The sequence below is a fragment of the Salarias fasciatus genome, chromosome 5 (genome assembly GCF_902148845.1).
Source record: "Salarias fasciatus chromosome 5, fSalaFa1.1, whole genome shotgun sequence".
NCBI classification, from domain to species: domain Eukaryota; kingdom Metazoa; phylum Chordata; class Actinopteri; order Blenniiformes; family Blenniidae; genus Salarias; species Salarias fasciatus.
The window spans coordinates 13,610,150-13,753,639 of NC_043749.1; the positions used below are offsets into that span (position 1 = coordinate 13,610,150).

The window sequence follows — 143,490 nt, forward strand, 5'->3', positions numbered from 1 at the left end:
TGTTATCTTAAAGTCCTTTTCCTCACTACACTTCGATGAATGACAACCTACAGATTACAAATAGAGATACTACTTTGTGGTGTAGATATATGATTTATGTTGATTTGTATTTGAGAGTTATTGCTTTTTTGTACTGTTAATTCGTTGAAGGTTATATCGAATTGAAATGAATAAAACATGCAGGCGACTGTCCGTGAGTACAAAAGACAGCAGTAATCGTCACACTGACATTCAACACGAAATATTACGGTGATCATATTATGTTATATACAACACCTACCTCTTTAGTCTAACGAAATCATATTCTGAATGTGAAAATAGGTTGCTATATTAAAATAAGTTTTGATTTTAATGATGCTACAAAAAAAGATATATTCGATAAGAAGATTATAAATGATGCATTTAGATTTCTTAGTTCAGTGTGATCACATCATTTCACTCTGGCTTTTTCGAACAGCATCCTGGTAGGTGTCAGATGCTGAGCGTTCATAACAGCTTCCTCTAACACCCAGGCCTGTGTCTTTAGTCCTCAAGGAAGCCCGTGTGAAGGAGCAAAGACAGTTATTTAAGGAGACAGATAAGACTCAGCTGCCCCTCAGGTAACAGTGCTAATTACTTTATGCAGAGGAAGGAACATGCTGACATACAGATTCCATCTGTCAAAAGACCTGCTGGTAAGATGGGCGTTATTTTGAACAAAACTTGGGATTTGATGTATTTCTTCTCACCGAGATGGGAGCGGTGACGCATTGTAGGTGGTGTCCAGGATTTTTTTCCATCCTGCCAGCCCGTTGATTGGAACATTATGTTCCCAGTATGTTTCAGTGTGAGTGTCCAGGCTTTTCTACAAACAGCTCTCAATTTCAAGTGGAAACAGACATTATGGTTACATGAATACATCTTCCTCTCATAAATTCTTTTTGGTATTGAAACTCCATGGATTGGACAGATGGCAGAGCTGTGAATATTCATGGTTACTTGCACATTAGATATGCCTGCTGTTTGCCAGCTTCACCTTGTGGAGGTCAGAGATCTGATGGTGACGTAGCGGAGCGTCTTTGGTGGAGAACTGCCATGGACACAGCAGACAACTCATCTTCTTCCAGTCTGTTCATTTTCCCACCTCTTCCCCCTCTTCCACTGCTCTTTCCAGACTATCCTCCTCCGGATCACTGCTGGCAGTGAAGGAGCAATCAGATCAGTCTGTGATATGAAGACGCAGAGAGGCTGACAGGTGTGGGATTACTTTAATATACAAACAATGCGAAAGGGAAATATTGGCAAAGAGCAAAGTAGACCTTGATTGTAATCTGTGGCCCTGCAAGGTTAAACTGTTCCATCATGAGGTGCAGCATCTCAAAACCTCCCATCTGTGTGAAGACAAACAAAGAAATCAACAAACTACATGGACCAGGCCAGGTCCCTTTCTTAGATCATTAATGAAAAGCCACTGACATGTGAGATAACGTGAGAATGTAAAGGCACATTTTTTTTTTTTTTTTTTTTTTTTTCTGCCGTACTGACTTGTACTTTAGTTATTCCTTTTTCTCTTTGGGCTCTTATACTACTTGGGGAGACTGGTCAGGTGTTTAGCTGCAGCATTAGCCAAGGCTGCAAACTAAAAGAATTTGGGTGAGAATTTCCTTTAAGGATTTCTTTAAATTTGTCTTTAATTTGTCCCAATGGGTGAATATGTGTGATGTGAGATTTCTGATTAAGGATACAACCAGCCTCCAGCAGATTAACACAAGATTTTGAGTTCCCTTTTGTGCAAATGTGTCACACCAGACAGTTTTTTCGCTATGCAGACCATGCATTTCTATACTAGTAGTGGAGTAGTTCCTGACTAATCTTACCTCTTGTATGGGTACCTGAGGCAGCAAAGTGTTGCAATGGAGAGAGACTGTGGTGTTTCCACTGATGTGGTGGTAACACTCTGGAATAGCTGCCCCCCTAGTTGTTAAAGGAAAAGTAGTTAATGGTTTTCTTTTCTAGTCATGGTATTGATAAATCACAAATCAGTAGCATTTTGCATTTAGCACATCTCCATTGGCTAACAATGACTGGCATGTAAAACTGAGCAGTGGTATTTGTAGGGGTCAAGGTTTTCATCCCTGAAGATTGGCACTATATAAATAAAGCTGAATTGAATTTAATTAGTGAAGTGAAAACATGACAGTGTCAATAAAGAGCATCAGAGAGTTGAGTTACTTGACAGTATTTGTACCTCTAAGTAATCTGTCTACATTGACAGGAGCTTTTTTTGCCTTTCTTTGCTATACTTGAAAATTCCTTGCCAGAAGTGCCAGAATTATATTACTGATTCTGCCATTGATAAAATCACAGTGATTAACAAAGAAGCCATAATCTGATGTATAGTCGACCTGCATAACTCTCTGGCAGAGAAACACATAGATGCAATCATAAAACTTCATTCCTACCAAAAGAAAAAAATAATACATATTTGCATTATTTGAAAAAGTCAGGAGGTGTAGAATATGTTTGACTAAATTTATTTCATAACTTTGTTAATGAATTTTACATTACCTTTTGTTTGGTATGAGAAAGAAAAAATAATTGCCTCTATATTGTTAACTGGTGCTTGATAATGACAACCTGAATATTTGCTCTCATAACCAGAGAAAACTGTGGAGATTCCAACAACACAAATTGAAGCTCCACAGTGTACATCACTGTTGCACTGTTTTCTTTGATATTCACATACGTGTACTTTTTTTTTCTATTGCTCATATCAATTCCTCTCCTTTGAAAATGAGACTTAACCACTTCTCAAAATAAAATTATCTTGCTCACCACTCTCATTACAGATCACAACATTATCTACAAAATCAAATATGCATATTTTTGGATCTTAAAGACATTTACAAGCCAATCATCAATGAAGCTCTTTCTGGATTAGAAAATATTTTAAATGATTTCCTTCTCTTTTTCCACCTGTGTTCAGAGCGAGTAAAACATCTTTCAAATGGAATTAAACACAAATCCAGTAAAAATATGTTTTTTTTAAATGTTGCACAAAACGCATTAACAAAATACGAAACTGCATACATACAATGATGATCATACAGTATGAACAATGTGTGATTCACAGCATGCTATATGTGTGAGATGACTCATTATCTGGCACTTATGGCACAATCCAAACTGATTGTTTTTCCATGCAGTATTAAATATGGAAGAACATTCTGGAGAGTGGTGAGTAGCTTAGAAGCCTTCTAAAGAAAAACAAAAGGTGTCTCAGTAAATGTGTGTACGCCCACAGCAGAAACACTGTGAAATACATTATGACTAGAAACAGGAATAAAGGATATGAGAGCTGAGCCTGTGTGTTGGCCTTTAATGAGGCTTATGCAACATGGAGGATAGGGTTGGCATACGGTACCGACACAATCCTTTATATATACAGGTGAACTTGTTGCAAACTCTCTGAATAATAAGACATTTCAATCATGTTTGATGACTATTTGTGGAGAGAACACTGCAATAGATTCCCTGCACTGTAAGTGGTTGTTTCGATAACAAGTGTAAACATAGAATAAGCCTACTAACTACAACAACGCTGATGACAGGTTGATAATGAATTTAAGATTAGAAACACTCCGTGGTATTTTTTAATAGTTTATATTTGGTACAACCTATACCAAATATAGATTGTATTGATATATATATAACTGTGGAAGTAGCAAAGTTGATCACAAAACCTTTGAGTAACATGAATCAATTCAGTACTCATAAATAGTATTTTAAAACAGTAATGTATTTGTAATGTGTAACTTTCATCCCAGCAATAAGGCACATCCACCAACAGGGGGCAGCAGTATTGCAACACTGCCGTAAAACCGCCCAAACAAAACAAGCTCGGCGCTGTTCCTCCATCACCACTGGGGGGCGCTGCAGCTGTCTGGAACGGATGTGCGGATGAGCTGCAGAAGCAGAAATCTGTTCTCATCTCCCGGAGCTCCCCTCAGCGCGATGGCAGCGCCACTGAATGCCAACTTCTGAATGCTGCTTTAGTCATTTATCTCCCTCATACAGCGCACCAACTGCGTGTCTGGCAGCAGGGGGACTGAGTGGAAAAGGACGACCCGCTCCCACTCACCGTGACCCGGACATCAGGAAGAAGGTAGCCGGGCCAGCTGGCTAGCGCCACCGCTAGCTCAGCACTAATGGCAGCTTTGTTAATCCTAGCGGATGTTTCAAACTGGACGTGTTATTCTTCTGTTAAATGAATTCCGCATCGCGTAGTCACACCTGGACTGTGATGTTTACCTGCTTTTTTATCGGCCGAATTTTCACCGTTATCGACCTGCTAGCGACACGGAGTGACAGCCCATCTCTGTAGCTCTCACAGGAACCAGGATTTGCAGTAACTCGCACTGCAGCTGCGCTTTGCTCGAATTGAACTGAACGTGTCGTCTTTGTTTTGAAAATGTTTCAGCTGAGCTCCAGCTCCTACCAGCCAGCATGGCTGAACCAGAGCTTCTGCTGGACTCCAACATCCGGCTGTGGGTGGTGCTGCCCATTGTCTTCATCACCTTCCTCGTTGGGGTGATTCGACATTATGTGTCCATTCTGCTTCAGAGTGACAAGAAGCTGACACTGGAGCAAGTCTCAGACAGGTCAGTAATAACATTGTTTGACATGTACACTAAATAAACTAACTGAAGTGCCTGCAGTCTGAATTCAGTGTGTTGTTTCGTCTCCATATCCAGCCAGGTACTTATTCGGAGTAGAATTCTTAGAGAAAATGGAAAATACATTCCCAAACAGGTAAGCATTCTTCAGCACAAAGTAAGAGGAAAATCAGTAGTTTATGTGTCTATCGTGAAGATTCTTTGATTTAATGTTTTTCTTCATTTTAGTCATTTTTGATGAGGAAGTTCTACTTCAACAATCAGGAAGATGGATTTTTCAAGAAGACCAAACGAAAGGTTGTCCCACCCTCTCCAATGACAGGTGATCTGCTTATAACACTCTGTGTATTTAAACAAATCGGATAAAAATAAGAACCAACAAACCAAATCACATTTAATCAATGCTAAAGAGGACATTTTCAGTGCAATACAAAGGTTTTCCGTTGTTCATGGAATAGTCTACACTTCAGCTAAAGGGGTTCCATTTACATTGCTTTGGCAGGTTACTGTTTTTGAATCCATTAAATGTCATAACCTGACATTTCTCTCTTCACCAGGGAAGTGACTACTTTTGATAATATCTTGACTTTTACAGATAATTCAAACACATAGTGGGAAATACATCCCATCTAGAAAAGTTAAACCACAAATGAGTAATTTAAGATCATTTTTTACTATTTGTAACATGTTTTACTATAAATATATGATTGATAATGGAATTTTTAATTACTCTAAGATGGACAAAAGTAGAAAGATAAATCTAAATATTCTTCAATAATGCCTTGGAATGGAAAGTTTCCATTTCTCAATAGAAGAGTGATCTTGCATAAACAAACCAAAAGGCTCAGCAGACTGAATTTTAGAACAAATGCCTCAAGACACAATGCAGTATTTTACAGATTTTATTTTTTTCTGTTATGGCTCTTTTTGTTCTACTGTAACCTATATGACTACATTTTCTCACAGATCCCAGCATGCTGACTGACATGATGAAAGGAAATGTCACCAATGTGCTTCCCATGATCCTCATCGGTGGCTGGATCAACTGGACATTTTCAGGATTCGTTACAAGTAATGGCCTCACTCTCTCATAGATGCTGCAGTTTTCAATGTGCAGCACATCCTATATATATTCAGTGGTATCTTCGTTTCTGCCATGAATACAGAATATTTTTATGTCAGTTGTACAATGACATTTTGTTGGTTTGATTTTCTTCACACAGCTAAGGTTCCCTTCCCACTCACACTTCGCTTTAAGCCCATGCTGCAGCAAGGAATCGAGCTGCTCTCATTGGATGCTTCCTGGTAAACTATTAAAACCCAATCTGACACAGTTTATAGACATATACCATATCAATTTAGTCATTATGCTTTAATCTCAAGTGTGTGACCTTTTTTCATTATGTTGTGTGTATATTTATTTCCTAGGGTGAGCTCAGCATCATGGTATTTCCTGAATGTGTTTGGCCTCCGAAGCATGTACTCATTAATTCTTGGGCAGGATAACGGTAAGTTTAAAAAGCTACAAGATAATCTGAAGTGCTGTGTCGTGTCTGATGCTGAACATCTGTTGGTTTTGGAATATTCTCTGCATATAAATCCTTCATAATCGGTTACTTTTGATAATCTGAGCACAACCTGTGACTTCAATTTTTTTTTTAGTATCTCATTGCTGTTGACAGTTAATTGTTTTTACATCCCATAACTGTGTACACTTTGTGTGACATAATCTCCACAGGTGCAGACCAGTCGAGGATCATGCAAGAGCAGATGAGCGGTGCCGCCATGGCCATGCCTGCTGATACAAATAAAGCTTTTAAAGTATGTACTGTAGTGACAGCGTGGCTTTAAGCTCCAGGCTATGGCGCTTTTTTCATGTGATGTTTGTTCCTTGATTTCAGGCGGAGTGGGAGGCTCTGGAGCTGACCGATCATCAGTGGGCGCTGGAGAGCGTAGAAGAGGATCTGATGAGCAGGGAGCTGGACTTTGATGGCATGTTTAGCAAGGAGCTCCCGAGCGGTATCTTCTGATGGCCTCGTTACTGATACTTGAAGCCTTTTGATTAAAGAAATTGGGATTTCTTTTAATTTAAAACCACCGACGTGACAAATCCCTTCATGTTATGCAACATTTACATGAACTCCTTTGTGGTCTTTGTCTTTTCAAATGTATCTACTTTTCCATTCCTCATCATCAAGCATCTGAAATGACTTAATATACACTGGTTTTGCTGCTGGCTAATGCACATTAGAAACTGTTGCTCTGTTTGTTCATCTTACAGACATTTAAGACATTTGAGAGGAGGATGAGTCGTCAGGCTACGTTTTGCGAATGGGAACGCATCATTCCTGGCTTTCAAATGTGCTGTTAGGTCATAGATTTTAAACTACCCAGTGCTTGTTTTCACTTATATCATTTGCAGTTAGAATAGCTGTTTCCATTTTAATTTGTATCATATTTAAAGAGAAACATTAAAAAAGGCATTTTCTAAGTTGTTGATTATATTATACTTTGACAAATCTTTAATCACTAATGGTAGACAATAGATGAGCTGTTCTGTGTCGGCTTCCTGGAAATGAAAGTGAGACCAGGAAAAGGCTTTTTGTAGAGGACATGTTTATGTGATTGAAACCTTGTGTTTTTGAATTATATAGACTGTTTATTTTGTAATGTAACTCTTTTGTTTTGTACAGTAAAAAAGTTTGTTTTGATGAACAATCCGGTTTTATGTGTTGCCCTCTATAAACCACTTTTTTATTTGAAGTCGTTCGAGTACTGTTTTTGGTGACACCTGGGCAGCCTTGTTTGCCAGAAATGGCAATATGTCTTCTATTAAAAGTGCTCCACAGGATGGAGCCAGCATTTTACTCCGAGTTAAATCCTGTGGTTAACTATCAGCTTGTCCTGCGATGAAGGTTTTGCTGCCATTATGTCGTCGAGAAAAATGGACAAAGGCTGCAATTTAATAACTGAGAAACAAGGATGAGGGTTGGAAAGGTATGTGTGTTATTACACATGTTTGTAATATAAATTAAGTGAACCCATGTTTTGTTTACGACAGACTACAGGCAGCATTTCACAGGTTAAAATTAAAATAATTTACAAGTTTGATTAATAGTAGCTCATTTTTAAATTTAGAGCTGCATGTTTTGCTGTTTTTAGATACTGTTAGATTCAACTAAAAATAAGTAAAAGTCTTGAAGATATTTAATAGTTTCAAAAAAAATTTCCGTTTCAATAAATTGACTTATGTTTGAAACAATCTTCTGCATTCATAAATGCAACAAATGCCTTTTTTCTAACTCCAAAAAAGTTCTGAAGACATGGTTCAGTGTAGCTTCAGCATCTGAATGGTATTGGTGCTAATGCTGCTTTACAAAACCTGTTTAAGAAGCATTGGACAACTGAAACAATGTCCCATTAGTTGTCAGTATTCTAAATCAAAACATCATATGAACAATGCAATGAAATTACAACAGTAAGGAAACAAGGTGGTCAAAACATGAAAGTCATGCAGCCCTACAGAGCAAATAGATACAAAGTCTAGTGTTCAACAGCTTTCAGGGGCATTGCTGATTTTTAATGAAAGAAAATGTGTCAAATTCAATTTAGGCCATGTAGTAAATTAGAGCACATTAACCTTTAGATACTGTTTCTGGATAATTCCATTTGGGTCCCCATTTTATCAAGTAATTCAGTTATCATTAATCAATCTTCATTTGAATAAATATTGGTTTCTAAGACTCTAAAAAGCTGAATATTAAAAAAAAAGGTGAAGATACATTTCAATCAACAGTAAATAATTTAGAAACTGAATTTACTGAGAATTTCTAGTCAATTATTTTTTTTTTAATTATTTTCTATTTCAGTAACGTTGATTGGACCTTTGGCATACTGTTTTTTATATTGCGGGAATTTTTTTTAACGAGTTCCTGGTATATATATCATATTTTCCTGAAGAAATCCTTTATTTACTGTTATCATCACGTGTGCGTTCATAGCGGCTGCTTGTAGCAGTGCTGCGGACTGAACGCTAGGAGGCGCTGACAGCTGTTATCCCCAGAGTTGCTTCAGTCGTAGAAGAAGAAGATTTCCTGCTACCAGTAGCCGAGCCAGCAGCGCGTTCACGGTACCGGCACACTGGCTGCATGATGGCCGAGGGAGGCGGACCCGAGTCGGGTAACGCGGCGGACTCCGACTCGGAGCCGGTTGCCGCACAAACGCCAACACCTTCCACGGAGTCTCAAAAACAGACTATAGGGTTACTTCTGAAAAGAACTCTGCGAAAGGGTGACGAATGGTAAGTGGCGGTATCGGCCGTAGGTGAGCCTGCCAGCAGCAGTTAATGAAGAACAGGAAATGCTAACAGGCTAAAGCTAGCGAGCTAATGACAGCGATAGCGATGGTTTCAAGTGAAAATGAAAGCTATGCTACTGATATTTTGGAAGATTAGCACAGCTAGCTGCTAGTTAGCCCATCTTAATATCGGTCTTGTGTAAGTGGTGCCTTTGATAATTGGCTTTCGCGTTAGCCGTATTTCATAAAATCTTGTACCTATTTGGGTAATTTGTGCAGTCGCTGACTCGTGTTTTCTTGTCATAAGTTGGGTTGCATTAGCTAATGTTGAGCTAATCGGCTAGCATAGTAATTTAGGCCCCGAAGTCAAGTGTTGGGCTCTATATCTAGTCAAACCGGCTTCTGGCAAGGGAGTTGATCAGGAACTGGGTCTGCTGACAGGATTAATGTTTATTGATATTACCTGCTTGTCGAGACGGGCCGAGTCAAGTTGTATGTTTTTTCTCCTTAAACCGGCCACCTGTGCTGGCAAAGATAGTTTCGGCTTCAATGGGCCCGGCCTGTTTTATCAACCAATGCGATAAAAACACTGTGTTGAACCACCCCTATCGCTAAAGTATAATCTCTGGTGAGCAAGCGTTTGCACAATATGTCTCCGATTTAGTCGGATGACCAGGCACTTATGTCAGATGCTAGCTATAAAACGAATGTGTTCATGCAGCTATTTAAGTGAGTCAGACTCTACCTATAGATTGTGTTTCATGATGCCTGTGATACTGAAGGTGTGTTTTCCAACGCAAACAGGGATGTTTAGCTTCAGAAAAATGTCTGGGTGAAAATGTAAACTTTTCATAGGTAATTTTACTGAAACTATAAAGCAATTTCATTTTTTCCCCCACTTATATTCACGTCAAATGAAAATAGCCTATCTGTGAATACTTGCTACTACATACTGACAAGCCTATTAAGTAAAGGAGATTCTTTAGATGAGATTAAGTTAACTTAGCTTGCTGTTACTATATCTGCAAATGTTAAGGCAGTTTGGTGTTGCGTAATGTTCTTGGACGGCTTGGGCTGAATACTGTTTTTCTTTGTACCCTTTTTTGTCCAAGTATGTAAGCTCCAACCGTGTGCACTTTTAGAAGGAACAACGAAATATCTCAGTTTGTCTTCACTTTCAACTGCTGATCTGTTTTAGGTATCTAATAGACAGCCGGTGGTTCAAGCAATGGAAGAAGTATGTCGGGTTCGACAGCTGGGACATGTACAATGTTGGAGAACGCAGCCTCTATCCAGGACCGATTGATAACTCTGGACTATTTTCAGGTATATTTTCCAAGAATTCTTTTAGTAGGTAACTTTGATTGCTTAGCTCAAAACAAGCTCAACACAACATCTTAATATATTGGTTCTCCTGTCTGTGATTTTTTTTTTTTTTTTTTTTCCACCCTAAAGATCAGGAGACTCAGGCCCTGAAAGAGCACCTGATAGATGAGCTGGACTATGTCCTTGTTCCCACTGAGGCTTGGAATAAGCTTCTCAGCTGGTACAGCTGTCTTGATGGCCAGAGACCCATCGTCAGAAAGGTAATGCTGTTGAGAATTGTTGTCCCAAGGCTGATGAAAACAATCCGTAATCTGTAGAATGCACCAATGCCGTCATACATCCCCCCCTTAAAAGGAGACGCAAATAAGCAAAAATTAGTGACGTGGGTGCTTAGATCCTAATGTTTTCATGAACATATTGGGTTCTGAAATGGGTCTGTCTTCTTCAGGTGGTTGAACATGGCATGTTTGTCAAGCACTGCAAGGTGGAAGTCTATCTGCTGGAGCTTAATCTGTGCGAGAATGACAACATGGACAATGTGGTCACACGTCACTTCAGTAAAGCTGATACAATAGGTGAGTTGACGAAAGGAGTATTTCCTGTTTTTTAAATCCGTGTGCTGACATTATACATGAGAAAATGACTTCCTTCTTCAACACAATAACTGTGATTTCTATCATTCCCTCCATGTTTCTAGATACTATTGAAAAGGAGATGAGGACCCTGTTCAACATCCCATCGGAGAAGGAAACCAGGCTCTGGAACAAATACATGAGCAACACCTACGAGCAGTTGAACAAACCGGACAGCACTGTACAGGATGCCGGTCTCTTCCAGGGACAGGTAATGTCGATCTGTGTTATTCAGATAACCTTGGGATCACTGATACACAACAGTCTACTAACATACTGGTGCTCATTGTGCATACATAATTTATTTGAAGGCATTCCACAAAGGAACAGGAACATGTGCCTAATGCAGTGCAGTACATTAGTTCCGCAATAAAATATGTATTGTTGTCTTCATAATGTGTCATTGTTGTGGAACGGTGGGGTCTTCTTTGGCTGCTCAGCAGCTTTTTGAGAGACTTGAGTTTTCAATAGTGTGGCACTGCAGAGAGGTATGGAAATATTCTGAAGGCATGAAAATTTTTTTTTTTTCTCCCCAAGACAAGCTTATGGAATCCTAATCTGTTCAGGTAGTTCTAAAATGCACTTTAATGCATTTTAAATGGAAATTGAAAATTAAATAAAACAGATTGATTCAGTCTTGCCGCACCTACCTGCAGATGATGATTCGCCTCATGTGACAGATGTATCAGAATAAAGTCTTGGAGATGATATTCTGACATGAGTCTGCTGTACAAGCCTGATTGTGATTCCAAATGTTTTTTGTTTTTTTTTGGTTCATAGGTTCTTGTAATTGAGCTGAAGAATGAGGATGGGACATGGCCCAGACAAGCCTCCTATTCAAAGTGAGTAAACTTCTTGTTTTTGTTTTCTGTTCTGCATTTTGCCACATGCATATTAAGGGTCATACAAGATATGGGCTGAACGATTTTGGAAAATATTCTAATTGCATTTTTTTTTTCAATATTGCAATTGCGATTAAATCTGTGATTATTGTTCCAAGGTCCTCTTCTCATGTAAATTTTAATAAACACAACCAATAAATCAGTGTGTTTTATCATAAACGGTATTAGATTTATTTAAAGTGCAAATTGCAAAAATAAAAACAAAACTGTGGCTTGGCCCATTAAACATGTTTAACCAATTTTTCACATGTAATGAAACCTGATATGTAAATATGGACTGCACTTCTTAAGCACTGTCTGAACGTTACAGTCTATAAATATATGTATTAAATATAGAAAAATAAAACTCACTGATCCTGTCAGTAACATCACCCATAGAAAAGTGCAGGAAAAGAACAAATGTCTGCTTTAACCAGTTGGACATTTTACAGGGAAATCAAACTCCCAGTGCAAAATCAAATAATGTATGTTCTTATTAAATCTCACATTGAACAAAAGGATTTACAGTATTATGTTTACTCGGTAACAGCAGCACACAAAATGCTAAAGTGCACAGTGAGTATGGCACTGTCAGCCAGAGAGATTCCTCTGTATAGTTCTTTGCACCTTACAGATGTTTAGCTAGGTAAACAAGCATGTCAACTTTTGCTGGTTTTAAAGATGAGCGAGTGCAAGTCTCTGTATTCCCTCCAGTGCTGAAAAGACGCTCTGACGGAGCACTTGTGGCAGGGGCACAGAGATACTTGTGGGCCGTATTGCATAGGTGTGGAAAGTTGATCTGGTGCACCTTCACCAGGCTAATGGGTCCTCTTCTCCATCAATGGCAGGAGTCATGAGGTGCATGAGGTGGAGCGCAGGAGGCGCTGTAGATGCCGCAGCAGTTATCATGTTACTAACCTGGTTAGGTGCATGGCACGCCTTACTGATTTCAGTCCTAAGTCGGGTTTTAATGGCAGGAATGTTGTCTGCAGTGATGTACTGTGTGGCTGTGGTTCAGTGGGGAGAGCAGTCGTCTTGCAATCGGGAGGTTGTTAGTTCGATTCCTGTCTCCTCCTGTCTGCATGTCGGAGTGTCCTTGCGCCTTGCATGGCGGCCGTCACCACTGGTGTATGGATGTGAATGGGTAGATCTGTTAATGCAGAGGAAAAGCGCTATTTAAGTGTAGACCATTTACTGGGTTTTGAAGCTGGGGTCCAGGATCCAACATCCAAAAGCTAATGGATGCTGTGGTCATTGTATTTATCACTGAGATCCAAGATCTTGGTTTTGATTGACCTGCTAGTCCTTTTGGTCTTCAGCCAGAACAGATGTGGTCGGAAGGTTAAGAACTAGTTTATAGAGTAGAGTTAAGAGATACTCACATACTCCTCTCCTGAGAGAGCATCTGTAAATTCTAGAAGAGAATGCAGTGTTTTGTGGACAGACTCCAATACCTCAATACCCTGCCAGGTAGGGATGAGGGAGCGTGTGTATCGGTCACCTGACGACACATTTGAGCTGCTCTAGCACCCTGGAAACCATCATTTCTTCAGACCCCGTCTTGTTGGGTATTCAGTGATGAGGCTGTGCTCAGGAAGTTGGAGCTTCCTTTGTGCTTCAGTCATTGCTGCCTTCTTCTTCCAATTGTGGGAGAAGTGCCCCACCACCTTTTCGCACAGTCCCATGGCTCCTGACACCCTGTTGCCGTGACAAAGAAACTCCACTGTTTTAAGCTCCGCTGCCACTTTCTGTCTGCACTGTTCGCATTGCTCAGATATGGCAAGCTGACTAAAACATGTGCATGAGGGTTGTCTGTACCGCGTGTCCATTTTGTTCACCATAGCCGTAAACCCAGGCCCGGTCAGTGTACTAATGGGCATCGTGTCTTTGGCTATGAACTCCGTTATTGCTTGAGCTAATTTTGTGTGCCGTTTTGAATTACATTCATATGGAGTAACACTTTCAAAGAGTTGAGTCAGTGATCCCTGTCGGCCGGTACTTACTTTACTGGAAGTTAAAGCACTGGTTGTTGGCGTTCTTGCCATGCAACTTTCATATAAGGTTTTTTGATGATTTTTCTAGTGCTGACACAGATTCGTAGTGTTACCACGTGAGGTAGACTGCTCCACTCGGCTCTTCTTCATTGGACTCAATGGCGGTTGGCAACTACTTCTTAGAGCCATACCGCCACCTACTTTTCCAGAATGGGTCAGCGAATAAAGCGCTCCACTCGGCCAGCTCACTCTCGAGTCGCACCAGATCACATGACCAAAACATGGGTCAGATCAAACCGCAGCCTTTGCGGTTAGCAAATCTCGTTTTGTCCTTTTGTGATATCGACAAATTGGCGACGCCAATGCAATTAATCGTTCGCCCCTTTACAAGATTAAACAAGTTTTCACCAATTTTGCTCCAACATATAATTTCTGTGCAGTGTATGAATGCTCTGAACTAATTTTGTCATGTTTACTATGACAATGAAAATTGAAGATTGAATTGAATAGCTTAAAGAAATGTGTTGATATGAAACATGTTTTTTTTCTCTCTTTTTTTTTTTTCCTCACTAGATCAAGTACAACCCCATCCAGGAACTTCACTACCTCCCCAAAACTCTCCACCAACTCATCCGTCAGTATCTCCTCAACAGTAACCAATGGAGACAGCAACTGTAGCCCTGGATATACACTCAACAACAGCACCTCCTCCAGCAATAGGCAAGAGATGGTTTTTATTTATGATGATATTACTGCCGATTGGCTCATGCTTTGAAGTTCCCCTCATGAAAAATACACTGCTTGTCTTGTCTTTTTTTTTTTTAGCAAATGCATGCTCATTGCAGCTTTTGAAATGATGTTTGTATTAGTAAATCGTATGCTGTCTAGCAAATATTTCACTTAAGAGGTGGTCTGGTTTGCTACTAAATGAAAGTTTTTTTTCACTTCAAGTAAATTTTTTGTTTTGCTCTTGTACAAACGATAACAAATTTTCAGTCTTTTTAATTTAGTTTTTCTGTCAGGGAGTCTGCACAGGCAAGCTTCATGCTCACTTCAAAGCCAGCAACACTTCTCATGTGTCCAGGCGAAGTATTGAACTGTAACTGTAATAATGACAAGTAGAACAAGAGGTGGTGATATAGTAATATTGATAATCTCATTTTTAGTGCCTTGTAAGTTTTACCTAAAATGCTTGTATTTCCTGTGGTGAGTTACTATTATTTGAGTGATTGAGCTAAACTGGTATATTTGAAGACTTTTTCTCAGTACATACACACACACACACACACACACACACACACACACACACACACACACACACACACACACACACACACACACACACACACACTATTGGCTCCATCACCATCAGTAACAAATCTGTTCCTCCAGCAGATTTGGGGGCTATAATTCCTACAGCTCCTCCTACAACTACAGAGAGTCACAGTCACAGCCCGGCCTGTGTGGTCTCAGTAATTTGGGCAATACCTGCTTCATGAACTCTGCCCTCCAGGTAAATAAAATAAAGATCATGCACTTGGAGCATCTGTTCATAAAATCACTCGCCATTTTAGTTGCGTTTTATTCTCATGTACTCTTGTTTCTTCCTCTTTTCCTGCAGTGCCTCAGCAACGCGTCTCCACTCACAGAATACTTCCTCAATGACCAGTACGAGGCAGAGATTAACCGGGAGAATCCGCTGGGAATGAGGGGCGAGATTGCCGAGGCTTATGCAGATCTGGTAAAGCAGATGTGGCTGAGCCGCAGCAGCTATGTGGCCCCGCGAACCTTCAAAGTGAGTCGTCACGCAGCTTTCTGCCAAGGGGAAATTTACCCTGCCAACATCAGTCAGGAGTTACAGAGTTAACATCTTCCTGTTTGTGTTTTTCAGACGCAGGTCGGTCGCTTTGCTCCCCAATTTTCAGGATATCAGCAGCAAGACTCGCAGGAGCTGTTGGCCTTCCTGCTCGATGGTCTCCATGAAGATCTGAACCGTGTCAAGAAGAAGCCTTATCTGGCCCTGAGGGATGCAGAGGGCCGTCCAGATGAGGTATATGTACACGTTTGTGTAAAATATGGGGGGCATTTTTCACAAATGTGTTGAAAAGATCTGATATGAACGGTCTTTATGTGGCGTTTAGCTGTTGTTTTGATTAATGAAAAATCATTAAGATCGTTATTTCACAGTAAGAAAAGAGGAACAGGTCTTTTTAGCGTAGTTTCTCATCAAAGTTTGTTGTTTCTGAAATTACAGATAGTTGCCAAGGAAGCCTGGACAAACCACCGATTGCGCAACGACTCGATAATCGTTGACATTTTCCACGGCCTCTTCAAATCCACACTGGTGTGCCCGGAGTGCTCCAAGGTGTCGGTGACCTTTGACCCTTTCTGCTACCTCACTCTGCCTCTGCCCATGAAGAAGGACCGTACAATGGAGGTTTTCCTGGTGCGATCGGACCCTCAGTCAAGACCCACGCAAGTGAGTTTGAAAACAAACCCCGAGTTTGAACTTTTATCTTTGATTAAACTGATAAGCTCCTGCTGATAAAAATGCTCCTGTATTTGTGTCTGCAGTAGATTTCAAAACATATTTAAAGAATCTGTTCCTACTATAAGATGGTCTTATGTGTTTTTTTTTCCTCTTTCTGTTCCAGTATCGAGTAGTGGTCCCCAAAATGGGCTCAGTAACAGACCTGTGCAGCGCCTTGTCCAAACTCTGTGGAATCCCTCCAGAAAATGTCAGCACCTTTCCTTCTTCACCACTTTTTTTTTTTTTTTTTTTAAGTTTACCGAAATATACATGCTTTCACTGAGGTTTCCATAGATGAAACTTGTGCTAAGTTTTCTTTTGACTTGTTTTTCAGATGGTGGTGGCAGATGTTTACAATCACAGGTTCCATAAGATATACAGGCGAGATGATGGCCTCAACCAAATAATGGAGAAAGACGACATCTTTGTGTAAGCGTGATATTTGAAAGTAAAAAAATATTCCAAGTATAGGCGTTTTTCTGTGTTTTCAGTTCATTAAAGATGCTTGGTGCTGTTCTGTGCAGGTACGAGGTCCAGGAGGAGGACAGCGAGAAGATGAACCTGCCTGTGTATTTCAGAGAGCGCCACTCCAAACATGCTGGAAGCTCCACCAGCACCATGCTGTTCGGCCAGCCTTTACTCATCACCGTGCCCAGACAGAACCTCATAGCAGACGTTCTTTATGATAAGATTCTTGAGAGGATTGGGTAGGTACTTACACTGGGTGTGTTAAAACTGAAGCCATGTTTGACCTACAGAATCTACATGTTTGTGTGAAGAGATAAAGAGGAGGGAGGCATGTGAAGCTGATGATGTTTTGAACAAGGAGGCATTCAGTGAGAAATATTTCAAAAGTGAATGATTTTACATTTACCACATACATTGTCATGCAGTTTCTTCAGGCTGCTTTTTCCTGATTAAATGTCACTATTTTGATGTCGCAGACGCTATGTGAAACAATCCCAGAGCCCCAACAGTGAAAGCAGGGCGTCCGCCTCAGCCACCTTCGCCAGCTGCAGCCAGGCCCCCGAATGTTCCACGTCTTCGACTCTCAGTGCCGGCCTGGGAGGCTGCGGCAGCCCCCTGTCAGACGGGGCTTCCTGCAGTGCGAGCTCCAGTAATGGCAGCAACCACTCAGGGACCTGCAATGAGACTAATGGGCTGTACGATGGTAAGAAGTCAACGCAAACATCCGCTCAGCAACACGGCGACAGCAGGAAGACTCAGGAAGTGATGCTGCTGTTGGGTGTCTTCAGGTGAGGAGGAGGCCATGGACCACCAGGTGAGTCCAGAGCCAGAGAACGGACAGTCCGAAGAGGAGGAGGAGACCTCCGACCTGGACAATGGCTCCAAGGAAGACACGGCCAAACTCTTCACTTTCAGCATCGTCAACTCCTACGGAACGGCCAACATCAGCCCGCTGCCTTGCGATGGAAACGTCCTCAAACTTAACCGTCAGTGTTTATATTTGCAATCCGCGCTCGCTGTGAGAACGACTTTGTGCTCACGCAGCTCCTCCTCTCACTCTGCAGCACATTCCACCGTGGCCATCGACTGGGACGCCGAGTCCAAGAAACTGTGCTACGACGAACAGGAAGCGGAGGTCAGTGGGTCGATGCAGATCTGCCCGTCACGTGACGCACAGTGTAAACGGCCTAACAATGTTTGTTTATAATTCCGCGCAGGCTTATGAGAAGCACGAAAGCATGCTGCAGCCCCAGAAAAAGAAGGCCACCGTGGCTCTGAGAGAATGCATTGAGCTGTTTACAACCATGGAGACGCTGGGAGAGCATGACCCATGGTGAATCATCATCGGCCTCAAACACAGTCGGAGCTCCAGTTTCACACCATTCTTTCCTTCGTGATCTAAACTGTTGTCGTCTTCGTAGGTATTGTCCAACATGTAAGAAGCACCAACAGGCCACAAAGAAGTTTGACCTGTGGTCGCTGCCGCGCATTCTGGTCGTCCACCTAAAGCGTTTCTCCTATAACCGATGTTGGAGGGACAAGCTGGACACCGTGGTCGACTTCCCCATCAGGTATGAAGTAAATTCTCTCGCTGGATCTGTTAGTGAGAGAGCGATCCGTTCCCTTTCGCCGCACCTTCAGGACGCATTTCTCCCCTCTGTCGGTTCTAAAATATTGCTCGTCAGTCAGATCACCTGGAAAAAGCTGCATCAGTGAGACTTCTACACTTGAGGGAGCTGTAACATCAAATCCAGTGGAGGAAGTAAAGGAGGAAACTTGTACTGGACTTACAAGAAAAGGGACTCCTGTTACCTGGCGCCAGTCTGTCATACCTCAGAGCCCGTGTTCTTCCTGTCCTTATCTCTGATTGTGTAAGAGTTCAGACAAAGCCCTGCACCTTTGTGTGTCATTAACTCGTTGGTTCAGTTAGCAAAGTCCGCAATGTCCTTCATGTTAGTTCTGTTAAGGAACTTGATTCACCAGAAACCACAAAGCAGAGAATATGTTGAAATCCTGTTTTCAGAACAAGCTGAGTCATGCTGACTCAGGATGGCTCCTGCACGGTGTTTTATTTGAAAGTTTATTATAGGAGTGAGGATTTTTCTTTCTCCTTTCAGCCATGCAGTCTTGGCTGACGGTGTGTGTCTTTCCCAGGGACCTGAACATGTCGGAGTTCGTGTGTGACCCGAAGGCGGACCCCTACGTCTACGACCTCATTGCCGTGTCAAACCACTATGGAGGAATGGGAGGGGGTCACTGTGAGTGTTGCTCCTCTCTCAGGATTATTCTCAACTTTTTGCACTAGATGAGAATTTTTCAGCCGCTGTAGTTTTCTTCACACACATTCATCCCACCACTGTTCTCTGGAGACTGGAGTGTTTATTTTATATAAACATGAGTGATGAGAATTTGATCTCTCCCTGGCTGAAGCAGCGCCAGGTTCGCGCGCCTTGTTTACACCTCCATCCCTCTCTCCGACAGATACGGCTTACGGCAAGAATAAAGTGGATGGAAAGTGGTATTACTTCGACGACAGCAGCGTCTCGTCAGCCTCAGAGGACCAGATTGTGGTGAGTTGTTACTGTTTAATGTTGAAGGCTGTGAGAGAAACAGTTTGACCGGATGTGATACGAGTGTTGACACAGATTAGCTTGAAATATTGTTTTTGAAATGTGTGAAGTTGGTTAAGAAATCGTTGTGAAATCGATAACAAGAACTCGTAGTGACTTTTGTTCTTTGATACTCCCGTCGCACATCAAGAGTGTCTTTAATCCGTGTGAAGGTGTGAGAGGTTGAGTTCCCGGTGTCGGGTGTTCCCTTTTCTCCAGATGTAATCTCATCCCTGTCCTCCTGTTGCAGACTAAAGCAGCCTACGTGCTGTTCTATCAGCGCAGAGACCAGGAGTCTCCCTCCAAGCCTCAGCCCTCGGCCTCGTTGGGAGGGGCTCCCGAACCCGCCGACGACCACATGGACACAAACTGAGGGGCCGCGCCGAATCGCATATGGCAAATAAAGACACTCGGATGCGCACACACATACACAAACACACACACACACACACACACATCAAGCTACTTTAGTGAAAGAAGATTCCACGGACTAAACATCATTAATCCCACTTTCCCCCGTATTTCATTTGATTTCTGTCGTGTTTGCTGTCGACTAGACGAGCGAAGAGACTTCCTCCCCGCAGCCGGTGGCCTGCCGACCTCTCACCATCATTGACCAGTCCCGGGACTAAGAGTGTGAACAGATCCAGATCCTGTTTGTGGACGAACAGAATGTCAGAGTGCCGTCATGCATGTAGATAAACAGACGTCTCCGTTTCCCACAACAACCGTCAGAACTATAGAAAGCCAAATGCACATGTTTCAACCAAAGCGTTCCAGGGTGTTTCTGATCAGCTGAGATGCGAGCAGGTCCTGAGGCCACGCCTGCAGTTATCTCCAAAATTCTGGCTGTGCAGACGTTCAGGCCGAGTCCCGGCAGTGGTGAGCGAACAGAGCAATACAGAAAGCTGCCAGCAGCTCCGGGCCTGCTGGATCTGTCACAATCCAGAACACAGAGGAGGATGGCTCTCATTACCAGGCTTTTTTTTTTTATCATAACATCTGGTTGTTGGTTCATGTTTTCAGCCTTCTTCATATTCAGCCATCCTTTTTTTTTTTTTTTTAAATTTTCATTTGTGTAATGCACAGCACGGGCTTTGTTTTCTCTTGGGCCCTTAACTGACGAGAGGAGTTTTACCCTGCTAGTATTATTTTTTTTTCTAATCACATTGAAATAGCGGCCTTTCGATTCCTGCAACCTGACCAAAAGGGGGCACTTTGAATTCTCCAGGACTGCATCATCTACCTGCTTCTGGTGTGTCTCGATGTGACGGAGCCGTGTGATCAGACCTCGGCGGTCTGTCTTGAGCTCCAGCATCATTTTAATGTGTCTTTTTAAGCATTATCTGATTGCTGCCTGAATCGGACCCCCGGCTCTCCTCCCAACAGCTTGTCCTGACGACTCGTGTACATTAACGCAGCTCTGTATCCAAACGGCGATGTTTATTTGATATCTTCAAAGCACACTGAGTGAAGCGAAATAAACTAGAATAAAAGTGGTGCTTTATTGACAATACTTGAACTCGCTCTTTATCGGAGGCCCGATCTCCGCATGCCATCAGATAGAGGGGGGCAGGAACAGCAGTACCTTAAACGCCATTCTCACTAAGCGCCGGCGGCTTTTCTTGCTGTGATCTTAGTATTCAGCTGTTGAGTAGAAAACATCAGAAGTCCCTCCATTCTCTTCAGATTTAAAAAAAAAAAGTTACAACAGCTATCTGGAATGTGAGGGACTGATTAAGAATTAGATTGCTTTTTCTTGTTAGTGAAACATTCTGTTTGGTAATGGCGTGTGAACAGGGCGGGGCCTCAGCGTGCCGTGGCTGCCGGTTGGCCCTGTCCCCCAAACCTAAATATATTCATTCATGCCTTTGAATAGAGAAGCTTTACTTCATATCTGTAATCCAGACTTAAGTGAAAATTCAGCTGTATAAATCCAAATCTTTTCTCCCCACCCTGAAAAAAAAAAGAAAAACACAACAGCAAATCAATAAAATTGAGGAAGATGTAAATAACCACACTATTATAAATAGGTGTATAAATTCTTGTCCTCATATTTATCTTATTGCTGGTATCTGCAGTTTCTTTTTGTTTTTAAAATGAGAATTATTTGAATTCACCAGGACAATAAAGACTGGAAGCCTCATCCGGGTGCCTGCTTTGTACTGACTGTTTGTTCACTGAACCTTTGATTATATGAACCGTCGTTGTGAAACAACCACCTTCTTGCGAAATTACCTCGTATTTGCAGGTGACGCAACCGTAATAGCCTGAAGTTTCTGCTGACTGGTGTGGAAAGGGGGAGCGTGCACTGTGATTTTCTGCAGCCGGGGATGAAGCAACACGTTGACAACGTATGATCAGCTTCATTCATCCAGCCTCTATATCAGTTCCCACCTGGGTGAAGGTGAAGGAAGATTGTTTTCTGGTATAAAGAAGCAGTCAGACAACTGTGATAAAAACATTTATTGGACCTCATCTTTCCTCACACCAGCTGTGCTTTACGTGCACCCGTTGAACCGAGAACGTCCTTCCTTTTCACATTTCATCAGACCAACTCCTCACAGTTTGGTTTCAGAGCAGGTCTTCACACAGTAAAAAGAGAGGAAAACAGCCATCAGGAGCAGGAGAGCACAGGCAGCGTGGGAAGTGTTGGACGGTACGTAGCAAAGCTGTGGACGAATAGTGCAGAGAGGAAGCCGTCTGGGTTATTTGGCCTGGGCGAGGAGCGTCTTGATGTCTCCATCGATGTCGCTGGTCAGGAACCTCCGGCTGTAGCGCTTGAACGGGACTCCGTCCGAGCCGACGAGGAACTTCTCGAAGTTCCAGGCCACGTCGTTCCTGCACACCGGGCTCCAGATGATCAGCTTGGGGTCGGTGATCAGGGACGAGGGGTCGTCGCTGGGGGCGGGGAGCTTCTCCCTCAGGAACACAAACAGGGGGTGGGCGTCTTTCCCGTTCACGTCCACCTTCTCAAGGAGCGGGAACTTCGGCTCGAAGCCATTTCCAGGACGGACGTACTTCAGAGACTGCAGGATTTCCTCATTCTTGCAGTTCTCCTGCAACGTTGATCAGTAAACAATGATTTTCATTTTTATTCTTTTCAACCAGGAAGAAGAACCAGGAAAATCATTCTTGGAAATAGTCAACATGTTCTTTAAAGAGTAATTTCATCTTTAAAATGCCAGAAAAGTCTGAATTGTGTTGGATCACTTCTATTTTGGGAACCAAAAGTATCTTATCCTGAGCAGCAGTCCCCACCTCAGAGATACTGACTTTATCACAGAGGACCAGCCAGAGACGGCTGGAAGAGACTGAAACGGATGTTAACTATTCTTCTGTTGAAGGAGTTATCAGAGACTGACTGCAACTCACCGGCACAAAATCAGTTTTCTATTTCTAATCTTCCCAGTAACCATTTATTATTAGAACATTTACCAATCATCACCAACTGTTTTCTTTTCTATGTGGAAAATACGATGAAGCATTACCAGGTTATTATAGTTGGCAGGGATTGATCAACTTAACGAACTAATCCAACCACATCTTCTGGTTATCCTCAAAATGAGTCACATCTGGGTACGGCCACAATTCAAGTCAAGACTTTAAACCTTTTCATAAGCAATTCTTCTGACATAAATAGGCTGCTTTACATCCACGTGCTTTATTTGTGTATTTTAAAGACTTTACCGAAATAAAAATTATAAAGTCATTTCTGTCAGTATTTTTCTTCTAATTTCATACAAAGTACTAGAAACTATTACTGTCTATCCTGTTCCTATGATGAAAGATAAAGTTTTTTTTTTTTTTTTTACCTGGTGGCGTAACTGAGCGAACCTCAACTTCCTCTTTCCCGGAACGCTTTCACAGCTCAAATGTTCAGATGAAAACATGAAATCCCTTTATTATCTTACAGTTTAACCTTTAACTAGTGAATGTAGTGAGTCAAAAGGAGCATGTTTGTTTTAGTAACTGATTGAATGAATTGATTGAAAACCTTTCTCTGTCAGGAGGAAAAATCATCTTTAAAATTATTTTTCAGAAGAAAAACAGAAGAAATTGAGACACTGATACAAAATAAATACAGAGAGTATATAATCGCCTCCTCTGGGCAGCTTTCACTCACCTGGTGGCCGAACTGGTTGCAGGGCACTCCCAGGATCACGAGCCCCTTGCTGGCGTACCGTTCGTGGAGCTCGTTCATCTGGGTGTAATCCCTGGTGGTCGTACCTCAGAGGGACGCCACATTCTCAATGAGGACTACTTTGCCTTTCAGAGACGAGAAACTAAGCGTGTCTCCATTGAGGCTTTTGGCTGTGAGGTCGTAAAAGGTCGACATTATGCCTGACAGTTTCCTTGTCTTGAGAAAGACAGCGCGAGACCTCGGAAGAAGCTGCTTCCAACACACTCCTCTCGGCGGCGGCTTCTCCTTTTATGTGTGCAAAGAGCTCGCGGTGCTGTCAAGAGAGTTCACTCCCTCCTATCCACGACACTGTGGGAGGTAGCAAAATCATTGGAGATTGTTTAACGTGGAAAGTAAACGACAGCAGTAAGTTGGAGAAAAGCTACATTAAATGTTCACCATCAAGTTCAAGCTGTGCAACTTACTGATTTTGTAATGTTACAAGTTTGAAAAGGAAAATCCCCACTTAACAGCATTCACAGGACAAGCTTGACGAGTGAAATCATTTACCACTTAAGATGAAGTTTGTTTATTTCTGTGTTCATCATTATAAAAACCTATTGGTCATTGATCATAACGTTATAGTTTTATTATTTTTCTAAGAGCATTTTGTGATTTTCTTGCCCAGTATTTCTCTCCAAAGCTCACCTTTTCGTCCATTTTCACCTTTTGCCTCTTTCCTAGAACAAACAAACAAACTTAACAAAAGGTCAAGGAACACGTGAACCTGTGGATGATGTAACATTGAGCAATACAAGTAAAACTACAAAACATTTCCTACAGATACATTTCCTGCTTTACTTAAATGTTGAATATGATCAAAAATAATAAAAGCTTTTTTGAAAAGTCTGTTTACTCTTGCTTGGTAGTTTTAAGTTTTAACAGTGCTCTTAGAAACAATTCACAACAATTTAAGCGATGCTTAAGGCGAAGGGTTTTTTTTTTCTTTTTTTTCAAAAGCAATCTGAAAAGCCACGAAGAAGACGGCACAGGGCTGGATACAGCTTGATCAACTTATACTCTTTGATGCAGCTGCGGTTTGATTCCGTTCGTTTTCATACACAGCGTATCCCGTTAACATTTCCTCATACTTGGTACGCTGAAATCTTAATTCCGCCTGATAGAATCCTAAAATGTGTGGAAAACAAGCACCCTCACTGTGACGCACTGACTTCAGTGGCGCGGAGATTTGTTTAGTAACTTTGGTTTCTGAGCCTCTCCGCCTGTCTGTGAAACGCGTGTTGCTTTTATCGCTTTTATTAACTCCGTCAGCTCACAACTTCAACTGGACACAACGGTATTGACACAAATAACTCCATGCTTGTGTTGTACTTTTTGGGACGGGTGTAGTTCGCACGGTCGTTAGCTTGGAGACGCTAACCTGCTTTCACTCGTTGAACTTCTGTGTTTCCGTCAGATGATGCGTAAAAAGCGACGATCCTCTGCGGAGAAAACGGAACCAACTGACACAACCACGAGTAAGTTTCACATCACAAAAAACACCATAATTAAAGTCTGCAACGTGAGGTTCTTGTCATCCATTTTTATTTTTAAGAGGCAAAGAAGAGTCGCACGAACGGCCGTCAGTCTAAACAAACCGTCCCTCAAGAGACGACTGAAGGTGTGTTCGGTGACTTTCTGAGGAAAGCGGGAGTCACCCTGAAAACCGGCGGAGCCCCCAACGAGATCGGTAAGCAGCTGCCAGCCCAAGTCTGACAGCCTGCCAGGTCAGCAGAGGGAATCAGGTCTGTGTTTCCTCCTCCAGCTGTTGACCAGGTGGTTTTCCAGAAGCGGATCCAGCAGCAGCTGCAGAAGAGTCCCCGGTACCCCGGTGTGAGTATAAACCCCCCTCAGTCCTCACACCATCCAGCTGGTTTAACGTCTTCTTAAAATGCCTCTCCTGGTACAAAATCCAGTAAACAAAAAAAGAGGTTATTGATCATGTTTTATATTTTTTGAGCAGATCGTTCAGGAGTTCATCACTGGACTGGAGTCTTTTATAGAAGACACCGAAAGGTTCAGGAACTGTCTCCTTCCATGTGTTCCACAACTGTCTGATGGAGACTCAAGGTAAACGTCACAGACACACCCTGATGATGAAGATGATGATGATGATGGCGATGATGATGATGATGATGATGATGAGCCTCTGCTCTGTGCTGCAGCTCTGCCAGCTCCTTCCAGGAGAGCCTGCTGCGAATGCTGCTGGGCGTCGAGACGTTGCAGGTAGAAGACAGAATAATAAACCTGCAGGTTATACCTGGGACATGTGAAGTGTGTATGTGTGTAACTTAACAATCTATTTTCAGACTTCGATCATCAACACTTTGCTGGAGAAGCTTCCCGAGTTCATGTTTGACAGGTCAGCAGTTTCCACCTTTACACCACTTACTGTAAAACGTTTGCATCTTCATCTGAATGTGATCCTGCTTCATGGCCCTCAGTGCTGCTGACGGAGGTCTGGGCGTCCCGCGCCTGATCATCAACCAGCTGAAGTGGCTCGACAGAGTCGTGGACACGAAGGTAAAAAAACCTCTGTGACGACACATTTGGCTGCGTCTTCGGGTATCAGAGGCGTTAAGCAGCATTGCAGCACAGCGATTACACGACTGTAAAACTGAGTCGAACCTGAAGCTGGCTTCTCTCTTTCTGCTCCTCCTCTCAGGATTTGGCCTCGAAGCTGATGGAGCTGGTGTCCGTGGCGCCTGTAGAGGTTCAGCACGACATCATCACCAGTCTGCCAGAAATACTGGAGGACTCCCAGCACGACGCCGCCGCCCGCCAGCTCCAGTACGTTCGCTCGCCGTCTCTCTCCCGTCGCTCCCCTTGTGCAGACTTTCAACATCCTCGCTCTCTGAAGCTCTCTGCTGCAGGAGAACACCCAGCTGACCGTCCCCGTCCTGGACGCCCTCTCCAGCCTCAACCTCAGCTCCTTGCTGCTGACGGAGGTAGAACACACACACAAACGCACACACATGCATGCTCTCAAGCTGCTGTTGTTTTTACATGTCTGCGCTCTCTCAGATCCGCGGAGGTGTTATGTCCACCCTGGCTGCCGTGCAACTGGAGGACCTTCCTGTTGTTGTGAATTTCATCCTTCACTCCGTCTCGGCTTCGGACGCTTACGAGGTCTTTCCCACGGCGTTTAATGATATTTGTTTCTAAAGCCATGTAATCATTTGATGTCGGTCAGTAAGTGGTGTGTCTCCCTCCTGCAGGTGGTGTGTAACCTCCGGAAAAAGCTGGAGCTGGAGCAGTGTGTCCTTCCTCTTGTGCTGCAGGCCTCTCAGAGCCGCGTGAAGAGCAAAGCAGCAGCCGCGTGAGAAACCAGATTCCAGTATTTGTAACTAAGCAGCTTCCTGCGTCAGGTGCTCATGGTTTTCTGTGGTTGTCATCAGGCCCACCTCCTCGTCGACGGCCGGCGGCAGTCAGGACAGCGTGGTGTTGATACTGGACAGCGTCAAGTCTGCAGTCCGATTCCAGAAAACCATCTCTGAGGCCTGGATAAAGGTACGGAGACGATGTGTTTATCTGTCACTCCTGCAGTGGGAAGAATCCGGGGAAAAGCTTCAGGGTGGTGGAGAGGAGACACAAACACACTCCACTAATCTGTTCTTACAACTCTTATTTCATTAATTTAGCGCAATAAATGTTGAGTATTTCCTGATTCTAACAAGTCAACTATTTTTTTATTTCATCTTTCTCAAAGTAGAAATATTAGCGTTGCTTCCAAAATGTTCTGTGTTTTCTATTATCAGGCGATCGAGTCTGTGGATGAAGTGGAGGACCACCGGGTGAGTTCAGCTTTGGACTTTTCCAGCAAGTTTCATCTAAAAAAAAGTGCTTTTTTTCTTGAGAGTCAAGATGTAAGACCTAAAAATGTTGGGTCAAAGTTAGGAGACTGACACTACATCTTACTTGGTCTTTGGTTTTGTTCCTGTCAGGTGATCGATCTGCTGGTGCTGTTCATCCTCCACTCCACTAACGCCAACCAGAGCCGCCGCGCCGCCGAGAGGCTGCTGAAGGCCAAAGTGCGGACTGGACTGATCCAGGAGGCTCTGCTTCAGAAAACCTTCAGGGACTTTGCTCAGGTGGCTCCGACATTCCTCCACACAGGATTTACTGTCAAAGGAAGAGTATTTAACCACATGGCTGTGATGGCAGGTGATGCGGGGCCAGTTTCCCTCCATCCTGGCTTTATCCCAGAGTCTGCTGCGCTCGCCCGACCCCTGCGTGGCGCCGTTTGGCGCCCAGATGTACCGACACGCCTTCACTGCGTTTGATTCCTACTGCCATCAGGTGGGCCGGAGGTTAGACCCTACGCTTGGATTTCTTTGCGCAAAGACGTCAGAATAATGAGTCACGGTCTGCAGGAGGTGGTGGGCTCTCTGGTGACCCACGTGTGCAGCGGTGTTGGCGGCGAGGTGGACATGGCTCTGGAGCTGCTCTGTGGCCTGGTTCAGGAAAAACCGTCAGAAATGGCTCTGTATGCTGTTTTTGCCAAGGTAATGAATCAGTAAGAACACCGGAGCCTGCAGATGTTCCTTATTGGAAAACAAAAAAAACCCTGAATATGTGACAAACAGGGAATCCTGGACTACATGGACAACCTCAGCCCCCAGCAGATCCGCAGACTCTTCCAGTTCCTCAGTAGACTGGCTTTCGGGCAACATCAGCAAGGATCCCACATTCAGGTTGACGCACAGAGACACAACACACTCCATAACCCCCACCCCCACCTCCACCCCCACCCCACCCCACCCCCACCTGCCACCAACAGCGGCGTGTGTCCTGGTCTCTCCCCGCAGGACGACATGCACATCGTGATCCGCAAGCAGCTCTCCAGCACCGTGCCCAAGTACAAGCGCATCGGCATCATCGGCGCAGTGATGGTAGTCGGCAGCATGGGGGCGCTCCGGTGGGGGAAACGCTTCTCCTTCATCGCTTCAAATCCCTCCGTCTTCATCACGCTGACCCGTCTTCTGCTTTCTGTCTCAGGCCCAAATTAAAGGAATCGCAGAACGAGCCGCTGAGCCAGGAGATGTTAAGACAGGTGAACACACACACACACACACACACACACACACACACACACACACACACACACACACTGAATGAAGCTTTGACAGCAGCTGGTCTTTGGAAGATCTCACTGAAGCGGGTGCCTGCAGGTGACGGGCCTGCTGGAGCTGGTGAGGTGGAGCAGTGAGAGCTCCCCCGAGGCTGCAGCCCTGTATTACGACGAGCTGGCCAACCTCATCCTGACCTCCGCCCTGGACCCTCAGGTGCAGGTACGCCTGGCCGGCCTGCAACGCTCTCCTCATCGCTGGGTGTCTCAGATCAAACTGAAACACGCCGCCTGTTATTTTTCATCGACAGGAAATGATTGGAAAGAGTGTCTTAAACGACTTTGAAAGGGACTTTGTCGTCGACCTGGGTCCAGAGGTCAAAGGGTGAGCAGTGGATGTGAAGTTTTTATTTACACTCTCAATGAAGATTTATTCATATAGATAAATAAGATGGATCCGTCTGGCCTGTGTGTTTCAGCTCTTTCCCCTTCCCTCCTCGTGTCATGTACAATCTGGATGAAGAGGAGACTCAGGGGGGCATCGCCATCAACCTGCTGCCCCTGCTGGCCATGGACGTCCAGAACAAGGAGAACCAGAATCCGATGAAGAAAACAAAAGAGTCAGTTGAAGGAGATTTTGTTGTTTTTCAACTCATTCAAATTTACTTTTGAGAAATGGGCAGAAATGGAGGAGGGACACTCAGCTCCAACTATTTTGCTTTAACTCAGTGTTAGATAACGTGTGTTTACAGGAAACAATTGAGAGCATTGATAAACCTTACTGTGATCACAGGCACAACCAAACCCTGAGAAAAGCTTCTAATTTTAAATTGTATGTTTTATTAACTGGCTTTTGTACTGACTTCTTGTCCTTTGGGAGCAGACAGGTGTCTCCGCTCTGCTTGTCTCCTTTCTTCCGTCTCCTGAGGCTCTGCGAGGAGAAACAATATCACGCCGACCTGGAGGAGATCGACGGGCTCCTCGGTGACGCCTCCCTCTCAGATAGAGAATCTCCTCTTCTCATGGCTGCAGAATCATCTCATCTCTCTGTTTTCATTTCGCTGTTTCCCAGGATGCCCTCTGATGCTGACCGACATGGACGTAGTGGAGAAGATGGAGAGCATGTCTAAAGCTGAGAAAGATTTCCTCTGCACTCTGCTCTTTCACACCATCAACTGGTTCAGAGAGGTAACTGCTTGTGTTTAACAGACTGAGGAGTTTTGATCGTTCGGACGATGAGACGCTCGCCCTCTCGCAGGTGGTGAACGCCTTCTGCAGCCAGAAAGGCACCGAGATGAAGATGAAGGTGATGACTCGCCTGCAGAACGTCACGTACCTGCAGACGCTGCTGGAGCGCGCTCTGGCAGGTTTGTTCCTGATGCACTAATGGAAGGACCGAGTCTTCCCAGTATGTTTCAATCAAAGTTTACTATCTTTATGTTCCAGGAACGCCGGGTTTTATTCCACCTGTTTGCAACTTTGACGGAGAACAGACAGATGGGATTGTTCTCAGCTCCTCTGCTCAACTGAGTAAGACAAAAAAAGGTAAAAAATACATATATGTTTGTTTAGTGTGCGTCTACTGTTATTGAATCTCTGATGGAACTCACATATGTTTTGCAGACGGGACGGGAAAGAAGAGGAAAGCCTCCAGCAAGAACTCTTCTGACAGGAGCTCCCAGCTCGATGACGGGAACGAAGCAGAGGAAACTCAGCAGGTGAGCACTGATCCCACAACGCTGATTAAAAACACACGCTGTGGTTTAAAATGACAAGAATGTCAATAAAGTGTAATAAAAATAAAAAAGGGATTGTGCTCGTGCTGCAGGAGCAGCCTGAAAAGGAGAGCCGGCCGGGCGTGAGCCTGGCGGCCTACAGGCAGTTCTTCCGGGAGCTGGACCTGGAGGTGCTCAGCGTCCTGCAGTGCGGCTTGCTTTCCCGCTCGCTGCTCGACTCAGAGCTCCACACCGACGTAAGAGAAACACTACAGATCATCCCTCCACCCCAAGATCACCTCATTGAAGGCTTTTAGTGCACAGATTGACTTATCGCCGTCATTTTGCAGGTGCGAGAGGAGGTTCTGCTGGGTCCCGCTGAGCTGGTCTTCCTGCTGGAGGACATGCTGCGGAAGCTGGAGTTCAGCCTGACCGCGTCCCCAACCAAGAGAGCGCCTTTCCTCAAAGTAAGCCGCAAGATCCTGAGAGGGGAAAACCGCTCTCTAACAACACGATCAGTGAATTCTAGTGAATTCATAATTGGTCATTTACTTGAGGACTCATTACTTTCATTCTCATTACTTTGGACTGAGGTGTGATGAAGTGAAATTTTCCATGATATGATTCTTCCATCACGAGATGGAAATAACTGCTATAGAACCTAAAGGACCGTCTGTTACTGCAGGGAAGGACGGATAAGAGCGTCGGCTTCTCCCACCTGCAGCAGAAGACGTCCAGAGACGTCGCCTCCTGCTGTGTTCAGCTGATGCCCGCCCTCTGCTCACACCTGGAGAACTGCCACAATCATTTCCAGGTTCAGCACCCTGCACCCTCTGAGCTGTTCAGCAAATGCCTCCTCTCCTTGTAGCTGCTCAGTGTTGTGCATTTTTCCGTTCCCAGACTGTGCTGTCAGAGAACAAAGGCGTTGTGGACGGTCCTGCCACCGACGCGCAGGAACACCAGCTGATGTCCTCCTGCTACCAGCTGCTGCTCCAGGTCCTGAACACCACTTTGAGCTGGTGAGGCCGAGCAGATCTGGTCACTCCAATCAAGCTGGTTGGCCTTTTCGTTTTGTTTTTTTTTTTGTTCCTAAGTTATTGGAGTTGAGCTTTGCTCCTGCTGTGATCCCTGCAGGTCTGGCTTCAGCCAGCCAGGACAGCGGGGCTTACTGAAGAAGGCACTCGGGGTTCTGGCCGGACGACTCAAAGAGGGAGAGGCTGAGTTGGCTCTGGAGCAGCTTGCAAAGTGAGCAATTATAACATCAGTGACTGAGGATTTCTTCAAAATACTTGTCTTTTGTTCAGTACCGAAAGAGCCTGATTCTCTAGAAGAAAAGCTTCATTGTCAATTGTAGCTAATTACAATTAGAAACCGTCACGCTGAGAACTGTTATGCAGCAACCGAGCAGAGAAACATGTTGACTTATTTATTTTGTTCCTGTGTGATAAAAGATTGAATATTTCTCTCTTTTTTTGGGATTCAGACACAGTTTTGAGTACCTGCTGAACTTCCGCAGCACGACGCCGAGCCTCAGCACGGCGCTGTGTCTCTCTCAGCTCGTGTCCACTGTGTCTGAGAGGGGAGGAAACGCTGCTGCCTACAGAGAGCAGACCGGTCAGCCTCATATGTCTCAGTTTAACTCACAAATCCACAATCTAACAGACTTTTGATTGTAATTTCCATGTTTGGTTTTTTTTTTCCTCCCAGCTTCCCTGGCTCGTGGTTTCCTGACCCAGAGCTGGGTGACAGCCAGCGGGGAGCGAGAGCGAGGGAACACATTCAACAAAGCACTTCATACTCTGCTGAGGTGTGTCAGAAAATGGCCCATTTGTTCTCCACAAACTTAGAATTAATCTTAAAGAGGAGCAAAGTCTTATAAAAATCCATCTGGTTTAGAGGCTGTGAGACTTATCGTTTGTCAACATAAACTGGCTTCTTAGAATGATGACCTGCTTTTCTGCAGCATCTACCTGGAGCACGCTGCCGACGTTCTGAAGGCAGTGGAGGAAATCGCCGGGCAGGGAGTCTCTGAAATCCTCAATGCTTCAAAAGACGAGTGCTCCGCCTCCTGGCCCACCCTCAACAGGTAGATCCTCGCCTTCTCCTTCAGTCTGCGCTCGTCTCGGGCGAGCAGAACCGACCTGAAGCTTCTTCTTATCCGATCGCTCTTCTCGTCTTTTTCTTTCCCCCCTCAGACAAACCTTCCTGGTGTTTTACAAAGTGTTGATGGCGGAGCTGGAGAAAGCCGCACGCAAGATTCCTGCCTGCAAAATGAATGACAGCAGTGAGGTTAGCCCCTAGTGGTCACTCTCCTCAGTACTTTACACTAAATGGAACATTTGTAAAGGTTATTTTTATTAAAACATCTCTTCATTGGCTGCTTTTTCTTTTGCAATCAGCTGATTGAAATCGTGTAACCTGTGTCCTGCTCTAGAGTCAGTGTGAGAAGCTGCTGATGTGGAACCTGGCCGTCAGAGATTTTCACATCCTGGTCAACCTTGTTAAGGTACGATCACCTGTTACTGTGGTCACAAGGCAGTAAACGCATCACTACGTCATTTAGTGCAGCAAACCGCTGCGTGTCGTGGTCGTGAGGCTCATCTGCTCCTGTATTCAAACTTCTTGTAGGTGTTTGATTCACGACCAGTCCTGAACGTTTGCCTGAAGGTGAGACGCGCTGAACGTTCACTTCGCATCCGTTTCCATCTCACATCTTTTTATCAGTTGATTGTAATTTTGTCTCCCAGTATGGCCGCCTCTTCCTGGAGTCTTTCCTGAAGCTGGGGATGCCGCTGCTGGACTACAGCTTCAAAAGGCACAAGGTAAACGTCACGCAGCTTTACAGATACAGCGAATGGTCCTTTTGGAAAAACTGTCCTTCCCACATGTGCTTTAGACGCTCATACGCTCAGACGTTTGAGGACTGAGTCACAAAAATAATTCGGATCAAAGTTTTATATAAGCCAAGACAAATTCATCTGAGCTGCACAGTATTTGATTTAAAATATGGTTAAAAGGCTTCTTGTATTTGTAATGTGATTTTAATCACTATGTTTTATCAAAGCTTTCAGTTGTTTAAACGTGTTTTTTTATTGAAGCTAATCCCAAAAGCAGATTCCATGAAGGTACAAACACTCAGAGGGAAAGTACTTTTACACTTATTGTTCTAATTTCAGCTCCTGTGTTCCTGTATATGATTTTAAAATAAGGCCTAAAAAAGAGCTGACTGTGTGTGACGGACTTTGTTTTTCAGGAGGACGTCCAGAGCCTGCTGAAGACCTTCCAGCTCAGCACTCGGCAGCTCCATCACATGTGCGGACATTCAAAGGTTAGCCGTTTGTCACCCAGTAAAGTTAAATCAAACGCAGATCGGCCAGGTGTCTTCCGTCAAAACTCTGGAGCTTTGTCGCAATGTGCTCAGATTCATCAGGACACCAGCCTGACCAACCACGTCCCGGCCGTGAAGAAGAGCCTGGAGCTGTTCATCTACCGGGTGAAGGCCATGCTGACGCTCAACAACTGCCAGGAGGCCTTCTGGATGGGCAACCTGAAGAACCGCAACCTGAAGGTACAGACACATCCAGCCTGGGTTTCTGTGAATCCAGAGTGCCGGCTTTTAACGAGACGTACTGCGACGTCCCACAGGGTGAAGAGATTCTTTCCCAGAGGTCACAAGGAAGTGATGAGGAAGAGGAGGAGGGAGAGGAGCAGCCTTTATCACCACTACAGGAAGAGTCGGAGGATGAGGTGCTTCTTTAATACAACTTTAACGCTGTTGTTACTGCTACTCCGATGAAAAACTTTGATTTGCTGGACTCCAGTCCCTGATGATTGGTCACATCCACCTGCTCCTGACTCTGTTATCTTTGGGACTCTTGAGTATTTTTCTAAACCTCAGCACAGATTCGGCTTTGAGCCCAGGTCAGCCTGACCTGTTAGGATGGTCAACACCACCTGCTAGATGATAAGACTGTGATCGCTGAGCAGAGAACCAGGAGAAAACCCACACCGACCCATCAGATCGAGGACTTTCTCACTGTGAACACAGAGCCGTGACTCCCGAACATCATCACATTTGAAAGGGATGATGTGGAGTTTTCCCAGTTCATCAGTGTTTTGAAACGATAACCTGGGAAGTGCTGCAGCGGGGCCACTGAAAAATTAATGTACTTTGTTGAAAAAAGTTAGAAGGACCAATTACGCAAACAACAAAATGCTGAGTCAACACGTCTTTTAACAATGTCTGTCGGTTGAGAGGCAGTTGTAACTGTAAGGCTGATAAGATAACTGACTGAGGGCTCCTGAATGCTTTTGATCAGTGGCCGACACGGTTAACAGTTTAACCGTTTGATCTCGTGCTCCAAGGCTTTTTGACTTAATGACCAACGTGTTCGTAACCTCGTATCTCCTTGTTGGAAAATGTTTCCTGCAGACCCTGGACAGCGACGCAGACGACGTGAAGAAGACCAACAGAGGCGGCGAGTTGGAACAAGCTCCAATTTCAGATGATTCAGAGTAACGATTCTGAACGAACGTATGTTAACTAAAGTATGCAAAGGTTTTTTAATGTTTGTATTTTGGTTGAAAATGAGGTATTTCTTCAGTTCCTGTGAAGATTTAGACACAGATTTACTTCACAGTACACAGTAATTCATACTTATTTTTGTTCTCGTCTTCTCACATGGAGGTAATAACATTTAAGAAAGGCTGTCAAACTTGACAGCATTTTATGTACTATTTTATGCACAAAAAAGTGTCATGTAAAGTTTGTCCGGGAATTTAATAAAATGTCCTGATTTTGACCTCGACTATGAATATATTTTTTATTTTTTTCACTAGAAGATCATAGAAGTGTCACAACATAAATAACCTCATCGACACTGCGTCATGCTTCATTGCTCAATATGCATCCCTTCAATATGGAAGCAAAAACCAAGAGAAGTTCATCTTTTTTTGATTACACCTGAAGTGCATAACTGTAGTTTCAAAATTTTGATCAGGATGGTATAACATATAAAAATGGCTGCATGCAAGAGCACCGACTTTTTTTTTTTTTATTATTTTTTTAAATATTAACTCAAACAAATGAAACTAGTTTTGAGACAAATACGCCACAGTACACCGACCCAACACTGGGGCCTTTGTTCCTCTTTAAATCCCATGAAGTGCAACAGCGCTGATTAGCATGAGCCTGAACATGACAGAAAATCTACAACAGATCAACAACAACAAGGGGTGTCTGTAAATAAAACTGCACAAATGAATGCTTTCACAAATGACTTTAATGTTTCTTAAAACAATAAACATCCACCTTCCATGCCACTTTACCCAACCAAAGCTTCTAGCTGACAATGTGTGGATGCAGGGTCCATCCTGGACAGGATGTCACTCTGTCAAAGGGCATACATAGACACAGACAATTCAGGGTCATCAAATGACTTTTTCTTTTTGAACTATGGAAGGAAACCAGATTACCTGGAAAAACCCACACAGAGACAACATCCAAATTCCACATGGAAAGCCCCCGGCTACCCAAACCTATACTGGGGAATTCTCATGATCTCTGAGTAACAACTCCATCACTGTGGGACATACTCTGGTATCGTTTTTTTTTCCATGTATTTTTTTTGTGTGTGTTATTTTATCCATTTTGTTATGTACATGAGTCAAGGAGTAATGAAAACCTTTCCTAGATTTATTTAATAAATGTAATTATAACTTGGTTGACTAAGTTCTTCTGCATACTGTTTATGATGGACGATAACAACATTAATAATAATAACAATACTAAATTATACATATATAAATGCGTTGAAGAATACTTAAAGTCAAAGTTTTTATTTATTTATTTTTTATCAATCATTGTTTTCTCCTTCCATTGGGTTGAACCATTACAGAGAAAAAGTGGGGATGATTCATAATTAAAGCTTCTGCACTTTTGTCTCGCTAAGCCTCAGCAGGAGTTACAGGATCATAGAATATCTTTGTAAACTATTCCACTGAACGCTGATTTTGAAATGCGTCGCTTTTAAATTCAAGCCAATCATCCCGGATTTACATGAAGCCTCCTCCCCCGGAACACATCGGAATGGTCTATCCGGGAAGCGCGCTCCACTGTTTGGGGAAATACCGTAAACAAACCGTCTCCTCTGTCTACTTTGACGAGTGTTTCGGCTTTCCTTGAAGGTGATTCAGACCGGGAAAACCTCATTTCGAGCTGTCCCCCGGTTGGACGTGTTGTCCGTGTAGTCGGCAGGAGCGCAGTCCCGGCGCGTGTGACCCGGAGGGAGGACGTTTGGCGCCGACACATTTTGCAGATCTGCAGCTGGAGCGCTCTGAAAGACCATGTCCGATTTATTCCTGGTGCTCCTCATACTCGCCCTCCTGGTGTGTCTGATCGGGACGGTGGGGGTGTTGCTGGTGTACTCGGGGATCCTGGCGGAGGTGGTCGTAAAGACGGGCCCCCCGCCGATCAGAAATGTCACCATCGCCTATAAGTTTAAAGAGGGACCCTACAAGGACTGTGGCGCCGCGTACACGGAGTGCTGCAGCATCGGGCCGAAGCTCAAGTCCATTGGTGTCTATTACGATGACCCGAAGCAGGTGAGACCCTGGTAATGCATGAATACAATGGAATAAACATTTCATATTTACAGTTCAGCTCATCAAGATCCCCCCCCCACTGGGAACAATAAAGTATCTCTATTCTGTTCTATGACACAACCACACAAAACCCAGTGTACTTTGTTTACTGATAAGATGTTACAGTGAGGGAGATATGTGCTGTTTGACCTGGACAGAGTCCCAAAGGTCACTCACAAATTGATTGTATGTACAAGAAACTTACTTTTTTCGTGTGTTGCATCAATTTGTCGTGCTTCCCACTGGTTGAGCACTGCTGGGATGGCACTGAAAATGGTTCCCCAGAAGAAAAAGAAGTACATTTTACACGTGGTTAGGGATTAAGAGATGCTGTGTTGAGATATTAGGGGGAAAAAGTAAGAAGTAATGGGAAAATACTTGTGTTTGAACATATTTCACAGTGGGCCACCACTATCTCAGTTATATAGGAGACACTGTGGAAATGGAAATTATTACTTGGTGCACTTAATGTTCACTTAAGTTCAAGAAATTTCCATCTGATGTAATAGAAATATAAAATTGGGATATGATTGCAGCTACTTTGGTTTACTTTGTCCTTTATCAACAGCTTATGTAAAAAAAGATGAGCCCTTAAGGCTCACTTTTCATAAGCTGACTACTTTGCTGAAACGTGGAAAAAGAAAACACGTCAACTTTTTTCCTGGAAATTTTATATTTTTGGTTGTTTGAAATCTATAAATATATCAAAACTGATGACACAGTGGCACCGTCCCCTAAAAACAAACAAACAAACAAAAAAAACAGCAACAATATTCAAGCAAATCGCAGAAAAAATCCACATTTTCTTTGTACATTTGAAAATTGTTCACGTGTGAAGAACAATTCTCAACAATCTCCTAAAAAGAAGAGGAACCTGCTTGAACTTGGAAAAAACTGTAAATGCCTGTCATCTGGCTGTTTGAAAACGTGGAGTGACGCAAGCTGAGGAGCTTAAGTAGTTTACCCATGCGATTGAGTTCATTGAACTTCAAATATTGAGAGTTGGATTTATAACGCAAGCATTATCTCTATGAGTTATGTTTCATAAACTTAGTCCTGTATGGAAAAATTTGTCCTGTGTGGAAAAATTATACAAGCAGAAATAGATAACCTAGTTAAACATATTTCCAAATGTTTGTCAACTTTTCAGCTGCACTTTCTGAGATTCTCAGACGTGGAAGATTTAACTGTGTACAGTAGATATAAACTCATGTATTTGAGTATTCACGCTCAAGGGGTTAACTGTACAAGCCTCCTTTTGAAGGAACTGAATGATGAAACCGGTCAGCTGTTCAATGCCACGTTGCAGTGTTGATATTTTTTCCTTCTCATATGTGGCTCCAGGGTGGCTCAGGATTTGTCCGCCTCTGACTCAGTGGCGGTAACTGAACTCCTACCAAGAAGGGCAGACACAGCCTCCCCTTATGTGCCGGCAGATGTCTCAGAATGTCCCGGCTGTAGTCTAAATGGAAAAGGTATTCCAGGCCCAGTCCAGATGCATCATTCAGCCGATTTGCTTTCATTGCTGCAATCTTAAAACAGATTTTGGCATAAAATGGTTGCTCCTCAGCTGAGGACCACGGCTGTTTCCTGCTTTCATGCCACATACCGCTGCTGGTCACGAGTTGTGTTTTTAGTCAACAAGACACGTCTGCACAACAGCTGCTTGTTAGACAGGAGTGTTTGAGTTCCCAGCTGATAGGGGGACGGCATACACAACTGCTGGGTTTCGTTTCAGAATGGAGAAAAATAAGGAAGAACCGAAATGCAACTTAAAAAAACAAAGCTACTCTTAACTTGTTTTTTTCCTCGCCAGTCCTGCTGACATTGAGTGCCATGTTTGTAACGGTTGGGTGATTTAAGCCACCTGACAAACAGCGAGGCAAAATAAAGGCATATGGGTCAGCAGCCAAAAGTTTCTGGGTTTGCATGGTTTCCAGAGCACAGAGTCACCGTGTCCGTCGGAGCTGGACCGAGCTAGATCATTATTTAGTCATCCTTTGTGGAACAAGAAATGTGACACACAGGCAGGACAGTTTTGTAATTCTGCTTACACCCACTAGTTTGTCTTTCTTTCTTAGAGTTTTCCTGACTGTGAGTCACGCAAGTGGAAAGTTGCAGCAAGAGGCTCATCCACAGACTTTTAAAACTTCCCTGCTTGTGCTGGAGTTTGTAGAAACTGTGGATTATTGCAGTGTCTCTCTATAGAGCGAACAGATTGCTGTACAGATCTCATGACTCTGGCATAATCCCAAAATATCCCTGTGATGAAGAATCACGCTTCACTGGGATAAAGGAAATTCCCAAACATGCTCACTTCCTTGGTTAAAGTTTTAATAATTCAAAACTGTGAATGCCGAATCCCATTTTGTTTTGAGAAGTTTTGCTTACTAATGCAGAAATAAAAAGACCAGAAGTGTGATTGTTCATGTGATAAAAGGTCAATAAATGTTGCACTGTGATAGAATTAGATACAATAATTTAGGTCAGGATTTGTGTCACTGAAGCTCGAGTGTCATACACTCACATTTTGTTTTTGTTTTCAGTGTGTGTTCTCTAATATTCTGATATTCACCACACTTCACAAACATTAGGTCAAACTGTATAAGGGGGTCCTTATTTCCGAGCTTTGGCTCAGAGGGATTTTCTTGTATTACTGTTTTATGTAACAACCCCAAACTGTAATGTAGTCATGCTCTGAGAGGGTTCAATGGATCAAGTCTTTACTTTCTTTGTATTTGTTTACATTTATTGTGCACAGGTGACGGTTTAACTTGTGGGGGAAACAGTGTAAAGACTCAGTGGGTGTTATTGGCTGAATTGGAACGCAGTGTTCAAAACTACAATTATTTTTGAGTTGAATCAAAAAGTTCAGGTTGTAGTGTGTTCATTATGTGCTCCTGTTACAACAGAAAACAGCAGAGCAGCTCAAAAAGGGTGGGTTGGTGTATTATTTAACCCATTTTCTCACATTATTCATGAATCCATTGTTTATTGTACATGAGAAGGAAGTGGAGGGATGTTCATTTGGTTGCCATGTCACTGCAATAACACAAAAGAATAGCGCACTAACATGGCCATGACATTTATTTTTATTTTTTTCAACTGACACAGGTTTTCCCAAGACTATCATGCTCTTGATTCAACCAAAGTGAACTAGTTATTGATATAATCATCACATAAACCACTGAAATATAACTTTTCACATCAGCATTTTCAAAAGGAAAAAGTCTCGTGGAGGTTCTCTTCTGCTTCTTTTTTATTCTTGTGTGTCCTAAAATTAATTTCTATAACGTAACTACATAACTGTACAAATCACGATGAGAGTGGCTGCCGTCTGTGATTATAACAGAGAGACACTTTGTGTTCCCCAAGTCATAACAGACCAGAAGATTCAGTGATGGAGAAAGACACTGTTATAAGATTTTTATACTTGTTAGATATCCATTCACACATAATTCAACACATTTATCAATAAAAACACCTATAAAGTCGCTCTGATGTTCTGTACTAACAGAAAGTTGTATTTATTCTAATCATAGACTTTATGTGTCCTGTTCTCCACTTGGTCCTGATTATGTTGAGTTTACTTCACACTATTGGACACTAGATGGCAGTATAAGCTTTGACAGTAAGGGTGTGTGTGTGTGTGTGTGAGGATGGCGACTCAAAGCTACAGGGATCTTTATCGTCATTTGTCCATGAAAACACAAGTACTGAAACTCAACCTTCTTCACATTGTTCGTTCAAAAATGAGATTTATATTAGGACTGAATTGAAATTGATGCTTCAGAAGGGTCTTGCTGCTGTGATTCTACTTGGTCAGTTTTCACTGCCGGTGCCGGAAGCTGGAGTGCCGTTGGTGTTCAGCAAATCATTTGCATTCACCTTCCGTTCAAGTTGTATTATAGTTCTAAACTAGAAAAAATTTGCAGTTCCTGAAGAAACTGCAAGTGTGAATGCTGAGCTGAAAATGTTAAACTGTAATGCAGAAAAACTGAATAAGAAAAGGTGAAAAACCCTGAAATAAAGTTGAAAAAGGTTGAAAAACTTGGAAAACACGGCAAGAAGTCGAAAAAGGTTGGAAAAGGTTGAAAAACACTGCAAAAAGTTTAAAAAGGTTGAAAAAGGTTCAAAACACAACAAAAAGTTGAAAAGGGTTGAAAAAAGTTGAAAAAGTTTGAAAACACTGCAAAAAGTTGAAAAAGCTTAAAAAAGGTTGAAAAAGTTTGAAAACACTGCAAAAAGTTGAAAAAGGTTGAATGAGGTTGAAAAATGTTGAAAACACTGCAAAAAGTTGAAAAGTTTAAAAAAGTTGAAAAAGTTTGAAAAAGTTTGAAAACACTGCAAAAAGTTGAAAAAGGTTGAAAAATTTTGAAAAAGGTTGAAAACACTGCAAAAAGTTGAAAAAGGTTGAAAAAGGTTGAAAGCGCTGCAAAAAGTTGAAAAATGTTGAAAAAAGCTGAAAACACTGCAAAAAGTTGAAAACGGTTGAATGAGGTTGAAAAATGTTGAAAAAACTGCAAAAAGTTGAAGAAGTTTAAAAAAAGTTTAAAAAGTTTGAAAAAGTTTAAAAACACTGCAAAAAGTTGAAAAAGGTTGAAAATTTTTGAAAAAGGTTGAAAACACTGCAAAAAGTTGAAAAAGGTTGAAAAAGGTTGAAAGCGCTGCAAAAAGTTGAAAAATGTTGAAAAAAGCTGAAAACACTGCAAAAAGTTGAAAAAGGTTGAATGAGGTTGAAAAATGTTGAAAACACTGCAAAAAGTTGAAAAAGTTTAAAAAAAGTTGAAAAAGTTTGAAAAAGTTTGAAAACACTGCAAAAAGTTGAACAAGGTTGAAAAAAGTTGAAAACACTGCAAAAAGTTGAAAAAGTTTGAAAAAGGTTGAAAACACTGCAAAAAGCTGAAAAAGTTTGAAAAAGGTTCAAAACACTGCAAAAAGTTGAAAAAGGTTGAAAAAGTTTGAAAACGTTGCAAAAAGTTGAAAAAACTTTAAGAATGTTGAAGAAACAACAGAGTCCGTGTCAGAGTAACAGAGGATCAATAGAGCTCCAGTCTTAATGGAAAAATCCAGACTAATCAAGCAGCAGCAGCACAACAGGTGTGTCTGTTGCAATGGAGACCAGCTGCACAGCAGCCATGACAGTGAATCAGCACTTTTTAATGGAGTGCGCATGATTGAAGAAATGGCATTTCTCGGGGACCGAAAGGAGAAATTGAAAAAGATTTTCACACAGTCAGATTCAGAAGCCTTTCATGAATTTAATGGTGCAGGAATCATGTCTGTAGGATGATCCAGGCAGCCACGGCGATTGTGCGAACACGAGTGAAGTTTCGGATTCAGGCGTCTCGGAATGCATTGGAGCGGATGGGAGAAAATTCTGCACTCTCCTCAAACAAATGCCTCTGGAGAGAGAACCGTTTCAGATAGAGACAAAGTGACTCAATTGTACGGGTCACAAGAAAAATTCCTACGTTTTAAGGGGTTATTGTGCAGATTGAGCCAGAAATGTGGCCGTACGGACGAGAAAATAAATTTTTTTTTGGTTAAAATTCAGAGCCTCCCCCACTCTAAATTCAAATCTCCCACTCTAGCTTTTCCAATACACACCCATTGTAAACTCCAAAAACGGCTGAAATTCTCTCTGTACTTTAAGGCCTACAGTTTGAATTTGGTAAAAGATCTTGAGATGATACTACATACCTGAATAAAGGACAAAAATGCCTACGTTTTAAAAGTAAAATGACTTGTCTACGTGAAAGTATGACAAAGTAGTAAGGGTTCAAAGTTGAAGGAGTTGAAAGGTCAGTTGAAGGGTTTTCCCATCCACTTCAATGTTAAAAATAATTTTAAAAAGTTGAAATATTTCAAAAAGTTGAACAAAGTTGAAAAAGTTGAAAAAGGTTTAAGAAAGGGTTTAAAAAGTTGAATATTTTAAAAGTTGAATGGTTAAAATCGGTTAAGATTTGAAGAAGTTATAAGGTTCCAAAGTTTGAAAAAATCTCCATCCGTTAACATGGGGCAAAAAGTTGCACAAAAGTTGAAATATTTCAAAAAGTTTAAAAGATATTAAAAAGTTAGAACATAGCAGGAATGTCCTTAAAAAGCTGCACAATTTGATATATGAATGGTTCAAATCGGACAAAATTTGGAGGAGTAGTTAAGCGTCAAAAAACGGCGGAAGAATACAGAATAATAATAATATTAAAGAAACAGGAAAACAAAGGTGTGAATGCCTTCAGCATTCACACAATTAAAGGCTATGATGAAAGTTAGTCGCACTCCTGTCTCCTGAGGATGAGAGTTCAAAGCGAACTTAATCAGTTGATCAGAGAGCGGCCTTCTGTCCCAGTGGCTTGTTCTCTTGTCTGGGAGCTCTTTGGACATTTATGGACCATTTTATTTGACTGATCTCTTGTTTTGAGCATAAATGTTATTGTGGTGACACCCAGCACGGAATCTGAAAGCTCATCCCGGTGTCTGTGTCGGTCCGCTCATCCGTGTGTGTTCAGAAACACTCCATAACTTATTATCACAACAGCCTGAGGGATTGATCATTTCAGCAGTTTGGAGCACCGGTGTCAGCTGACCCGCAGCATTAGAGGTGACACATTAAACACGCCAGACTCGCCTCAGGTTCATAAAGCTTTGGCCAAGAATCAAACAGTAATTTTGGGATTTTGTGTTGTGTGGTAGAACAAAAACAAGTCTTGTGATTGTCATGACGAATAAAACAACAAAGTGTCAAAGAGTAAGAATGTCAAAATTGACAATAATTTTATTGTTGTGTTTTAATTGTGTAATTAAAATACAGCTTCATATGAAAACCAGAGTTTGTCGATATGATAAACCAGCACAGCACTCAGCAGCTTCTGATGCTCATGGTGTGTTGTGTTTGTACGAGTCTAAACCAAAGCTTGCTTTTTGGCTCGTCCTCTGATCTGCTGAATTTCCAGCTCTGGTGTAGCTTCTGATGCAAACCCACTGGCGGCTCCCCCCTGACAAGGAGGAGAAAATGAAGCACCATGTGCAGACATATATGGGAGTGGCATTGAGAGACGAGGCGAGGTGTGGAACTGCCTCGCAAGAAGAGTATAAATTGGTAAGAGTCTGACTCACCTTGAGAGGCTCTCAGTGCTCCAATTCATCAATCGGAATTTCAGATCAGAGCGCCGAGCATCGCTGCACTCCCAGTCAAATTTATTAGCATTTTATTGCCGCTTGTCCGTCTGTCGACGGCAACAACATGAAAGGGGGGCTTCTGGGAAGGGGGGGGGGCTGCCGCTTTTAAAGGTGGATATAATGTGAGAAATAAATACAGTGGTACTCTGAAGTCGCGTCCCACAGGTCCTCCAGTCAATATTATGCAAGATTGTGGACACGGCAGCTTTCCCCTGTTGTAAAGCACCCCATTAATGTTTATGCACATCCACTGCGAGAGAGAGAGACACTGTGAGACGAAAAGGCAGCAATCTGGACAGAATCTATTAAGTGCTGCTTCTTTACCCACAAGTGCAGCTGGAGTGTCGTCTGCAGGACGCCGCTTTATTATGTTTTTCACAAACTGTCACACAAAAAAATGAAGATGTTCCCCCCCACCCTAAATGCTGACATGCTACAATTGCTCAGTGAAACAAGAAAGTGAATGAAATATGTCTATAAATCTGCGGCATCATCAATCTCGTGACACGTATTGGATTTTTAGCCCGTGGCGCGGCGTGCTCTGGGTTCCACGGCTGAATGTTTATCACATGTGCGTGCAGGGAGGACGACGCTGAAGGAAGGGAGCTGAACGCTGGTGGAGAAGGAAGTAGGACTGTTCAGAGGTGGGAGGGTGGGGGGGTTCATTCATACTTCCTGTTAGGGAAGATTAACTCTCTGCTCTGTGACATCTGGCTTGAGGAGTGCCACACTGCGTCCAGCTGGCCAGGGAGCGGTGAACCAGCTCCTCCGCTGTGGCGAAGGAAAAACTGTGCCCTGCCTCCAGCAGGCTGCTTATCCATACCAGTAATTATACATGCCAGAACTCCCAGGATGCCACGTGTAATTACCAGCTCAGTCTGAGCACAGCCTAAAGGGGAAGAGCTGTGCTTGGTGAAAGAGAGAGAGGGAGAGGGAGAGCGCGGGAGAGACAAAAAGAAAAAAAAAACGGATTTCTGCTGGCACCTGACTTAAGGGGCCATTGAAGCTTGTATCTCATCACATCATCAGATATATAATCTGATTTACATACTTCAGGGCCTGCTTGCAAACGAGGACATACTGATGTTCTGAGCTTTCTTGTTTGGTTGAGTCTACATTTTAATTTCGCAGCCATCATTAGCAGTTCTGTGTTCGAGTGACCGACCACCGCATCATGGATGATTCTGCTTCGCGCCCGATTTGTAAAACGAAGCTCAGCTCTTTTTGGAATCAGTTTCCGCTAACACCCCTTGTTTGGGGTAAGCAAAGCTGCTTCTCAGCAAATTCTGTCCCATTAATTTAACTACAAAACACCCATCACAGCATACCTGCAGCCCCAGCGCCCAACGCAGCCTCGTAAGTTTCAATTTCCTTCCTGGTGATTCTGTCTCTCCTGTCTCGTCTGCCTGCGGGGGGCCGAATGTCTTCCGCTCAGCCGAGACAGGTTATCGCTCTAACACACTGAGGCAGAAGACAGCTCTTGTTGAGAAACTGCTTATCCCGTAGTCTTCTGTTCGTCTTGCTCCCCGAGTGTCAGGTTCTTTGGCTTGTTCGTGGAAGCACCCTAAACACCATCTGTCTCTGTGTTCCAGATATAAAACTAAAATAACACCGTGCACGGAGTGAAACAGCTCCATGGTAAAGGCAGCGGTGTGCATTGTTGTGCAATACATTCATATGATATATCTGGACTGATGAAATATGATTTTTCTTTTTTTTTTTTTTTTTTAAGGGGAGGCTGGAATTGGCTCATCTCATACTTGGCGTGCTGTTTGTGAGAGCGGCACATTTGCTGTTTTCTGTGCTTCACTGCAATCATTGATGTGAAGATGGCATCGAGAGGCCCTGTGTTTGCAGATTTATTGGCTGCATTGCAATGAAGGACCCTTGAACAATCACAGGCTGCTTTAGCGCCGCGCTGTCAGAATCCGAAGCTCGGCTTGCCAACAAGAGCATGAAGAGTAAACATGGCAGCGCTGGCTTTCTGCTCTTGTACTTTTCTTGCACTTTAAAGTTTCAGTGTCTTCATTTTGTATCTCTTGTATCACCTCCATAAAGTGAGGCATTCGGGTTGGGTGAGGGACACAACCTGGTCCACCATCTGAGCTACAACCAGCCCAAAAATAACATCCTAGTAACACCAGAGGAATCTCGTGACCACAGTCCTGCTCACATCCACAGCACAGACGCCTGACCACTCATCCATGAGCCCGTTTGATGTCCTTTGCTTCATGTCTCGTAGCGATGGTGTCGCGTTGCCTTCACTTGGTTTATATGGTTCATTTCGAGAGACAGCTGACGTTGTGCTCCTTCAACGTTAATCACTCCCTCTCTGCTAGTTTGCCTCCGCATTTCGTTGATGGCCCGCTTGTCAGTTCTGTTTAAGAGAGTGTGGCGACGGTCCTGCGTCAGAGTTTCATATGCTTATTGGGAGTCTTCTTTGTGCAGGAACATAGAGGGAGATGGTCATTTGGCTTTTTTTTTTTCCATCCCTGTCTTTACTAACCTGCTCGTGCCTCAGAAATGACTTGTTGTGAATGGGCAGTGCATCCCCAGTGGCAAAGGCCCTGAAGATAAAGAGGCAGGGGCCAAGAATCAGAGAGATGAAGAGAGTAAATCCTCATTACCTGTGTGCTAATAAAGAATTACCTCTGTCAGCTGTACCTTTTTATTGTTGGAAAGCCTTCATCCATCAAAAAAAAAACAAAACACCTTGCAGCCTCCAGCAAAGAATTGCTTTGAAATTACTTTGTCTCAACAGGTCCTTGGAGACCTGGCTGAAGAAAACTGCGGGGATGGGGTTATATTCACAGCAGTGTATGTGCATGAAAGACATGATTTATTTTTAAGTTTATCTTTATGTTTCTCTGCATGTATCCATATCCATACCTATATGCAAACTTTACATTGACTTTCTTGCATTTTTTTTTAATTTTATAACTACTTTTTGTGGAAATCTTATCATATTCAAACTAAACATGTATCTTAATGTTCCCTAAGTCATGGCTGGTCCTCGTAACAGGGGTGTGTTAACATACACCCAGACTATAAGTCTGTCATATACTGTTATGCACATGACATTACCAGAGAGAGTTTTCTTTTCGTACAGCTTGCAGATAGCCCAAGTATATGTTCAGAGAATTTTACAAGACCCTTGTGACTGAATTGGTTTTTCGCAGCTTGGTACAGACACGTAATATGTCAGTGTTCAGTTTCTGAGTTAAAGGCTCCGCGGTCTTTCCATTATCCGACTCTCTGCTTTTCACCTGGACCAATCAAAAGCCACAGTGGGCTTTCCTCAGCTACCCGCAAGAAACGAGACACATGCTGTCTTTGAAAATACAGCTTTGGCTGCGTGGACACCGTCGAAGAATTTCTGTGCGGTGCGGCGTTAGAATTTCAGACAAAAACAAAACAACCGTGGGGAAGAAGACAAGACAAGTCAAGTGCGTGGAGTGGTGTTCCTCTCTTTCCTAATTGCCTGTAGTCTCTGGGGCGTGTTATCTGGAGGGAAGCAGAGATGAGATGCAGTCAGAGCTGCTGTTTGTTCTTGCCACCGTGTGAGGTGTGAATGATAGCTCGAGCCCTGAATGATATCATTAGTGAACTACTGGTTTGGCTAACACACTCTATTCTATCAGTGCGGCGAACATGAGAGATGGCGAGATATAAGATACTGACACTGGACCGTGGGAGGACAGTTGTTATCCTCTCTGTGTTTGAATGGTTATTGTTGTGCCTTATCATGGAGCAGCAGTGTTGACAGGGAGCAGTTCGCTCCGCAAGCCTCGCTGACAGCCCATACATTTGATGTATCCATGAAGGCGAGGGAGCGATGCGGAGCAATCCCTCCACATAAATCCATGTCGATGATATAAAAAAATTACAGCTGTACAGAAACAAAGGTTTTAACCATATCAGCGCGACATAGTGTTAAACTAGATTTTATCTTTAAGCTCGTGGTCTGACTGAATGGTGTGATCACCGTGATGAAAAGGATTAGATCACCCCCAACGGCACCTGCTGTATATCGGTTTGATAGTTTAATTTATGAGATCATACTATTTGGCACAGTAATCAAGCTTTATTGATGTGTTCATGAAAGGTCCCTTTTCCCTGGAGGAAAAACACATCTCAGTACAGTCAGATTTAATTTCAAGAATTTTCCTCTTGCATTAATGAAGAATTTCTGTTTTGTTTTAAACTAAGAGTTATCCATTGGTGAAGTGGGAGGTTTCACTGATCTCCCAGTCTGGTATCACTCACCATGGCAGTGGATTTGGATAAAGTTAAGAAATGTGGTCTGCACACTGAAAAGACATACGCTTACTGTTTTTGCTTGTCCATACAGGTGTGAGGTGCAACTCCCTCCCTCCACTTCAGTGGAATAGGCTTTCCATTCGTGTACTTTTATAGAAATGTTCATAACAATTGTTCGCTTTGTCACCAGGAGACAACAAAGTGATGGCTGTACATCAAATGTGCATAAATGTAGTGTGAATATAAATTGTACCTTTGAGTTTCATTTTAAAACCCTCTTGGTGGATGTAGGCTTTGACAAGCTGTTTTTTTTCTGGATTTTGATTGCAGCAATAAAGCAGCAGTGTCGACGGCGGCGGCCAACTCTAGGATAGTCTTGTGAATGCTGTAAACAGGGAAACGACACCCTCCCAAGTGGGAACTTTCCCAGTTCCCAGCTGGTCGAAATAAGAACTTGTGACTACAGGAACAAACACTTTAATGCTGTTGCTTGTTTATTGACATGTTCACAATGACAGTGTCAGTGTGTCGACATAAACACTTGTAATGCTCGCCACCTTCGTACAGTCCTTTTTAATAATTTGACAATTTTGATCATTTCTGATTGACAGCAGACATAATACAATCAATCAGAATATAAAAAAAATTGCGCTCATATTTAATTTTTTTTTCTTTTTTTTTTTTCTTTTTAATTTATTTGAGAAACATGATAAAATAAAAACAAATCAAAATCACATCAACAAACAAAAATACAATGGTGGTACTCAAAGGGAGCAGGTGGAAGTTCAAAGAACTTATAACAGTCCCCCCCCCCCCCCCCCCCCCCCCCCCCCCCCGTCCTGCACAATCAACAATCCAAAGTAGAAGAAAACAAAACAATTTGCACAAATAGCTTGCTCATTCAATTTAAGGATAGCAACAAAAAAAACTGCAAACAATTTGCACAGCAGTGTACTCATTAAGTAAGTCTTTCTCAGGTGTTAGCCATTTAATTCTTCTGCATATTTCCGCATAAAATAATTTTTATATGTCTTTTTAAATTGCCCCAGTTCCTTACAGGTTTTAATATCATTTTCTAAATTATTCCATCGGTCCACACCACACCTGGTTATACACATGCTTTTTTGAGTTGTTCTAAAGTAAGGTTTTTTTAAGTCCATCTGTCCTCTCAAGTTATACGTCCCTTCTCTTGTACAGAACATTTTCTGGATATGTTCTGGGAGTATATTTACTTTAACTTTAAAGATGAATAAGTTAGTCTTAAACTCTATTAGGTCCCTGAATTTCAAGATTTTTGACTGGAGAAACAAGGCATTTGTATGATCACGATAACCAGCTAAATGAAGGATCCTAATTGCTCTTTTTTGCAGTTTATACAAGACATCTGTGTTGCTTTTATATGTATTTCCCCAAACTTCAGCACAATATGTTAAGTGGGGTAGGATGAGAGCACAATATATGGTGAACAGGGATTTCTTGTCAAGGATATACTTGGATTTATTCATCAGGGCCACGATTTTTGCCACTTTAGTCTTGATTTTTGAGATGTGTTGTTTTCAACAGATTTTATGGTCAAGGGTTACACTGAGAAATGTGTACTCATAGACTCTCTCAATGGAAACATTGTCAATTTGAATTTGGATTTGTGGATTTATGTTACGATTTCCAAAGAACATAATTTTTGTCTTTAATATATTTAAGGACAGTTTGTTTAAGGCAAACCAGTTTTTCAGCTTACCCATTTCAATTGTGATCTCTTCCATCAATGTTTTCAGGTTCTCCCCTGAGCACAATATTGTTGTATCATCAGCAAATAGAACAAGTTTTAGTTTTTCAGAAACAGAATACAGTTCATTAATGTACAATAGAAACAATTTTGGTCCCAGCACAGATCCCTGTAGAACGCCACACACTATGTTTTCACACATTGACCTGTGCTGTCCCATCTGGACATACTGTTTTGTATTTGACAAATAGGATTTTATCCAATTAAAAGCGATACCTCTAATCCCATATTTTTGTATCTTACTCAGAAGTATGTCATGATCCACAGTGTCGAACGCTTTCTTCAGGTCTATAAAGATTCCAACAGGAATGTGTTTCTTGTCAATACTGTCAGTGATTTCCTTTATAAGTTCCATTAGGGCAAGTACCGGTGACCTATTTTTTCGAAACCCGTGTTGACTATCATTTAGTATATTATGTGCATCAATAAATTTGTCTAATCTGTATGTATATAGTTTTTCGAATATTTTAGAAAATTGAGGCAGGATTGATATAGGTCTGTAATTTGCAAACTGGTCTTTTTCTCCACTTTTATGAATGGGAATGACTTTTGCTACTTTCATTAGATCTGGAAACCTTCCAGTTGTAAAAGACAGGTTAAAAATATGAGATAGTGGCATCACAATTATATCAATGACTTGTTTTATTATAGTTATGTCCAGGTCATCACAGTCCAAAGATTTTTTGTTTGAACATTTGTTCACCACGTCAATGATTTCTTTTTCATTCGTTACTTCAAGAGGCATGGAGTTTTGATTTTCAAATTTTCAAACAATAAACCGCAAATTTTAAGAGCACTATCAGAAGCAAATATCGGCGTCATAGTGGTGCTACAGAAGCCGTGAGTCATGTGGTTCTAGTGCATCATGTTGCGACATTTCACCAAGCGAAGCTTCCCATCTGTTGCTTATGCTCAAGTTTTATCTTCACAGACAGACAGTTAAAAAATTAGAGGAAGGAAGAAACCTTGAACAGAACAGATTCCGAGGTTGTGCACATCATCCTTGACTGGATGGGCTTAACGTAAAGAGAAAAAAAAAATGGAAGGACGAGAGAAAAATCCACAGCAATTAGTACCACAGCTCGGAAGCGTTTCCATCCACATGGGAGGCCTCTAGCTTTCGATTGGTCTGTAACCAGATGCCGTATTAATTTATGGTGCCACAAATCAAACACCCAGACTTGGTCTTTAAGTGTTTAATTTTCAATGAGTGCAGAGGAGTCTGGGGTTTTCAGAAGATGAATGGGTAAACGGCCGTCTTGTTCTAAACCCTGCTCATACATCATCCCACAAAGCGAAGCTCAGATATTCAATTGTAGCAACAAGCAAGAGAAACAGCGGAGGACCGAATTGTTTATTCATTTGCTGATCATCTATTTATATTGAGAGACGCTTATCTCTCAGACGGGTTTTGGGACCCAGTGACAGGATGCGCCTGCTTGGATGCCTCGGAGGGAGCTTCATAGCTTCAGGGCTTTCTCTTTTTCGGCTTTCATACATTTGAGATCACACTGTGCTGGAGTAACCTGAATGCTGAATTGTGGAGCAGTGTTACTACTTCAGGATGTGCAACAATGTCCCTGTCTCTTTTTTTTTTTTTTATGCTAATGCTCAGAGGCAATTTATGGGACAATGAAGCCCTCAATGCACTTGCAAAAATAAATAAGTAGTTTAAAATTCTAAGTTCATTGTTGCACAGATTTTACTCTGATTACATCTTCTTCCTGGATATGGATGGATAGATGGGCTCAAAACAAGCATCTGTATATTGCTGCAAAAGTTTACTTAGGCAAACTTAGCTTAGCCGATGTAGGTGTTTTGTTTTGCGGTGACTCGCTGCTTCATCGTAAATAGATCAAGTTTATGACGCGCAGCCTTCAGTGAACAATTCCCTGTCAAAAGGAGGCGATCTGTCCTCTTTGACTCAGCGTGGAACGCTGTCAGGTGACAGCGAGGATTATCAGCTCATACTGCACAGACGCTGTCAGTCATTATTATTACCCGCATGATGCAGACATTAGGAGGCAGCGAGGGTGAAGGACTGGCTGATCAAATAGAGATATCTCAACCGGAGAATCCTCAACAGCAGCCAGCGATGCTAAACAACGGCACAGAGGCTGCCGGATGAACAAAGTAGGACAGCGGGGAACAGTGCAATGTAGTAGCAACACAGTGCAGTCAAAAAATAGCCCCGAATGTGAGAAATGAGATGGAGAAGGAGGAAATGTTGAGGGGTTTAGATGTGATAATTATGCATGGGTGCCAGGGACATGAAGATGAGTGTCGCTGGCATCCATCTGTGCCCCCTTAGTGCCAGCCCTGCCAAGACAGACACTGTCGTACAGCAAAAAGCCAGAGATTTCGCTGTTAGATTTTACAGAACTGCGTTGCGTTTTTGGACGTTTTCATCAATTTCCTTCAAGTTGGTTGAAGTCCATCTTCATTTTCGGACTTACAAGTTTATTTCTCATGCTTCCAGATCGTCTTTGGTCTCCAAATGTTCTGTGCTGTTTGAAAATTAAATGGCTTACATCTCAAACTTTTTGATATGGGAGCTTGGTGTCACAGTGAAAATATCTATTTATTTATTTATTTATTTATTTTTTTTATTCACATTGGCAGGGTTTTTCTCGGCACAGACCTAATTAAAACAGGCCCACTGCCTGAAAGTTAGGAAACAAATACTCAAACGTCTAAGACAGGATCTAAATGCTGGTGGGCTGTAATGTGAACCTGTACCATCAAAAATGTGCAGAAACTGATATGATCTTTTAACAACAGCTCCCACTCTCCATCTGTGCCTGTCAGACAGACGACAAGCTGTAAGGAAATGTGAGTGGGAGATTTTCTGTCAGATCCTCGTCTGACTGACAGCCTGCTCACTATCTGCAATTCTGTCTTCCTCACATCTGCATGCACACATCGAGGCACATTAGGAGAAATAAAATCAGTGATATAGCTGTAATTTAGCCAGTCTTCCATGTCCTCTTGTGCATTATTTGTTTGGTTGTGAATTCTGGGTGTGCAGCTGTGGAATATCGAATGTTCGGATGTTTGTTTAAGTAAAAGGAACACTTTCTGTCACAGGACAGTTTGGAGTTCCTACATTTTTAACTCCCCAGTCAGATATAAATATTGTGATAAATTCCAGAGGTAAGTTAGGGCTGACCATTCTTTGTGATGCTGCAGCAATTTAATTAATTCAAATACGTAGTTTCTATTTTTATATCATTACAGGTGCAGTTTTTTTTTTTTTTTTTGCCATTGCAGAATAACTTACAAAAACTTACACAATGATGATTTCTTACTGGCTGCAGGCCGCTTTAAGGATATGCTTTTATGTTTCTAATAATTATCCCCCAAAGTAATGCAGTATTGGTTTTGACATCAGGAATTGATTTGAGCCTTTGTGATCAATATTGTACATTGTCATTAAGATACTCTCGGTTTTTGGTGGACTTCATCACTTTCATAAATTAACCTATTCAAACCCTGACAATTGTGCAATAGTTAGTGATTAGTGTCTTGTGCTATGCTTCCACTTTTAGAAAGTCCAAATACTAATAATCATGAGCACTGATGCAAGATGACGTCTTTAATCTTCTGTATTCTTTCCTCCCTTACAAACAAAAACCAAACCACAGGTATGTTGAGTAAGGTTTGACACACTGAAGCTAAATCATAGCTGTAGATTTTAGTCCATATAAATTGGTCATAATGTGGATTGCTGGAAGGTTCTGGATGTTTTTTCCTTGTGTGGCATAGAAGATAGATGAATGGATGACTGCATAGAAATAGTCGAAATGTCACCTTTTTTCCCCCAACAGAGGGCGTCGACTTGCTGTGTGTTACAGCTGCATAAGTTAAGCACACTCTCCTTTTACAAGTGAGGAGTGCATCACAGAGGGGCTTCATTATAGTGTCTCCATGTTCTCTTATGCATTAATTCCGTCTCTTTCCTTCCTCCCAGAGGCCGCCGGAGAAGTGCCGCTACATAGTGGGTAGCGTCCTGTGTGAGGGTGAAGAAAAGCCAGACGAGGAGCTGCAGAAGATGTACGAGAAGTATGGCTTCAAGCTGTTTTCCCTGCCGGAAGTGAGCCACGCTGTGACCACCAGTTTCCCCTCCACCACCCCTCTGTCCTACGTGCTGGGACCGTACCGGGTCTACCCCAGCTTGACGTCGTATATCGAGGTACAAACAACATGAGAGTGTGTATGGACTTGTTGTTGAGCCACATCACAACTTCAGGTTATGCGATTGATGAATTTTATTTCATCACTGATTGTAAAAACACATTTTTAAAGGTTTTAACACTGTGTGTTTTGTCACCATTGCAACTCCCCAGTGATGTGAGTGTGTCCCCCTTTCAGCATCCAGACCCTCACTCATGTGTTGTTTAATTCATCACAAGAGCAGATGAGTTCTTTAAAGCAGATTAAGAATAGATGAAGTAGTAGGAATGGAGGTATGTCTGAGTCCCGGAGCCCATATGCTGAGCTCCATGTCCTCAGGACAGGCCTGAAAAAGCTATTGACATTTACTGATGACATTTACACACATGGATTCATTTAGGGGGCATCCCGCTGCATGAATAATGCTCTACATATGTTTGTGTGTGGGTGTGTGCACGTGCACGCTCCCATCTGTTTATTTAAGCCTCTGTCTTGCATAAATGGAGATAAAAACAAGTCAATATTAGTGTGTGTGTGTGTGTTAAAAACTGCTCGGTGACAGTAGCGCCATACAGTGTTGAAGGTCATTGATATTCCTCTGTAATTCTGTGAAATTGCACAGTTTAACAGAAAACAACCCTTTTGAATTGCCTGCACAGAGGCGTTCATTTCATGTTCCCCATGCAGAAGTGAATAGCAGAGCTCTTGTGTCATATGCGCTGCTTTCCTCCGTAGTCTTTCATTAGACGCCAAGTTCAAGGACTCCGTCGATGGAATCGTCCATTGATTGTCTCAAGTTCTTTCATCATCTCAAAGCTGCCAGGCTCATTCTAAAGATAGTCTGTACAGTGTGGATTTCAAACTTTCTGAAAGGTCTGAGCGGGATGTATATGTGTGTGTTCTCGCTAGCTTCAGGCCAGAGTCTCATTTATGGGTGAATAATTCCTACTGATACAGTTAGAGCTCACGACTGCCAGCAGAGGATGAACTCAAACTAAATTTAGGTGACGAAGACTTGCCATTTTCTCTCACTGGTTCGCAAACAACACTCTCCGTCCGTCCAGCCTGATCAAAAAGCCGCCACAGACTCTTTTGCATTGTTCTCCGTCGTCGTGATTCACAGAAATCTCCAACACCAGTATTATCTGTGGGAACGAGGATGGATTCTGTTTTCGTCTTCCACACTGACATGTATTTATCCCGATACATACACACACTGACTGCTTTTCTTTTCTCTTTTTTTTTTTCAACTCTGCCTGTGAGTTCTTACACCCATATATCTTCCCATGCCCCCGGCAGCTCAACGTACTCAGCTGGTAGTGCAATGACAAGCCAATGATGTCCCCTCTGTCAGGGACTGAAGCAGGGTCACCATGTTAAAAGTCACAGAAGCACAGCACTATTGTGTGAAGTTTCGTTAGAACTAGAAGCTGCTCCAGTGAAGATGACCGAGCTCCAGACTTTAGGCTCTTTTTCACTGTATGAATTTTAATCTTCAAAGAAACACAGTCCCGACCCTACAAGTTTTTTTTTTTTTTTTTTTTTTTCCAACTTTATATTTTAGTCTTATCCTCCCAGTCATATATAGTGTAAACTGCAACATCCAGCGTCAGAGGACAGGACAAACTCTTAACATGTGCACTGACACAGACTAAATGGTTTGAGGGCGAAGCCATGGCTTCCCTTGATGTTAAAATTTAGTAGGATTCCCATTTTAGTCTGTAGTGCTGTTATGTAATTATGGCTTGTGGCAGTGTGGGTTTCTGTGCGCATGCACCTCCGTCCTTCAAGCCATCTGATGTCACCAAGAGGAAAAAGTACCTGTTTTTAACTCTCTGCGCGCTCGTCTGCCAGGAGACGGTGGTGTTTAGTTCGTCAGTTGACCTGTGACAGGTTGTTTAGCGGCCGCCCCGGTCTGTGGACGAGCTAATCACACACCTAACATTAAGCCTGGACTGCGGACTGGCAAGTGCACTTTGCGCACAAGCTATAGCTGGGCTAATGAATAATGGAGTGTGGTTTAGAAAGGCTTGTTTTAGAGGATGGTATGTGAATGTGCTGGAAATGTGTGCATAACGTATGCATGACTAATTGAGCAAATTTGTGGAATGAGGGACTGTGAAAGGGCGACGACACTTGTGCGACTTAACTTTCTGAGTTAAGTGGATATGCTAAAAGTGGCTTTTTCCATGCATGTTTACGCTTTTCCATATACAAAATCTAACCTACATTTGTATTATTTCTTTTTTGTGTGTTTTTTTTAGATGTAATGAAACACTAAATCAGCTTATCCTCTTCTGTCAGGTCCATAAATATTTGAAGAATAGCAGATTTTTTTAACATCACAGTGGGTTTAAAATGAAACAAAATGTCCTGAAAGTGCAGACTATGAGCTTTATTTTGAGGGTATTAACATCTCAACTATGGGAAGGGTATGTGAAGTAGTATTTAGACAAATCAATATAATCCTAAATTGCATCTCTTGTGTTGCAGCGATTCTAAGTGAGTGTAAGGGACTTGAGTTATCTTTAAAGTTTTTCAGGAGAAAAGGTGTCCCGTTTCAAAAACAGCCAAGTCTATGGAAGAGATTGTAATGACTTGATGTGAAATGGATCAGCCAAACCTTTTCATCTAATGTAGTCATATATCAAACATATATAGACCTGACTGTATTATTTTATAAAGACATGTTGGGTGTGATTAGCAGCTGTTCTGATAGGTGCTATCTACACACTTGCTATCACATTCAGTAGTGTTTATAATTAAGTTTTTTTTCTTGTGAAATGTTAGTCCGGTATTGATTCCTTCTCTGGTTTCAGTATAATCTTCAACGACTCCTGATAGGTTATCTGACTCTGTGGTTGCTGAGCAGTTCTCTGCTGTTCCCCAGCTCGTTGCGATAACTGTGAGGATCCTTTAAGCCCTCAGCAGCAGGAGTTTTTTTTTTTTTTTTTTTCCTTTATGGCTACACGTCCTAACAAGGCTGCTGAGGATTGTGAGACTGAGCCACCGCAGGAAGTGGAGGTCTTTAAAATCAAAACAAGAAGCCAAGCAACTCCAAATTAATCCTCATCCCCCTGAAGTCTCACCTGATATCTTTTCAATTGCCAGTTTGTTAGGAAAAAAAAAAAAGTTGATTAGTGCTGTTTTCAGCCTCACAGTTCTCAGTCACATTATGTAAACGAGCGTTGCTCCTGAGACGGGGTAGGTGGGTTTACTGTCTGGCTTTGTGCCCAGCTTTCAGCGTGAAAGAGTTCTCATTGACCATCATACTCCTGCTGGCATCCTCCGGCGCTTCAGCTCACAGTGAGCGGTTCAAGCGCATGAGTGCCTCTTTTAAAAAAATCCTTCTGGTTTTCTGCAAACATTATCTTTTCTCTGAACAACACATGAAATAAGAGACATACTAAAGATGTGTGAAGGATGCTTTCAGCATCTGAAGTAGGCGGCTCACCGTGTTTATTATGGATGTTTTATGTGAAAGGGTGTCTGTATGTTTCTGTTACCAGTTGAATGTCTGACATCTTGGTCTGTTGTGCTCTTTTCCATCCATCCATCCGAGTGAAAGCAGAGATTGAACAGTTATGACCAGAGGATACCTGGGATTGTATCACTTGAGCTAAAATGACCAGTGGTAAAAGAAGGAAAAATGAGAGGATAAGGCAGTAGCTGTCAGACTGTATTAAAGGATTTGGCCAGGCCCTGGTTGAGCTTTGTGGAAGAAGAAGAAGAAAAAAAAAACCTTTTCAGGACATGAGAAGTCAAAGTAAGCAATCACAGTGGTGTTATTTTGGTGCTCTTTCAGACAAAACTGGAATTTTCCAGGTGAGCAGAAACAAGATGAGATGCTGATAGCCTCCATCTATTGAGTGATCTCCTTATCTGAATCAAGCGCTTCAAGCATCATGAAAGCTTTTTCTCCCTGTGATTTCCCTTTGCAATATTTCACACCAAGGGTTTCTGTACCTTTAAGGTGCCCTCACCATTTGGATGTATGTATTCACAAACTCAACTGAAGGTCTAGGTTTTGTAGCATTTTACTTGTCAAAATATCTGTTTTTGTTTTGTATAATTTCTCACGGTTTTCTCCAGAAGAAATATTCTCCACTGGACGGAGTAAATTCTGACATACAAATCAATGCTCTCACTGTAAACAGATCTCAAAAAAACTTTTCTCTGAAACAGCATTCAAGTGAAGTTAGTTGTTTGTTTTCCCCCAATTTTAAAGCGAAAAACAGTCTCCAGCGATTTGACACTGTCAACAATTTAATCAGCTGCAATGTGGTTTTGAATTCGTAACGTCACCTCGAAGGCCAGCCACGCACGATGTTAGCTACAGGGGTTTGTTGTGTTGATAGCTGCACAGTGGGGGGAACTGATATGTGGCTTTCTGGGGATACTTGAGTCCACGGACAGTCAGAGACAGGGATTGATAAATGGATCCTAAACTGATCCAGGTCCTTCACCTCAGCCACCCAGTTACTGTGATGCAGTGAAGTTCTGTTTTCCGTGTAACCTTGGTGAATAACTTTTCAAGGCTTTGCTGTGCTTGGCTGACCAGCACTGTGTAAATCCTTCTGTAAAATTTGCAGTTGCACAGGTGCGTGCAGGGTAAGAAATTGAATGTTGGATAAATATCTCTTAATGAAATCTCTTCATCCTTTTTATCTCTGTTTCTCTCAAGATTACAAAGACAGATAAAAGTAACCTTCAGGATCACAAAAATAAACTCCCCCTCATAGGTGTACATATGTGTCCTCCCTGTTTGATCCATAAAAGCTGCATCATGAGTGAAGCTTTGTTCGTTTAATCCAAAACTCTTATCCCAGGAGAACTGACACCAGATAGTTAAAGAGAAAATGTCATTGTGTTTATACAGCCTCTGAAATAGTCTTTATTCCTCATGGAACAACATCACTTGAGATTCATGGTCTGCTCAATTTAAAGTGCTGCCCCTCATCTAAAGATGCATTCTTTAATTAGTACATCATTTCCATCCGTCCATCTTCCAGCGTGTGGTCGTGGGGAGCTTCAGCAGATCCTCACCAGCCGTGGTGAAGGCAGGCTACGTCCTGGGCAGGTCACGAAAGTCACACTTAGGGGCAGTTTAGAAGAACAAGTTAGCCTCTAATGCTTGTTTTTGGACTGTGGAAGGAAATCAGCTGTACTTAGAGAAAACAGGGAGAACATGCAAACTACAATCAGAAGCCCCCTTGAACTCAGACTGGGAACATTCTCACCATGAGATGAAAATTCTAACCACTATACAACTGTGCAGCTCCCTCCTATTTCATTTGTCAAGTTCTTATTTGTGAAATAAGGAAATCATTTTATTTTTGCTACATTAGAGTTTCCTACCTGAGAGTCTGTGTTTGCTAACATTGTTTTGTAAGACGGTAAATAAGATGCACTCAAACGGTGTGTTTTCACCTTGCCTGCCCCAACAAACTTGCATCTATCCACTCCACACTGGCGGCAGTGCTGCCATGCAGGGAGCAACATGTGGTTGACTGTCTTCCTGCAGGACACATTATTATGCGACAGCAGGAATCGAACCGTTCGATCAAAGAGAAAACCCGCCACACCGCCTGAGTCTCCGACGCCCTGACTGGACTGAACGCCATTAATTACAAGCTGTTTTGAAATATCGCTAAATATTATATGAATCGCTGCATCCAGGAGTGCATCCTTCACCACGGCGAGGTTTCAGTGTTTATTGTTGGTAAGATCCAGTCTGTTTTCAAACTTCCAGTTAGTGGCACTCCACCACTGCACACCGCCGCCGCATCCTGCTCATGGTTTATTCACCAGCCACTCTCCTGCAACTTCTTTGATCTTATTATTTGTTGAATTAAATATAGAAAATTTGTTTTGCTTGTCCACAGCATCTATATTTCATGCAGTGGCTTGATTAGAGGTTAGCCAGTGGAACTGTTCTGATTTCAGGTGTATCTACCGAGGAAACAAGAACTGAGACGCCCTTCGCTCTGGTTAGATAGTCCTGTCTGTGAATATAAATATATGCTTCTTCGCTCACAGCCAGCTGCTGTTTCTGCAACAACTGCTAAAATGATTTCTATATAGTTGTATTGTTGTATTTCCCCAGAATATTCTGGGTTACTAGAAAACATAGAAAAGCCTGTTCTCAGCGGATTTAATGCCCAGTTGACTGCAGCTGAAGTATTATATTCCGTCTGTCAACCCACAGGACTTGAGCCACAGTTAGGGAGATTGTTTGCTGATGCAAAGTCCGTTGGTCTTTCTGTGTGGAAGTTGCTTGTTCTTGCTCTGCATGCGTGCGTTTCCTCCAGATGTTCCGATTCGCTCACAGTCTAAAACACATGTGTCTGAGGTTGAGTGTAAAATGCTCGTTGCTGTAAATGTCTGTCTGAAGCAGCGCGTCTCTGGCACACTGCTTCAGACACCAGCTGAACTCCACCGACGTGCAATCAAATTAGACCAAAGCGGGACACAAGTTTGATAAATGAAGGAAGGAAACAAAAATGAGTCGGCCTCGGCTGGTTGGCCTTTAATTCAAGTTGCTTCAAATGAGCCAAAACATTCCTGCTTTACAGTCACAGGACAAACCCTGCCCTCTCCGACAGACCCTGACTACCGGGATCTTTAATATGACTAACCTACTCACTAAGTTTCTAAACCCAGTCCATCACCAATTAGCAAAAAAAAATAAATAAAATACATGTAACAAGGAATTTAATAAGGTGTGTATACTAACAAGCCTTGTTTTCTATCTCACAGACAGGGGTGTTAAATGGCTGCGCTTCTACCACGTTTTGTCGCACATTCTCTCTCAAACCTTGTCACACTTTCCCAGAGTAACACACACACACACACACACACACACACACACACACACACACACACACACACACACACACACACACACACACACACACACAGAGGCGGTGTACTCCTAATAATCTTAAATCGTGTTACATGGTTATAAAGCCAATTATTTTCTTCACTAAGTCAGGTAAAAGAATCCTCCCACTCGCCTGCTCTCGCAGCGTTTCTGAGCGTCATGCTTTAGAGTGTGGCTGTTTTCCCCTGTTATCTGGCTGCCAGAGTTGTGTTCAGGTACCAGTCTGAGGGTTGAATTATTATGCAGATAACAAGTCATCTTGCTTTGTTCTACGGTGTATTGACACCATACAGACGAGACCCTCTGGGCTCATAGATAGTATAGCTTTTCAAAGGTTCTCGGGGTGTTTGGGTACAGGGGAATCTGATTATTCAGGATTATTTTAAGACACTGTTCAGAGGTTCTGTTTTCCTCTTTGTTCTGCCTTCCCCACCTGTCTCATTTTACTAAGTATGTGATAATGCATTATGCTAATCGGCTTTCCTTTTAGTAATTATTTTGGATGCTCGTTGTTTTTCCCCGCTGCGGGGAGGGAACCCAGCCAGAGACATTTTAACAGGTTGTGTTTAGTCACAGGGGAAGAAAGCAGCTCATGGTCTTGGAAGGTGGGGTAGCAGAAATAATAATGTGTCTTTAAGGCATGTTTTCGTTTTGGGGAATTTTGAAGTTGCTCTGTGAGATGAAACTACAGCTGTCTGTTGAGGCTACGCTGTACTCCGGCTCGTTTCATGGATATTTAAGATACATGTGAAATCTGAAAGGAGTAAGTAATTAAAAATATAGCTATCTGTTCTTAAACATTTGCAGTTTTTTTTTCTTTGACCCTGAAGTGGGTAAAGCGCTATAGAGGACAGATGGATGGTAAAATTATCCCAAGACCTTCTGCCTATAACGTTAAGCTCTCCCTGCCACTCCTGTGCTTTCCAGAATCAATTGAAGCATTATTCATCCAGTTGGCACTATTATCAGTGACAATGAAACTTGACAAGATCGTAGCAACCCTCCCATTTTTTTCCCTCCCTGTTAATTCTTTTTTTTATATCACGTATTGAGAAATTCAGACGAGCCTGGAGGGAGATGTAGGCGGAGGGAGAGGCGTGGCAGCGTTGCACCTTCTTTGATCCTCTTCAGCCCCTCTCCATCTTTAATGCCTCCTAGACTCGGGGCGCAGACTCCCTTAACTGCTCTCCGTTCAGAGATTTCTGCGTGGGCTGGCGCAGAAAAAAAAAAAAAAAAAAAAAAAAAAAAAAAGCAGGGGCTGTGGCCGCGGTGCCATCAAAGTGCAGAAAGCAAAGTGAGAGTCAATAAGTGACGTGTGAGTTTGCGAGCGAGCATCTGTCTCAGTGACTGATTGCCGGGGAGCCGGGTGAAAATTTGAGTCCGAGGAGAAGGAACATGTCTGCCTGTTCACCGTATGAACGCCTGTCTGCTTCAAGATGTCGGTTGTGGCGAGTGCAAGATAAACCCCCTTCAATATTAATGCTGTCATTCCTCAGCTTTGCTCCTTGCATTACAATTTTTATTGGCTACCACCAGGTTCTTGTTTCTTGAGGGCCGTTGAAAATAATAACCCGAACGTCGGTCCGGAGGAGGAGGCAGCCTCTGAACTGCGCTGCTTCATATTATGTGTTTACAATTAATATGCCTGTTATCCCCTCAGTCTGCTGTGTGACAGTCTGTAGAGGAAACACTTGGCTGTAGATGCACAACGCTATATTTAGACTCCGGTGACGCTGATGACAGTTTCATCACTTTTTTCTTTCCCCCACAAAGCATGCGCAGGGATGTGTTGGGGGGGGCCTGTGCACACACACTGGGTTCTTTGTGAAATTTGATATGAAGGCTTTCTTATTTGCCGTGCCAGGCGATCACTGGTAGGAATTTTATTGAAACTCGAAGACAGATAATCACTCACACATCTATGAAGATCCCACAAGTAACTGGCACTGTAGGAAGTTATTATCGTGTGTTTTCCTTCATGAATGTAGAAGAAAAGACATGTGTTTGAGATCGCACAAAACACTGGGAACGAGATTTACAGCAAGACATTTTGTAACTGTGAAGGCTCCGTGCTTAACATCCATTCCAAATATTATTATTTAGAATCGATAATTAATCCAGAGGAAAGGAGGTCTTGTCAGACACTCAGAAGCAGATGGAAACAGACACTCTCAACGTCTCTCGAAAAAGATAAGTCTCACATCTTATTGGATTTGTATTTTGACCTTCTCGTCATGTGTTTTCAGATTTGATATATTTCGGCATATGAGCATCTCAGTGTGATTAAATAAATCACCTGCATATACAAATACAATCAAATCGGTTTCCAAAGTGGAAAGTTGTAATAGAGGTGTAGAAAACCTGAAATACTCCAATCACAACTTTCCTGCCTTCAATTTGATCCCGGCAGCCTGGGAAACTGAGATCTGAGGATTTGTGAAGATTGTCAGGAAAATGAAAACATGCACGTGTTTCCGAAGAAGGGTGACATTAGTGACAGAATTGATCTCTGTTTCTCTCAATCTTATTAAGTTGAACCGCAGTTAAAATGCAATTGCTGAATAATTTTGCCTTGAATGAACTTTTTTATGTAGAGATTAATGCAATCTGCTAAAAGCCTTTTCTCATTGCAGTGCCTTTTCTCAGTCACTACCCCCCTGGGTTTTTTTTTTTTTGCAGTGAAGTCAAACATAGCCAGTGTATTTCTCTATAAAGATAAGACAAAGTTCTTTTCAGCCTCACTCGAGGAGGGAAAAAAGCATCCAAAAAGAAATAATCTTTGACCGATAAGGACACAGAGGGGAACTGTTGGTGTTGTAGCTACAAACATCTAGTGTACAGTTGGTCGTTTTTAGTGAGAAATAACACTCAGACAACTGCTTTAAGAAGTGACTTTTAATTCAACCTTGGATTTTATTTGAAAATTATTTGTAATAATAATGAGTCTCTGGTATAATATTATTTTCAAGTTCTTAAATTTACTTGAAAATCATTTTTTAAGGCCAAACTAACAAATTTGCCTTTTCTGCCAGATTACTAAACCGTTTATATTCGGAATCCTTAATTCAGAAAAAAAAAATGCACCAACAACACTGTACCTTCATCACCTTTGTTTGTAATCATGTTGGTCTTCGAATTTAAGTCTAACAAACTGAAACAGTCCATTTTGAAAAGTCAATCCAGAACTTATTCCTTATGTATTTAATCAAACTGCACTTATCAAGACCATGTGGCAAACATTTAACCAGGGCGAGGCTTTAATCATTCAGCTGGTTTTGTAGCGTTGCTCTTCAGCTGCTAATCTTAGTGACAACTCACTGATGCAGTAAGTAAGTTTGATAGAAGGCAGAAGTGCTTGTGGTGTTATTGATTCCTGCTTCCCTCCGGCTCCGGGATGGCCTTCCCTCTGCAGCTCCAGCTGGGCCTCACGCACCGTGCTGCCAATTTAAACTCTCCTCCTAAGCAGGCTCAGGTAGTTTCTAGTTTCCACAGTTGTACTTGTGACCTGTGTGTGTGTGTGTGTGTGTGTGTGTGTGTGTGTGTGTGTGCAGTCGTCTGTCTCCTCTCCTGTGCAGGCAGCTCTGCCTCGTGAGGGAGGAGTAATATGGGCTGCTCACATTGTTCTGATGTGTTTTCGCTTTTAATTATAAAATTTCACATTTTGTGAATGTAGTTGCAGGTGAGGATTGCATTTTTTTTTTTCATCTGAGATCAAGTCCTGCTTCTAGATCTAATGCTGTCATCTTGTAAAAATAGTCTGTCCTCATTGGAGAAAGGATAGATGTGACAATGATAGTGTTGAACACACACACACACACACACACACACACACACACACACACACACACACACACACACATTCTGTTTGTGAACGTTTATCATCAGATGGCTCACTGAGGTTCATTGACTTGATTTCAGCTTATTATATCCAGCTAAGTTGGCAAGGACATCTTGGCCTTTAACCTAGAAGTTCATGGCCTTTTAAAGAGCAATTCTCTGCAGGAACGTTTGGATCGGTCTGAATCTGTCCATTTGAAGTGGACGTCTTTCGAAGAGTGGCTTTGTGAAGATTACGCTTATCTCTGCATCGTCGTTTTCAGAGATCCGTGAGCCTGTCCTCTCAGCTGAGGAGCAGAGCAGAATGAGGAGCGCAAAAGCAATGAACAATAAAACTGCTCCGGATGGTACTAGAACTGAGAATATGGATTTAATGGTGTTGTGATGCCCAAGTTCCTTCCATGTATTTGGTGACCTTTGCAAATGACAAGTTTTTGTCATTTTGAACCGATAAAACATTTATTTTAAAACAATTTGGTTTAAGCCATGTGCAAGGAATGATCTGTCACGCAAAAAAAAAAAGTGTTATATTAACATAAATATAGTTTAATGCTCCACTGTTTTCTTTACACCTTGATTTCTTTTTGAAAATACTTAAGCTGGGAAAAAGCATCACCTTGGCCCCAGATTTTTCGTTCTACCCTGTGAAGCCTTCCCTACAATAGAGAGATGCTCGACACTCTCTTTCAAAAATGAAATTATATAATCCTCCTTATTCATTTGAGGCAAATAGAAAGAAAATGCTACTTTGAAGGAAAGTGTTTGGTTCTCATCTATGACTCATTTCATGCAGATTTCATTTGCGTTGGTATTTTGTAAAGAAAAACTGTCAACACTTCACTCTGTAAGCTTTTTTGCACATATTTCCCGACACCCACCTCGGAGCTTTGCACAGTAAATTTTGTTGTCAGGGGGCTGACACCATTTGTCGGCAATCAAAAGATTTGTTTTCGGTTTATTTGCTTCTGATGTTACAACAATCGTTTGCACGTGACGAGTTGCACGCAAACCCAGATGGGATAGGGATGAACGTTGTGCTCTGTAGGTTTTACGTTTTGCTGTAAATGCATGGATTTCTTCCAGTCACACAGCTCTGGCTGGCTGCCGCTGCAAAGATCCCTTTCATGATATATGATGTGGAAATTTGGACCAACTGCCTCAGGAGAATGTTTGCCTTCCAACTGAAACTGAAATAAGCACTTCTTATACATATTGATATTTGCACAAAAGTAACCGCATCAGCTGGTAGATGTGTGCTCGTCGTGATGTTTTGTTTAACAACCATGCTGCGTTTTAAAAAAGACTCTCTGCAGTTGTGGCTGTTGCAAATATTTCCGTCATTTCTGTTAAAACCTCGCCCCTGTTGTTCCTGTTTTGATGAAGAGTGGATAAAACCTCCCTTGATGTATTTGAAGCCATCCCCAAGTTGGATGAACACTTCCCAGAGCTCCTTTCAAAAAAAAGGTCTTTATAGTTTGCTCGCAATTGATTTTCAACCTTGAATTATCATCTGGCACATCGTCCTGACCTCTGTGGGCATAGTGTATCTTTGAGCAACATGAATACAGTCCTCTCTATCAGTCGGTCTTTCTTCGTCTCTGGCTGTTCCACGGTATAAAGGCCACTCGGCTTCACCGCTGTGGGTGAGCAAATATTAAATGGATGCCAGATAAGTCTTGAGAGATCCTGATGAGTGGACCATACGGCTGCTAATCCACAGCCCTCAAGCTGCTGTGACACAGGAGAGAAGAAGGAGCAGAGGTGTCAAAAGAGATAAGCTGTTGACATTTCCCAAAATATGTTGCGAGTCTTGCTTTTCTGTCGCTTGATGTCACAGCTTCTCTCCTGCCACAGGCGTCATTCTATCTGTTAGGGGTTTGTTCGACTCCAGGTAGCTTCACATGCTTTCCTAAACAACCAATAACAGCCTAAATAACAGCGTATCAGTTTTATTTTGTCACTGTGTCTTTAAAGTGACAGAGAAGGACAGTGTATTTCATAGAGCACTGTCCACCTGGACCTCGCCTGTTCTCCCTGCTGTCCTGCTCAGGGAAGTACAGACTATTGAAATCCTCATTAAATCAAGTAAAAACAGTTTCTACCCTGAAGCAGCAACACCGACTGACCTGCACGAACACAGACAAAAAACACTGGTCTTGGGGGAAAATAAATCCCCAAACTCTCAGTTATGCTTTGTGCTATTTATTTATTGTTTAGACAATTGTCATTTTGCATCACATGCAAGAGCTGCTCATGATTTTCTCATTATTGATGAAGCCATTTGACTCGGTGCAACTTGGTAACGACCACGAGTCACACGCTCACATTCATATCTAAGGGCTTTTCTTTTAGTCATCAAAGACATACAACCTGACAACAATTTTAGTTTCAATTAAACTGTGAAAGTCTCTCAAGTTTTGTTGGTGTATAAAGTGGCATAGAGAGAAATGTACACACAAAAGAACTACTAGAAAAGTTGGGTTTTTTTTCCCTCCAAGAAACTATATTTCATGTGAATTTTGATGCAGCGCCTCCCAGAGATCTGTGCAGGTACGTAGGGGTAAACCTTGATATTAGGGGTCATTCTTTTCTTTCCACTATCCACAAAAAGGGACTTCTTCTCTGGGATGAAAATGTCTCTTTGTGGAAGACGGTGTTCTTTTTTTCAGGCTCAGACTTGCTGTTAAAAACTCTTGAAGGCAGCCCTGGCCTCGCTGAGCTCTCACATAAAATGAAGACAAATGATGTAAAATGTTGAGACAAAACACTGAATCTCTCATGAAGAGACTTGAGCTCCTGACCTGGCTCATCACCCTGCCTTTCTCCTCCGAGCCAACATCAACGCCCACCTGCAGCTCTGCCCTCTTAAGGGAATTAAATCGCTTCACAGATAGAAGGTCTCATCGTAGAGGCTGTGTTGTCTCATGTAAAAGCAATTTTCAGATCTCTTCTCTGCCACTGTGTCCTTTTCTCCCGACATCTTCGGTATCCAGTTTACTTTTCATTCTGTGGACCGTCCTGTTGCCTCTGTGAGAAAGAAATGCCTTCTTTCCTTTTTCTTCCTTTCTTTTTTTATCTGATTATTAGACGTTCCTCAGGAAACAAAGACAAAATGAAAACCAAGACAGAGAAAAGAATTTACATTCTCTTCTCTTCTTTTCAGCAGCTGGATACGCTTTTTTTTACATACTCTGACTCAGATACTACGTCACAGTGCTGCATATGAAACGGGTGCAGTGAATGTTCATTTAATACTCCTGTCATTTACTCATTATTGGTTCTGCAGCTCAACCGGTTTAACTTGTATTTCACTTGTTAAAATTTCAATAAAAGCTGCAATGAGAAGCAAGGCGATTTTTTTTTTTTTTTAAAGAAACATTGTATACATGTCACACTTTGAGATTCATGAATATAAAGTGCACTCCAAATAGAAAATATTATTTTTATATTTCTGATTAAATCAATAGTGCAAATAAAAAGGCAAAAAAGTCAGCAAAAATGATCTAAACCTATAAAGTGATAGACATTTTCCTCGCTACATGTACATGAATTCAGAGTGTTTGCGTGGCTGAGTGTGTGGCTGTGTCATGTTATCGGCCCCGTGTTGCGTTTGGTGAAGGGCACGCTCGGCGCACCATACGTCACATCCTAACAAGCGGCAGCCCGGAGCTGCAGTGGGAACAATCTGTGTGTTAAGGATGCCTGGTGAGCCATCCCTCATTAAAAGAGATGAGACATTTGTGGTTTGCACTCTGGAGCCTGGAGAAATGCTTCATGGGTGCAAATATTGATTCTGTTTATTCTCTCCCTGTAGGAGGAATGTCGTAGATGCATGTGGTTGAATAACTGCTCTGATTAATGATCAAAGAGTGAAGCCATTAAGACTTTACTCCTAATGTCAACAGTACACTTTGGGCTAATTACTTCAATATGTAGTACATAAAAAAAACCCTACTAGATATACAGTTGTTTCTGTTTCAGTGAAAAACGTGTGAAAATTCTATTTTTTAAATGAGAGAAGTAAGCTTTAAAGTGAATCTGCTGAAGTTTTAACTAAAGTTCAATCGCACTGGTTTTCTTGCTTACTAACAATGTGAATATACAGACATTTATAGCACCCTCAAAAAAAAAACCTCTAACTAAATATAATAAGTAGAAGAATTACAGATATGAAACTATTTGTAAGGTAAAGTTCTGCATACTTTTTGTCAGGCAAGGGAAGTTTTGTATAGCACCATTCATACACAAAGCAATTCAAAGTGCTTCACAAAAAGAAAGAACAAAATTGCAAACAATAGAGAAAAGGCCATAAAAACAGGAGAATAATGGGAGCAGGAGAACAGGAGCACTTGGAATAGTGCATTTTGTGTTTATTGGGGGATTTGTTAAAAAAGCTAAAAATAAAAAAAGGCAAATTCCAAAGTGGAGTGTAATGCATTACAATGAAGTCGTTGTTATTCAGGTCACATATATTTGACCGCGATCATGACAACAACGTGACTGACTGTCCCACTGTGGGGCTCTTCCCACCTCTCACCTGTTTGTGAAGCCGCTAAAAGCATGCTCGGGAGATGAACGCCGCTGATCAAGAGACGGTGTCAACATCATCTCCTGCCCGCTCGCCGCCTGCCGCCCTACATCTTCAACCAACTCCTAACAAGAAGGCGCCGAGCTCCTGGGAGAGGCAGGAGTCAAATTTGTTTGTTTGTGGGTGTAGCGAAGCGTGCGTGTCCACGAGGGCGAGTGGCTCTGCGTGTCAGGAAATGGGTTTATACATGTGCTTGTGTGAATTTGTGTCATAATATGTGGGCGCCTGTATGCGCCTGTGGATGTGTGTCATTGTTTGGCTCTGGAATATGATGTTTTCCATGTCACCAAGTATTAAAAAAAAAAAAAAAAAACAGGAGGCCACAGTGCTGTGTCTAAGCTGCTCGATTAGATTAGGGCAGCAAATTGATTGTAAGCGTGTAGTTGTCTTCATCGGAAAGTGCCACTGATTGCGGAGGCGGGTGAGCGTGCTGGCGCCTAATTTGATCACTCAGTCGCTAATGCGATCTGTGTTACGGCAGCTTTTTTAGATTGGGATTAATGTACCAATAGGCTGAGCAGCAATGGAGTGGCGGATGAGAGCTGCAGATGCTGGTGATTGATTGAAGTTACAGAAGAACCGACGAGCTCATGAGTGGACTTGTCCCTTTGTTCCCCGCGAACTCCAGAAAACACTCATTGAACACATTGAACACATTGAACACATTGAATGCTTGATGTCATTCATGGTGTTAGCAGTGTTACTTCGATACAGGATGGTCTGGATCGGATGCTGCGTTTCTAAACTCAGTGAAATAATGTCTCTCTATAATCAGCATTTTTATTTATTTTTTTAATATATTGAAATGACAGACAACAAGATGCACCGATAGAATTTTTATGATCCTGTCGGTCAAAATGACAGATGACAGGAAGGTCTCAGGCAACCTCTGCCCCCTCACGCTGATCTGGCTAAAGGTGATGCGGATAACGGATGGATGGACACGTCACCCAGTGGGACTGCTTCATTTAAACATTACATTATCAGACCGTAAAAACATGCAACATTCGAGATTATGCCATCTAAATAGTCTGTTTTATGTCTTGTACAATGCATATACACTAGTTAATAAGACGATGAAATTCATATTCTTAATAAAGCAGGCATGGTGCATGGTACAGATGACGTGTCACTGAATGTCCATCTGTAGCAAGAGAACTCTTTTTTTTTCATATTTCCATTCACATGATTTGCATAAAGCAACAACTTTGTTTTTTTTTTTTCTTTAGACCTCTGTACAACGACTGAAAAGTATATCACAGACAGTGACATGATACACACAACAAAAACTTTTTTGTGGAAAGGATTTGAAAAAAAAAATACTGTCTTGAAAAAAACTATGTTCATGTTGGTGGACACTTTTACCGTTCGTTGGCTCATTGCTGCTTTAATTTATTTTTCCGTACCACTTTTGTATTGCTACTTTTTCGTTATACATTGCCTCAGTAACACTGTCAGGTCACGCCTTTCTTTGTGTCTCTTCTGGGTCCTCAAAGAAAAACTGTGTTGTTCAGAGCACCACAGCAAACCTCTGACATTTTAATAATCCAAAAGTAACTCAGACCTTTGTCCGTCTTTATGACTGATGCTTTCAGCCGTTTCGTACTTTCTTTCCATTGGTCAGGATCCTTTGTGTGAGGCCAAACCGCGCCAAAGAGAGTTATTGATTTTAACTGTTTTGTTGTTGAATACAGACTGACCTTGTATGAAATCTTGAAAAAGAAGAACTGGTTATCATAGTGATAATAAGGCTCTCCCTGTCCCCTGTCCACTCCCATTATCTCCTGTCACATTCACTTCTGAACTCAAATGCCACATTAGCATGCCTGAGACCCGGTCCCACAGGCATCACACTGACAGCCCTCATACCTGCACTGCCTATAGATCTCCCATTCAGACAGAACAGCAGCTTCCATCATGGTTTATGCATTTTCTTAGTCTTTAGGAGCAGCAAATGGCACCGAGTCGAAAATATGTGCAGTGTATCCGTGGTCTTTTTAAAGACGTTTCCCTCGCTCAGTGTGAGAAGATGATGAAGGGCTGCAGTATATACGTAGAAATGGGATGATTCAAAAAGCCTTAACGAGACCAAGCAATGAAAATCATATTTTTTTGCCTGTTCGTGTGGTGGTTTTTATGTGCTAGGACATCATAAATGAGTAAGTAGTCAGTGTCGCGGCGGAGCATTTCCACTTAAAGACTGCAGTGTATTATTGAGGCTAAAAACCACAGATTCAAGTCAGTGTTTTATACTTTGCATATCCAAGGGACTGGTGTTGTCAGCTTGTGTGTGGGGTGCAGTCAAGCTTGTTGTTTATTTTCCCCATTACCACATACAGTATATATAATATATAGATATAATATATTTCCATTAGAGTACATTGATTTGTAGATCCTGATTTAAGTACGAGCTGGAGGCAGATGGCAGGGGATCGGTGGAGGTAGAACAGAGACTATTTGAATATTCATAAATTTATCATGATTTAATAAATGTGCAGTTTTTCAGTCAATTAAAGACATCAGGGAGTTGCTTTTCTTGGTGGAAAACCTTGAAATTGTCATTGTGATGAACAGATAGATTCCTCAGGGATTCCAATATTGACATGCACATATAGTCATATGAACAAAATGGTGCGATCTTTTCTGAGTTGATTTCATTTGAGTAAACTTGATGCGATGCAATGCTATTTAATGTCTTATCTACACTGTGTTTTATGCTTTGTCCCACTGTAATGTGTCACAACTGGCGAGGAAGGCCTTTGTTCCTGTGAGGAAAGCAATGAAAGCTGTGGTTCATCCCTCACCTTTCACCGCTGCAGCTCCGTCATCAAAGTCCAGCCGTGTCGCGGTCAGTAGTACCATCCAGCTGGGGAACAGGCTCGGGGCGGCCACAGGGGCCTTAGTGGCTCTGTCAAACAGAGAAATACTTATATCCCCTACAAAAATATATATTTTTTTCCAAATCAAAGGGACTCAGAAACAGAAGCCCGACTACAGATACTGTATAACAACCTGGCACTGGCACAGGTGGCTGGACAAATGCTCATTTTCCTATTTGAGCTGCTTAGATAAGAATAATTTCATATATTGCCATTTTCACAGTGTTTCCCACCTTGATTGAAAAGGCTCATCTGGTGTCATCTGTCACACCAGGGGCGTCTTGTGCACTACTTTTGAATTCACAGATATATATATATCCTTGAGATATTTGAGAAAATATACTTTTTTGGCCTATTCATTTGACTACTTATTGCCTGTTATTGGAACTTGTTTTCACTATAATATGGCTGAAATGTTTCACTAATAAATAACTAAACAGCAATCTTGTAGTACATAGAGCACTCTAAAGAGCAGAGTCCAAAATTTAGTGCATTAGTGCATTTAGGCATGTCAAAGTCCACTTTTGCAGTTTAATGCTGATGCATATTTCCCAAATTTTCATTGACATGTTTAACCACAATGTTAAGTGAACCGATCAGATTGACAACTCTCCCTATTTTACAAAGATGGCACTTACATTATGCTGCATTATTGAAGAGGTGCCTGGAGCTCAGGATGGATAGCAGCTGTAATGATCAAATGGTTTTCTTAGGTCAGCTTGCACACACTGTCTTTGAAAACACTTACAGATATTCTGCTGCAGGTTTTTATTAGCCTCAGCGGAATTACCTAAGATCGGTCTTTATTTGGTCAATACATGATCATTTCCTTGTGACTTCAAACCTTACGTGGCACAGGAATGTAGCTCAAAAGAAGAGTGAACATCTGTCAGGACAGTAACTGAACCGATCCCATTTATGGACAGATAAACTTTGAATATTATACCAAAATGTGTGCAGCATTTCAGCACTTCAGTGTTTGATTTTATTTTAATCTGTGGCACCAGTGCTAAATCATTTAGCTGTGGGAGGAGAGTGGGAGAGGGGAGGGCTTTTCATCTCAAGGGCACATGTGGTATTTTAACATTTAACATGCCACAGGTTATGGATCAGCAATCTAAGGCACATCCCTCTCAACCTCCACTAACCTTCATTTTCGTTATAGATTCTGCCACTGCAAGCGCTGAATAGGCCCTGTGCTGGCGTGCCTTCCCCTCCCGTGCCCACTCTAAATTTCTTGTTTGTCCACAGGGGATGGAAAACATTAGGAGCAAGAGGAAAGGTTAATGTGACATAGAAAGGATGTGCATGTGCGAGGCTGATTTGAACAGCTCTGCGAGCCCCTCGAGAAACAAATGATTAAAACTGATATTCCCTCTTTTGGTCCGACGGGGGAGATGAGCCCACCTGCACACCACGCACATATATATATATATATATATATATAATATGTGAGATGGTGATGAATACAAATTACAGCAGTTCAAAACCCAGACCAGCAAAAGCCTTTTAGTAACATGATGAAGCAGATGCCATTAGATTGAGTAAGTACAGAGTTTGATAATATAATCCAAATCCTGTCAAATGGACAGCTGAGTAAACATCAGTCTCTTCCGCAAAATTCCTCTGTGAACGATTGCTGCAGAGGTATAAGGAGAAACTGATGTTGCCTACATGGTCATGACACACAGTGGGTGGTTTTCACTTGATAAAATGCTTCAGACAAACTTACCCTTCTGACCCGAGGTCTCTCATAATTGCTGACTGAGCACTTGCTCTTCTGTGAACTGAAGTGAAGACGGCTAACAGGGCGACTCAATTTATTAATGCCATTCGGGATGCTGTCGCTCAGAGGAATGGAGCAGAGCAGGGCACGGTGTGAAAAACCATAAACATCTTCGTGGCACTGAGCGGTTTGCTGAGCGGAATGGCAGAAGGCGATGGGATGCACCCAAGTGCACTGAAGAGTGCCGCATGAGCAGGAGAGGGGAGAACGTGGAGTGCTATGTAGACCACTAGACCGCTAAACATCCTCCTGCTCTCTGCTCTCCGGTGTGTGTGTGTGTGTGTGTGTGTGTGTGTGTGTGTGTGTGTGTGTGTGTGTGTGTGTGTGTGTGTGTGTGTGTGTGTGTGTGTGTGTGTGTGTGTGTGTATTTAAGGCCTTTAAGAATTGCTTATGGCATGTGTTCACCTACTGAGTTCAAGCCTGATGGAGCAGACGCACTGGCAGGAGGACACCAGTCAGCGGTGCCGCATGTTTGAATGGATGCAGGAATAAGACGATCTGAAATGAAGTGGATAACATACAGATGTGCTTTGGGGTGTTTGGGACGGGCAGCTCTGATTAAAGCAGAATTTCATGCTTTCTAATGTTTTTGCTAAACATTCTGTGGAACACACACTTTCCTGAAATCAGGAAGGAAATTCTGACCCAGACCCTGTTTAAATATCTCAATGATGGTTTCTGAACTGAACGCGCTTTCATTTCAACCTGGTATAAAATGCATGTTGTTCTTTTTTCCACCCTGCTGTCGGTGTCAGAAGTTAGTTTGGGGAACTTTTGGAGCAATGGCCAGCGAACACAAAGCCTCACAGGTCACAGAGTGTATCGCAACTGATTGCTGTCATGTCATTTTAAATCAAGAATAGTGAGAGAACTCCTGCTCGACACAACTATTCAGTGAGTTGGTAAGGAGAGATGCGGTTAGCTGACTCTTGAACTCATTGTGCCCATTTGCTGTGAAGTGTTTCGTCATGCTCTGTGGGTTAGACTTACACCTGGCTGACATTCAGTGGCTGTGTATTCTGCTCACATTTACACACTGCATAAACATTTCTTGTGTGTTTCTGCACAGATGAGATCTGATTTTGAGTGTACCCACTCACCCTAAAAGGCTGATGGAGTATGATCGAGTCAGTCATGTCATAAAACTTTATGAAATTTAGCTGAATTGTTGATTTTTTAAAAATCAGGAATGGTTTGGTTACCTTTGGAAATTGTATTTTCAGTGGCCGATTGCAGCCAATGCTAGATTTTAGTATTGCTTGACATTTTTAGCCCAATAGTTTTACTCTCTATATGAAGCAATTTATTATTTGATGAAAAGAAGTAGATTTATTTAGATAACTTTCCTGTGTCATAAAGTGTGTCTGTATGCGTGTGTGACGTATGATAGTCATATACATTTGTTGATATAGTCTACATTTTCCAATCAATGTTTGTTTTTCACCAAATCGACGCTCAATGAGGCAGGAAATGGTGAACTGATCAAATCAGCCGTAGAAAGTGCTGAGATTCATACTGAGAGTATGTGTGAGTGGGCATGCTGCTTTCCTTTTTGCACATGTTTGCTAATTGGACAGAACATCCTATAAATAGAGTTTCCTTGGAACCTTTACACATTGAGTGGGAAGTTAAATTTGCTGCAGACGCGTTCCTCTCGCTGCAGCCGGGTATGTTGGTGACTGCGGGTCTGTACATCGCACGTTTTTTGTAACCTTTCACTGCATGCGACGGTTTTAAATCAGCTGATGATCAACGTTCCCAGCCTCTCGGTGTTTCTCGCCGCGCATTAATAACGTGACATAACGCCATCACTCCGCCATCGGTGAGAACAGAACAATCTACAGGGCCTTCATTCATCTCCCACCTGTCACCAGCACGGCTTCCGCTACGAGGAATACTTTCATATGGATCCACTGTCCCCCGAGACTTGTTGGTGGCTTATTGTTCTCCACATTTTCATGTCTGGGGAACTTTTTTTTTTATATATATATATATTTGGCTGAAAATGAAGATAAATTGTTTCTCTGTTTCATGTGGCGAGCAGGGAACAAATTTACATTTTCTTCCCTCCCTGGCTCATTTGCATATATGCTCATTTTCTGCCTATGAGCAACTGGACTGTGTGTCTTATATTTGCTCTTCTGCTCATGCAATGCAATGTAATGATGGGTAGATTGAAATGGTGCACAGGTCTTTTTATTTTTGTTGCTTGACTGGATATTATTTTATCATTTTATAAGGTCATACTTTGCGGTTGTCTTGAGCTGACCTGTATGACACTAAAATTATCTTATTATTGTATTATTTTGGCCTTTCAATTAACGTGTGTGACAGAATGTTTGTATTTACACAGCACTGTGCACGCTATAGTCAACAGAATGTTTTGTATTTTAGTACAATAAAAAACTGTTGAAGAAAATGATTTTCACAGCTTCATTATGCATGAGTTTAAGAGTTTGACTTGTTTTCATAACCCCGAATCTGGTGGTAAGCAGGGGAATTTAGTGGATGTTCATTTTCCATTGGTTGTCTGTGCTTGTGTTTTTTTTCTTTTTGCCAGCAGTCCACCACGCTGGTGAATCATGTGGAAAAGGTTTCATCATTTCCCTGGTATATTCGACACGATTTTCATCACTGTCACAAATCCAATTAAACACGGTGAAGCTGACTTGGGGCCAAAGCTCACTTTCAGAGGCTATGAATTATGACACCTAAAATACTGCTTTTAATTATTACCTGCAACTAGATTAACTTGATTTTTGTTTGTTTGTTTGTTTTTTTTTTATAAACAATATTGGAAATGGAATTCTCCTCAGTGCACTTTAACAATTATACCATTTTTAGCCCAAGAACACCAAACAATTCTTTACAAAACCTTATTTATTCAGTCAGTCATCTTCCTTTTAGATAGAGCACAGGGTTACAATACCTTTTAAATTTGGTTTTGACAAGAAACATTTCATCTCATTTTAATGTGTGCAGAAAGACACACTACCAACTGAGTGTTATCATTCACACTGAAAACATGTTATGATGAAGAGACTTTTCACCTGAAAAGCATAATTTTCCAAGAAGGATTCTCCTTCTGTTGGTGTGAATATCTGCACATCTGGAGTGGCGGTGCTGTATACAAGCCCTGTCATTTGTGACCAAATACGTGTTAGCTTATCGTATAAATGAGTGTGTGACAGGACTGCAGACATCTCACGTGCACACAGTGCCACTTGTGGTATTTCAACTAATTTTTCCTCTTTTTGCTCTCTGGAGAAGTCCCGTGTTTCAGGAGGACATTTGGCTGCCATGCAGCACTCTCCCCACGTCTTCTGCAATCCTTCAAATTATCAAAGTATCCGGTCTCTAAGGAAAACGAGGGGGGGGGGGGATCTTTGACAGAGGCGGTTGCCCTGGCAACAAGCTCAGTTAAGCCCGCTGCCCAGAGCAGGCGTAAAACATGACTGGCTAAACCACAGAACCGGACATTGGCAGACAGCTGATGTACCTGCCTGGCTCTACCGGCGGAGGCGACCCGGGCGAGGATGCTCCTGTCACTCCGGAGACGAGCCGCATAAATCTGCATGGATAGATCCTTGTGTCATTTCCAGCTCTGATAAACCAAGTGTCTGAAGTGGGTTTCAAATATTCTCCTGCAATAATACCTCTCTTCCTCTGAGGTTTCTTTTCCTTACCTCCTACATTTTTTGACCGGTGCTTGCCCCCCAAAAACAGTGTGCTGTCATGCAGCAATGGCGGTAATGGATCATTAAAAGTGTTGACATTACTGGTAAAGATGCAGCAGTTGAACAGTCTTTAACAGTGCCTCCTCAGTGTCCTTCTAAGCTGCTACCATTCAAACCATGTTATGTCATTGATTTTTAGCTGACACCTCTGTTTTCTCGGCTCTCCTCACAAACGTCTCTTTCAAAGAGGACTGTCAGCGTTAAATTAGTGCCACGTGTTTCATTTAAGAAGCGGTCGTTGTTGACATTTCCCGTCATCTGTGTTCCTGTCAGCTCCAGTAAAGAAACATAACAACTGTGCCTGACAAACTCCGGCGTCTCCTTTCAGGCAATTCCAGGTTTGTCTGATAAGAGTTTGCATGTGCTGCAGTGAGAGGTTACGGAAAAATAATTAAATTGAAATACTTTGTATCTAAAGAAGAGAGAGAAACCTTAATATATTATGCCAGCTTCAAAAACTGTATTGATGTACTCTGCATCCAAAATCAGGAAAGAATAAATAATGTATGTCAGATTGACGTGTCCTGACAGTACCTGCAGTTTGACCTGAAGAGGCTCACCCAGCAGCCACCAGGCTCTTTGTGCTCCACTGTGCGCAGCTCTGCTGCGGAGGCCTGTCTAGCTTTTCAGGACAGTCGGGGCCAATTAGTAACTTGTTGACAAGTTGTGAATTTGAACACCGCCAGACATGAAAGTAAGAGTCTAAAATGAAGCTGTCTTCCTTATCAAATGCAGCAGCTCATCACAAACAGCAGTGTCACTGTGTGAGAGATTGGTTTTCCAGAGTGGGTCAAGTTTTAACAAAGTGTTTTTTTTAAATACATTTATGTAGAACGCAGAATGACAATTTAGGAAAGAAGAAAAACATGATTCTTTTAAACAAAATCCAAAAATTGTTCAGTCAAATTCCAAGCCAAGAAGTGCGGAAATGAGTTTCCACAGCGGCAAGCAGGTATAACAGTTTTCTAACTTGAAGTTTTCGCTCGGTAAAACACGTAATAAGCACCTATCAGACTGTAGGTGGACAGACACTCCAGGCTGCCAGGCGGAAACAGAGGTGGAATACAGTGAAATAGACGATTTAATGAAGGAGTTTTGCTCCAGCCAGGGGTTTTTGGATGAGCCTTTACTTAGCTATTTAAATAGTAATTTGGATCCAGTGAGGCGTAGCCAAATTGAAAGCACCTCACAGAGGGTAGATGGGTCGGACCTAGGCGCCCCCTGGAACAAGGTGATTCGCTCTTTCAACAAAAAGAGTTTGATGGGTGTGAATTCAGTACAGTACTGACATGAAGAGAGAAAAAAGAGCAGGAAGGAAACCGTCTAAGAACCAGACGCCTCTGGACCGTAGAGGAAATGAACCAAATCAGCTAAAAATGTTTTCCTAAAAGTCCAAATGAATAAAAAGCTCAGTCATCCCATACTTTGATTCATAAACTAATCCTCCCATTCATTCACCTTTTATGGCCGAGTCATGCAACTTAGCTGAGATCCTTGAGAGTCGCCGGTCCAGCACAGAGACAGACAGTGACACACTCTCAAAGGTTTGGGAAAATTAAAGACACCAGCTCAGCTGATAATTTGTCGGAGGAAGCCGTCGTACCTAGAGACCGTCCTTCACACAGAGAGAGAACATGCAAACACAACATACTGAAAGGCACAATATGTGGTGTTCTGGACTGTAAGGCGGGAGTGCTGACCAGTAGTTTCATGCAATAATTTTGACATATATTCCCAGGCCATATTAGCAGTAGCGATCACATTTAATACACACATTGGTTCTCTTTTAATTTTAATTTGCTGTGAATGTATATGTTAAGTAGAATTGGATACAAGTTGAGAATGAACCACATAAAGCCCAACCATTGTCAGGTAGGTGTTTTGGAGACAGAACGTGCCAAAGCGAAGCTGGCAGGAGACGAAAGATGGCCTCATGAGATGTCGGTTTAAACGCTGCCAGACTCACATCTGCATGGAGCCAGTTGGTCAGACGGATCAAACAACATGAGAGTTTTTTTTTTGTTTTTTTTTCCTTCCTCATTTCATATTTGGTGTTGTTAGACTCATAACAAGCCCACTTGTCAAGCGGCCCACCAGGAAAACTCCCACTCCTCCAGATGGCCTGTCTGCTTCTGCCTGCCAATATCCATGTGGACTTTATTCTGAATAACAGAATAATTAAAGCATTAGCATTAAAAGGTATGTTTAAAAAAAAAAAATCTTTTCACTGGCAATGCTCAAACTAAAAATGATCTAACATGTTGCAAACTGAGAAGAGAAAAGAGTGGCTTATTTTTAAACCCCTTTAAATCTAAATAGTTGTTTTTTTTTTGGCTTTTTTTTTTGCCTTAATACTAACTTAGACTGAAAAAGCTGCAGCCCTCCACAGTGTGTTGTTAATGAGAAACAAGATTCGCAGCACGACAGGTGGCCTGAAGTATTTAAATTTGGGAAAAAAACCCAAAACCTTTGAAAAGTTCAATGAAGCGGTTGTTGCTTTTGCACTTTTTTTGTCCTTTTCTACAAATCCCTTTTCTTCAGGTTCTCTCCTTCAAATAACACCTGACATTATTTTTCATCTCAGTTAAAAGTTGTGATTATTTTCAGCTGTGTCTGTATATGATGTGAATGAAATAGACACTAAAATACACTAGGATATGCTTTCATTGTGAAGACCTGGTTTACCTGGCTGTTTGTGTTTTATCGTTGCAACAAAACCTATAAATTGGTTTGCAATATTTCTCTTTTTTTTTTCTTTTGCTGTAATGTGATAGTGCTTTCCTTAAACCAAGCAATATTCTGCAGCATGTCACAGCACTGCATATTATTGCTTATCCAAGCCCAAGAGTCACATTTTTATTGTGTTCGCAAAGGTCTCATCACCATTACGTTCGTCTTCTGCCTCTGTTTCATTTTCGCTGCACTTTTTTTTTTTTTTTTTCCTTTTTAAATGTGCTCTTCCTGTACTGCTCAAATTCTTACTTTGTCTTTTGTCTCAGGTTTCTTTTTCACTGCTCCAATAAAACACAGTCATTAGAACAGGATCAGGCTGCGAGGAGCACGGAGGGGGGGCATTCAGAACGGAGCCCTGTCAGCAGAAGGGATGGTTAATTGTAACCATTAGGCTGCCGTTGTGCCACGCCGACTGAGCCATAATTGAGGGTGGCCTGTGGCTTAAACATGGCCCTCGCCTGGTGGACAGCAGCAGGACAGTGGCGACTTTAACCCAGACCCAACAGCTTCTGTCGTGCAGCTGACAACGGTCCAGTCCTCCCTGATGCTTCCTCCCTGGTCTTTTGAGATGGAGGCGTGATGTGAAAACAAATCGCTGTCTTTGATACCTCCTAAAACATGCCATTAGTCACACGGTTCTAGTCCTAGTTTTCTTTTCTGCTCTCTGGGCTGAGCTCGTACTGATTGTGGCCTTGGAAGTGAAGTTTGTTTGCCTTCTTGATCACTCCTCTGTTGGCTGTATGTGCCGTTTATGTTGGCTAATTGACACCCTCAAACAGAATTAATCACCCATTGGCCACTGTGCTGTACCATAATTAGGTATTGGCAGTGCGATTGCTTTGAGGAGTATCGGTTGTGATGGGTGTCACGTTGGCTCCCTCAGAGTTGATAAAGGCATGTGTAGCTACATAATGAGCGAATCTGGACGCCTGGCATTCAGACTAAAAGTCTCTCATTTCACTGAGCCGTGGTTGTCCAAAACACACCTGCAGAAACGGATTTTATCAACCAGCAAAATGTGTTGATCAACATCTTCAAACTTCAGATTTTATGTGTTGTTCTTCCAGTGAAAGTGTATTTGTGCTGTACATCAACCTCTTCCTCCAGAAAAACAAATTGGCAATAGGAATGAAACACTGAATCTAATCTGTGTAATTTACCATTTTACTTAGACATTGGCATGGCTCTGGCTCTGTTAGTGTGCCTGCCAGTATTTTCTTAAATTTAATATAAATTTTAAAGTTTCTTTTGATGCACAAACAGCAGGTCAACACTCAAAGCTGTAACTCTTTACTCACATCTCAATTAAATAACGATCTAATTGATAATGATATTAACTCAACTGACTAATGTCGGACATGTATGCAATATTATAATTTTGGTTGTTCAAAGTAAAGCGGTCAAAGTTTCAAATGTAAAAAGCAGCAACAGTAAAACAATTTCTCAAACAAACCATGCTGAATTCTGTTCATCTCATTAACTAGTGCATCAGCCACAGCCGCAAAACATTCGATGGCACATAGAGGCAGATGTCGTTGCCTGGTTCATAATGGAAACCTCATTTGTTCTGCTGAGCGGTAATTGGCCAAGGTAAGAATATTAGGGTTGAGCCAAACACAAAGAGAATTATACTCGGGTGGTGACTCTTGCATAGCTTATCTTCACATGCTACACATGATTTTCCAGTACAAATCAAATTGTTACACCGGGTTCAGAGCTTGTTGACAAATAGGCCAGGGATGGATTTAAAGACACGTGCTAAAACGGTGTGTTGCAGACAGACGATAAAGACACCTTTCTGATCAGCGAATTGATAGAAATTAACATACTTTCTTTAAATTCAGCTTCACAAAGTCAAGAGTGTGACTGCACAATCTCCCAAAGTATGACAAGTGGCAACGACTAACAACAGTATTTCTCACACCATGACTTAACTGGGGTGAGAGCGAAGGAAATCACAAGTGTTAACTCAGATAAGGAAAGAAATAATGCAATTAACAGTTGTCAATTAGTTCTACACACTAATGTTTGGAGGAATGTTTTGAGTTGGAAATCTGTATAAGAAGGACTTAATTTGAGGCAGCCTGCTGATATATATATATATATATATATATATATATATATATACTGTATGATTATTTCAGTATTCTTTTCAGCAGCTGTGTGAGGCTCTTCGGCTTTGACTCATTGCAGATTCTCAAGGCTGTGTGAATCCATTTGATGATCAGCACGGCCTGACAGAGCTTGTGGAACGCTGTATAGACTGTCTAGTTAGAGAGATACCATGTAGAGCTGCGAAACACAAGGAGGATTTTGAGGACTCGCTGTTCTGTTTGGGGGGTTTGGAAAAAAAATCAACGTGCCCAACAGCAGAATGGAATATTATACCAGTGATAACATGTCTGATTGGCTCAAGTTTTACTTGACAATACAATCATAAAGTCATGTGGTCGTATAGTATGAAATTAAGATATAAAGAAAAAATAGGGGTTTTGGAAGAAAACCGAGCTCACCATCATGGAGTGTGTTTGGGATTACATAAAGACAAAATAATTTGAGTCAACCTACACTCATGAAATATTCTAAAATGTGTTTTTAAAAAACCTTCAAAGTGTGAATGCAAGAAGAATCGATGTAATTTTGAGTGCAGTGGGTTTTCACATATAAATGTGTTTGGTGTCTTCTGTATAATTTCATTCCACATTGACTTTTGTTAAAAAAATAAAACTGTGCTTTGAAAGCGTTTTTATTTTGTAATGTTTTGTCTCTTTAGGCCTAAGACCTTATAGAATAGATCAGTCTAAAATGATCCAGAAGATGTCTCTCTCTATACACTTCTTTCAATATAGGAGAGTGGTGCTAACGGAAGCATTTCCTCCACTAAATGTTTAAACAAAGCGGAATTTAAAATAGCGTCGAAAGTTCCGCTTGAAGTTTATAGTATATGAGGCGACAGTTCCAGTTCAAGAGGTTGAAAAGTCTTTTTTGCTGTTTTCTTGTCAGATGAATTTAATTTGGCATGTGCACCTTCGTCTGTGTGGATGCAGAGATGGGTTCCCATGGTTTATTCATAGAGCGGTGGTAGAATGCCTGATGGCTCGTTCCTTAGTTCTTCGAGGCAAGGCAGACTTCATAAAGGACAATAGATTAAACGAGTCATTGTCAACAAATTGTATTTCTCTCTGGTGATTTGGAATTTTGATGTGTGCCAGGAATGATTATTTCCTTGCTATCTCCTTCCTTCAATTCACATGCTTTTATTACAACATGTGCTGTCTGCTCGATGTGGACACATTAATCACACCTTTTCCTACCTTTGGACAATATGTTCTTTTTTTTCCCCTGCAGTCTTTCATAACGACTTAATTTTGCCTAGACAGGATGTAATTTTTTTTTCTTTTTTATAAATTTGATTGACTCTGCATGTCTCTATAAGAATGCAAAAAAAGGAGAAAATTCTAATGATCTGCCCAAGGCTTTGTGTTTTTGTGGAGCTTCATTATAATGCAGAAAGTTAACAAACTGCCATTTCTACAGAATTAGGCCCTTCACTTGACAGGTCAGAATTTATTCACTAATAATTTCTTGGTCCCTCTAAATGCCTCCAGGTTTGCCGGAGCTAAAAAGCTGCTGTGGTGAACAGAGACTTATTATGTGGCATATATTTAAGGTGCTGTACATGAGAGGCCTGCAGAAGCAAAGAATAGATTTACCTATTGGCTCTCTATATATCCATTGTCTCTCCACTGTCCACATCCCCTCCTTTCTAATTGTATCTCATTAGAATAGAGGCAGGAGTACCTCTAACATTAGACTCTCAGATTAAGATCTCAATTAGAGGAGGGAATCTGTCTGCCCCTTTAAAATTAGTCACTATTCATATTCATGTATTTCTATCTCCTGCTCTCCATGCAGTGGCTCACTAAATCTGTGGGCTTTAAAGTGCAGGACTAATTGACTGCAAATGTCTCCAATGGTTTTCTTAATGGCCTCGTACTTTCTCCTGGATTTGTTTTCAGGGGGAAATCGCACAGCTGCTTCGCTAGGAAAGCAACTGTTTGCTTTCCTAGCGTGTTTTTACTTTTGGCGTCAGAAAAAAAGCACCAGAAAATCTGCAACTCTCTGAAAAGATGCCACTTGATGTAAGAACAAAATCGTCGGGCGCAGCCAGACTGTTGGGATATAATTGTCCGCGCAACAAAAGGCTGATGTTTAAATGGACATATTTCAGGGCCACAGAGTTCACAGCGCTTTGTTTACCCACTTATAATTGTTGAAGATACAGATGTCTGTACAGGAGTTCATCAACGTCTTCCCAACACCTTTCGAGACTTTTCTTGAAAACCAAAAGCATAGCCACAAATGTGATCACAGGCTAAAAAAAAAAAAAAAAAAAAAAAAAGAAATCAATGTATTTTTTTCCTGCCCTAACCAGCTTCCTCCCAAGACCTTGGTGTTCTTGAAATAGACGTTTGATTATTCTTATAAATGTTTTGTTGGGTAGCTGTGCATTTCGGGTTCAGATATTGCTGTGAAGGTTAACACAGCTGTACAGGATCGAGGTTCTGACTGGTTTGTGCTCAATTTTTTAACATCCGGTGCTTCCTAAAGCATCGGGCTCAGAAGAAGAGAACGGAAACGTGGGGGGAGGGAGAAGGGTGTTATAATTCACAGTTGGGAGCTAGATGCTCTTATTGCCTCTCACCTCTTGCCAGCACACCAGATCAATTGTAGAGAACCTCTGGAGACCACAGCAGCTGCTGACAAAGTCACTATACTTGTACCTCATCAAGTGTTTGTGCTTATTGATTGCACGGGTGCATGGAGAGGTTGCAACAAGCCCACAGCCCTGCTTTCTGCTCTTTCAGCTCCACAGTCTTCACAGTACTGCTTGCTTTTTTTTTTTTTTTTTTTGTTCTCCGCTATCTCCACCCAGCCATCTTTGGCTATGTCCACCTGGTCAAGGATGGAAGGAGTTGATGGAGGAGGCCTGGACTTGCTGAGAGCGTTGCAGAAAATAGCCTTCTTGCAAGCAGAATGAAAACGCTCCATCCTGGGGAGGTGTGTGACCATGAGGGACAGTCTGAATTGGACACCTCTGCAGAGGTGCGAAGTAGAGTTTTTGTCTCTTCCCGCAGATAGGGAAGGGGAGCGAAGGTTGCTGGGGGTGCGAGGAGGGCGGATCATGTGGCTGTAATGGTGCTGTGGGAGTAAATAGACGAGGGGAAAGAGAAAGCTCCCGAGACTGTCACCAATTGTCACCATGACTTGTATTAATTTTCTTTTTTTGTGTGTGACAGGGGACCTGAGTGAAATATCAGTCATCTATAAATAGATGTGTGTGTGTGTGTGTGTGTACCTATGAAAGAAAAAAGTCCATACGTTTATGCGTTTATGGACGTGTGTGTTTGTACATTACATTTCCTGTTTTGATGGCTTACACCGTAGCTCTCGGTCGATGTCTCTCGCCGGCTTGCCGTTCGCTCCATGTTAGTTTTATGCCGTTGCTATGAATACGGGCCGGGATGAATATTCTGCCTTCCGCTCATTATGCACCGCGGCTCGGCGGCCATATCTCACACTGATCCCTGGAGAGAGAGGTGTGCTCGCACTCATTCTTACCACTGAGGAGACTACAGCTGTTAGTATTTTAGGATCAGCAATTTCTTTGGATTTGAAAGGGGAATGATATGCTTTGCTGGTCGGATTAGCGACTGTAATCTTTATTGCTCAGCTAGCCTGTCGTCTGGTGCTGTAATTAAATGAGAAGGTTTGCGCAATTTTCTAATTCAGACGATGACGAGCTTTAGTGCGTCGATCATGATTTCACACAGCTTCATGATGTTGCTTTCGGTCGGACGGTTTTGGCTGAGCTGGAACGACGGCGACTTTACAGTCCGACATTGACTTGTATTGTGTCATATTATTTTGTAAACAGCCTGTAGCCATGCCAGCAGCTTTTTATGTTTATTTTCAACTTTAAAAGATAAAAACAAATACAATGAATACAATGAAAATCAAACCAGATCAGTAAATTTGATCTATATTTTTTTAAATTTCAGAATACTTACTGTGACCACCACCCGCTGAATAAAAATGGAGGTCTTAAGTTTTGAAAAGGCAAAAGTACAGTGGAATGAATAAATGATGCAATTAACGGTTTTGTGAACTGTCCGAGACGATGTTTCTCTCTTCCAGACAATTATTTTGCCAACATGTCCCAAGACCAGCCTTCAAGACACAACTGGGACTGGGGGAATGCGAATGGATAAACAAAGACTGGCAGAATTTAATTTTCCTTTTTTTGTGAAAAGTCAAACTGATTATTGTGATGAGCATATTATTATTGTTAAATTACCAAGCCTCGGCTCTTAGATTATTATTAAAATTATTGGATGTTGACTTTTAAAAGTAAGTAATTACTATTCATTGGATTGTTAGCAATAATTCATACTGTGAAAGATGTTTCCAAGCCCTCATGTAGATGTGAAACTTTTCAATCTGAACTCGCAGATTTTCCACCTCGAAGTTCCACAATAATCAGGGAACATCACCAAGGTCAGTGTGTTTACTCCTCTGAGGACTGTGAGCATCTGCACTAAATTTCAAGAAATCCTGTCTGTCGGCTGCAGATATTTTTAGATCTCGACAAAAGTCCTTTGACTCACATTCATAACATGATTTCACCATCAATACAGACAAACACACAGAGGACGAAGGTGTGATTTCTTTCCCCCCCATCCTCTATAATCCACCACCATCACATGCCATGTCACAAATTGTGTTTGTTCATGTATGAGACAGCCATTTACTGGCTTCCCCGGTGGTCGCTCACATACAAAATGTATATTAACTCACTCGTGACGCTCTCACTCCGTCGCTTCAACTCAGCCAGCATTAGCCGTCCCAGAGCAGCTCTGCAATCCCAGATCAAGACTCAGTTCCTGTTCATTACGTGTTGAGGGTTTCAGAGGAGCTCCTGTTCTCTGTCATGTAGGAGCGCCAGAGCTATGATGAAATTTAATTCCTTCTTGTGAACCTGAAGACGGTTAAGATGGATCCCTCACATTGGGACAATGAAATATGTGACCTTGAATTTGAAATTGAGTCTCATAAAATATTCAATTAGGGCTGAATTAATTAATCGCACTAAAGTAAAGAACCAAAGGAAGAGCCAAAGAAACCAAACAAAGGTGTGTTTCGAGTAAAGGAAATCGACTGTCAGAAAATAATTTGGCAGTTTTAGGTGGTGATATGTGAATTTATCAAATGATTATCCCCACTTTTTTTTTTTTTTAATCCATTCTGAAGGAACCACCCCCAGCTCTGTTGAGTGTCGCTGTTGACATGCAATAAGTTTCAGACAAAAAAAAAAGATCAAATCTTATTAGTGTTACTTCACAACTACTTGTTGCTGCATCTCAGTAATATTGTACTGGGAAGTGAAACAAAGTTCTATTGTCAGCTGCTCATCAGGACTCCAGATTGATACAAACAGCCCAGCGCATCATATAAAAGAGACCCTGTTCATAGTCAAATAAAAGCCACTCTTCTGTTTGAGTAATCACAAGTCAGCCTTTCTGATATTTGCTCTGATTTGTTCATTCACTTTGTCAGACGGTTGCCTCTCAAGAGTAAGATGGACAGCCTTCTGTCTCCATTTTTCTGGCCAGCAGCCAGCACAGCCACCGAGCTGAACACAAAGGCAGCGCTGAGAGACGAGACATGAAAAGAAGGACGCAACCTAATGTTCAGATCTATGAAAATTGCCTTTTTGATGTCACATCTTTCAAAACACATCTGGACCTCGAAATTTGTTTGTGTTGCTTCTATTTACCAGACCTGGGAGGGCGGAATGCATTTCATTTGTACAGTGCTGAAATACTCTGCGTCGGTATTGAGCTTGTCTGCTGTACTTATGGCCCAGTTACTCTGTGGCCTTATTTATGGTTCAGAGTTAGTTAAGTGATGCAGTAAATCAAGCTCCAGGGGTGTTGTTATCTATGTTTACTTTTCTCTTATTGGTATTTCTATTGGAGGAGGGATAGAGTATTCACAGAGCAGCTGCCAGAGAGGTCAAAGACACTACAATGCCCCATGAGACCCTCCCTTGTCTGTTTCTACGTTCCACTCTCTACACATGCATAAATGCACACACACTCACACACGCACGCACACACAAATTGCATTCAAAGACACATAGTGTTTGTTTTCACTTCAACAATCATCACTCCCGCTGTGTTTACTTCAGCGTCTTTTAACCCCGAAAATGAAAGTGTTTTAAGCAGAACTAATTCTGAGCTTAAAGAAAAGACAGCTGTTTTTCTATAGGACAAAGCTTACTACAAGTGATCTACATCAGCGCATCCATCTACGCATGGACATTGCGAAAATGCGAAGATGAAAAGACAGGGGGAAAACATAAAGAAGATTTATTATGTCTGTTGGAGGCTCTCAGTCGTCCAGGTCACGGGATCCTCGGTTCAACAGTCAAAGATACACTGCAGCATGAAACAACTCATTGTTTAAGTGAAAGACAGCAGCAAACAGAAAGTTCTTCAACCTTGTTATAAAGAAACATGTAGCGCCGTCCTGGACTTTGAGATCCCTCCAAATGTTTGGTTCTTGAAAACTAAAAGTGCCTTCCACATGTTTTATTCAGTTCTGTTAATATCTAAATCAGTTAAGTTTCTAATAATTCATCCAAACAAATTATTGTAACACAGAATCATTTCTCTAATTATTTCTTCAATAATCTGGCTTCACTTGGTTGGGAGCTTGAAAAATAGCTTAATTTCCAACTGTCATTTTTTTTCTTTAAATCTCGTAAAAAATAATGGCGCTCGTCTTGATTGTTACAGTTACAATTATGTGACTCTCCAGAGGCTGCTTGATGAGAAGTAATAAAAAAAAGTGGCACTTTTAATGATTTACTGGCAAATTACTGCTCATGTCTTCCATGAAGGTAAAAGGTCACGAGCAGAGTAGTTCCCGAGGGGCAAGACATTCACAGTGTTGGTCAAGGGCACCTCAGAGGAACCAGAGCTGGAACTGTGTTCTTTATTTCATAGATGATGTTCTCACATCTGGCTGCATTACTGTCTCACGGATTAACTTTGTGTTCTGTTTACACCTCTTTTTTTTTTTCAAGACCTTTTCAGACAACCTTTAGAGCCACGGAATGTACTGAATATACAGTCCCAGAAGGTTTGACTTCAAAACAGCAAGCATGTTTTGGATTATCTCTGAAATAAGACTTTTAATGCAATTTGGCCTAAAAATAGGATCTTTGGTCATGGTTCAAACAAACATATTATATATTTTTTTTCTTGGGTTTAACATTTAGGATCATTTTGAGTAATCTACAAATTCATTTTGGTAGCTGCATCACATGTAGTTGCAGTCAATCTTTTATTATCACATCCTTTTGCGAGATTACATTATATTGAGGCATTTCCATCATGCTGCACGTGTGAAAAGTATACAAACCTGTAGGTAGAACCTGTCTGATCTGTTCAATCAGACTACAACATAACATTATTAGTATAATCGTCTGAAAGCAGAGTCATGGCAGAGCAGTGGTGTTGGATGGCTTTAAATCAAGGGAAGATTTACTCTCTCTTTAATACTTTGCCAAGTTTTCTGTCAAACACTTTGTTTATTTGGGGGCTTAAATGAAGTACACTTGTCTAAAAATGACTCTTTTGAAGTTTACTGGTTACACAATCATGTTTTCTTGATGTTTGGGACAAGACTTGTGTGAATATTTCAATTTCAATTTTACCTGTGTGAGGTTATTGAGGAAGATTTACTTTGAAAAAGAAGATGATGGCCTGTTCTCCTTCGGCCTCTCGCACCAAATTGAAATGTAACATGTTTAATAACATTTTTTTCTTTTTTTTTTTGCTGCAAGATCATTAATTATTGAGAGGTTAGGTTTCATAACATAGAGAGAAGGCAGCGGACTCAAAGTGACCTATTTTGTGAAGTCGGTGTCGAGGTTAGGAAAAGGTAATAATGTGATAACGAGTTACTTTTCAGGGAAGCGGATGCCAACTGTTTGTCACTTCCTGATTCTTTACCCAGGTTGATGTGTTGGTTAAAAGTGGAAAAGGTCTGACTGTCACGAATCTTCTGTGAGGCAGCAGGCAGGAAACGACTGACCTGTTTTTTTTTATCCTGTAGTTCAGGCTCATCTTACCTCTGTATCCCCAAGGAGAGCCCATTTCAATCCTCGCAGCTTCAAGACAGACACAGGCTGAAAGGATTCATGCTGACTCCAGAATAAGCTTCAGGTATATAGATCCCCTCCAATGAGGCAGAAGAAGAGAACGCAAACAGAGGAGGGCACTGGGACGACCTGGGATGTGTTGCTGGCTGTATAATATGAAGATTTAATTCAGGAGTAACTTTTTTGTGTTGAGACAATTAACATCTATATATTTTCCCCGAGTTTGCAGGTCAGGGGAAAAGTGACTTTGGAGGTGGCATCTCTAGGTTTTAGAGAGTATGTAGAAAAGAAAAAAATATCAGCAGGTCTTATAATATATGTGAGAGCTTTATGTTCTTTCATATAAAAACAGGGTGTAACTTATGACATTGACTTAGGTGTCAAGCATGGTGAAAACTCTCAACGCGTCTCTGCATAATCTATCATAAAATGCCGCTTTGCTCCACAGTGATTTCTCTTGATTTGTCCGCATGATTCTTCCTGGTCTCACCGCAGTGAAAGATTTTCACTGAATTCTTCTTGGGGAGAAAAAAGTCCATCAGTTTTACGTTGGAGTAAACAGAAGCATCTTAGTGTCAAGTGAGATGTCAGTTCCAAACACAGAGAGACAGACAGCCTCACATTCACACCTTAGGTGATTTAAATTTACCAATTAGGCTGCATATTTTTGGTCTGTTGTGGAAAACAGACTTTTTTTTTTTTTGCAGAATGACAAGCGCAGTGTCAGTTGGGAGGCGTCAGGAAAAAATAGCCCTCAGTCAGTATGATGATGCTTGCAAAAGGATTCATACCTCTAAAACTTTTCTACAATTTATCCCATTATAACCACAAATATAAATGTATGCTATTGAGATTTTATGTGCAGGGTTTGCTGTAAACTAGGAGGAAAATTATGCATGCTTTTCAAGTTTTTTTTTTAATACATAAAAAACTGGAATTTGTGGCATGTCAAAGGATTCAGTCCCCTTTACTCTGACACCCCGAAGTAATATCCAGTACGAACAAGTGCCTTCCGAAGTCACCTAATTAATAAATAGAGCTGCAGAGTTCCACGGATCAGGTGGGACAATCTGTCCACAGGACAAAGTCATAAGAAACCCTGTTTGCATTTTGCCAGGAGCCATCTTGAGGACGCAGCCAACATGTGGAGGACGGTGCTCTGGTCATGAGACCAAAATTGAACGTTTAAAACTAAAGGCAAAATGCTATGAGGTGGAGAGCTAACGCTGCAGATTACCCCGAACACCCCATCCCCACTGTGAAACACGGTGGTGGCAGCATCATGCTCTGGGGATGCTCCACAAAGTGTTGACTCGGAGGGTATGAATGCCATGCCATACAACCATATTAGTGATTCATCACATAAAACCCCTTCAAAATACACTGACATTCATGGTTGTAAGGTGACAACTATGTGTAATACTTTCACATAGTTTATGAACACTGAGTCCCAGAATCAAAGATTGTGGAATATTTTTTATGTTGTCATGTTAGTTAAAATCGAGAGCACTGCGTTAATTTTGTTAATTTGCAGCCAGTATGCACTAAAATAATGCATAATACTGCATTTAATTACTTGGCCCCATGTGCAAAAGTAAGGTCAAAGAAGCTGTAATTAGTTTCATGTAAAAATGAAATTTGTTTGCAAAATGATGTCCGCCGTCATATCCTCCGGGCACGACTCCTGACATATTATCCAGAGCGAGGTCTCGCACTGTACTGACAGTATTAAGGTTTTCATTTCCACTAAAGATAATAGGAGATGATTTCCTCTGCGGCTGATGGTGTGTTAATCAGTAAAATCGCCCGATGTATTCATGTGTAGAAATGAAAACCCGCCGCACCTCCTGGCAGAGCGAGCGACACCTCCGCCATGGGCCGAAAATGACAATTATGAACAAGTTACAGCCCTAACAAGGTGTGTAGTAATACACACATATATTGGTATGGACATTTCCCACATGCTGTTTTATTTTTCTTATCCGTTACAGTATCCCTTAGAGACGCGAGCGTGTGTGTGTCTGTGTGTGTGTGTGTGTGCAATATGGTGACTGTCTTTGTCTCGAATTCCCTGCTCATTATTGGAGCAGGTTCAAGGATATGGGCACTCATTTGCATAGGGAGCCCCGAGGCTGGAGCCTGTGTGTGTAGCAGCCAGGTGATTCATACCAGCTCCCACAGTCTTATTTTTTTTTTTTTTTGTGAGGATTAGATTAAAACCAATCAATCAGCTGAGATCACCCTGACCCATGGGAAAATGAGCCAGGTTACTGCCATTAGACCATCCAACTTGTTCCTTTTCTTCTTCGCCTTCTTGGAATAGCCCAGAATAGCCGTTTTTGTCATGCAGCCATGACAACCTTGCAAGCCTGTACATCCATTTAAATACAGAGGCGAGGCATTTACCAAATTCTAAGAACATTCACACTATGGGAGGAAGAGCACCGAGCGCATAAACATTCAAACAGCGAGAGATGTACTGTTTAATATTAAAAAAAAAAAGTGTGAATCTATCTGTTAACATGTTTGTGTGGGGAAGGAGTATGTGAGAGGAAATTACGGGAGATCACGGGAAAGGGGGACGCAAAAGTACCATTCAGCACAGGAACACATTTATGCAGTCACAGTTCTTTTTTGTGACTTGTGGAAAGACTTTCAAGAGCCGACTTTTCTATGAGCATCAATATAGTTAAGGCATTTCTTGATTATTGACGTCATCAACTGAACATGTTATGCTTGCATATTATTATAGCAGTAAATAGTCTCCACTGTATTTTGAATTAACACCACTCCACGGCAGCAGTGTGAAGCAGCTGTGGCTCAGTCGGACAGTGCTGCTGCTTGTGATGACCCATATCTCCACCTGTCCATGTGTCTGAGTGTCCTTGACTCTGAACTTCACATCGCCCCCAATGTCAAATGAGCACCTTGTCTGACAGCTTTTATCCTTAGTGAGCATGTGAATAAGTGTGTGCAAAGGTGATTTTGAGTAATCGTGCAAGGTGCACTGAGACTGCTCAGAACAAGCGAAGGCCATTCCTGATTTACCTTTTTACTGTCCTGAAAGTTCACAGTTCTCTGAAATGCATCTACCTCTCCCCAACAATAACTTTTTGCATGTCCTCTGAGACTCAGAAAGGTCGATACATTCCATGACACAGAGGCATGCATTATGTAGTTTGACCAGCACCTACCACTCATTATATGGCTGTGTGTGCTTTTACACACTCTTGGAACAGTTTCTACCTTGACACACTGGGTAATTGGTGTCACACGGCTACATGGTTCAGTTGTGTGCGCAGTGATAGCTGTGCTGACTGGAGCATTTCATTGAAAGTACATGCTTTCCTGACTCCTGGGGTGTTTTGGTAGTTCGACTGTCAGAAATCCCTGCAGGTGCAAATATTCCTCTGGACTTAAACCACAAATTCAGCTGAAGTCCAAACCAGTAACTCCACTCATCAGTGTCAGGCAGAGCGCTGCAGTCACTGAAACTGGATGTCAAAATTGCATCATGGAACAAATTCTCCCTCAGTTTATGTGTGTGTATCATAGCTATGCTGTTAATGTCAGTCACTAGTCATGATTCTGATAGAAAACAATAAACTGATATTATTTTGACGGACCTGTAGTGCTTACATCTAATCTGTCGACAAGCCATTTGGCACACGGAGTCTTGCTTTGCACCCCACACTAAAACATTCATCTGTCACTTTGCGACCGATTCTCGCCGAGACCAGCTTGTGCCGCTCACCCCCGCTTCCTCCAGCTGTACTGTGATGGCTCATCAGAGAGTTCACTCCTCTGCGGTCCCTTGAGAACTATATGAAAGCATAAAGCAAAATTATGCAAGGCTAATGTCCTCTTTAGAGAAAATATGGTATAATATTTATAAACTCTCTACACTTTCTACACACACCACTGGAGAGTGCAAATGTAGACACATCGATGTGGATGGTAATGCAACTTTAATGGACTCACGCGGGAGGGCATGTATTCATATTAATGTGTGAAAGACATAGTGTTATGTCAGCAAAGTGAAGACATTTTGAAGCTACATATCTCAGATATTTTGTGCTTGTCTGAGGTTTTCTGTCTGTTGAAAAAACCATCACACACTTCACTTCAAGATCGTTTTTTTACTCCTTGTTCCGGCCTTGCCAGCCCCTCTCATGCTGTACAGCATAAAGGTCAATAAAGTAGTATTTTCTTTATTTACTGGTGTGTTTTGAAGTTATATAAGAAGCTTGGCTTAAACTAAAGTATATTACAAATGGTGGTGGCATTGCATTTACAGATCCCCCCCAACTATTTGGATTTAATCACTGCGAAAATGAAAATGCACTCAAATTTATTTTGAGTTTATTGCCATGCACTTGCACCTCATACTGTCTGTGTTTATTTTTTTTCCACAATACAACAAATGAAGGTTAACACTTGGTTTATTCGAGAAGCATTTCTGAAGGTGTGAACAATGCACCCTTGTGTTGGTATTATCAAATTTGACTGTGCATCTGACGTTCTAATTTTGTGTTTCTTTGTGCTTTCTCCATATTTCAACAGGAGAGGAAGCTGTCTGCGTTCCCGTATATGGAGATCTGTTCTTCAGGCGTCATCAACTACATGGTCCCACTGTCTCGCCAGACGGATTTCTTTGTGCCAGAAATGAAAGAGGAGTTGAAAACAGATGTGAAAGAAGAGGACTCTGATGAGGACAGAGGAACTGACATTACAGGTAAAAGGTTACACATCTTCAGATACTGTGTGGTAATTGACAGAAAACATATCTTTCTCAAGCAACAAAAGCAAGCAAGTCTTCATTTTTTCAGCGCAGTAAGAGGGAGAGAGCATTTGCTTTCAAAGTGAGGATGTTTTTAACATGCTCTTGTTACAGATGTGCGACAGGCTGCTGGAGATGGTGCAAAATTGTGTTTCTATGCTGAAATTATGAGGTATTATCAGCAGTCTAGGGGTAATTTAAATGAGAAATATACATGCCAAACCCAGGCAGCGCTGATCCTCATTTTCATAACACAACAGATGAAAACTGGCCTGTGTGGACTAACTCTGGCTCGGTGGTTACGTCTCCCTCTTGATCAATGACCAGTGATTAATGTAGTTGTCAAATAAATGAAAGGAAAACCTTGAGCCACGACGGATAGGTGCACCTAACACCTTTTGACATCAGAGCACACTTCCATTTGTCTATATTTATTTGTCTTCAAAAACAGGATTTTGATGTTATTCTGTGTTGTTTAGTTTCAGCATATTGAAGCATGTTAATAGAAACATTTTTCTGATGCATTGCCAATACAGTTACTGTCAGCTGAACGCAGAAACACTTGAAATGTGCAGCAACTTTTATCTGACTTGACAACTCGTGGACTCTTCTCCTGCCCTTCATCAGTGAAGACAAGGGATACATGAGACTCTATAATTGTTCTGTCATCATAAGTGTGTGTCTTCGAGCGCAAGTGTCTCCTCTGCTGCGGCTCCTCTTTAAAACCAGGCAGGAACCTGCAGGTCGGTCTCATAGTATTGACCCTGTCAGTGGCCAAACTGGAAAGAAAATGGTGCTGGTCTGTTTTTTTCAGAGTGGATGAAGGTGGACAGATATCTTGCAGGTATCGTTTTCTTAAAGTTGAGATCATGTGACAGCTCTTGTTAACACAAACCGAGATAGGAGAAGACTGAGAGGAAAGCCTCCCATGATCTGTAAGTGTCTGCAATGAAGGGCCATTACTTGAGGCAGGTAAAGGTCTCTCGCAACAACAGTACAGAAGGATTGTCTGCGGTAGAGACCGTAAAAAGCTGGCAAACTCAGAACCGAGGCTATTCTAAACTTTAAATTAGTTTGTCAGCATCACCAGACCGAGACACAGTTCTGATTATTTCTTGCCTTTCTAACAAATGAGAAAGTTAATAACAAAGAACTAGATTGCTAGAAAGCATTTCAGTGGAGTAATTCGGATAAAATTAAGTTGATCTTGAATGTTTTATGATCAGGAGGAGAAAGTAATTTGGAATTAAGTCTCTACTACCTTGTTGTACACAGCGATGCAGCCACACGCTTTAATATTTATATTCTCACAAGACCTGAATCATTTCTGGCTTTCTTGTTCTGTCACTACGAGGATGGGTTTTCAAGTGGCTGTCTCCTCCACACTTGGCTCAAATAGTTTGAGGGTTTCATTGTATTTTGTATTTACTTCAACCTGTTGTTATCATGACCAACAACAGTGAGAAAAAGACAGTCAATGTACTTAAACCCTGTTTAACAAATGTGTGCCTCATTCTGCATAAACCTAGTATGAACGATGTTTTACATCATGTTGGATGGTTAAAAAAAATATATGTATACGTAAATCGGCTTTCAGTGATTGGAACAGAAATAAGAGACTTCTCCTCCAGCGCCTTATCTGGGGCGATGCCTGACCCCGGTGCTGCTGATTAATGCCAGGCTGTAGGGACTTTGGTTACAGCTCTCAGTGTGATTAAGCAGTCCAAAGTATCAGCACACGACCTATTCGCTTGATGGTGGGGGCACAGCTGTGCAACTGAGGGAAAGCTGAAATAAATCCCGCAGCATATATGACAGACTCCAAAATATTACTGCTTTGGTAAGCAGGAAGTTGTGAAGGCAGACGAACACCTGTTTGAAGTATAAAGTAGATCAGCATTGTAAATGGATAAAGGCAGGAGTGAGAGGCGGAAGAATGCACAAGCTTCGCTCCGTGTAGCGTTTGTGAAACTGTCCCAAAGCATGAAATCCTCACAACAGTGCACTGCTAAGTTCACATAGATACTGTGTACGCCTACTCAGCTGACAGAATCCCCATCGCACCTTTTCTCTTGCGAGCAGCACGCAATCTGCCAAGTGTTTATTTTTTTTTTTTAAAGAATTTATATTATTACAATATATACATATTTACTGACAATACTATTCATTTTTATTCATGCCCACTGTAGAGGGACTTCATTGACTTATACAGGTTAATTAAATTCTCAAACCTACAGGTTATCAATTGTAAATAGCAGATTTATTTTCCCAACCAGAGGAGAAGAAACTAAGCCGATGCAGGTCCACCACACAAATGCGCAGTCATGATCTCGTGAACAAGCCTCCAGCAAGGTGGTCGCTGCAGTGACGGCTCGGGGCGAGGAAACAGAAATGATACCACGGTCAAGTTCGTGCAAAAGATATTAGCTTCATTTTCTGTCCAAACACCACTCGAGGGAGACTCACAACCTCTAACTCTTCTGTGACAAACAGCAGCCTTGCGGTGAGACTCCGCTTTCTGCCAGCTGCCTGGAAATCTCATTCAGACAAGACTTTTTAATCAATATTATTCCATGACAGAGGTCATTTATTTTCTTCTCTCTCTCTCTCTTTTTTTTTTTTAATCACCTGTTCTGGGTACCATATTAGGAAATGCGCATATTGTCTCTAAATATATGTCACATTTTTTTCATTCTTTGTTCAGAGGGAATTCTTTTTGTGTGTCTTTTGAAGCATTTATCACCCAGAGCAACTCGACTGTTTGAAACGAAGCTTAGAAGGAGCTGTTATCATAGCAGAGCTTTAAAGGGGTTTCAAGAGCCATAGAATTGTTTTTTATTGAGGACTGTTAGTTTCAATTTATCACAGTGTTATTTCTGAAAAGACGTTTTTCAAAATGTCTTTGAATGATGCTTTTTTCTGCCGCTAAATGTTTTCTTGCTGAACTGTACCTTGAATTAAATGTTCAGCATTTGTGCTGTTCTTACTATTGCACACTTGATGGGGCAAAAACATGCAAAGTGTCACAAAGCAAAGCGACAGGTTGTAGCTTACCAGCAAATATTGACTTATTTTCATAAAGAAAAAGACAAAACTGCATATTTTGCACAATTTTATTTGGGACGTTTCTTGCATTCTCTATTTGAACTGACCAATGCTCCAGGGTTTTTAAGCTTTGTTGTATTTTCTTGAAAATGTCAATGTTGAAAATGCAAACCTTAACCCCAGCCTGAAATCCTGAGCTCTCAGGAAATGTCTTCTCGGCACAATTGCTGTGTATTTGCCTGTGTATATCTTTCTTTATATGCCGACAGTCTCAGTCCCTATCATCAAAATCTATCACTAAAGCGTGATAATACCCTCAATGTGTTTGACCGTAATAATGAGGTGATGCTTAGTAACTGATTAAAACTTTAGGCAAGTAGTTCAGAATAAGGTTCATCAGGATTTTGCTTTTATGGTCTGAGAGATTTTCAGATGACTCTGAAAACCTCCCACTGGGCTGTCAGGGACCTTGTCACTGAGGAATGGCCTTTCCCAACACAGACTCCTTATTGGTTAAGTGCCGCACTGATTGTTGCCTTTCTGTCCTTTGGTTCATCTTTCTCCGCAAAATGAAGACTAGACCTCGTTTCGGTTCTCTGGTTGCCATATCTGCCCAAAGTGTTCGTCCCTGATTGCTCAGTTCGGCTGTGTGGGCTGATCGAGAAGGACTGAAAACTCTGTCTTCAGATCAGTGGAGTTCTCTCGACTTCCTCAGGACTTGCTTTTCCATTCGACAACGTCTGTGTACCTTTTTCATAGTTATCTGTTAAATTTAATGAGGCAAAGGATGTGTGCTGAGGGTTCAGCTGTGAAAGCATATAAAGAACAGCTGATAGCAGTAAGATGCACCACAGTTCATAAAGAACTGTCAACAAAGGGCCATAAAGCTGCTTTTAATTAAAATGTTCCTCGTCTTGTCTGTTTTGCTTCGACAGTTCTGAAAAGGGTGAGAGGAGCCCCTGAAAAGCGCACCGAGCGTGTACGAATGCTCGCAGTTGCATTGCAGTCAATGTAAATTATGTCCATATGATGTAGATGTGTAACGTGCGTTCACGTATCACAGCCATGTTTTCTTAATGGGACACAGATCCATCATCTCAGCTTTGTCTGACAAGCCAGCTGTTAAAATCCCACCGCAGCACCAGAGAAATGACCATCACCTGTTTTTTTTTTTTTTTAAATCCTTCATTCACTGTTCTCGTCATAAGCCACCCTGTTCATATTCTCTGCCCAGGAGAAGAGGAAAATCTTCCTGGATCTGAGCAGCCATTGTTTGCGCTGCAAGATTTTTGTTAATCTTTGTGTGGAAACAAATCAGCTCCAATGACACACATGCCTGTGGGCTTTCTTTTTCTCTTTTCTTCTTCTTTCGAGCATTCATACTGATGATAAATATCCACTTCAAGCGGAAATTCACAAGGGACTTATTAAACTGAGCTCTTGTCGGAACAGGCTTTCAAGAAATTGCTGGCTTTTTATTTTTGTCTACATTTTTGAAAATTATGTGTTGTGATCATTATCAATTTTCCCGTCGTGAAATCATGACGCTCAATTTCGATGACTAACGACTGTGTGAAGTATCAGCTGAGATTCACCTGTTCTGCAGCTCTTTAATCATCGATTCATCAGTCAGTCTGGGAATGTCAGAAATTCAAAAAACAGATCAAATGAGGCAATAAAGACTTTAATAGTGGCTGTAGGTGTTAAATATGTCTCTGAATTTGAAATAAAATATGTCAATTGTCAATAGCAGAAAATCTGACAAGTCCATTTTCAGCAGTTACAGGATTGATTTGATCCATTTCTCCATGTTATTGTGACTTAATGCCACATTAGAGCAGAACAACAATTGTGTGTATTTCCAGAGTTCCCCGAATCGAGATGACATTAAACCCACTGGATGTGGATTTCTTACATGATCAGTATCTAGAAATGTTTCTACCTCGAGGCGTTCATTTGCAAACGAGACGATCCCTTTATTTTCGTCACATTTAACCTCTGTTTTCTTGTTCCACTGTTCTCGCCATCCACTCAGGCTGTGCTTCTCTAATTTCTCAGCATGCCTCTGCTATGTCTGTGTCTAATTACCTCCTTAAAAAAAAAAAAAAAACTCACTTTCAAACAGTTTGAAGAACAAGACCTTGATTCTCCACTAATAATCCCAATGGGCCCAATTTAGCAACTAATTTAGGCAAATGTTATCTAAAAGACTTTCAGAGGCTCCAACCACTCTTCCAATTTCGGGACTTGCTTGCAGTGGTAGAAAGGGCCAAAGTTGTCCGGTACCTTGAGACTGTTCCTTGGGGGGCTTTCTTGCGCAATTACTCTAAATAGACCCATTATTCCCTGCAAAATTTCCTGTATTGTAAAAAAAGTAGTCTCTCAGGAAAAATCCTTTCAGTACGACATGCAAATAGGATATAAATCACGGCATAAACCAATCTATATGCATTTTAAAGCAATACCGCTGTGTCAAATCACATTCGCACGCCACCCAAGAGCATTCCCACTGGTTTTGTTTGGGCTTGCCAGCTAATCAACAGACCCATAAATAGACATAATAACCCAAATGGACTTCCCATATATATGTGACATTCTACACAGTGCACCAGATCAGATCTGCTTTATGTGATAATTAGATTGCAGAGATTCAAATGAATGAAAATGACTGACTGACCTCGGCGGGCTGCTCAGACTCCCTGCTTATTGTATTTGGGTCCCCAAAGACACATTTAGCACAAACACACTTAGACGTGCGGATGGGAGTTATTTGGAGTGTGAAAGCAGGAAGAAGGTGATGTGCGCTGTTGTGTTTTCACGTCCAGGGGGACAGTCAAGTCGAGTCACATTTCACTTGTTAAACACGTTTTAATTTTAGGACTCTCATTTCCTTTGCAGAAGCAAAAAAAAAAAAAAAAAGAAGCTTGTTAAAATTCAGCACAAATGCACTGTAGAACAGGAAATAATATACTTAAAAAATGGTGGAGATTTTATTCTTTGTAAAAAAAAAAAAAGTCTTATGTGAAATTGAAGTGATGTTACTTTTGTGCATCGGGTGGCAGTAGTGAGTCACAATATTGATTTTCCATGAATTTCTGCCACAGTTCTACTAATTATTATTTTTTTATTAGTAATTATCCAGTACTCCAGCTTTCTATCATCTCGTTGAGTGCTTCGTGCACACGGGGTCACGGTGACGGTTTGAGGAGCTAAACGCTCCCCTGCAGCCTCCTCCACCTCTTCTCAGAGACAGACTGGGATTTTCTGGCTCTGCTGGTTAACCTGCTCGCTTTAGTATCGTTAACTAAGCCATAAATATCAACTGATATACATCATGGCTGCTTTCTTTTCACTTGAATCTAACAAAAAATAAATAAATACTACATACTTTCAAGTCAAGATACATTTAAGAGTTTCCTTCCAGGGAACATGCTGATCCGGCTGGTGGCCCGTCGATGAACTCCTTCACATCTGCAGTAACATAAACTGGACGAGCTGTTCTAATAGGAAAAATTGCGACACACAGTTATCGTTAAGTGTGCCTGCTTCAAGTCTTCACCAGCACCACTGGTCAGCGGCTACTCCATACAATAGAGGTATTTCCACTGAAAAAGCCACGGGGCATTCCAGAAGAGCCTGAACTCAACACTTCACAGAGGATATGGAACAAATCAGTTTTGGACTGAAGCTGCACAGAGGACTCAATCAGGAAGTTACCTCCTAAAGACTCAATGAATTGGGGCCACTTTGAGAATTAGACGCCTCAAGTCTCATGTCATTTCACCTCCATAATTCAATATTGCATCATGCCCGTTGTCCACAGGCAGACATGAGAGAGGAGTCGGAAGACATCTGACACTATGGATGACAGGAATCCTTCTCCTTTTAGGTAAAATCCAACACCGTATAGGTTGAGTGCAGATATTGAGGTGACAACTGTTGTCATTTCCATCTAATCTAAGCTCAATAATTATCAAGATCAACATTCAACGTGTCATTTTTTTTTCTGTTATGGCAGGGGTTCTCCCAAAACAATCTTTGAACCGACGTTTTAGAGAGTTTGACTTTAACTCAGTTGTTTCTCTCATCACAGCTTTTACAGGTGTTTATTGATTTGTTTGTTAATGCCGGTTTTTAGTCGGTTTTTCCTAACAGGCTCTTTTAGGCAACCTTTTAAAAATCTTTCTGAGAAGATCAACTGCTGAAAAAGAAAAGAAAAAAAATCACTGAGTAATAACTGTGGTGTAGGTGGGAGGTGTGATGTGCTTCTTTCTCAGGCGTGAATCATTTGCAGGTTTAGGGAGGCCAAACAAGAACATCATATTTCTGATATTTAATTTGTACCTTTCATTTTTTCAAAATCTGTTTATACCTTTGACCTACCTGATGGTCTTCGGTGCTCTTCTGTCTTTCTACCTTGAGGTGTTAAATGCAATTTATTTCAACCTTTCTTCAGCTGTTTCATACTGCAGTCTTCTTCACAGATGTCCAGTTGTGCTCATTTCAGTGGTAACCTTGTGGCTGGCCAAAAAAAAAACACCTGAGAATAGCAGCAGCCTGGGATAATGAATGACTCCTGGGTCACACTGAATCATGGATCAAAGGCCAATTAGACTCCGGTTTAGACAGAAAGCGTTTGAAAGCCAATCATGTGGGTGAGGAAGTCTTCATCCATTAAGATAATGGACACTGTTCTTGATTATACATACTGCATGCATTATGTGCTGCAAACAGAAGCAGACCTTCTCTGCAAAGTTACGCTCAGCTACGCAGCACCACGGCGTAATTAGGTGGACGTAACATTAACATGGTAATGAGTGGTCTCTGCCTTTATATGAAGGCTTCTTTGTGTCTTTAGCAGTAATCTGGCTTCTCGGAGCTCCGCTGATGGGTTAAACTTTTTTTTTTTTTTTTCCAGGATGTATCTGGTGAATGTTAAGTGACTGAAGACTCAGAAGTTTCATGAGGCCTCATTTCTCATCTTTGATCAAAGGATAGTTGAGTATGTAAATGCACACACTCAACTATCCTCCCAGCCTTGCATCATGTGGAATGGGCTTTAATAGTGAGCTTAATGTTATTGTTTCTGATCTCTCAACCAAAAGATACATAATGCCGTCCTCGTCCACAAATGTCAAGCTCATTGTAGTTTACTGGTCCCATAAAGCTTCGTTTCATCACAGTGAGCACAGAGCAATTCACTGACACCTATTAAAACTTCTGCTTGTTTTTGCTTTAAATGCAAAGCCTCCTGTTTCTCGCTGCAAACGGTTTCATAAACTCTGATAGGATTTAACTCTAATGCCAATTTGCTAGAAAAGGTGTGTGTGTTCAGCATCCAGCTCCGGTCAGGTGAGCGACTCGGCTGAGGATAATCTGCTCATTTCATCGTTCTGCTGGTCTGCTGCTTTTGGTCCAATTACAAATATCTAACCCGGTGAGCAGCCACGGCCGCCAGAGGTTGACTCCTGTATGTTTTGCTCTTGTGCAGCAGGTCTTGTTTTCACACTCCACTAATGCAGAGGTCGCCAACCTTTTCCAAGCCAAGCCTTACTTCAAGGGTCCAGAATAATCTGAAGGGCTACTTCTCACAAACTTCTTGAATAATTAGAGCTGTTCACTTTCAATAACAGTAATTATGCAGATATGTGAGGAGGCTTCAGGAAAGATTTAATTTTGCAGGGAACATATATTTAAATCTTCACCCAACAAGTGACCATATGCGGTGACTCTTTTCTTTTCTTCTAAACTCAGGATGGTCTAGTTAAAAAATATAAATGCAGCTGTAATGAAGTTACCTTCCTCCACTGTGATGTATCATAACGTGGTGTAATGTTTCACCAATGCTCACGGTTCACCTGCTGTTTACTCCGTATGAACTTTTTCCCCTGTTATAGCCGTACTCGTCATATTTTTGTCTGCGTGTGTTTCGCTTTGCTGCAGGCGCAGATTCCCACAGCGACGTCAGCTCAGTGAGCGGCGGCGTGCCCTGGGACAGCAGAGAGACCTCCCTGGCTGCGTCCACGGCCGCCTCCCTGGCCTCCTCCCTGCCTCTCAGAGATGTGTTGGATGCAAACGAAGACATTAAGCACAAGGACCACAGCGACAGAGGCTCCAACGAGTCCATGGGCAGCGGCTCGTCCTTTGAAGAGCTTGACATGGATCAGGAAGAGCAGGAGGAGGGAGAACAGAGGGAGGAGAAGGAAGACGAGAAGGAAGACGGGGAGGAAGAGGAGGAGGAGGAGGAGGAGAAAGTCCCTGAGGGTGAAGATGGGGCTGGAGAAGCAGCTGAACTGGTGGCTGAGAAGAAGGAGTCCTCTGGGGATGGAGAAGAGTAGGGAGGATACTGAGGAGATAAGGGATGTAGCCATGTAACACTGACGGGCTGGAGGATTCCTTGGCTGTGCTGTTGCTGGTTATCTGTTGTGTAATCTTGTTGGTGGATCTAAAGCTGTTCATGCCATGACAAAGATGCTGTATTTCTGCGCCTTTCTAAATCTCCTTTTGAAGCCTGTACTTTTTGTTATACTGTAATCTCAGTTTTTAAAAATAATTCCTGACAGTATGTTTAAATCGCAGCTGCACAGAAAGGAAAAAAAAAAATAAAAAAATCCCACCGAGTTGAGTTTTTCTCACCACCAAGTAAGAGGCCAGCTTGATTCAGTTCGATATTTCATTCCATTCTTGCTTAAATCGTTATTGTTCTGGTTGAGATCTGGAATGACACCTCCAGTTTAAGATTAGCATCAAAGAGAATGCAGAGGCGGGGTCTACCCCAGATCATCAGACAGTGTGATTTTTGCCCGTGTGTGACAGTTGATGTTGTCCTCTGCTGTTCCTGAGGAACTCTGTGTCACGTGTTTGTGTGCGTTACCCGACTGTGGCGTCTCGATGTATAGTTATGAATGACTGAAGATGTTCAGGAACTGCTCTTGTAAAGATGTTGGTGGACCTACCTTATTTTATTATTTACACAGAGGGAAATTCTGATGTCTGAGGCCAAAAAAACAAAAAAAACAAAAAAAAACCTGTTAAAAAACAAAATCAACCAGTGGCACTGGCAGCGCCTCCACACCACCAAGACCGGGATTTATAATCAAACTAAAAGATGCAAGCTTTTCTCCGGAGACTCTAGAGTATTTTACTGTCACTCTGCACTCAGATAATTGCTTTTTTTAACGTAAAAAGTAATATTCCCTTTCTAAAGATGGTTGTTAAACCACTCATTACTTCTGTTTTTCATATTGTAACCAAATTCACTCGCGACCACGGACTAGCTGTGACATGTTTGTAGGTGCTGCAACCTGCCGGCGCATTACCATGTTTGTGTCTTTCTGTGAGTAATAAAATTTTTAAATGAAACGTTGAATTGCGAGGATCAGTTCTATGGACTGTATTATAACTCTGTATGTTTACCGTAGTTTCACACTAAAAATACAAACAATTCAGTTGGAATTTTTCAGACACAGTGCCTCACGGTCAGGGTCATAGGCTGCGGAAAGTCACACCTGGGATTGAACCAGGTTTTTCTCGCTGTGAGGCCAGCTGGAAAAACTACTACGGCACCGTGTTGTCCATTGAGGATTCTTACACAAAATTGTTATAAACCACTTCTGAGTTTATGTTTCCTGGCTGAGGAGGAGAGACTCAGCAGTCAGTTTTCAGTCAATAATGAAGCGATATACTCCTGATAAGTTATGAACCCCTCTCTGAAACGCCAACCGCTTTCATGTTCTCACAATGTAATCATCGGCTGCTTTGTTTGGGCATCAATTCAGAGGCTAAATAGAAGACAGATTTGAAGTGCAAAAAAAAAAAAAAGAAAAAAGATAATTATGGCAGTTTTTCAGTGCAAGTTGAGCAAATTAGGCACAGCTGTTTGAAGAGAGTAATTTCCCTCGGCACAATTAAAGAGTTTAATCAGATCAACTCCCAAAAGTGTTAATTTCGGGAGGCATAAACACTGTTTAGAATATTATAGCAAATGTTATTATGTCCAAATTCTGTCACGGTAGCAGGAGCTGCATTGATCTGGTCAACATCCGACTGAGGGGTTTGGCATTTGTGTCACGGTTTATTTAATAAATGGTGTGTGCAACAGAGGAGGAAGAATACACTCCAGCACTCTGTTGATGCTTGATGGACAGAAGTGTTCTTTAGCCAGTCGTCCTTAATGAGCATCATGACCTATAAGTATAAATGTTTTCTTTTCAATCCAGCACCATGGCAAGCATGGTAATTTTACAGATTAATATCCCATCAACCTCCTGATCAGGCCAACACTGCTGTGAGTGTTGACCTATAAATTAAGACAATCTCTTTATGCAGATTTTAAAAGTTTTAGGAAATTCAATAGAAAATAATACCAATGTTTTCTGTGAAGAAATAGCATTGCTCGTTTAATTTCATCTCCTCTCATCTGTACAGTTATAAACATTTGCATCAATATAAGACCAAAAGTGTCTATTTATTAATTATTGTGTGTGAAAATTATGTAAAGTACATACTCTGGCACCTGTCGGAAACTTTACAGCAACGAAAATAAAAGTCCAATAAAACCATTCCACTTAGAAAATTTCTATAATTGGCACTTGAAATATGTTCATGGAAAATCCATTTCAAAAAGCTGCCTAATCGCAGCAGTGAACTAGTAAATTCTCATAAACACAATGAATGATATACAAGTACAGTCATAATGAGTCGCTTATATATACTTTCAATGGGTGAACGTCATGTTCTGCTGAGATTGATGATGATTTATCGATTTGAATCGGGTTTGATTGATTAATGGGACGTTCAGCTCAAGTTCAGTGCTGGAAACCACTTGATTAATCCGCCATCTCAAACATTAGAGCAGCTAAAACACTAAAACAGCAGTGCAATTATTGGAGAAACTTGGCTTGTTAGCAGTGTTTGCAATGTTAGCAGGTTTATTATGTGACAGGGAATTTGCTGACAGCTCTTTTTAGGCCCTCTTCGCGGTAGCCATGCGTCCCAGGCATATATTTTCTGCTCTAAAAGTAATTCCTCTGGCTTAATGAATGTCACTGAAATGCAGTGCCTGATATGTGTGTGCTGTGCTTCTTCAGTAAAGTTCTGGAGTAGGTAGTTGTAGAATGGATTCATGTGCGATCATTTGTCTTCACTATTTTAAATATAGACTATAATTGCCATTGGGTATTGTCAGTTCAATGTTATCAATAATAAAAAAACGAAATTGCTTGCCTTAGTTAACAGTTTATTTGTTTTAATAATAATATGCTGAAAAACCAATAAGTGTTATCGATGGTGAAATTTATTGTTTCCTTCAATCATTGTTACATAAGTTATCACCATATTGTTGTAGCAGATTGTAAATGTCTTTCCAAAAGTCACAGTACTCAATTGTGCTTGAGATCAAGAAATATTGTAATTTGACCATATACCTCTATATTACTTTGAATATTGCCATTCAATAAAGTGCTTAGCACCACTGCAAACTGCAACTGTTGAAGTAATTATGCTTTTAAATTAAGATCTTTGAAGGCAGTGTATTTGACAGAGCTGCTGCATATAGATTTGCACAGAAGTACCTATTGAAGCAGTTGGAGAAGACAGCAGTGAGTATAACACCCTGTTGGTTGTAAGATTCACAAACATATCACCTTAGTTGTTTATTTCTCGCCTAACAAAGATTTGATTGTGGCGGGACTGGTGCCTGTTGCCTGCAGAGGTGTGATCAGGCTGCAGGGACAGATGCCCCGGCCACGTGTCTTTTGCACTTCCAGGTTTAATTCTGGCACCCTCCAACCTTTGTCCGAAGCAAAAAAAAAAAAAAAAATGAAAATCAGTATGAAGCGACTGCGATGGCACAGTGGGTCAACAAGTGATTTAATTAATCGTGAAACCCACAGGGGTGTCATGCAGCTTTGAGGGCGCGGAGATTATTGCCTTCCCATGATGTTAATTATTAATCTCATTACTCTGCAAGTGGAGAGGGAGAGGTGGAGATGTCTGAACATACAAATTTAGATGCCGACCATTGCGCGCGTGAAGCTGCTTTCGGCAGGGGAGAGGGAAAAAGGGTCTCAGCTCATCCCCTCGAACCTCTCGCGCCTGCTGCGCGCCTCGCCGCGCCATCTGGGACTGACCTCGCGCTCTCCCGTGCCGCGTGTCGCAACTTGTTTGCAGATCCCGAATAACATTTCCATCGCCGAAGATAACCAGTCTCTAAAGAATCGCTATTTTAACATACTGTACGCCCCACACGCTCACACGCGCGCGCACGCAGTCGGACCGCCTGAACAAATAGGGGGTGATTCTTAGAGCTTCTCTCTCTGACATCCGCTGTGAAACCCAACAGTTTTGGGAACAGAGGAGAGCGTCGGTTCCACCGTAGGCTGTGTGTTACATAATGTTAATGTGGCTCTGAGATGCGACGAGGCAGAGCCTCTCCAGGTCTGCTCCTGCGTGGAGCAAAACGCGTCTTTGTTCCAAGTGTGAAAAGCTTCTGAGAGTTGAGGCTCTCTCAGGTTGCTGCACTTATCCGCGGCAGGCGCGTTTATCATCAGATTTACTTTGAAAGCAAGATTGTCACCAATTCCCGAAGCTCCCACCCACTCGAGTAACAGGTAGAATTTAAAGTTTTGCATCCGGTTGCTGATTTCTTTATTTTTTTCCCTCCACATCACCTCGCATCCCGCCAGACTCAGACGCGTCATCTCCGTCCTGATCTTTTCGTTTATCCCGTTTGTATTGACGCTCGGGAGGGAGAACGCCTAGTTTTTCTCCTGGAACAATGCAGTGGGCGTCTGTTGCGTTTCTTCTGAGCGTGTTTAGGAAATGTTACTTTTGCTGAGCCGCTGGCAGGATCACACCTCCAGGAATCCGCTCCTCCAGCACCCCGGACAGCTCCTGACGCACGGCGCACATTTCAAGCAGTGACACTTGCCTCCTTCGTTTATTCATTCAGCTCCGGCGTATTTTCGCACTCACACTTGTTTTTTCCAGGCTTGAAAAAAAAAAAAAAAGAAAAGAAAGAAAGAAAAAAGAAAAAAAACCCCTCTACACTGTTTCGAAGGAAATGCGTTTGTTTTCCACAGTGTGTTCACCGCTCGGCTGCGCTGAAAACTGAGGCTCCCTGTGCAGGTAAGAAAAGACCGAGGATTCTGGATTTGGCTGCTCAGCTGTGTTAAATACCCGAAGGTGCATTTTTGTGAACTTCTCGCTGGTTTTGGAAGACGGTGAAGTAGGTTCTTTTTTAATCAGGCTGTCTGTTGGTCAGTTGACCTCACATTTTTTTAATATGTTACCAATAAGTCTGCAGTTGATAATATTAAACTGTCAAAAACAGAGAGTGTGATATGATGAATGAATTTCTAATGATATTGTTATTCCTTTGTTGACATTTATAAGAGGTTGCCATGAGAGGAACGGATCTTCTCCTCTGTTTGTTTACCACCACATATATGGCTCCTGCCAGATCTGCGAGCTTCACAGCCTTCAGTGTTTTGAGAGGCTCAGAATCACACAATACCTGCCACAATATCGGATTCTGAAAAGCGCGTCTTTGATTAAACAAGCAGAAAAAAAGTGCCAAACATTGCTGAGAAAGTTGAGACAAATTAATTACTGCGTCTCGAACTGTTGGAGAGAGGACGAGGAGCCACAAAAACGGAACCCTTTTGTGTCTATTTCAGGAAAATTGTTTTTCTTAAGTTTTTTCTCTCTATCTTGATAATATGCATTGTTTACTTTCTAATCAATGTGAGCATTTTCAAACTTTATATTTAGAACCACATGCAGATTTGCATCATTAATTACATCGAGATCGGGAAGATATGGTGGCAGTAAGCAGACTGACGGACCCTGATGTTATAAATACATTCGTCAAGATGGGATTTGGAATTAAAAAACCTCAGGAAGAAAATGTTTTGAAGCTGCCTCGTTAATGCTGGTCAATGCAGCCACATTAAGCGATGTAAATTTATAGTGCAGGATGTGCATCTGGACTGCATGCTCTGCACATCTTTTAATAAAGAAATATGGAATAAATCAAAAGAATATGCAAAAATAGTCAACAGCAAATCAGAGACATGTTTTTCAACTTCATACATAACAACAGGCTGTAGGGAAGCTTTGTGAACTGGAGTGGTGTGTGAACCTATAGCCCTCAAAGCTGGAGATGTTGATATTGGTAAATTATTCAAGCCATAGCTGACTGTGGAACATGCTCCGCTACTATTATGAGTCCAGAAGGGGGGAAAAAGTGGCAGGGTAAGGTGAAGCCAGTCAGCCTCTGCTGTCTAAGAAGGTGGAGCCTGTGTGCAGACTGTTTCACCTGTTACTTTTGACTGATACTGAAGCAGCTCCCTGCCAGTGGGAACAAGTGTCCCAAATTACTTCAATGAGTTTGTGTGCAGAACAGTCTGCTCTGAGATGCACCATGTGTGCATATGAATATCACTCTGCAAAGAGAAACTGTAGATGTGTTCCACTGAGAACTTTGACCTGCAAACATTTGACGTAACTGACTTTTATTATCTAAAATCACTAGGAAGGCGAGGATTTACCTATAGAACTGTCACCATGAGCTTGATCCAAACACGGCTCACTGATATGAAAACATTACGACCAATAAGTGGTGATCTGACAAATTATTAATAATGGAGCAACGTGAAACTTTCTCAATTCTAGTTTTAAGACAAAATACATCTGCCTCGTAACTTGATCATCATTCACAGCCTTTACGACACACAGGGGTTGTATTTGCTACCAGCCATCAGAGATTGAATTTGTGTGCGATGAATCACTCTGGTCCTGTCCAAAAAGACAGATTGATCGCTCACTCTTCCTCGTGGTCATGCAAACACACAAGTGCAAAGCACACGAAGGTGTGGTACATTGGCTGGATGTCTGCCAGATATCGCTCAAGCGAAGTCTCCTGATAGTCACAACATCTGTTGGATTAAATATTTAATATCTTTCTGCACTATAGTTAATGTAGATATTTATGTACTGATTTGTATTCAGAAGGTTGATTTCTCGTGTCTTGGTGAGACACATTTGTTGTATGCTGAAGGCAGAAGGCCACTAATGGAAATAATCTAATTGTAATATTGGATTTATAATGTGTTTTACATATTGGCCATAGATTTAAACTCAGTCATAAACATCCCAGTCAGCTCAGTATTCACCGAGGATGCGCTCCTATTGAAAGCACAGATAAACAAAACACTTTAAGTACAAACAGCACTGTAGCATCTGCAGATATCTACTCAAGTAGAAAGATTTAAGTACGGACTTACTCAAGTGAAAGCATAAAGAGGCTGCCAATTAATTAATGATGTGCTCATGACTGCTGGATTAAAATTCACTGCCGGACTGACTTTTTGTGTGTGTGTGAGAGGTTCTTAGGTGAGACCGGGGTCAGCTGGAAGTGATCATTTCCTCTGCATCTAATAACTGACCTGTTGTTGATTCCTTCCACATCTGTGTCATGATAGAAATAATCCTTGTTTCAGAAAAGCCAAATTTAGGGTTTAAAGTGCTGTGAATGGCAGTTAATAAAGGGGATTCTTCTTCCAGATCTGTGATTAATCACAGCTGTCTGCTTCCCACCTCCAGTCAGTGGATGATCATTTCATAAAGACACACTCTGCTCGGAGTTGGCGGAGGAGACGGGTCAGACTGATTGAGCGCTCTGTAGTTCTCATGTCATTAATGCTCTGCTCAAAGTGTCCTGAAACATCAAACAAGGGAGCAACTGACTCTACCAGCAGGGGACCTCAGAAAAATAGTAAAAAAAAAATTATCTGCACACCGTGTGTTTATAAATTTGGACTTTCATTTACTAATGTTTTGGTTGAAATTGAACTGCTAAGGAGTTTTTAAGATTAGTTTTCGAATAAATGGTGACAAATTATGGCACATGATAAAAAATTGGCATCTGTGCTTTTGTACTTTTCTTGTTGACTTTAGCAGGAGGTGCAGTGCACACGATGTTATGTGTCTCTTAAATCTTAGAAACAGATTAAGATATTTCTATTTTGTTATGAAATCGTCAAAAACCTTGGCATTACAACCACACAGCACCAGACACCCTTTTGTTAATTAGAATTATTTAGTGTTTAATAGAAATAATTTGTCAGTACTCAGAAGCTTTGGAAAATGTAACACGTCTTTTGAAGGATCTCTTAATCAGCACTCAGTTTTCATCTGGATGGCTGAGTTGAAATAAAATAAAATCCCCTGTAGAGACCCTTGACCCTCTGTATAATGAAGATGGAAATACTCCTGTGTAATTTGCATTGAGTTATTGCCCCTAAAATATTATATTCTGATATAAAGGCAATAAATGTTTAATTTTGCAAAGGCGTTGGCTGAATTTTGAAAAGCTGAAGCACAGACTGTGATCCTGAATGATCCGGCTTTTAAAGTTTTCTCAAAATAAAGGAAGAGCCCTTGTATTTCCACATATTCCATTAATAAAGGGCAACTTTCGAGAATGCAATAAGAAGGTATTCATGTGATGGTGAGACAGTGAATAATGCAAAGCGACAAGAAAAACCTGAAACAAAAGCAGCCAACATCCATCACTGAGCCCAGGCCAATCATAGGCATGGCAGTAATGATCTCTGAGAGACAAAGAGAGTGGATGAATGTTTGATGAAGGAGGGGAGAATGGGGCTCCCGGGAGGCGACGGGACCACAGAATGCATGCGAGGGATTCCCCATTCACAGGTGGAGAGGGGAGATGGATGAGGGGGAGGTGCCGTACAGTTGATGCTGTTTGTTAAGTAGAAGCATGCAGGGATTGGAAGAACGACGAACTGATCATGACGTTTGTTGTCCTGTGGATCATATTGAATGTAAGCGTGGCTGTGTGGTGTTGTGTGTTCGGCGGCGGATGTTTCACTCTGAATAGATTCACGTCTTGGTTATTGACGACGCAGCGACTGAAAACTGAATCCAAATTTCCTCAGCTCATATTCAAACTGCAAAGTCCTCCACACTTTTTAATTGCTGGTTGTAAAAATGACCTTATCAGAAAAAAGGTCAGAGATTGCATTTGTGGGAGACCTTTCATTGTTTATTGGTGATGCCGTGGTTATTATTGATCCAGTCAGTCTTCCCTGTTTGATTAGTTCAACTGGATTCTAGTACTTGGCTGTGTTTCAGCCAGATATCTGGTAAATATGGTCTGTGTGTCGTCCAAGCAGTATGACTGCAAAATATTGATCAAAAGTAATGGCACATGTGAATAACGTCTACAGTATTCACATATTACGTGTCCTGCTGTGATCATACAAATCCTACTGTAAATAAATGCAACAGCGACTCACAAAGTTCTGCTTCATTTGTGAATGATTTTCAGTAAAATATATATCGATGTAGTTTGATGTGAAGTTAACTGGCTTTCAGTTTAGGGAGGCCGTCGTCTGGGAAGAGTAGAGATAACACTATTTTGCAACAAAATCTTTGGAAAATTTAATTTTTGAGAAGAAAAATGAGTGACAGGTGAAAATAATGTTTATTTCTTTAATCATTTATTTCTTTGCAGACCATTTTATATAAAATCCTCTCTTCTCAATTAGTATGTTGTCTGATCAGAGATATTTTAGAGTCGCAAATACACTTCTGCAAAGACACCTTGCAGTAAAGGTGTGATGGGTAGTAGAGGCTCAAAACTGTGACTAAGCACACACCTTCCAAACAACGCCAACACTTCAGGCAGACACGTTCAGCAAGCATAAAGCTTCGATCCACAGGCTTCTTCAAAACATGACAGAAAACTTCATCAGTAAATATCAAAGAACGATTCAAAGGAGCAGCTGACCCCAGTTTGTCTTCGCTTGTGTAGAAACCAGAGAGATGGATTTTATTTTAAGGGATTAAATTACTGCTTTCAGCCTTTGTAAGGCTTCTCTGTCCGTTTGATGTGCGAAGAAATAAATTAAACATAATTGTTTGTCTGTTCCTGTTTGGGAGAAATTTGGCAAAATTAAGCGGGGAGCAGTGAGTTTTTGGTTTTTCTCTGTTAGCAAATCAACCAACCAAATAGATACATAATTGAATAAATAATCTTCTTAAAAATAGATTTTTAGTACATGTGGTGTGAATCAGCTATTAAATAACGTTCTTTTTTTGTGCACCAAATGATATTCCTGGATGCAGAATGCAACACTGACTCATTGTAAACTACTGTATCTATATTCATCACACTGGAAGTGTGAATCTGGGCAGCAGTGGAGGAACAGCAACATCAGGATCAGGTTTCACCACTGAGACGTGGAAATCTAATTAATGCTGAATTTAGACTTTAACAAAAGATTCTTTTAGGCAGATAAACATTGTATGTTTTTTTTAATCAGATGTCACAGGTGCTCCTAGCTTTATCTTAATTCACTGTTTGCACATGGTCACACGTGTGTATATGTATATGTTTATGTGTGTGTGTGTGTGTATGGTCTCCTGAGATTTTATTTCCATTAACGACCATGTTCAGTCCCTCCCCCATCCGATACGAGTCTCTTTTTCAGCTTTAAATGTGATTTTAGGGCGGCCGAGCTGCCATTACCTGTGCTTCCTCTGAGCCAGACTGCAGGTGGCTCCGCCGGGGATCTCCAGCCCGCTCGGCCAACCTCAGGCCTGCATATACAGGAGATGACCTCCACTCTTCAGCCCCACCTTAGGGAGTATTACCATATTAATGCTCCACTCCACTCCCAGAGAAATGAGTGAAAATCACACTGGATAGCATCTTTCTGGATGCCCCCCCCCAACCACCACCACCACCACCACCACCCTACCCTGCCCATGATGGCATCCACTCTCTTTTTTAAACTGTCATATCTCACATCTGCTATCTTTTCTTGTATTTTTTTTTTCAGGCCTCATCCACTCCTCCCATTCCTTCACACAGTCTGGTTTGAAGTGTGTAAGGGGTTGGCAGGCTTTACGCTCTTGAATTAAAAAGGCCATCTGGTGAAGAGGGAAGCAGAGATGGCTGGATAGGAGGAGGGAGAAAAAATGAGAGGCAGAGTTTTTCTTTGAAGTTAACGTGTAGACAGAATCCTGGGTGGGATATCATATCTGAAGTGTAAATATTAGTCTTAGCAGCTGCCATTTATGTATGCACACAGTATTTTGGAAGCACATTACACTAATCTGGTGTACAAGCTGCAAACAATAGCTTTTAATAGTGAGTTTTCACTGGTTTGTGTACTAGTTATACTGCATCCATTGGTTCTCATAGATCTTATATTCGAACTATAAACAAATAAGCACAGTTCTTCATTGTGAATTTATTTTTTAAGCATGATTTTTAGTTACATTAAGCATGCACATGTTAACAGTTTTTTTTTCTGAAGCTATAAGGGAGATGATGACCACATATATTTGCATGAAAAGAAGAATATGGAAGATATTCTAAAAGGAAGTATCTACTATCCTGATAGCTCGTATGTTTTATCGTCATGTGTTAAAGGAAAAGGAGCCGACTGGCGAGGCGGAAGCCTCCTGTGGGAATGCAGAGTCAAGGAGGAGACTGACAATGTGTCAGCCGGAAATCCTTTTGTCACCGTTTCTCTTGAGACTGTGCTTTACCAGCGCCAACAGTTTGTCTCCTGCTACAGAACTACATAGGAATAAACACACTTAGTCGCTTTACAGACAGATGTGCTGGTAATTTCAGCAATCTAAACATTTTTTTTTTCTTTTGCAAACCCTCACATGCTGCAGAACCGCACCCCCGCTAGGCTGCACTCCCGACATATCAGAGCCTTCTTGTTGTTCACAGTTGTCTTGCTTCGCTTGTTGTGGTTGACTTTGTATGCGCAGGAAGTAGGGACTTCACCCATCTGTGCGCTCCGTTGCAGAGGAGTTTCACTTGTTGACAAGCGGCTGAGGGAGCTAATGGAAAGTTTGACAACAACAAATTATTTTCAGCAGGAGAAAAAGGACCTTTACAGGTTTTTTTTTCGTTGACAGTTTCTTAAATGTCTTTCAACATGTAAACATCATTCTGCTGGTGGAATGTTGCTGAGCGAACGCCTGTGCAGTAAATCTCGATCGTGCTTGATAATAAAGTCCAGGGGACAGTAATAACCAATAGTAGATTAGTGGCTTGAAAGAGAGGCTCGTGTGTCCCACTGATTGTTTCATCTGGGGCGTGTTGCAGTTTACAAGGCAGAACATGAAACGCCGTGGCTGGAATGGGATCACTTTGGTGGGTCCACAGTGCAGCCTCCCCGGCTCTCCCACAAGACCAGGCACCATGCATGATCAGACTGGCCCACTTGCCCTAGTCTGTCTCCCACTTTCTCTTTATCCTCGCCATCTACTGGCAAGTTTCCATGGAAACAACAGTGAAAGAGAGAGAGAGAGAGATAGAGAAAGAGAGAGAGAGAGAGAGAGAGAGAGAGGGAGAGAAAACCCCCAAAGAATGTGGTCCGCAGTCTGACTCCTGTTGAGAGTCAGTATTTTGAAACAGAAAGAAAGAAATATGAGTGTTAATATCCCGCTGCTCTGTTTACATAATCTTTCATCAATACAGTTAATTACTGCTTGTCAGCCTACTTAACTTGTTGAGACAATGGATATGAGACAGATCATTCTGGCTCAATAATTTACTCCAATAAACCTCTCCCACACTCAACGCTCTGTTTAATTAAGCCTCTGGGATTTGTGGGGACTGACACCAGGGACCAGAAGCAAAAAAAAAAAAAAAAAAAAAAAAGATTACTCTGTAGGCTTCACACAAGACAGAATAAAAGGTATTCTTCTCGGGAGATTCACGAAGCTACGAGAGCGCTCTGTCTTGTGAACTTCCATCACGCTGCAGCTAGGTGTGTACATGCACGGGCCTCATTTCCACACCCACAGTTTGCCATAAATACATGTCGAAACACCTCTAAGCAGCAGTTTGCATGTTGATGTTTACAAACTCATTGCGCATTGGCTGCACTGCCGAAGCTCTCCATCAGAGTCAGAACAGCTGTTATTATACACAATTTATATGCACAGCTGAGGCCCTTTAGCACCTGTACCATTCATCTTTTATCATGTGCCACGTCTTTGTGTAACTGTAAAATATCACAGGGTATTTTCAATCAATAGTTGATGTATAGCCCTTATGGTGGAAAAAAAAAGAAAAGAAAAAATATATGCAGTACCTGAATGACAGTGTTTTGCTTATGAATTGAAATTACAGATGAAATGAGAATGGTGGTTTAGAAATCAGAGAGAGATTTTCGATTGCTGCGTAGGTTGAGATAATAACACCACAAATTGGGAAAGTATTTTCCAAGAATTATAGCCAACACTTCTTTTGTGTTTAATTCCCAACTCATCACATCACCCACAGCTGGCTGCTGATGAATGTGTGTAAGCCTGTCTGCAGGAAGCGTGAGGTGCGAGCGCTCTCACCACACATTCTTTTAATAGATAAAATGGCATCGGTTTGGCCCCAGGACGGAGTAGTAAGACTGGAGCGCCACTGTTTCCAGTTCTTGCACACGCTTGATCCGCTTTGACTCTTTTCATCAAGGTGATAGATTAAATTGAGATGCGGATTAAAACGCTATTGTTTGGAATATTATAAATTTGAAAAGCAACATTTTTTTTTTCCTCCTACAAAAGAAAGTGGTGGATTGATGTTGGGTTTTAGGTATTCCCAGAGGAGATAATCCAACAAAGAAATTGTTTGACTCCTGTAGAAATGTGGTTTTGTTGATAGTGAGCTGAAAGGATCAATACAGACCTTGTTATATGTACTGATCCACCATAATATGATCAGCACTGGCAGGTGAAGTGTTAGTGGGATATTTCAGGCAGCAAGTGAATATTTTGTTCTCAAACTTGACATCTTAGAAGCAGAAAAATGGCACGCATATAACTTTGAGCAAGTTTGAAAAAAAAAAAATCTTCTTAGTGATGGGGTGACGGGTGATGAAGACTGACGTACACGGGGAGTGAAGACTGTCCAGGGTGGTTTGCAACAGTAAAATACTCCGGTTCAAACCACTGTAGAAAATGCTGCAAAGCAGTCAGGCTGCCATGCTGACCACTGAGTATCAGAACTGGACCACAGAGCAATGGCATGAATTGCCCATGTCTGGACACTGTGACTCTGGATATCCCTTTTTTTTTTTTTTTACTTTTTATCTTTTTCATGTCCAGTGGAGTCCACGTTTCAACAGGTCAGAGCTGATTTGAGTGCAGCATTTTGCAGGTTGTCTTAATGTTGTGGCCGACTATAAAGTATGAACTGACACCAAGGGTGTCAAACTCATTTAGCTCAGGTGCTACACATAGAATTTGATCTCAACTGGGTTGTTCAAGAAAAGCAAAATTTTATTTCTCAGTCTATATGGATTGCTTTGCCTACTGGATGTGTTTCTTTTTTTTAATCCCTGCCAAACTGTGATTATTACATTAAAAATCTAGATGAAAACAATTTGGTTATCAAAAAGCCAAAGTTGCTTGTTGAACTGATTTATCATCATTTAGGTTTAGCAGTAAGTTCTTTGCACTAAATCTTTTTACCCTTTTTTGATTCATTCAGCTCTATAAAGGCTCCTGACCTTGCAGAACAGTTGTGGACGATGTCTTATCGTTACGCCAAATAAGCACATGTACAGCAATTGGCTGTGCAACTCAAGGACAGATTTTAACACCCAAAATTGAAGTTGAGATGGTTCTTCTCACTAAAACTCCTGAATGCACTTTTAATATCAGAGTGAATCATTTCAGCTTTGCATTTTAGCTGGGAAAAGAAATTCTCACATTATTTTTTTAGTCTCACCTACTGCGTTCAAAATGAACAGTGTATCACAGTACAGATTGCAAGTCGGTTGATTCTGTTTATTCTGAGCTGGAGACAAAATCACACAACCTCAGTCTGCCTTAAACACAGTAATTCTATATGCATGTGTCACATATCAGTACTGTTTCATGTGGACTTTTCTTCTGAGTAAATTGCTTTTTAACTTTTTCTTTTGAGTGAGCTGTCAGAGGAATGTGAAAATGTGTTTTGAGGTTATTTTCAACTTCTTTGGTTCGCAGCAGCTTTTGCACATGTGAGATAATAGAGGTGTGCATTCATTTGCCACTGGAGAGTAAAGGCAGCATAAGGTCACACAGACAATAAAACCAAGAGGAGGGGAGAATAATAGAGTCCCAAAATAAAACACACTCTCTCTAAATGAGAATCCTCTCAATGAGCAATTGACCATGCGCAGCAGCAAAATGTGAGAGAATATTGTCCTCAATGAACTACGCTCCAACGGTGAACTTCGTCCTCAGTTTCTGCAGACGTTTAGGAAGATAAATATTTCATGATTATGTACTGTGCTGCAATATTTCATCTTAAAGAGAAAAATATGAAATGGTTATTGTCGTTGGAATGACTGTACATAAAATTATAAGGAAAAACTCAGGGGTGACTTGCCCCAATAAACACATCTGCTAATGGATTTACTCCAGCTGTGTAGTACTACTTGTGATTATAATTAACAAATCTTTGTTCTTTCTGTCTTTTATGTCACACAATTCATCTACAGGCATCACAGCATGTATGCAATATTTTTCGACTTGTGAAGCTGGTGTCAAAACATTTTCACGAGGAGAGTGTGTCCCTGCCAGACACAATGCCTGTGAGACAAAGGGATCATTGTACTTCAGCTCCAAAGCTGTGACTGAAATCCTCTCTGTTTGATCTGCAGGCTGTAATCTACAAACGCTCTGAAGAAGAGAAGGAACCAAGAGCATCGCAATGATGCTGTAAATGGCCTCGGTCAGAATAAAAACACTGGCGCTTTGAGATCTGGAGGTGCTGCTGCGCCTTGCTGCTCTTTCTTTTCAGTGCCGCCACGATCAAAAGCTGACCGGACCCTGACCAGAACCCACAGGCGGGACCGAGACTGTGTTTTGCCCGGGGATATGTCATTGGGGAGAGCCCCTGTGTTGGGGGTGCGCCCTGTGCCCCGACCTCTCTGGCTGTCCCACCTCAGCCTCCTGTGCTTGTGCGTGTCTCTCTTTGTGGAGGCGCCCCAGGGTTTACCCGCGGTGGGTTATAACACTGACTCCAAGAGGGAGATCACAATGGATGGAGATCTGATGATCGGCGGCCTGTTCCCCGTGCACCAGAAGGGCGAGGGGGCAGAGGACTGCGGCAAGATCAACGCTCAAAGAGGGATCCAGAGACTGGAGGCCATGCTGCTGGCGCTGGATGAAATCAACAGGGACGAGCGCATCCTGCCTGGGATCAGACTCGGAGCTCATATACTGGACACGTGCTCGAAGGACACCTACGCGCTGGAGCAGTCTCTGGAGTTTGTCAGAGCCTCCCTCACAAAAGTGGATGACAGTGAATACACATGCCCCGACGGCTCCTACGCCATCCACGATGATGTCCCTCTGGCCATTTCCGGCGTCATAGGAGGATCCTACAGCGACGTCTCCATTCAGGTAGGAACAGAGAAGACGCACAAAAGCACACATCATTCAGTTATGTAGACTTACAATCGTATAGAATATATTTAAAAGTGACATCCATTAAACGCATGGACAGATACACAAGAGGCCCATCGTTTTAATTTTCAATTCTCTAGTTGGTTAACTTCCACCTCTGGGAGTAAATGGAAGCAGAAAGGGTTGTTTCTCCATATTGTAAATTAATTACACTAATTAACGGTAAATTTGCTGTCAAACATCACCTGCTTGATGCCACGAGATCAGCTGCTGAAATGCAACATTAATTCTGTCATACTGTGCAATTATAAAACATGTATTTGACCATCAGCTGCTTCTGTGGGGTTCGGGGAATGAAGGGAGGAAGGAGTGCAAGCACAACAGTGAGTGTGATGGATTGTCATATAACTGTCCATTTAGACTTAAGTACCATGTGCAATTACCCCTTGCTAGATGTTAACACAGGGACTTAATGAGTATCAGTTCCGCACGGAGGATCTGTTTACCTGTACGCCTGTATGCTCGGCTGATCTAATTTAGAAGATCTCTTTCTATTTCCCGGTAATTCACACTTCGGCAGTGGTCCTGTCAGAGGCAGACATGTTACAGATGTTGCTCTCAGGACGGGCTGACAAGATGACTAGTGACGGCGTGATTACTCCCAGCAGCAGCGCTCCTTCGGCTCATTCGAACTGATGTGATGGAAGTTCGGTTAATTGGTTTTCCGAATCTTCAGCTGTAATGAGAAATCCATTGTGAAAAGAATGTATCCCGTGGAAGTATAGGTTTGTAAATACCAACAAATATGCATGCCTGAAAGCATTAAGTGAAAGTCGTCATCCCTGCTCAGTCAGCCAGAGGCTGGAGTCCGCTGTCTCGGCTGCAGAGCACGGTTCACCTCACTTGAGAGATGCAGCTTGATGTTCCAGAAATCTGCTTGTTTGAAAAGAGCAGCACCTTTCTGCACAACCGGAAATGACAACTAAATTCAGATTACTGGAGAGTAATTAATAATGTGAGCTCGGGATATTTTCCGCTCAGCAGCTTTATCTCGTACAGTGGACTGAGGGTGATGTGTTTTTTTCATGTTTTATATGTCCATACCACGCTGTTGGCAAGCATCATGTTTTTATGTTGTCTGCCAATTGTTTCCTGTTAACATAATATTTTCATAACACATTGAGAGGATTGAAACCTGGACACATTGCCGTAAAGACGAAATCAACGTAGTTTGGGAGTCAAGGTCACTGTGACCCCATAGATTTAGGTTGTTGCAAAATATCAAAAAAAATCAAATTCAGCACCCACGAGTCCAAACTTATTGTGAATCAGTCTGATTTGGTATTTAAAAGTTAATGTCGTGGTATCCTCAGATTATTTCCATTTATTGAATCGAATAGTTTTTAATAACCTGTGAGGAAGTATCTTCAGACTCACCTCATGAAAGTCCAGTTTGGAAGCTAAAAGTCAAAGATAAGGATCAGTATGACTTCATGTTTGCAGAACCCTTCAGTACATTTCCTGACAGTCACCACTCCATATAGCATGCAGTTGGACCAACACATACAGCAAGAAGATACTGCAACTATTTTAACATGATTTGTTGATAATGGCCAAGTACACACATGAGAGTGAATGTCTTTTTCATTGTCAAAAGAAGCGTCCTTAAACAAGATTCAAAGCCAGGTGACATGCTGGACATTAAATATTTGTCAGATCTGTGCAAACATCTGTGAGCCAAGTGTCGAGTCCAGCCTGACGATACATTATACAGGTGGAAGAGCCCCGGGGACGTGATGCAAGACGAGGATTCGGAGCACCTATAAAGAGATTCCTGGTGAAAAGGACAGTTTGAAAATAAAGGACTTGATAAACGAGCTGTAATTTTAGCAAAAGCCTGCATCTGGGGCTCCTCAGAGAGTGCCCTTGTCTCGCAGTAATTTATGGATGTACTATTACAAGCGTGAGGTCTGAGGTCTGCCCTAGCTTCTCTCCGAATCTTCCTCATCAGTAGGAGCACACCACAGGACGCACTTCTCTTTCTCACCGTGAATAACTAACTCTCTGTATTGTAATGAAGCTCAGTCATGAGGAATGCGAGCTCCTGCTCTTTCTCTCGGCTGGCTGGTGAGCATCTAATTATGGCACTAAATCTGCTTAAACCTTAATTGCCTTCCCACTTTTAAAATCAACCGTGACCACATCAAAATATTTAATCTTCCTAATGATGTTTTCCCCTTTTTTTAATTGGTGAAATAACATATAACGTGTCATACATCCATAAAACTTAAAAATCATGGTTGCATTGGGAATAGAAAAGGTGGAAGACAATGTGCTTCTGAACTGGTTGGACTGAATATTGTTTATAGGATGTTTTGGACACGTGAATTTTGCTGAGAAAGATTAAGAGAAGCAGGAACACGACAGCTCTTACCAATTATGACCACAACAGTTCACTTCAGTTTTCATAATTATATAGAGCACCATTTACAGCATAGCCATCACATGACACTCAAATAAAATATATGTATAATCTACTGTATAACCACGACTACAGATGTCATTGGTAATTATAGTAATATCAGTAATGATAGTATTTGCTGGGTTGGAAGTGCCCTTTGGAAAGCAGACAAGATTTATCTTTGCATGACTATCCTGGATCGTGGGACAGAGGGAATTCACAAAGATATGCATTTGGGGCATAAGAATATGTAGCATTTTTGCATTGCTCATGGGTATCATCCTGACACAAGGCCTCTGTCCTTTTCTTTGTGCCACGCTGCTCTTGCATAATCTATTGGCTGTCAGACCTTTGAGTGAACCAGTCCAGCTGTGTGAAAGGTTACAATGGCTGCTCTTCCGTGTGAACAGCAGGTGGTTAATACAGATGTGTGTGTACCCCACCCCAAAGGCAAGGCACTTACTGGACAAGTCACAATATTAGTTTAACAGACCCTTATCGCCATGGCGACATGGAGGAACATGGCGAACTGACAGGTGGCGAGAACGCTGAGTGCCGTCTAAATCTGTCACAATGAAGAAGCGTGTTGCTGTGCTGCTGGTGTTGTGGTGTGACAATCGCAGATATGGGGGTGGATCTGGCTGCAGGCCTAGCCATGCTGGCATTACTCGGGCACAGATTGAGTTAAGCGTGGAGGCGAAGTTATATGACGCTCTTGCAGGCAAGGTCCTGTCTTCCCCATCTGTGGTTGCAGCCGGGCTGTCTGGTGGCTTGGCTGAGGTGTTCGTGCACACGAGAGGATGCAGAGGGATCGAATGAGAGATCATGTTTCACAGAAACACTGAGACAGTGACGGGCAGTCATGATCGCCGAGCGGAAAGGACGGGGTGACTCACGTGGAATCATATGGTGTCAAAGCGTCTTAAACAGTTAAAAGGATGTCTGTGAGGCCATCTGGGCAGTTTGACTGAATGTACATGGAAAAATATTTATATGATGCAAGTGTTTAGCCCCAGACATTTTGCCTCTGGTCGTTCTAAACAGAAGGTCATCAGTGGAAGCAATGCTCTTGTGATGACAGGATCACTGCATTCAGCATGTATGTTCATATGTGAGGAGCTGGAGAACTGACAAGACACTTCACTGCACACAAGGGGAGATGATTCCTATGACTACTGGAAAAATCAAGGTGTTTGGTTGAGTCGGGATCACTTACACACGGCAAATATGGTTTAGATTTGCAGATTCATAATTTTCACTATGATACTGACACACTAAAAAAATATTAATACGTAACGTTAAATCCCTTTGGGACTGTGGATCAGTGGCGAGACTGCAAAATGTTCCAGTTGCAAGAAGATGGTTTGTCCTGAAGCAAATTACTAACCATCTGAATTTTGTAAGTCAAATCTGTTTCTCCAAGAAAGATGGGGTCCAGACCCTCTGCATATATTCAGAAACACACAAAAACACAACGCTCCAAAATAGCTTTGTGATCCGGTGTCATTCACTCTCAGCCTTTCTTGGTGTAATAATTTTACAAGGAGGGACAATAGCTTTATTGCTTTGCGGTGTCCTGAATGTGTGAGTCAATCAGAGACATATTCTCCAATTACAGTCCAGGAACATCAGGCCTGAGGGCTGGCTTCTGATTAAAACATGGATGGGACTCCACTCTAGTTACCCCGACAGCAGTCTGTGCTGCGAAAATGTGACTCACTGGTAAGCGAGCATCCCCAGGCAAAACAATGTAATCACCGGGGCACATTAAAAGAACAACACTTCTGGAATGTGGAATACTTATGAAATAATGATTCTTACACAGAAAACAGATTGAAGAGATTTTTGGAAACAATGTGCGAATAAATGATAATACCTGAGCGGGATCTTTAACAGAGGCTCACACACACACACACACACACTGCCAACACAACAGGTGTAACTCATGCAAGGGCATGTGGATGAAAGTTCTCCCTTTGTCTTCTTCCTGAATTAATTGGAATAGTTTCAGACTCTGTCTGATGTCTGGTCATTTCAGCCGGTTAATGAGGCACCCACAAGTGTGCATGCTGGAATTTAAAAACATAGATTCCAACATAAGCACTCTGGTTGACAGCTGAAGGCTAAACTGTTTGTGCAAAAATCATAAGGTGAGTTCATGAGCTCCCAACGGGCTTAAGAATCAATTATTTTATTTATTTATTTAATTATTTATTCATTTTTATCACCCACAAACAACCTTATTTATAGCAATGTCTTCATCTGCAGGTAGACGGTGCCAATCTCTGGAGCATACATGAGTCATACAAAGGGTTTAAAAATGGATACACACATGACAGAATTCATGCCAGGGAGAGAACAATAATGATGAAACGTATCAGTAAAGCCATGCAGAGAAAATGCATTATTCATGGGTAAAAGTAAAGAATGTGCTCTGAAATTGTAAATAATTCATTTGTGATTGGATTATTCAGTGGCTTGGCAGAATCCGCTATTTTGTGCAGTTGAAATACATATCATGTCCACCAAACAACTTAAAGCTTCCTGATATCTGATATGAATGACAGAATAGCAATAAGTCACTGAACTGGGATTTCATCTTTTTGCTCATGTGGATTTCTAACAGCTTTCCAGTGAACTGTACCGGGCTTGTCAGAGATGTTTGCATAAAAGAAGAGAACTAAAGAGATGGAGATTCAACGAGTCACAAAGGAAAGAAATGAAACGGATGGGAGTGAGAACATGTCAAAGCTGAGCTACTGACACTGCAAATGACTGAAAGTGCAGCCGTAGTTTAACTTGTGCCGGAGTCTGAATGGCTTCGTGGCTTTTGGGGGCTTTGAAGGACTACTGCAGCATGAAGGAGACTCATATTATCCTGCCGGATTATAGGGGGCAGAACCTGATCAAATGTATCCTCACTTTAAATATCAAACGGTTCACATCTCAGCTCTGTTAGGGTTGCCAGGCAACTGAACTATAGGAAATAAACTAATAATGACGGGGTGCATACTCCTGTGATATCTCTATGCATGTGCTTTATGTGCCTGCATGCCCGCTCTGCATGTATATGTTTGTGTTTCAGTGCTGCAGTGGGCTGTATACGTGTGATACTGAGTGGAGCTAAGGACCGCTGCTTGGGGAATACAGTGTTATTGCTGTAGATGCACACTGAGACAGTCTACTGGGAAGAGCAGATGGGCTTTTCATGTAGAAAAAATCATGACATCTCGACAAAGTAGGCCTGATATTTCCTGGACCAGCACACTCTCTGTTAGTCTGTTATTTTCGAGCTCCTGTGTGTGTCTCCTGCTTTGCTTTTTATTTCTTTTTGTTAATGTTTCTTGTGCCGTCCCTTTGCACAAGAAGAAAAAAAATTTGCACAGGGTATGAAAGTGCTTAATCTTCAAAAGACAATCTTACTTGTTCAATATTTCTTTTGTACTTGATTTGAATTAGCCATACGAGCCAATGTTTATCCCTATATTCTGTATTTGCTCGTGCAAATACACTGCTTTCAGTTTGTGTGACTTTTGAGGGGCGATCAACAAAAGTAATACTTGAGTTACATCACTCCTGCAAACAGGAGTATTCAAATGAGGGCTTTGAATTCATTAGGCCCTGTTTGCATGAGAATGGTTTGTTGGAAAAGCCAGAAGCACAAAATGAAATGCGATACCATGGAGTGACGTGTTGGTAGAGGAAGTTATCAAAAAAACACAGCCGGTACATTTGAATTCAGAAATAAGAAAAATTCACGGGACCTAAAATAGAAAACAGCACAAATAACATCTAATAATAAAGCCAAAGCTAAATGCACTTTCCAGCAATGGCAGCAGCAGCATATCTGCTGAAGGTGAAGCTCATTTGCCCATTTATATAAGGTTAATAAATGTTTTATAAGATATTTTAAAAAACCTCACACTCAACATTTGCACTCCGAAGTATCTCAATTCACGACGTTCACTGGTGTTTTAAAGATAACTACATCAGGACGGCATAATACTGCTGGAAAGAATTGACCTCATACTACCAGGTCATGTACATCTCCCTGCTTTCAAGGAAACCATCTTTTCATTAACTCTGCCTCACACTGCAAGTCAAGGACCTTTTTTTTCCAATATGCTGTATATGAATGAGCTGTTTAAGGTAGAAAGATCCCTTAAGGCTAAATGTGACACTGTGTAGTGTCTGTAAACCCGACACAAATGTCAAAGACTCAAAAATCCGATCTACTTTACAGGCAGCAGTTGTTGAAGATTGAATTTGTTTTTAATTTATTTATTTTCTCCTCTTTTTCAAGAACTCCAAAATTCTGTATTTTTGCATTCAAGTGTTTTTCTTTTACTTAAAGAAAGCATAAACTGTAGGTCATCTGGCTCTTGTGTTACTACTTACTACTTCACAGTTAATCGATACATGATGCTAAAATTCATGAAACAATGCAGTGTAGTGAAACTCGTACCACTGAATCAATGTGCACACCTATGTGTATTTAGATAGCTTTTCTTTTTAACTGAATGAATGCATACATACATTTAATACATTCCATGTGCGTGTGCATACATGTGCTTAAAAAATAAATGTTAAATATTTTATTTCTTTGATTTTCTCTTCCTTTGTATGCATATTGACGTAATCAGACACTCACATAAGTACATAAGTTTGTCCTTAATGAGTGCAGGGGCCAAATTCAAAAACCGTTTCATACAGCTGTCTAAAAACCTGCAGATGTAGGCAGGAGGACACAACATCATTCAAGGGAGAATCGCTAAGCAGCAGCGACTGCAGGATACAAACTTGTTTCCTGCAGACACTGACTCAATGCATTGCACATCACCCACTCTTTTGGCTCACGTCTTCTGATGTCATATGATTCATTCCTAAAGCTCCTCTTGTCACCTTCCATCGCATCTTGCACCCTTTGAACCCACCAGACAAGAAATTCTTGAGTGGGAAACCTTGTGCTGTTACAGCCAAAGGTAATTTAGGCCACTTGGTAATAAAGATTAAAATGACAGAGATCGTGTTATCCCTCCATCCTGTTTATATCACAAGTGACGGAAACATTTTGAAGCGGTTTGACGAAGACCCAGTAAATGCCTTTGAACAGGGACATAAAATGCGTTTCCCTCTCATCACACCATTGTGCTAATTCCAACAACATGAGGAAATTCTTTTTTACTTGCTGCCAAAGACGCATTATTTAAAGCGACCAGACATCCATTGTTTGATTCTGGGACTGCAGTTTTGGCTTTCAGCGACGCGATTAAAAAGTTTGACACAATTTATCTTACTGCTGCTCAGTCTGTTGTGAATATCCTCCTTCTGTGGTTCTCTTCTGCATGCTTGTTGTAATGCTCACTTTGTTAAAACTTATCGTCACAACTCTTCTTGGACGGCTGCTATTTGGGTCAGCAGCCACCGCAGCTTGCTGTGGCTAAGTAAAGTGTACATTTGTCTCTTTATTTCAGAGGAAAGCCTCCCCAAATCCAGCAAATATTCTGGTTGCTGTCATTGCAGCGTGCTGCTTGTGATGACTCGAATCTGATATTTAAAAAAAGCTGAAAAACTGGGTCATCTGCTTGTGAGAACACATAAATTATGTTTGTCAGTATTTCCTTCTATTTGATAAAATTCTTCTTGTCTTTTATTTGCTTTGAGTTTTCTCTGCCTTCTAGAACGTGTCCACTGGCACTTACCAAACTATCATGGTAAAGAAAAATTTTTGACAATCTGGTAAAATATGTTAAAAAAAAAAATCATATATTTTTTAAGCACAATCACTTAGACTGCTGATCCATCAATTCCCTCTTCACTTACATCTGCCATGATGAATGAAGTCTGAACTGTTCGTCTTTGGCTCATGTGGGGGTTTTGTATTCTTCATATAAGCCATGTAAGCATCTGTGCAATCCTATCAAATAAGCCTATTGTAGCCTTGTCACATCTGCCGCTTTACACCCTTTCATGAGCCACATGTAAGTGGATTAAACCTCTATTTAATACGGCACAGGGAAATTACTCACTCGCTAAAAGCACCTACGGATTTTTAAGAAATTGTGTATGAAAAATATATGACAATTGCTATCATCTGTAACCTCTGTACCTCTGTAAGTATAGATATTTATTTATTTTTGAGTTAGATTTTTAATTAGATAAAGAATATCCATTTGAAAATACCATTTTATATTGTTTTATCATGTACAAACCAATTAATAACAATACGGTTCCCTCTATCTTTACAGAAAAATTGGTAAACACTTTTATTTCTATTTTCCTCCTTCAGGTTTACTTATTTTACGTCTGCCAGTGTCCATCTATTCTTTATTTAACTCATGAGAGAAAAAAAATAATAAAAAAAAAATTCATGACCAGTCTTGCTGTTTAAAATAAGTTTTAGATAAAGCCGGTGGCATAAGAATTTTTTTTTCATAAAATATCCATAAATACTTGGATATGCAGATTTCTTTTGTTTTCTTTCTGTTCCTTCACTTCCATCCATTTGTACCACCTGGTTTCATCTTATTGTTCCCACAATAATCTCTCATGTAGCACCAGGGCTTGGCAGCTGCAGCGATCTCTTCTAATCTCGTCTGTCTGTTTTAAAAGTGCAACGCTACACCTTAATGTGCACTCCACGTGCGGTTCATCTGCTGACATGTTAATGCACCAACATGTGTTCCCTGTCGTCTTGGTCTAGAATGGCTCGCTGCTCAGAGACGGTTAAGACCCTCAGCTTCAGACTCGCATGGACTCTTACTAGCCTCAATACAAATCCCACGAGCCCCCTGTGCATCCTCCCTGCAGGAGGCTTCTCAGCCTCTTCTCACTGCGTTTATATCAAAATAAAAAAAGACGCCGCCGTCTACACTCCTTAAACAGAACAAAATATCTGTTTTCCGAAGGCTTATTAAGAGTTCTCAATATTCCCCAGTATCTAAAAATTCAAACACCCTAAAGCTATTTTAATTATATGCACCACCTTCACATGTTTTCATGCGTTCAGTCAGTTTAGTTAATTGCTGGTTTCTTAGTAGACATTACATCAAATTAATACTTTTTTTATTTATAATTAATTTCTTATAGGAAATGTGCAAAATGTGTTTGTTGTAGTTTTGACTTTTCTCCTTAAAGTATGTCAGAGACATTTCTCGTATTCTTCATATTTTAGTTTGAAACACACATTGAGGTATTATATCCCAGGATTCTGTATACTCTGTATACTCTGTATACTCTGTATACTCATGGTCATGAACAGATGCAAAGGTGCATTAAGGAGTTTTTCAACTTTAAAAATTCTTATTTTCCACCATAATTATGTTACAAATATTCAATGATGTTTCCAATGTGCCCTGACATATTCATTGCAAGTACCGCTAACAGCGCTAAATTGTCACTTGAAAGTTGCAGTGCCGGTCCGGCAGTTTGTATTTCTTGGTGAGAATTTGAGAGGATGTGACGTAATGCACGCTCCCGCTGGCCTGATTTGCTTAGCTTTCGTTTTGTCCCTCATTGCTCCGCCAGATGCTTAGCGAGCAACAGCTGAGCAGTACTGAGGATGGAGCTTCCAGAAAGTAAGAAAAGACCGGCTTCTAGCACTGCCATAACTCCAGCACAGACCCCACCAGGCAAAAGAAACTTAAATTTTACTCGAGCGCTACTAAAAGACCGAGGAAGGAGTTCCCCTCTTCCGTGCACATACATGGACGCAAGCCACAGGCACGAGTGTTTCACTAAGCTGCAGTTACGCCCAAGGCCTGCAGGGGCCATTGTTTTGAATGAAACATGCAAACTCCTTAATGCACCTTTAACTTGGTAAGCACGTGTTTGAAATAGAACACAGGGATAGAGAGAACATGCGAATTTCACTCTTGTCCATTGGCCAGCGGGTGCAAACTAAGGATGGTTTTGCTTTAGAATGACAGTGCTAATTACCACAGCACCCTGCTACCCAAAACCCTCAATATTTAACAAATTATCCACTGTGACTAAAAGTGTGATATGCAATTAGACGTGACTCAGGAGAAGCCTCCATCATTTATCATACTAAGAATGGGTTGTGCAGTTTTTGATAAAGAACTGAGTGACGTGAAAGTGATTTACCCGTGTTGATGTGTCACTTGCCACTTTAAATCATTTTCTGATTTCTTCCTGTGAGAACAAGCGTGCGGCGACCAGCTGTTTTACCGCCAGTTGATCGGGGTTGTCAAGGCAATTTAAGGACGATTTTATGCAGGAGTGTGATTATTAGCCTGTCTGCATAGAGTTTCTCCAGCTGACCCGAAACTCTCAGGAGTAACCAACCTTTGAACTAATAAGAAATACTCAGTCATGTGTTTCAGCAAGCTGTATTTTCATTTTCTTTCTGCTCCACTGCACATGAGACAGAAATATCCTCCTTAAAAAAAAAAAAAAGGTAAAAGAGCTCACCATTGCATCATTATGTCATTGTTTGGCTGCTGCTAAAATAAAGACCAGACGGTCCTCGTTGAGCTGCTGCATCTCATTTCTGTGTAAATTCGTCTCTCATTAATTCCAATAAATCTACTGGTCTGGAAACCATTGCCATTGGCTCATTTAATATTCATCTTTCTATGATCCTGCAGAATAGCAAAGATCTCCTGATTAAGTCCACTGAGGCACATCACAAAAGATTTACCATAATATTTTAGTGTATTTTTTTGTTTGCTGCAAATACTCTTGCCATCTTGAACAGTTCTTGCTGTGCGCTGAGGGCACATACGATATGTAGACTGTTCCTCATTTTAACCAAGTTATTTAACAATTCTGTTCCCAAAACATCTGAACATGTCATGCCATCTGCAGAAGGCTCTTGATTGCTAAATATTTCTAAAGGGTTTTCTGACACATCAAAGAAAACACGTTTTTTACCCAAAACCTCTGGAGAAACTGAAACATAAAAATCTATTTGCTCCATCAGGTTCAATGAAATGATGAACGTCAACCAGCACTTGTAAGAGAGGATATTACTGGCATCTGATGCAAGGCCTGCGTCTGTTGAGCTGAACTTTGAATTTTAAAAGGTGGAGTTGGGTTTAATTGGGGTGCAGCGGCGATTAAGAAGGATCGCGAAAGCAGGGAAAATTGCAATTCAAGACTTTTTTTTCTTTTATTTATTGAGATGAAATCATAAGAAAAAGAAAACAGGACATTTTTTAACAGTCAATGCTTGCCTTCAGGTCGTCATGTTTATCTGTAGACGCTTTGTTCAAGAGGATCAACTGCTTTGACAGACATGTCAAAAAGCAATAGTTCCCACCGGTAGTGCTTCAAATTTACATTTGCTTTACATAACACCTGGAAGGAATAAATTTAAAACCATCCCCACATAGTTACACTGTTCTGCGCCGTTTGTTCTGTGAAGCAGGTTGACGCTCAGCGGAGTCACAGTGTGACTATATGGGAAAAAAAGCTGAAACTCACAGGAGATGTGTTTAAATGTGAATTTCCTGTGTGACTTTCTCAGGAATGATTCATTGACATTCAAGACGTGGTGCCATGAATGTGCTGGTGTGAGAGTTGGCATTAAAGTCAACCAGATTTAGGTTGGCATTCTTTTGACTGATCAGACCCAGCTCCCCTTAGGCTTCCACAGAAGTGCCTGAAGCAAAAGCCAGTCAGCTGCTGCTTCTGCACATTGCATGCAATGTCACGACACTGACAAAACCGATTACACAGAAAATGCTAAGTTTCAAGATTCTTTGATACTTTGACTCCTTTTCACTCCCCAATCCCTGCCCTCAGCCTTACTCTGCTTTTCTGTCTCCTCCTATCTATGCCACCCTTCCTCCTGCACAGAGATGTAAAAATGTGCTCATTTTTGTGTACAGTATATTTTACCAAGTGGGTGTTACATCTGTCTTCAGTCAGTCCTCTGTACACCACTTTTGTTCCCCTTTCTTAAAAAAAACATCTTAGATAAACACATTGCAGTTGACAAATTATCACAAAAGGAGTTTCCTGTAGTTATTAAATGCTGATATCACCGCAGTCAGGATGAGTTAAGTTGTTAAAAGGGGCAGCAGGGATCCTGTGACAAAACTGAATAAGCAGAGATTATTTATATCTGCCGTGGAACAATATGCAGTGTAGCCAATAATTTATTGTTGTTAGCCCTCACTGCAGTTTACTGATAGGTGTAAAAGCTCTAACTCCCCTGATGTCTTCTTTCTCTTATTCCAGGTGGCCAATCTGCTGAGACTTTTCCAGATCCCTCAGATCAGCTACGCTTCAACTAGTGCCAAGCTCAGTGACAAGACCCGCTATGACTACTTTGCAAGAACCGTGCCTCCCGACTTCTACCAGGCCAAAGCTATGGCCGAAATCCTGCGTTACTTCAACTGGACATACGTATCGACTGTGGCGTCGGAGGGAGACTACGGTGAGACTGGCATCGACGCCTTCCAGCAGGAGGCTCGAGCCCGCCAGATTTGCATTGCGACTTCAGCCAAGGTGAGCCGCTCCATGAGTCGCTGGAGCTACGAGAACGTGATCCGCTCGCTGCAGCAGAAGTCCAACGCCAAAGTGGTCATCCTGTTCACGCGCAGCGAAGACGCCCGCGAGCTGCTGGTGGCGGCCAATCGCATGAACGTCACCTTCACCTGGGTGGCCAGCGACGGCTGGGGAGCGCAGGAGAGTGTCGTGAGGGGAAGCGAAGCCGTGGCGGACGGGGCCTTCACCATCGAACTGGCCTCCTATCCGATTCCCCAGTTTAATGAATACTTCACCGGCCTGCACCCGTACAACAACACCAGGAACCCATGGTTCAGAGAGTTCTGGGAAAACCAGTTCCAGTGCAGCCTCCATGACCTGGGCTGTGGGAAACACTCACTCCACGAGGCTCCGTTTCAGCCAGAATCCAAGATCATGTTCGTGGTGAATGCTGTCTATGCAATGGCGACTGCCTTGCATAACATGAGGCAAGCCTTGTGTCCCAACTCCACCAAGGTGTGTGATGCTCTGAAACCTGGCAATGGTCGAAAGTTTTACAGGGACTACATTCTCAAGGTCAAGTTTGATGGTGAGCGCAATCTTGATGAGCAAATAATATTACAGCTGTGCTTAGAAGAACCAAATTTCTCACTGATTTTCTCATTGAGCTGCCTCTATAAAGCTCCACACAAAACTGTGTAATATTATGCTTTTCTTCTCCAAGCGTTATTTGCATGCACTCCATGCTGCCAGATTGGATCATATCATATTAAATTCCTTCTGCTAAATCACATGAAATGCTGAATTAGTCAAGGGGTCATTCAAAATGTTTACACACTGTAGATGATGATAAGTTTAGCAATGATTCATTTAGCAGGGATAAAATAATTTGCACACCCCCTTGCTCGGAGGAATGTTTTACTGTGTTTACCAGGGCAGGCGTTTCTCACTTTTAACACTGTGAACAATGAACAGAAATGTAAATGCAACACTTTTGTGTTTGCTCCCATGTTTCGTGAGCTTAACTCAAAGATGGATGATGGGAGCAGATGAATGGCACAACAGTGGGCCTCAGGATCTCATCATGGCATCTCTGTACATACATTTCAGTGTCCTGTTATTGTGCCCAGCCTACGGCACACCTGTGTAATAGTCCTGCTGTCTAATCAGCATCTTGATAATAAGCCACAAACTGTGAGGTAGACGGATCATCTCCGCAAAGGGGAAGTGCTCACTGACACAGGTTTAGACAAATTTGTGAGCAATTTCTGAGAGAAATAGGACTTTTGTGTGCAGAGAAAAGCTCTTAGAGCTTTGAATTTGGCTCATGAAAATAGGTGCATGAACAAAAGTGTTGAATTTTATATTTCTGTTCAGTGTAGATACTGACATTTCAAACATTTTGTTTAAAAAAAAACCGAGGCAACTGCACAAACTCATACACACAATATTAATCACAGGTGTCAGTCAAACCAAATGATTACACTTTTACCTTTGGATTCATGGAAACGCTGACATTTTCAATGTGGGGAGATAAAGGTGGATGCGTGTACTCTTACCCAGCTGTTCTGTTCTACTCTTCACAATTAAAAAGAAAAAAAGGGGGGAAAAAAACATCAGCAACAAAAAGCCCAAAGGACTTACTGTCCAGAGACTTAAAATTAGAATAAAGGTCTTAAATTAGTGCATCCCAAGAGGAATCAGAACACCCTATGGAAAATATAACACATAAACCGGGAGACCTCTGAGGTCTGCCTGCTATTTTACAAATAGAAATGATTGATGTAATGTCTATCATAAGGATTTGTAATCAAGTATTCAAATAATATCTTTGGAACCATTTGCTCATTTTATGTCATTTAGTGCAGGATTAAAACATGCTACCAAAGGGCTACATAGAGCTGCAATAATTCAGAATTTTGATTTCACATAAATATGCATGAGATGAAATGGCTTTAGCTTCAATTAAGATAAGTGAGATGTTATGTCTTGTTCTTCAGAAACCTTTATGGATATGTTTCACTTTATTGGCATTTTAAGAGAAAAATAATCACCTGAAACTCACGAGGAACTAATCTGTAAATTAAGTGACCCCTTAGTACTTTTGTAACTGTGTGGTCAGTGCAGTAGAATTAAAAACTATTACTTTATTTCTGCTTTATTTTCATGTGAAATTGAAAGTCATTTTGTAATGTGTGCCATCTGTTCCCATCTCTCATGCTATTGTTCAATCTAGCAACTTTCCATCAACGTAACCACACTCAAACTGTGGCTCCCATCATCAAAAACGCCAGTTTGCACCTGTGTCCTCCTGTCACTTTCTCACATACTGTCAAAAAAACCAGCACTGATTCCTAAATATCTATACAATATAAGCATACATGTTACATATGCATGCATATACGTATGTAGTAACATGAAAATGTTGGTTTTCTTTTGTCTGTATGCTTTCTGACAGTGTTCATAGATCGGTTTTGCTTTCACCTGATAATTATTAATGCTATTTTTTCTTTCTTTCTACTTTCAGCTCCATTTCGTCCCCCTGACACTGAGAATGTCGTCCGTTTTGATGCCTTTGGAGACAGCCTTGGTCGTTACAACATTTTCCACTACCACAAAGAGGGCGAGCGTTACGTCTACCACAAAGTCGGCTACTGGGCTCAGAGCCTGACCTTGAACACCAGCCTGATCCCCTGGGCCAACCAGGTTGTCCCCACCTCCCAGTGTAGCGATCCCTGCAGGAAGAACGAGGTGAAAAGCATGCAGCCCGGTGACGTGTGCTGCTGGATCTGTATCCCCTGCCAGCCCTACCAGTACCTGCACGACGAGTTCACCTGCGCTGACTGCAGCTTCGGACAGTGGCCTCTGGCCAACCTGACAGGTTGCTACGACCTGCCAGAGGAGTACATCCGCTGGGAGGATGCCTGGGCCATCGGACCGGTCACCATCTCCTGTCTGGGGATGATGTGCACGCTCTTCGTCATCGGCCTGTTCCTGAAGCACAACGAAACGCCTGTTGTGAAGGCCAGCGGACGCGAGCTCTCCTACATTCTCCTGCTGGGAGTGCTGATGTGCTACAGCATGACATTCATTTACATCGCCAAACCCTCCACGGCTGTGTGTACTCTGCGTCGGCTGGGTCTGGGCACTTCTTTTGCTGTTTGCTACTCAGCCCTCTTAACCAAGACCAATCGCATCGCCCGGATCTTCAGCGGAGTGAAAGACGGAGCCCAGAGGCCCCGATTTATCAGCCCAGCCTCTCAGGTTGCCATCTGTGGCGCTCTGATCTCCTGCCAGCTGGTAGTCGTGGTGGTCTGGCTACTGGTTGAGGCCCCCGGGGTGAGAAAGGAAGTGAGCCCGGAGAGGAGAGATGTGGTCACCCTCAAGTGTAACAGCAAAGACTCCAGCATGCTCGTGTCGCTCACTTACAACTGCATCCTCATCATCCTCTGCACGGTTTACGCCTTCAAGACCCGCAAATGCCCTGAAAACTTCAACGAGGCCAAGTTCATCGGGTTCACCATGTACACCACCTGCATCATCTGGCTGGCCTTCCAGCCTATTTTCTACGTTACCGCCAGCGACTACAGGGTGAGTTTTGTTCGGTTGCACCTGCTCCATTCGGGTTCATACAGGTATTCCTTTTAGGGGCAATTTAATATGACGCATTTCTGCTGTTAATAAATGGTCGCTTTATACTTTTTTTGCAATGAAAAACTTGCTGAAATAATCATTCAGACAATACCTGCAGGTTCCTAGAATTAACCAACGACATCCTAACACCTAACGACTTCTTAGGGGCACATATTTGAAATTCTATGCTCAAAACATAAAACTGATGCTGTGTATCAGTTTAGCTGTGGGCCATGTCCGCGGTGCACAGAGTCTTTAAGATGGATTTGTTTAAAATTTTCACAATAAGCTGAATATTGCATATTGTCATAACCTATAAAACTGACTTCCAATTTAGAATAACCACAAGATGTTTTCTTTCAACAATAACAAAGCTCTGGTGGACACTGAACTTCAGGGTATAATATCCAATTAAAGTAATGCCACTTTTATGTAGTGGCCAGCCGACAGTAATGGTTCTGCAGCTGGTTATTGCCAAGAGCTTCAGCACGTCAAACGTCCCTCTGTTCAAGTGGAACTTTCTGCTTCTTCTCTTGTTGGACTGACTGAAGAGCAGATCAGTGGTTCAGTCCATCATCTTATGGCACAACAAGGTCTTGACTGTTGCTAGCTGATTGGTAATTTTGATAGTTTTAACTCCAAAATTATTCTAAGTTTGTTTTTGAATAGATTTATTTCTTATTGTGCTCTAAAGCGATGAATTTTGAAAAATGTGAACTGCCAATGCCATACATTTTTTAAGTATACAATCTTTAGATATTGATTCCAAGCTGAAATTTGGATGCACCGCTCACTGATACAAAGCAAAGCACATAAGGAATGAAAAGGATGGATGAATGGATGGATCATCAGCAGAAATATAAGCTTACACTGAAGTGACAGGACTTTAGAGATCAGGGTCATGTGCATTGTGGGGGATATATATCTTTGGAATCTGGACAGCAGCAGGGAGAGACAGAAGGGAGAAACAGGCAGAGGAACCTCCTGACACAGCTGCTTCAGCAGAAACGTGGAGAAAGCAGGCAAGACCATGAGGACCAAATGAGAACTGAACATCCCTGTGCGTCCCAGTGCGTAGCTATGTGGAATGGAGTGTGAAAGCCTGGGATGCTGAGTCCCAGCTGTGCCCGCTGTCTAGGGACCTTAGTGAAGCTCAGAGGAACCCTTTCTTCAGGCCCTCCAGGCAACACAATTCACAGCCTGAATGGGCTCATCAGATAGACACAAAGCTCCCCTTTGACTGATGAATTATTACTGAAGCAACTGAGTTGGCACGCTGTCTCTAGTTTTTCACAAGCGGGGACATATTACCAGTGTTCTCCTAGTTTTACACCACCTCTAAAATTGTTGTCACGGCAAGGTGCAAATCTAGAAATACAAATTTAACTGTTGTCATTAAAAGTTAAACTAAGCTAAATACAATCTGCTGAAGCATGCACAACACATTTGATTATCACATGAAATATTTAGAATGTTCTCCAGACCCCTGTGGGGGAGGGCTTCACACTTATGCTCGTGTTGGTCATCTTATCTCATCGTATTTCACGCAAAATGCACAAGACAGTACAGGAGGCGAGCCTGCTTATGGTTTAAGAAGAAATGTATGTCAGATTGGCCAATGTTAAACCAAAACCTGCAGTTTTCATTGCATAAATTCATAAAACTGATTGAAATGTAAAATCTTTTCAAACAGCATATTAAATTGCTGGTGGGTTTGGCCAATTCAGCTTCCATGCCAACGTAGCTGCACAGGGCGCGTTCATCCAATAAAGCTTTCCAATAAATGTTTAGCACAAAGCCTAATGAAAAGAGGAATCTCATCTCCTCTCGGAGGATCTCAGGAGGAATTTAGAACTCTGAGCATTTGCTCTGTATTTATGAAAAGAAGAAGAAGAGGAGGGGGGAAAAAAAAAACTTCCAAAGGTCAACCCAGTGAAAACAACTGTGAAGGGTTGACAGGCAGATACTGGAGCAGCCACACTACACAACGGAAAAAGCAGATTCCTTGTCCTCTGCTCTTCCAAAGCAACAGCTTGTGAATTATTAAAACCACTTAACAGGTCATTCCTATGCAGCACTGTCCATGGTTCTTATTCAAAACAGTTTCTGATTTAAGCAGACCATATTTAGCCGCGCTGTACGTTGGAACTGTTCAGATCATTGTGTACAGGCAGCAGCTTTGCATTGGATTGTTGCCCTCCATCTTTGATTCCATGTAGACCGCTCAGATATACATAAAAAAGGAGAGCAACGCGATGGATTTACATCTCTGCCTGGGTCATGAGCATGTCAGTGTGTTTCAGAGGTGGCATGATGAGAATCTTAATGTTGAATTTGTCACACATGACAACACATTTCAGCCTCCAAAAATAAAATCACATTCTTATGCATCACATATTGCATCAGCTTTTATACGAATATGATTTTGAGATATATGTTATTTAATTTTGTACAATATACAGCTTTGATGGTTGTCATTTTTTAGTATTTATTCATTTTCAGTTATTTACTGTAACAGAGCAACAGACTGAAACGCATTAATTTGAGACAATTAGACACATCACATCATTACAAATAATGTGAATGGTCTCTTTGTTAAACTAATGCATGCTGCTCACTTGCTGTTATTTACTTTGCTGAACACTTTGTGCGAAGCATATACTGTATAACACTCAGTGCCCACAATGATTTATCACCATGCAGCATTAGCATCCAGGGTGATGACAGACACCTTGTGAGAAATGAACGCACCTGCCACGCACCACGCCTGCCTGCTGGGTTGAATACTTGCATCCACCAAAGCAAAAAGTGGGCTGAGAAAGTGTGAAGCAATGAAAAAGAGCAACAAACGGATGACACACAGTGAGACGTGGGCAGGATGAAGCAGAAGGCCAGCAAGGGTTGCACAGTTGATTGACAGGCAAATAAACAGCTCACTTAACACCTCTCGTTAGCGGTCCCAGCTGACAGCGTCCACGTCCTCCTCTGTTACACCTGACTTTGATTCTGTCTTATGAAAGATGTGCTTTATATTTCTGTTCTGACTCCTTGAGCTCATTTTGTCTGAAAATAAATGCTCTTAATCGTTATAAATTGTTCACGATTCTGCAGAACTGTTCATTCCATTACCCTGACATGGAGTCATTTTAGCAGTTACTGGTTGTTTGAAGCCCAAATTGGTGTGAAATCATGATCGACATTTTGGATGGGAGAAATTATTTTTTTGCTTCTTTAAATTTTGGGCCATTGCAAATGTACTTTGCTGTTAGATATTTCATCATCACTCATTTGACCTGTATTTCTTCATCCATCCAGGTGCAAACCACAACCATGTGCATCTCTGTCAGTCTCAGTGGGTCCGTGGTTCTGGGCTGCCTCTTTGCTCCGAAGATCCACATCATCCTGTTCCAGCCTCAGAAGAATGTCAGCACTCTGAGGGTGGCCACCACTCGCTTCAGCGTCACCACCGGCCAGGGCTCCAGTTTTTCTCAAGGTAGCACTTAATGATAAGGTTGATGCTGCTGCAGCCATAAACATCAGCATAGTTGATGCTATTATGACAACGTTATGGAAATAAGAGGTTTCTAATAATAGGTTTTTCGAATGCAACTGTGAGGCGAAAACCTCTACACCATCATTGAATACTACATTTTATTGAATTTCTTAACATTTTACCTTATTGTTATGTTGTCAGCTAGTCAAGATTTTTCACGGGACTAAAACTCAGTGGAGAAAAAAAGTCCTTTAACCAGTGGACATGACGTCAGCATATTCTCTGTCTCATAAAAATAATGTTGGACTTCTTCATTATGTTTTTCAGCATCGGCCTCCAACGTTGTTCCAACAGTGTGTAACGGACGAGAGGTGGTGGACTCCACAACATCCTCCTTGTGAAAGATTGGCTGAATTGCTTTGTTAAGCATTGTAAACAGTTATTTATCACTAGTCCTGAATCAGGTGTCTCAGATATCGCAGAGGTCACACAGACGATCGTCCTGACTTTGTTGTCCTCAAAGTGCTGTGAGTACAATGTCCCAATTATTTCATTTTGTTCTTTGACTCGTAGCAATTTAAAATGAGATGCCAATAAAGTTGCATATAGCCCTTGTTTTTGAAGATTCTCTAGCAACAATGGAGTAAATTATAGTAAATCTGTTAAATGTAATATATACAAGACGTTTTTAATGTAGATTCTGGTGAACCAGTTTGTGCTTTCTTGTAATTTATGTAAATAAAATGTGTTTTTTATTAATACTAAAATGACCCAACGTCTGTTTCTTTGCACATGATATATGCATTTTACAGTGGACAACATAACCAAATGAACTTTTTAGATAATTTGCTGGGACTGACATTGCAATTCAGTTAAATTTGAATCAATCTTAAAGATTCATGGCCTGTACTGATCTATGATACAGTGCTACATTTTCACAAAAAACAAATTACTTGCAATCCCTCTTGCAGCAGATGGCCAATAATCTATACCGTGCTAAAGTACCTACAGTTAGAAATACATCCTCTCATATATAATATATTGACAGATGGCAAAAAAAAACCTCACAGTGCTTTTGCACAATCTACGTACCATGACAATTTAAAATAGTGTATATGACGGTGTTGATGCAGGATTAAAGTAGACCCAATATTGGCCTGAAATCTATGCTGCTTATTTAACTATTTAAATCCACACCATCTGGCTACACCAAACTCTCTCTAACATGAAAATTACCCTTACAAATATCATCTGCTGATTTGGAACAACATCCACCAAGTTGTCGCAGGGAAATCTACAGTGAGTGGATCCCAGAAACTGAGGCTGATGGTTTGGGAATCAGCCTCTCAGAGCATCAGTGGTTTAACACTGCCATCTAGTGTCCACATTTTAGAATCTGTATTGAAACAATCAGTTCCACATTGAGTCTTGCACACAGGGTGACTGCACAGACCAGTTTGTATGAAAACTTCTCAGTTGCTGTCATCAAATTATCTGCATATGAGCAAATAGTGGCATGTAACATATCAACTCCAATAGAAGAGTTATAAGACCAAGAGAGTTGTGTCATTCTGTGTGTTAAAGAATTATTCTTTACCATGCGGCAGGTATGCATCTTCTATACCACTTTGTTAAGGTGACAGTTGGGAGGAGCTGACCTGATCAAAGCTGATTGTGAGTGAAGGTAGGGTGCACCATGGACAGGGTATCAACACATAACAGGGAACACAGAGGCACACTGTCACACCCACACACTCATTCACACGTATGACTATTAAAGTTACTCATTCACCTGAGGTGCATGTTGGGAGCTGAAGAAACACCGCACCCACTCAGGGGGAACAGTGAAATTCATAGCAGAAAGACCTCAAATTCCAGAACAAAACCAGGAATATTCCCACTGGGAAGGGAGAGTGCTTCCCCCTACAACATTTAATACAACACAGAAATTCCAGTGACGAATCCCCCTGCATTACTATGTGGACTATGATGTGGCTAAATTTAAAGTCCCATATATTCAAGTGAATCTCTGGTGATTACATGCATGAAAAGCACAGGAACAGTCCTGGTAACAGCTAATGTCTGCAGTCCCTTGAC

The 143,490-nt window shown here is 41.7% G+C and overlaps 6 protein-coding genes across 12 annotated transcripts; 5 read left to right on the plus strand and 1 right to left on the minus strand.

The window, feature by feature from the left end:
• The first annotated feature begins 3,932 nt into the window (after positions 1-3,932).
• Positions 3,933-7,370, plus strand: emc3 (ER membrane protein complex subunit 3). Of its 3 annotated transcripts, none has more exons than XM_030092501.1 (9): positions 3,933-4,144; positions 4,474-4,640; positions 4,734-4,791; positions 4,884-4,977; positions 5,622-5,726; positions 5,879-5,960; positions 6,084-6,163; positions 6,394-6,476; positions 6,557-7,370. In XM_030092501.1, the coding sequence occupies exons 1-9, from the start codon at positions 4,010-4,012 to the stop codon at positions 6,683-6,685; spliced, it is 933 nt and encodes a 310-aa protein (XP_029948361.1). In that variant the 5' UTR covers positions 3,933-4,009; the 3' UTR covers positions 6,686-7,370. The 3 variants fall into 3 exon arrangements, with proteins under 3 accessions (XP_029948361.1, XP_029948362.1, XP_029948363.1); XM_030092502.1 differs by having other exon boundaries at positions 4,460-4,640; positions 6,557-6,749; XM_030092503.1 differs by having other exon boundaries at positions 4,481-4,640; positions 6,557-6,749.
• A 1,392-nt stretch (positions 7,371-8,762) lies between these two features.
• Positions 8,763-21,537, plus strand: usp4 (ubiquitin specific peptidase 4 (proto-oncogene)). Of its 2 annotated transcripts, none has more exons than XM_030091283.1 (22): positions 8,763-8,955; positions 10,150-10,277; positions 10,407-10,537; positions 10,726-10,852; positions 10,975-11,120; positions 11,690-11,751; positions 14,358-14,504; positions 15,180-15,297; positions 15,406-15,579; positions 15,676-15,834; positions 16,039-16,263; positions 16,439-16,522; positions 16,649-16,743; positions 16,839-17,021; positions 17,259-17,485; positions 17,571-17,768; positions 17,847-17,917; positions 18,000-18,115; positions 18,204-18,353; positions 18,937-19,040; positions 19,264-19,352; positions 19,642-21,537. In XM_030091283.1, exons 1-22 carry the CDS (start codon positions 8,804-8,806, stop codon positions 19,762-19,764), a joined length of 3,009 nt encoding a protein of 1,002 aa, XP_029947143.1. In that variant the 5' UTR covers positions 8,763-8,803; the 3' UTR covers positions 19,765-21,537. The 2 variants fall into 2 exon arrangements, with proteins under 2 accessions (XP_029947143.1, XP_029947142.1); XM_030091282.1 differs by having other exon boundaries at positions 14,358-14,496; positions 15,169-15,297.
• A 305-nt stretch (positions 21,538-21,842) lies between these two features.
• gpx1b (glutathione peroxidase 1b) lies at positions 21,843-23,812 on the minus strand. Its single transcript, XM_030091284.1, has 2 exons — positions 23,518-23,812; positions 21,843-22,450 (listed from the first exon to the last, which is right to left on the minus strand). Exons 1-2 carry the CDS (start codon positions 23,728-23,730, stop codon positions 22,100-22,102), a joined length of 564 nt encoding a protein of 187 aa, XP_029947144.1. The 5' UTR covers positions 23,731-23,812; the 3' UTR covers positions 21,843-22,099.
• Positions 23,813-24,737: 925 nt separating this feature from the next.
• fancd2 (FA complementation group D2) lies at positions 24,738-35,165 on the plus strand. Of its 3 annotated transcripts, none has more exons than XM_030092727.1 (44): positions 24,738-24,871; positions 24,992-25,052; positions 25,130-25,264; positions 25,340-25,407; positions 25,538-25,644; positions 25,740-25,800; positions 25,884-25,936; positions 26,019-26,097; positions 26,240-26,364; positions 26,435-26,522; positions 26,599-26,703; positions 26,793-26,893; positions 26,973-27,084; positions 27,333-27,368; positions 27,519-27,665; positions 27,739-27,873; positions 27,948-28,079; positions 28,161-28,268; positions 28,383-28,492; positions 28,573-28,627; positions 28,746-28,865; positions 28,954-29,027; positions 29,122-29,262; positions 29,526-29,626; positions 29,715-29,830; positions 29,901-30,009; positions 30,089-30,187; positions 30,266-30,360; positions 30,471-30,614; positions 30,708-30,824; positions 31,043-31,171; positions 31,258-31,376; positions 31,492-31,602; positions 31,841-31,971; positions 32,065-32,164; positions 32,321-32,443; positions 32,553-32,646; positions 32,792-32,863; positions 32,986-33,024; positions 33,105-33,179; positions 33,611-33,685; positions 33,779-33,925; positions 34,003-34,104; positions 34,790-35,165. In XM_030092727.1, exons 2-44 carry the CDS (start codon positions 24,992-24,994, stop codon positions 34,874-34,876), a joined length of 4,338 nt encoding a protein of 1,445 aa, XP_029948587.1. In that variant the 5' UTR covers positions 24,738-24,871; the 3' UTR covers positions 34,877-35,165. The 3 variants fall into 3 exon arrangements, with proteins under 3 accessions (XP_029948587.1, XP_029948588.1, XP_029948589.1); XM_030092728.1 differs by having other exon boundaries at positions 26,599-26,658; positions 26,856-26,893; XM_030092729.1 differs by lacking the exon at positions 24,738-24,871 and having other exon boundaries at positions 25,035-25,052; positions 25,132-25,264.
• Positions 35,166-36,470: 1,305 nt separating this feature from the next.
• tex264a (testis expressed 264, ER-phagy receptor a) lies at positions 36,471-106,727 on the plus strand. Of its 2 annotated transcripts, XM_030091556.1 has the most exons (5): positions 36,471-36,960; positions 54,198-54,419; positions 95,638-95,809; positions 104,843-105,105; positions 105,136-106,727. In XM_030091556.1, the coding sequence occupies exons 1-5, from the start codon at positions 36,703-36,705 to the stop codon at positions 105,235-105,237; spliced, it is 1,017 nt and encodes a 338-aa protein (XP_029947416.1). In that variant the 5' UTR covers positions 36,471-36,702; the 3' UTR covers positions 105,238-106,727. The 2 variants fall into 2 exon arrangements, with proteins under 2 accessions (XP_029947416.1, XP_029947415.1); XM_030091555.1 differs by having other exon boundaries at positions 104,843-106,727.
• Positions 106,728-120,582: 13,855 nt separating this feature from the next.
• On the plus strand, positions 120,583-142,160 carry grm2a (glutamate receptor, metabotropic 2a). Its single transcript, XM_030091546.1, has 5 exons — positions 120,583-121,348; positions 134,019-134,856; positions 136,795-137,858; positions 141,216-141,393; positions 141,721-142,160. The coding sequence occupies exons 1-5, from the start codon at positions 120,821-120,823 to the stop codon at positions 141,792-141,794; spliced, it is 2,682 nt and encodes an 893-aa protein (XP_029947406.1). The 5' UTR covers positions 120,583-120,820; the 3' UTR covers positions 141,795-142,160.
• Positions 142,161-143,490: the final 1,330 nt, after the last annotated feature.

Bases quoted from the DNA above. Each gene is read 5' to 3' on its own strand.
- grm2a (XM_030091546.1), top strand. From the start codon at position 120,821: ATGTCATTGGGGAGAGCCCCTGTGTTGGGGGTGCGCCCTGTGCCCCGA. The intron at 134,857-136,794 runs GTGAGCGCAATC...TTCTACTTTCAG, and splicing joins TCTCAAGGTCAAGTTTGATG to CTCCATTTCGTCCCCCTGAC. The intron at 141,394-141,720 runs GTAGCACTTAAT...TATGTTTTTCAG, and splicing joins GGGCTCCAGTTTTTCTCAAG to CATCGGCCTCCAACGTTGTT.
- fancd2 (XM_030092727.1), top strand. From the start codon at position 24,992: ATGATGCGTAAAAAGCGACGATCCTCTGCGGAGAAAACGGAACCAACT. The intron at 26,365-26,434 runs GTACGTTCGCTC...CGCTCTCTGAAG, and splicing joins GCCGCCGCCCGCCAGCTCCA to CTCTCTGCTGCAGGAGAACA. The intron at 28,080-28,160 runs GTAATGAATCAG...TGTGACAAACAG, and splicing joins TGTATGCTGTTTTTGCCAAG to GGAATCCTGGACTACATGGA.
- tex264a (XM_030091555.1), top strand. From the start codon at position 36,703: ATGTCCGATTTATTCCTGGTGCTCCTCATACTCGCCCTCCTGGTGTGT. The intron at 36,961-54,197 runs GTGAGACCCTGG...CCTTCCTCCCAG, and splicing joins ATTACGATGACCCGAAGCAG to AGGCCGCCGGAGAAGTGCCG. The intron at 54,420-95,637 runs GTACAAACAACA...ATATTTCAACAG, and splicing joins GCTTGACGTCGTATATCGAG to GAGAGGAAGCTGTCTGCGTT.
- emc3 (XM_030092501.1), top strand. From the start codon at position 4,010: ATGCCAACTTCTGAATGCTGCTTTAGTCATTTATCTCCCTCATACAGC. The intron at 4,641-4,733 runs GTCAGTAATAAC...CTCCATATCCAG, and splicing joins CTGGAGCAAGTCTCAGACAG to CCAGGTACTTATTCGGAGTA. The intron at 4,792-4,883 runs GTAAGCATTCTT...TCTTCATTTTAG, and splicing joins GAAAATACATTCCCAAACAG to TCATTTTTGATGAGGAAGTT.
- usp4 (XM_030091282.1), top strand. From the start codon at position 8,804: ATGATGGCCGAGGGAGGCGGACCCGAGTCGGGTAACGCGGCGGACTCC. The intron at 17,769-17,846 runs GTCAGTGTTTAT...CTCACTCTGCAG, and splicing joins AAACGTCCTCAAACTTAACC to CACATTCCACCGTGGCCATC. The intron at 17,918-17,999 runs GTCAGTGGGTCG...AATTCCGCGCAG, and splicing joins ACGACGAACAGGAAGCGGAG to GCTTATGAGAAGCACGAAAG.